Genomic DNA, 144,179 nt, shown 5'->3' on the forward strand with positions numbered 1-144,179 from the left:
AAATCTTCATTTTGGCAAATTATAAAAAAATTCTGTCTCAAAAAATATATACTTGTGATCTACCTGAAAAGACTAAAATACATTTAATTTTATGATTCATGCTTACTATTTGACGCTAACTCTATCGATGGTTCGGTTACTTTGCAATTCATTTGATTCCCTCGAATTGTTATCATGACTTCTTTTTTTTTAATCAATTAACGATACATTTGTCTTTGAAAATATGTTATAAACTATTGTCGTTTGAATTCATGAGCAACTAAATAATTTACCTACCGACAAAAACACTGACAATGATCACCCGATACATCTTTATGTTCTAACAACAACACGTCTGAAATTGAAAAAAAATCCAATTTCATAACCAATTACCTGTATCTGATGACTATTGGACCCTGCACATGATGGCATCAAACCGTCAATGAATCCATCAGTAACCTTTACAAACTATCGCACCCTTATTGTGATATTTCTCACAATATTTTCAATTTACCTGCTGTATTGCCAATAGGTGTCAGAAATGGTTATTTCTATAACAACGTTCCAAATAAGTGTTTGCATAACTGGAAACAAGTTTGTTTGAAGACTGTTCCAAATCTACTGTTCAACAGTAAGATTTAAAATCTAAATCTTCAAAATGCACGAAAAAGACTTTTTGATAGATGCATACTCTGATGGTTGCTGTTTTATCATATTCTTTATTTTTTTTAGTCTAAAAATCACTTTTGACTTGCACACAGGATATTAAATCACAATCAATGTTTTATTGAGAAAACAACAAAATGTATTTGAAGTTGACAGTATGATAACTTTAGACGATGCTATACATTTGTTAATCTTTGATGATTTTAATCTCAACACAATATCAAATATAGAGGTGGTATATTCATCAAGGAACCAATCGCATCGATAATAAACAGTTATCAGACTGCCTTTATTTTCATTGGCTGTATTCAATTACAACAGTTAATAACCAAGATGTTACGATATTTAAGTTTGACTTTGTGGTTATTCCGATTATATTTTAAAGTGAAAACACAACACTAACTTAAATTAAAGCAAAAGTACCTATTTGAAATACGCTTCAAGATAATATTAATATTTTTGAAACAAAATTAAAATGAATAAAATAACCAGACAAACATAAAAGAATACAAAAAAAAAGAATGTAAAATGAAAATTAAAGAATCATGAAAAACAAATCTGCTTGAAAAACTTATTTCGTAAAATAACATAATATTTCGATCAGTTTTATTGATTTTATTATTCTACATTGGCTAGAGGAATAGAACACTGTGTCTAAACCACACCGGCAAAATTTGCTCGGACTCGATGGTATCTAACATCCGGCACAATGACGGAACACCAATAGACAAAAGATAGGTAGGTTTCTCCTTATTTTTTTATTTTTTTTATGATATCGAAAAATATATATACATATACAACTATTTTCTATTGTGAGATGCAATATTTTCTACAACCGTTCTATATTAACAGAGAAATAAGTCAAAATGCATGTCAAAATGACGAATTGAGTGAATCTTGCCTCGAAATTGTTTAATTTCTCGTTAAATTGTTCACAATGTACGAAAAGAAAGGTACGGGAAGATAGATATTGACACGGAGATTGCAAATTTAGTTATTATGAGCATCTCAATAATTGTATTTCTGTGTATGAAACGAAAGAAAAGGGTCATGTCAAATTAAAATAAACCGGTTTCGTCAATGTTGTTACTACACAATCACCCGGTTTCGTCTATATATATCACCCGGTTTTTTTTTGGTTTTTTTTAACAGACAATTTATGAAAAGAAACTTTGGCACGGATCTGAACATTGTCTTTCGAGAATTTAAATATATATTTATTGTAAAGTAAAATCTATTTTAAACGGGCACTTTTGGACATTGTTAATTATGATAATACACATTTTCCTAATGAAAGGCGTATCCCTTACTTCACTTAACTTCAAACTAATTTTAAATGGAATATAAATACTGAATAGCAAACACTGGTATCTAATTATTTTGTAACATTATTATATTTTCTTTGTTTATAATAGTAGTATGTAAAGATGAAAAATAAAAGGATGTGTTTTGATTGTGCCATAATTTTAATTTACTATACTATATTATATACACTTAGTTTACAATATTTACTATCAATTATTAATACATTTATGCATTCAATCATTGACGAACAGTCCCAAACCGACTATAGTCTATACTGTTCTCCACAAATTAATCATGCATGCAGTCTTGCCATATTTTCCGGTACTATATATAATGTGTTACTTGCGCACTAAAGCGAGTTTTCACACTTAAGCATCCATAACATAGCAGTGAGATTTGTAACTTTCTCCCCGTTTCTGGTAGGCACATTTATTTTCATAGGCATGTTTTTCACATTATTTTTACAGTTCAAATTCATTTTTTGTACAGTTCAAATTCAATTGAAACTTCAAGATAACTTTCGAAAACAATATCTGACAGTTTTGTATTTTCAATGCGAATAAAAGTTGGTTTGCAAAACATGACCGTCATTTATATCTAGGTCTTATTAAGAAGAAGTGACGGTAACCACTTATCCCATAAACATTGACAATGAGACAACTTTCTTTTAGACACAACAATTATGTTGAATTAATCAAGTTTAGGTCAGCGTATGCCTTAAACAATGAGAAAAACACACAAACTGCATGAAAGCAAGCTATAACAGGGCCCTAAATTATAAATGTAAAACAATTCAAACAAGAAAACTACCTGCCTATTTTATGTTCAAAACGCATATGGTATAAAGCAACCAGAGACAGCCATGGAATTACAAGCGTCTGATTCGGGAATGGACTGAGTCAAAGTGTTGTCGCTGACACAAACAGTACAACAAAAGTACAAATAATAAAGAATGATGAAAAAACCTTAACTCGTCCGATAACATAGCCTGTATAGTAAATGCGCGATGTGTGTCAAAACTTATATCATAGTTAAAATTATCCCTTAAATATAATAAATATACATGTATTCGCAATTTACTATGAAGTCCACTATCACTGAACTAGTATAAATATTTATTAAGGGGCCAGCTAAAGGACGCCACCGGATGCGGGAGTTTCTCGCTTCATTGAAGACCCATTGTGGCCTTCGGCTGTTTTCTGCTCTACGGTCGGGTTGTTGTCGCTTGGAATTTGTATGAACTTTTCATGTTGATAGACATTTTTAAATAATACGTCCACTTTGAAATAAACTGAATCCGTCTGTCCGTATATATTGTCAAAATATATTGACCAACATCAGTGTCCGATCATCATAACACAACGGCGACAGTACAGACTCGTTTTTTTTTAGTAATGTTAACAAAATAATTATTATTGAATTTTGTCGATGACCTGAGACTATTATACTAATTTGTACATAGCAGTATAGTTACAAAAAGGGATACAACAATTATTTTAATGCATGGTAGTTGTAATCCTACATTCATTTTCTATGTTGATTATGCATGCATATACAGTTGTCTTATTATCAACGTTTATCCTTAAGAAGATTTATTTTTAACGATTGTAGAAAAGATTACATACATATAATGATTAGATTACTTATAAAGGTGTCCATCCTTTTGTGCGAGAAAATCACATATCAATTGTGTGTTTCGATTTTTAAGACCGTAAACTTTAATTTCAAGTTTAAACATGTTCAACATATTTTCCCATAACTCATATAGAAAACGCATATTTAGAGAGCTTTAGTCTGAATATATTGTTAAAAAATTTCGGAATGCAAAGTAAATAAAATATTTGTGTTCTATAAGAGTAGAAATTCAAGTTTTTGCTTATTATTTATTTGAATCTGAGACTCATATAAATAATAAGCCGTTGTCCGATGAACGAATTTGTTTTCCAACGACCCACAAAACTCCTTTTGAACGCTGAAGTTAAATAATCAATTATAACGTAATGCGATTATGATTTTTTTTTATTTGACCAAACCGGGTTATGCATTTTGAAATCTATGACGAAACCGGGTTGTATACATTGACGAAACCGGCCAGTTCCATTTTGACATGACCCATTTCTTTCGTTCCATACACAGAAATACAATTATGGAGATGCTCATAATAACTAAGTTTGCAATCTCTGGTGTCAATATCTATCTTCACGTACCTTTCTTTCCGTACAATGTGAACAATTTAACGAGAAATTAAACAATTTCGAGGCAAGGTTCACTCAATTCGTCATTTTGACATACATTTTGACTTATTTCTCCGTTAATATAGAACGGTTGTAGAAAATATTGCATCTCACAATAGAAAATAGTTGTATATGTATATATATTCTTCGATATCATAAAAAAAAATAAAAAATAAGGAGAAACCTACCTTTCTTTTGTCTATTGGTGTTCCGTCATTGTGCCGGATGTTAGATACCATCGAGCCCGAGCAAATTTTGCCGGTGTGGTTTAGACACAGTGTAGAAGGAGGGTAAAGATCTCACAAAATATTTATGCGTCTAGATTAAGCAATCATTGTTCAGTTCAATATGATTATCACTATAATTACAGGATAGCAAGACACACACGAATGGTTACGGTTTATAAAAAGTATAAGCCACATTGTATGAAATTCATCATCAACTAAGTTTATGAAAGGGGGTGATATGTACTCTATTTGTTTATGTTCTTGTGACATTTTCATCGCAGAAAAGAACTTTGGATCGACAATACATTTGTTTAAACAGATAACTTAGTCAGCATCAAATAGTATATACATGTACACGAAAAATAGATAGTCATAGGTCAATGTATGATTTCAAAACATTGTTAAGAGTTTTGTATTTTCAAATTTATCTCAAATATTGTCCCTCAATTGTAGCAATACATTTTTTTTTACATTATTTGTTTCTAAAGTTATAATGTTCGTTTACGACTATTTTTTTCGTGATTAAATCTAAAAAAAAAAGATGACAAGATTGTTTATTCCCTATCCACAGCAGCGCATGATAACTATCAAACGAATTAAATGTTTTAAGTAATTAGGAGTAGCATGTATATAATTACACAGTCAGGTCGTTATGGTATGCCTTGAAACAAATTTAATTGAAACTTGGTATCGTCCGGGTTAATTCGTCAAAAGAGGGACTGAAAGGAAAATAACTCCACATAGGTACTAGTATATATTAGTTGCCCATACCTATTGCAATCTTCTGCGTAATCTATAGGAAATTTATTATCAAAATATTAAAGCTAAACTCAACAATGAAATAAATCTTAATTTTTTTTTACTCCCAGCAGTCAAAATATCTTTCTTTTTATAATATAATTGTAAAATAGAAAGAAAAACACCGTTTAAGACGACTTTTTTTAGAATAAAAGAATATAATAATTATAAATTAACAAACCTGAATTGAAATGGTCGTCGTTTTATCTACCTCTTCTGTTATGATATAATGATCTGAACAGCCAGGTTTATATACATCTATACATCTACGTAGTGCGTGGTATGTTGTTGAAGCTGTTACATCTTTTTTGAACATACAATTTGTCAGCACGTCGATAACAATTTACCAATTGACATTGGTTCAGGAAACTGAAATAAATAAATCTTTAAGGTAATACTTATGTGATTTAATGAAGCAGCAATACTAATAATGAAGGAACAATCCGTCAGTCAAAGGAAAACAGCCTAATACCAATGCACAAAAAAACAAGGTTTAAGCAAATTTCTGCATTACAATTAGCATACAACAAAAACATGAACTCACAGAAACCAAACATATACCAGGGATCAATTCTGGTACTCCGAAATGGTAGGGTGTTCTCGTTTCACTGGTTGCATCCATCATGACATTTTAAATTAAAATGAGGCCGCATTTGGTGATCTCATCAGTAAAGAAATAAGAAAGATATTATGGCGACGGGAAGTGTAATATTGGGTTTGCTTAATATTCCATATTTGTCAACAGACAGAAAGATTAGAAACTAGTTTACATAACATTCTGTTGTATAATACTCCTAATTCAGAACAATCATTCAGAACAATCATTTGAAAGAATGAAAATATTGATAAGGTCTAATATTGGTTCAAATAATATATCTATTTTTCACAAATATCATAAACTATGTGGATTTCAGTAATATTGTTTAGAAAAACGAGAAGTGACACATGTCGAACAAAAATTTAAGAAGAAGATGTTCCTGTTCTAGAGTTTGAAGTTCAATCTAATATTAATATTCAAAACATACCTGTTAATCAAAACTGAATAGTTAATATTGAAAATAACTATTGGTCCAACAATGCATCGGGACATGAAATCTTAAAAATATATCTTGAGAGAAACAAATGAACTTACTGTAAATAACAGGTACTATTACGTATATATATATATACACGTTAGGGTATGCAGGTATTAATTCAACATATAATGAATAGCTAAAGAACAAAATAAGAACATTTCAATTTCTTTTCATGGCAACACAAAAAAGTCGGCTAACTGGGTTTGTGATAACCTTTTAGACAAATAGTGGCATCGAACCAGAGTTTGTAAAAACTACGTAAAAATACCAGATATATTTCATTTAAAAATCAAGTTGTGCATTAACATGATATTGCATTCTCAAGGCTAACTATTTTCCCAAAATAATTTTATCAAGACTATGGATATACGTACTTTTCAAAACGCGTTGTCGCTTTTTCATTTACCATTTAGAATGAAATTCAAAACAGTGTGGCTGTGGCCATTGATTGACACATTAAATTCATCCATTGACTGGGACAATTTAGGTGAACATTTGTATGTAACGACCACTGATCACTATGTACTTTTTAAAGACACTTAAACTATGGGGTCACCAAAGGTTCTCAACACCTCAATAAAGTAATTCGAAAAAATTAATCAGAAATAACACGATGTTTTGATTTATACCAATTATATAAATCAAAACATAAAGGTTATTCCTGATTATTTTTTCGAATAACTTTTTAATTAAAGGCGTTAAGAAACCTTTGGTGACCCTACAGTTTAAATGTCTATCGTAGGTACGTCGTGAACAGTGGTCGTTACAGACAAACGTTCACGTAAATTGTCCCAGTCAATGGATGAATTTAATGTGTCAATCAATGGCCACAGCCACACTGTTTTGAATTTCATACTATATCTTAATACGACGCAGAGTGTGAATGTAATTTATAAAGAAAGCTTCTGATCAAAATATCTCCTTATCATTATGTCTGTCATATTTCATTCTCTTTCCTAAGTACTTTACGATTTACATTTATTCAGTGACATTGGATAGACACTATTGCAATGTTGAAGGGACATTATTGTTAGGTTGCAGACTTATTGACGAATACTCATATAAATATAGGCTAATATCAAGGGCCCAAAATGTCATCAAGTTGAACCTTGCTATGACTGGCTTAGCATCCCACTTTTTTGGCAGTTGTTTATAATTCTGCTATGTTGAAAACATAAGGTGAGGAGCAAAAACTAATAAATTGTGTAATGTGACATTTACTGGGTTCCATCAGACAAACTGTAAACATTATGGTTATCATACAGTCTCTTCACAGGCACTTTACAACTGTAATGATACGCTATGTCACCTTTCATATGTCTAAGCCATGCTTAACATCTATATAATATGACATTGTCAGTTACGTTTTATCGTCACATGGCAAACTGATATTTAGTACATACATGTATAGTTACCGATAACTATGAATCCATCAACAGATCATTCATGAAATCACAATTTTAAAATCAAGGATGTATTATTTCTAAAAGCATACCTTACTTCAAAACAAATTGTACGTCGAAACATCAAAATCAGTGTAATTGAATACCTAAAATACCAGACATATTTTTACAGCAAAAATAACGTGACGGTTCAAACCATACAGTTTTATTACACTAGTAGCCAGATTAAAGTCTGAAACGGTCATTTTGGTCTGATCAAGTCTTGATCGACTTAATTTACCGCTAGAGAAATACGTTGAGACTTTTCAGATTTTAAGACATTGTTCAGATATGTTATGTCAAGTCTGTTCAGTCATGTCCAGTTAATCAAGATGGAAGGCTCTAGCGTTCAATCAAGTCTGTTAAGACTGTTTTGGACAAATTAAGACCAATCATAAAAAGTAACTTTCAAAACTTTCAGATCGGGTTAAGATCCGTTTAGTGTGTTAGAATGATATTAGGAGTTACGCCCCTTTATGTGGATGATACATTGTATTATAAATGCTAGAATAAAAAATGTATATTATTTTGAATTATTAAACATAAAATCATTCGTTGGCTTTTTATTTCTGTTGGTCTTTGTTTAAGGTATAAGAGAATAAATTATATATTATACAGTTTTGTTAGCTTGTTTTGTTGTAGAAATAAATTATTCGCCAATAACTGTTTCTGATTTTATTTTTATTTTTTTATTTTCTGGTGTTAATTTATGTATTTATTTACTTATTCTTTGAAAAAAGTAATTGCAAATTTTTGACGTAACACTAACAAAAGAGTGACAACAACATCTTATAAATTTCATACGTCCAAATCACGTTTCTGGATTTTACTTCATCTGGAACGATCAACGCAAAATACAAGTATTTTATATGTCAGATAATTTATATCGTTAATTTCGTTATCCTCATCAGGCCGCATCAGGGAACAATGTCTCCGTTTGAACTAAGCTTCTAAAACTGCTCTAAGGCCGTGAAGTGAGAGTGTTAAAACTATAAATAACATACCATCGGAAAGAGAAGGATGTCGATAGGTTTTACAGAAAAGAGAATGATCGGCTATAAATATGAATAATAGAGAAAATGGAAAAAAATATAAAGAATGGAGAATAATAAGGTGCTTGAATATAAAGAATTGATAATAATAGACAAAAAGTATAAAGAAAAAACCCGGCCTACTAAACATTAAAGAATACAGAAATCACGAAAGGACCCCCTCCCCCCCTCCAGATCCTCATAGATTAAAACAATATAACCTAATTTTAAGTTCAGCATCGAGTATATGTCTTAGTACATCTTTTTGTAAATGCGCTTATCCTTTCTTTCATTTGAATAAAAAAACTTATTTGATATAAAATATGTATTTATTTGTTTTTTCAGATTGCACTATTATAAATAATTCTTCTTCGTCTTCTCCTTCTAAACTGTAAAAGTAACGTATGTATGCGTTAATATTCGGTCTATAAAGATTAAGTTCGATGGCACGTTCCAATAATCCAAAGGTAATAAAATCAACGATCCATAAAATAACGTGGCAATTACAATGGCTATTTCACAGTTATATCATACATTCACCTGTCATGGTATCATACATACAAATCATTTTTGATAGCTTCTTTTTAACACTTTTGACGACATTGTTTAAACTACATGCTCATGTCACAAAACCGCAAATTTAGTATAGTTAAAAAGACAAATGATATTGAAAATGCTTTTTTTCTATCAAAAATGTATGGTCGTATATTTGTAACTCTAGGTGTTTACTAAAATGTATTGAATATGTAAAAGTTGAGATTTTTTTTTCAGATATTTGCCAAAAGAAACATTTTCCGAAAAAAAACCCAATCCATATAATAACGTTTTGTCCTTTAAATCTTTTTTTGGGGGTCCGTAGAAATACCGCAAAAGACCCCTTTAGTGAGAACAAAAAATTGCACTAAGGACCTGATGGAATGATAAAATTGACACAAAGGACATTGCATATCTAAGTTAACGTTTTAGAAATAAATAATTTCAAGTTTTATAATCATATCTTAAGTAATTAGAAAGTTATTTAATGTTCTATCGAACGCGCCACACTCAGTTGATTGTAATCTATAGAAATTCATGTTCGTTCAACCATGACCCGTTTTGAATACACTAGTATACTTATTAAAAATGTATATATTATGTTATTTTATGTTGTTCTTGTTTTTTATGGTATAGTTATTACTGCCGTATCTATTTTGCTTTTCTGTCTGCTATAGTTTTTACTTCTATGTAAAAGTGTATTTTCTACTTATTTTTGTTTCTTTTAATTTCGTTTGCTTGTTCCGTAAGATCACTTTTTTAAGTTTTCTAGTAATATTTTATAAAGATATTTTAAAATAGTAAAAAAATGTATAGAGTTTGTTTACCAACACATACTGACATAGAAGATACACATGTTTCGCAAAGTATAACAGTTTATTACATTTTTGTTGAGCCTGCGACTTTTGTTGCAAAAGCGAGACATAGCGATCCACAAACCACAAATATTCACTTTGTGGTTAAAGTGTTTGAAACTCTAATAACTTTCTTAAACTATCCTGGATTTCTACTAAACTAGGACAGAAGCTTGTTTTTGATCATAAGATAGCTGAAAAAAAAAGAATTGTTTATCCGTATTTTTATTTATAACTGACTTTTTTGTTTTTCTGTAAGCTTATATGAATTCACTCTGTTTAATAAAAATCACATTTTTATGTCGGGGCCTTTTAATGATCGGTCGACTATATGGCAATGTTTTTCTCGTTATTGAAGGCCGTATTGTTGCCTATAATTGCTTTTCTACCTCAGGCATAGATTACCTTAGCTGTATTTGGCAAAACCTTTAGGAATTTTGGTCCTCAATGCTCTTCAACTTCGTACTTTATTTGGCCTTTTTAACTTTTTTGGATTTGAGCGTCACTGATGAGTCTTTTGTAGACGAAACGCGCGTCTGGCGTATATACAAAATTTAGTCCTGGTATCTTTGATGAGTTTATTTGCTATAAGACGTCTATGACTATTTTCGACCTTCTCGTCTTATTTTTTAAATTACGTCATTGATGAGCTGATCACTACAACGTTTAAACAAAATATTCGTTCCCGTGAAAACTATAAGATTTGTTTAACTTTCAAATTTCATCGTGATCTCTTCTCAGGATATAACGGCTATCTGTATGTTGGTTTTACAGCTAATTTCCCAATGCATGTAAGCGAGACTTTTGTTAGCTTGATTGCTTAGTTTGTATATTTTACAAATGTAATTGGGATAATGTCCAATCAAATTTAAATATAATATATACAGATTAAAATGTGCCTCTACATTGTTTGAAGATGTCAATGTTATTTACAAAGCTTGTATTCATGTTTATACCAACAGAGCAAGCAAGCCTACCAAAATTTTACTCTACAAGCATTAGGAAATAAGCTGTAAAGTCGACAAGATAACAGGTTAATGTATTCAAGTGATTTTCAGAATTTAAGATTTGTTGCAATTCTAAAGTACAATGGTTAAATCAATCTTATCTTTGATGTGCCACATGGGCATCCCTATAGAAAAGACAGTCCATGTGTGGCCCATGACATTAGATATTATGCATGTCAGTGGATATTTTCTTTGTGAAGCTAGCACTAATAACCTATATTATTTACGTGTCTGAAATATTTTGAAAAGTGTAACTAAACTCTTGAACAGACCATTAATAAACGTCCATTGTGTGAATTCGGGATTTACACGTATTAAAAACTCTTCACTTTTCGGCATTCGAGAAAACATATATTTAGCAAACACTATTGAGGAACACAAATAAAAAATAAATTTAATTTGTTAATATTTGCAACTCTTAAACCCAGCTGATATTTTTTTTTATTTCTCACCTGACAAATGGGATATACACGACTTCCCAAATTTAATCTAATATTCACCATATATATGCTCAAAGTCAACTTATTTTAAAGAAGTTTTAAAAATAAAATGGTTAAATGCATTTTTTTTTACATAAAGCACAAATATATTTACATGTTTCATTATCAGATCAAAATATCTTAAATACCCCAGTCCAGAGATACCGTGTATATTCGGCTGAATATACATGTACCATATCGAGAATTTTACATTCATACTTGTTACGTAACGAGATATGTGCCCAGGTAAAAAGATCCAGCAGGTGGTGTATATTCTAAAGTGTTTATCGTCTTCTATTATACATGCCGATGACGATGACATTTAGCTTGAGGGCCATTTTGTTTTCGCAACGAAAAACAAAAATTAAAAATTTTATAGATATAATATTCTGTTGAAAAATCATTTTTAAAGGTGAACAGATAAGCATAACGTCTTCGCAATTTCTTTTTAACAGCCATGGACACAGATGTCAGAATGAATAAGAAAACACTAAATTCTTCAACAATATATTGTAAAATGGACACCAAACACATGTTGATAGAATAGTGTACTGATAGTATAAAAAAGAAGATGTGGTATGATTGCCAATGAAACAACTATCCACAAAAGACCAAAATGACACAGACATTAACAACTATAGGTCACCGTACGGCCTTCAACAATGAGCAAAGCCCATACCGCATAGTGAGCTATAAAAGGCCCCGATAAGACAATGTAAAACAATTCAAACGAGAAAACTAACGGCCTTATTTATGTAAAAAAATGAACGAAAAACAAATATGTAACACATAAACAAATGACAACCACTGAATTACAGGCTCCTGACTTGGGACGGTCACATACATAAATTAGGCGGCGTGGTTAAACATGTTAGCGGGATCCCCACCCTTCACCTAACCTGGGACAGTGGTATAACAGTACAACATAAGAACGAACTATAAAAATCAGATGAAAAAGGCTTAACTCATCAGATGGACAAAAATACAAGTGGACGCGGCCCGGTACTTATACATCCCGACACAAAAAGACACAATGAACAAATCTGAGAGTATTCGCAGTTATCTGACAGCTAGTTCAAAGTCACTAACAACTAATAAAAAAAATCATGCAACTAAGACTAAACTATCAATCCGTACACATCCAACATCCATCTATCGTTTTCAGATATTTCTTTTCCGCCATTCATAAGTTTAATGTTTACTTTGACTTAATGCTATACATGTATAATGTGTGTTCAGAGATGGATTTATAAACTTTATGCTTAAAATAATAAACCCAAACAGACAATAAACAGGTGATTTGGTGACCATTTAGACTTCGTTTAGATAACACACGGGGATTTAAAATGTATATATATCCAAACCTATTCTATTACTTTCCTCTGAGCAAAGTCTTAAGAAAAATATATATTGAAACTGTAGGAGATCATAGTGGGTTGAACGACAACGAGACACTCGCAACCAAACAACAAAAATCACATAAGGACGGCTAGTGGGCAACATATAAGTGTTCATCAATAGATAGGTGTATACACAACATGCCAATTTCTAAATCATCCCTTATGTCTTTATCATTGTGAATAATTTATTCCGGATAATAGAATACATGTACTAGTCATGTCTTTGATTTAACAGAACAAATGATAAAAGATTCAAAAATTTGTTGTTTGTGATTATTCATAGTTGACTAGTTCTATATTTACCTGTGACACGCGTCCTAATTTTTAAGAAAAGGGTCAGAAAATGTATTAAACAAAAATAACCGGTTTTTCAAAACTATATTTTTGAAAATTCACTGCATGATTTAAACAGCTTTAAAGTGTTTCATTTAATTCTTTCTTTTTGCGTATACGAAAAATTGATAACAAGTTAAACTTCAGTGTTCATGACTTACGACTATTTTATATTTCTTGTGAAATTGATAGATGAGCAGGTTTTCACAAATACCGAACAAAAAATATAGCGTAAACGTCAATTAATTGACAAGCAACACAACGAGAAAAATAAAATTTATATGAAATAAAGTAACAACATAAGTTTACGAATACGTACTTACATGTTGTAGGTGCATTTAATAAAAACAACATTTGAACTTATTATTAACATTTTTTTTCAATTGTAATTTTATGCGTATGTATATTTAATGTTACCCGATATGGAGTTCTTCTAAAAATAAAAATCACTTGAATGGGTATTTCTGGTGTATATACATGTATCACACGTGCTATCTACATGTACAATATACGGAAATGACATGGCTGGGTATTGTAAAGTTACTGAAGGAAGATTAATGTCAGCTGCATATCCCCGGACGAAGAATTTACTGGTTTGTCAAAACGGTCAGTTGTAATTTGTCAAATTGTAAAGGTTTGAATCGCGCCCATCTCTTCTGTCTTTTTTATAATATGAATTGCGCCAATAAATGAAACTTTACACATTCCCCATTTCCATTTTCAATTTTATTAGTTGTGTCATATTTACCTCGAAACGATTTACTTATTTGCACGTACATGTTACATTAGAATACTGACTTCAACTGTTAAATAACTTTATAATTACTAAAGATATGATTATAAAATTTGAAATTAAGTACTTTAAGAAAGTCTCCATTTTTATGTCATGTTTTTGTGTCAATTCTATCATCCCATCAGGTCCTAAGTGCACTATTTTGTTCTAAGTGCACTAAGGAGACCCTTTGCTTGTACCTGTCAATACCGGAAAGGACCTCCTCAATGCACTAAGAACAAACATTTGAAAACAAGTCTATAATATTTGCGCAATTAAATGGTTGTTTTATTGGCGCAAATGAATGTTGCAGTTTTTACAATAAAGCATGTAAAATAAGAATTGGCGTAATTAAGTTGTTGCACAAATTCATTCTTTTTCAGCGAAACTAAATCCAGTGGCAGATTCAGAGGGGGTGTAGAGGATGTACGCCCCTCTTCAATGATATCTCAATGTAAATGTAGTCCTGCTTTTTTTTTTTAAATTTTACACTCTATTCTGTTCTGCATTTATTAGTTATTAATTTATCCTGACTTGTTTTTCATTAAGTCATCATGACTTTTCTATTTCGCAAATGGCCATACTGCCTTTTTTCTCTTAACTCCCGTCATGCTTTATTTCAATTTTTATACGTCAGACAAACTTCTTCATGCATGTAACTTCATATTTCAAAATGGATACGAAATGTCTTAATTGATAAGTTCTACATTGCATTTAAAACATCCATTGAAAGAATATTGTATAATAAGAAATCCTTGTCCGCTGTTGGAAGTTCTGTTTCGCCATTTTTGGTTCTTGTCATGAGACGATATTTCAGGGGTTTTGATTGTTAAACTCGTTAAATCAAATAACGAACATATTCCATCTCAACCTGAGAAAGAGTGGCTCATTTACATTTATCAATGATTATCGTTTATAAGATGTTGTACTTTCAATGCTATTTATAAACGCCGAGTAAAATTTTAAAAGTTTGGTATACAAATTTTAAATTATTGATCTTAAAAATACTCAGTAGACAATTGGACATATTAAACAATCATTATTCATCTATTATATTATAACACAAAATATTCACAAAGGCTTACAATGATAAATGAAATCAATGTTTTGTTTTCAATGTTACAATTTATGTATTGTTCTATGGTGACGAGTCTTTAAGTTCTGACGAAAATTATAGTGTTTTTCTATCTTTCCACAAAGTATATAAAAGTACCAAGCGTTTTTCTCAACTTTGACAACCTTCTTCTGTAACAGATGTTGGCAAAACTTTTCAACGGCAATGTTCAAAGCGCTTAGACAATTCCAGTGCACCGTTACGATTCAAATATGATGTAATGGTATAGAAAAACCTTGCAGCTGAGTAACTTTTGACAAAAACATGCTACATTTGAGAAAAAATGGCTGTAAAAATTTTACATATATCGCCATATTGGGATAGTCGTAATTCCAGTTACGGTTATCAGTTTAATACCAGTGCAGTTGAGAAATATGGTACATTTATTCAAATGCAGATATAAACCTTATCAATATTAAACCCAATCCCGCAAGCAGCTGTGGTCATCCTGTTGAGGATAGTATTCACCATTTCTTAAGTGCCCTTTTATCAACGAAGCAAGAGAAACATTGTTTTCAAAATTAGAAAGATCTACTATATCCATTTTGCTTTCATTAGCTGGTGACGGTGGCCTTTCATTTCAACTATTGTATCTGTAAATATATTGTATGTTTCTCTGAAAACTTGTATTTAGTTTTTAGAGAAAAAAGTATCTATCTATCTATCTATTTCAGAAAAACAAGGATATTTTTGAGTCTGTACAATCATATATCAGAAATACACTAAGATTTAGAACATTCAATTAAAATTCGAAACTCCTACTTCCTATCTCTTCACTCTAGTTCAGTTTTAAATATTACTCTTATACGTTTTGTTTTTGAAACAAGGCTATTTTTTGTCAAAAGACAAGCACAATAACCCCAAAGCGAATTGCGAGAAGTGGTTTCGTATTTCGTTAAAGAAAGAAAATACTAATAGTTTATGTAAAATAACGATTAACGACTCTCGTACGGTGTCGCGTTTATATCTTTTTAATGCATTGGTGCAATTGGATGCAAACAATAATGACCATAAAATATCAGGTTTGCGAGATCAGACAGTAACCTAACAACTAAACAATTGAAAACCTAGAGATCAATGTTTAACATTCGCCAGCAATGAGCAATTTTCATTAATAAAACATGATTTAGTCGAATACTTTGCGAGTAAAGAAGGAGAGACTACCATAGATTTGTTATTAACCCCAAATGCTTGATGGGTACAAATCAGTATTCAGGAATTAACTTTTTTTTGCATTACACCACATTACAACAGAAAATAGAATATACACGTAGGACCTTGAAGTATTTCTAATACATTGTTGTTTTCCTGTTCTATGTAGCTTTCTTTCTGGCAAACACGGTTTTATAAATGCTGACAGGCACCGACCATTGAAAAACAATCGATCTGTTATGTAATGCAAATAATTGGGTTTTTTGTATGGCAAATAAGAAAAAAATACCGTTTGATTTAAAATTGTTTAAAATTATTTAGAATAGATTTATGAAAATAACGTATATTAATGTGAAAAGGCTAGACTTTAATATGTGCCGTAGGGATGTTATTGAGTGGTAAGGTTTTGTTTACAATTATTTCCCACGTATTTCCCTAGTAAAATCTGCAATAATTATTATATCATCATGTTGTTGGATTTTCACATTATAACAAAACTAAGAATATGACGGATGAATTTATAGTAAGCTGTTTAATGTCCAGTGGCAACTATTAGATGTATCATTAGGAGGACATGTACAATGTTATAATAAGGCAGCAACCATTTGATTTTCTGGGAGAGGGGGGGGGGGGGGGGGTTATGTTTTTTTTTGGAAAAAAAAGTTTGTTTCCAGTTTTTGGCGAAAAAAATAATATGTTTTTGATTCTGAGAAAAAAAAAATGTTTGTTTCACCCTCAGCTGCCACTATATGTAATGCTAAAATTGAAAGAAAAAAATTGTTTTCGACTTGTCGCGAAAAAAATAGATTGTTTTTCGCCGCAGGCGAAAAAAATAATTTGTCCAGAAAAAAAAACCATAGCCCCCCCAGAAAATCAAATGGTTGCTGCCTAACATTAGATATATGTTTCATTATAATACGTTATTCTAATTGGCTTCTCTGCAATCTTGCGTTATTCCTTAATCAATTTAAATACACAATAAAATGTATCATTCATGATGACACGAGGTCCCACAATAGAGTGCACAAGTAAATAAACACAACCGTCCTTTTGATGATCAATTTGTTAACTTGCTGGGACTATCATTCTAATAGCATAATAGTCCCCGTTAAATCAGAGCTCTACCGTTAAATAGTACTGTAATTGTTATTAATGTTATTATTTTATTTTTGCGCTGTCTTAATTTGTAATTTAATATAGTTATTTTTAAAAGTATAATATAGTGTCTTGTAAGTCATTTTTGGGCAGGATATTGTTTGTTTTAGAGTGTATGAATAATTTTTATTGCAATCAACTTAAAAAAAACTAAACTATGTGGACCGTATGTCATCGAATACATTTTACCTTATACAAGACAGCTGATTGGATAAATATGATAGGTTGTTACGCCTACATTGATACTGATGTCCAATCGAATACCAGCAGACACCTGTCAGTAAAAAACAAATTGCAAGCGTGGCCGATTTATTTGTTTATTCGATATTTGAAAAATAATATAGATAGCCGCTATTCGTTTACTCTTTTTCAGGTGAATTTCAATAACAGTTTTTTTTCTCACTTTCTTATTAAACAGAAAGGTATTTAAATATGAGCGTACAACCAGTAACGGAATACTACAAGCATTTTATATACCGTGTGTATAAAAAAACATTATCAAATTATATTTGTAGATTGTAAAAGATTAAGAATATTTTTATATCTGTTCTAAATCATCTGAAATAAAATAAAACATATTTCTCTCTGCCTGAATGCAATCGTAAGCAAATTTTTTTTAACTTTTTTTTTTGTCTATTTGCAAATGACGAAGAATTCTCCTTAAACTGAATTATTGAACAGACAGACTAACTTTAAAGGACAAAATACTAGCGTGTACTTCCATCCAAGGAAATGAATTTCTATAAAGTAACTAATTAAAGTGGCCATCGATGTGTAATATTTGACACTGGACATTATTTTTGAAGCAATGCAATACGTATAATGTATACTATCAATCAAAATTAAAGACTTTTGAATGTAACAATATGGTACAAATCCATTTGATATATTGAATTTTTATATTTTTTTTTTATCTAAATGAAAATGTTGTAAACTGCTCCCAGTTAATATAAATAAGAAGATGTGGTATGTGTGTCAATGCAACAACTCTCCATCATTCAAGTCACATGGTATAATTTAATAAGAGGTCAAAAGTACGACCCCAACACGGAGCTTTGACCCTCATCGAACAGCAAGCTATAACGGTCCCTAAAATGACTAGTGTAAAACAATAAAAATGGAAAACAAAAGTCTAATCTATAAATACGGTCATTTCGCTACGTTATTTTATAGCTTTTTGGTCAATTCCGAAATAGCAAGTAAGCGTCTCACTGTTTTTCAAAATGAGTAGTAACACTGGTGCTTCAAAATATCTGATACGAAACAGAAATATAAACCGTACATTTGATTTTATCAATCGTGTCTTAACTAACGTTGTTTGGTATTTTTCTATGATATGATTTACTCTTGTATTTAATTCGTGCTAAAAAAAAAAAATGGCGAAAAAAAAAATTCAAATGAGTTATCGACATCGGTCTTTATATGTATATAATGGTCAATATAAACTGTCAATTAAATTTTTAAAATATGCTAATATAATTGTTGCATTTATTAAAAAAAAAATAAAATAATGTTTTATTTGTAAATGTAATAATTTAACCCGGTTTAACCTTATACATCTTATATTAAAGATAAAACATGGAACTTCATTCATTATACGTCCAGTGACACGAATGCGTAATTATTTAGGTAGTTTATGCTCATCCGTTTCGGTTGACTGCTTAAATAATCCGTTTATTAAAATGTAAATAACTTTCACCAAGCATCTGTCATCTGTGTACAATTTTAAAATAAAAAGTAAATTATATACTTAAAATATACGTTTCTTGACCAAATATAGATAAGAACTATTACTCTACATTAGAAACAAAAAATGTTTAAGAACATCTTTCAGATATATTTAATACTGATCATTGTATCTTTAGAGGCGGAATGCATACATACAGGACTACTTTATGTGAGACTGCAAAGTTTTTATGAGAAATTTTCCGGTTACAACAATTAATCTTTTCTCATATAACCAATGAAATGTTAAAGATTCTATCGGAAATAAATGAATTGTTTTTAAAGTTTGCATACTTTATTTAATTAAATAGATATACAGTCATATTAAAAGATCACAAAAGAATATCATCCAAGATATAGAGATTATATTCATAAAGGGGGAGTAACCCCTGATAAAAAAACAGATAAAGTGTCGCCCGTTTTATTCAAAATATTTAAAATCTTAACACAACTGAACACGATCTTACTGCAACTAAACAAGTTGTTCGCCTTTGGTCTTATTTAATCTGAACGTGATCTAATCAAGTCTTATTTGGATGCTAGACGAATCTGTCTTATTTATCTTGACACGACTGATCTGACTGAACACAATATATCTTAACAGAGTCTGAGTGTCTAAACAGGTCTTAACGTTTTTCTCTAGCGGTAAATTAAGTCGATTAAGACTTGATCAGACCAAAATGACCGTTTCAGACTTAAATCTGGCTACTAGTGTTAATATCTATATGAATGTGTGTATCAAGGTTATTTCCCTAGAGAGATCTTATGGCGTATTTTGTTCTTATTCTGTACAAACAATTGTGTTTTTTCTTTAGATAAGTCTATTATGAAATTAAATAATGATGAAAATTCCTTTGGAAACTTAAATGAATAATACATGTATGGAAGTAGAGACAATTTTACTTTGAAAAAATGAAAAATCTAACATGACAGCCAGAAAATAAGCCTTGACTTGGTATGGTCCTTATTTACGTCCACTTGAAGCTTTGCATAAGTATGCTTAAATGCGTTCTTTTCATTATGTTTTTCTTTGAACCGCATTGATATTTTAATCATCATTATTATACATGAGCCACGATTAGATAGATTGTCTATCTTTTACAATATTAAGGCATCAAAAATGCTCAGTTGTTTGGTCGATTATTATAACAATGTAGTAGTTTTTATTTTATAATAATTTAGATAATAATTTATTCTCTGCTGGATAAATCATGTTTGCAATAACATGTATATTAATACATTTTTTAGAATTTGTACATGTATATTTTTGAAATATTTGTATATGAAATTATGAAATATTATAAACTAAATGCGACATCATGTATGTCAGGAAAAATATAATGGGTAAGCATTTTCGCAGTTAATTATATATTAACATATTGATACATAAATTAACTTATGCATTCAAAATGATATAATCTTACCCTTAAAATTATAATAATTTCATCTTTGAGTTGAAATGTTTAAAATGTTTGAGACATACTGCTATATTGGTAATTCAATATAAAGATGACATACAAATACTTTATATGAGACGGGAATGCATTTGTCAAGACCAGAAACGACCTAAAAATTTTGTAACCTCCGTTATAGCAAAGTTTATCCCCAAAGCCAAATCGACCCACACGTGTGCTTGTAAACAACTATATTGAAAAACTGTTCTAATGCTTAAGACATGTTTTGGGTTCAGTTACAGACTCTTTGATGAATATTAATTTATATGAAAGTAACACGTAGGGACCTTACTTTTTATCAAATTATTATGATGGTCCTATTCCAGTTTCTCTTCAAGCGAGTTGCTATTTACATAAGCGATATAGGATAGACACTACTCTCATTTTAAAGACATTTTTTGTTTACTTGCCGCTTCCTTTTTTAATATTTATCTATATATAAGCAACAATTAAGGGTCACATTTTCATTAAATTATTATATTATGTCATGTTCCAGTCTCTATATGTGTTCAAGCACTTTACAAATGGAACAATAGTATATAGCACCATACACCTTATCGCTATTCTCGGCTGACTCTAGAATTTGTCCCGCTTGAAATATTGGGGTCATACAACAATCACATTTCCATTTTGGCGTCAGATGTTTTGTATTATGACGTCAAAATTTACGGGAACCTGTGTGATGTCCAGTAATGGCGGACAAATAGCGATAAGGTGTATCCATAAGCCAAGCCAAACATTTATACAATATGAAATTCACTTAAAGACTTTAAATCGATGACAATAGGCACATACAATAAAAAACTTTGTTTAAATTCGTCAATGTATCATTTATGAACAGTTTATCTTAAGTTTAAAACCTTGATATTGCATGTCCAATTGCCCACGTGATTGTATACATTGTCAAGATCAGTGTGAAAACAAAGTAATTTGGAACTGAAAATGAGAATTCTGTAAAACAAAAACAACAAACAATTAATATAATAGTAATATTGAAGGTTTTAGAAACTTTTATTTACTTTGGGCAAATCACAATTTACAAAATCTTTTAATGAGAACTCGATGTAAAGGTCAACTTATTTTTGTTGGTCTATCGGGATAAAGCAAATTCGGGATAAATTCTTAGGAACTACTTGTTGAATATATCCAAAGAAATTACAAACTTTGGTTTTTGAACATTTATCTTAAAAAAACTGCATGTACTGTTAAAATGTTCTGGCATTTTAGCAAATTTTCGTAGTTGTACAAGTTTGTTAACCCATGGATTACATGTTTGGACTCTAATATTTCAATTAATGTTAATTTGTATTTATTAACGGTTAAACATAACTATTTATCCTGGTGTAGTTTCCTACACACAAGATGTCACATTGAATATGATTATGAACATGTTATGCAAAATAATGACGTAAAATTAGTGGCAAAATGCATTTACTTGACATGTCTGTGTTTTTGTGTCCAACGATAAAAGACAGAATGTGTAGTCTTTTCCAACAAGAGGCATAGTTCAATTTATTTGCATGAAAAGACTTATGTTATAATGGTTGCTTTCGGTGAGATTCTATAACTTTAGAACCTTGAAATGAAAGACAACTTTTTCCAAATGTATTACTTATACCATATTTTTACTTTCGGCATATTCAAATTATGAATATCTCAAAAATAGACTTGCATATAAATTCAAAATATCAACCTGTCAAGGTTGTTGTTCCTAGTTTTTCACTTTAATGACATGTCCATATTACTGTTAATCAACACGGGCTTCAAACGATGTCTAGACTATAAAAAGAGAACAATCTTCAACGTCATCTATTGGGCTTCATAAATTGCAATTATCTGTTATTATGTTTATTGTGAAATAACTTATTTTGTTTTGTGGTCATATCTCATTTCTTTTTATTCCAAACTTATGTTAGCTTGTTTTTTTGCTGTTTCTTTATACTTTAAATTACTCAGGCTACCAAATAACAGTATCAGTGTCATACACCTACATTTAACATGCAAATTACTTAACTATGACAAATAAATCGAAGTTAGATTACACTTTAAATCTGCTAGTTTTTTTTACCATATTTCAAATAAGAACGCAGACTTGATTTGCGCCTCTAGATTACCTATCTGATTTCACTTTATTAAATACTGAGCTGTCTACTAGTTTTAAAAGTTGTTGCGTACATGGTTTGATTTATTTTTCTCTCGTGACTTCAGTTTATTGATTATTTCAAACCATTCAAAAGGTATGCATTTTCGCATTCAATTATATATTTACATAATGATACATAAATTAACTTTTGAATGCAAAATGATATAATCTCATTCTCGAAATTACAATAATTCATCTTAAAGTTAAAATGTTTGAGACATGCTGCTATATCCATATAGTTTTAGCTTTCACAACTTCCGTTTCTATATTTGTTGGCGTTTGTTTTTGTTGCAGTTTAGTGTGTCTTTATTTCCGATTGATTTCCTCTAAAAGTTGATGTGTTTCCCTCGGTTTAAGATTTGCTACCGCTTAATCGATCTATGACGACAATTGAACAGCGGAATTCTACTGTTGCCTTTACTTACCTTTAATGCAGGTTTGAGAACAGAAACCCCTAATAGTAAATTTCTACTGCTTCTCATAATTTATTTGAAACTTTTTTCATCATATGGTTAAATCAATCATTGCATAGGGCCTTATTGATTATTTTCTAAAGTAAAATTAATTTGTATACGAATTTGGTTATATATCACTTGATGAAATCACAAAGACAAATATCCGTAGCTGATCATGACGAATGGCTGTTCTATAAAAAATTAAGCACAAAAGAAATCCATCAAACATTATTGGTATTTGTGTTTAAATCAAATTCCGTTTATATTGTTTAATTCAAGTAGTGCTTCTGTTGTGATATTTATATAATTCATTAAATTACATAACTTTTCAAAACTGTTTCCTATATACATGTACAAACTTACCCGTATACACTATAATATCCAATGTAATTGCTTAAATAGTTGTAATATTGATGTTGCTAACTATCATTGTATATGACCTAAAGGAAAATTGTTCATTGGTTATAAATGGTGAAATGTTTAATTCTTTAATGAGAAAAAAAAATGGTTTTCAATCTGACAGAAATTGATAGTTCATTGTTGAAATCCACATCTTGTGCAATCAAAATGTTACTGTTAATATTATCACATTGTGTTCTACTCTTCAGTGTACAAATTTTAGAAAGATAAAAAAAACACGTCTTGAAATAATGTATAAGCAATCGTTTTGCAATCCAAATTGATGATTCATAGCCCCAAGTGTTTTTTTTTTATCTTGATATCGGGTCTTGTATATGACGCAATTCGCTGAATTTTATGTTTTCCCAGTATTTTTAATCTTTCTTCAAAATGATATCAATTGGAAAGTCAATATAAAGATGAAATAGAAATACTTAAAATGACGGGAATACATATAGTGATGCATTTATCAAGACCGGTAACGATTTCAAATTTTGTAACCTCCAGTATAACAAAGTTAATCCCCAAAGCCTTATCAACACACACGTGATCTTGTAAACAACACTATTGAAATACTATTAGAATGCTGAGGACACATGTGGGGTTCATTTGCAGACTATTTGGTGAATATTATATATATATGAAAGTAACACTCAGAGGGCTAAAGTTTTATCAAAGTAATATGATGTTCATATTCCAGTTTCTCTTCAAGCGATTTGCGATTGACATAAGCGATAAAGGATATACACTATTATCATGTTTGGAGACATTTTTCTGGTTTACTTGCCGCTTATTTTTCGAATATTGATCTATATATAAGCAACACTTAAGGGTCAAACTCTCTTTAAATTATAATGTTATTTTACAATCCAGTCTCTAGATCTGTTTATACACTTTACACAAGAACGATAGTATATAGCAATATACACCTAATCGCTATTACCGGCTGACCCGATAATCTGTCCTGCTTGAACTATTGGTGTTATACAACAATCACGTTTTCATTTTGGCGTCAGATATTTTGTATTATGATGTCCAAATTTCACGGGAACCTGTATGATGTTCAGTAATGGCGAAAAAATAACGATAAGGTGTATGTATAAGCCACGCCAAATATTTATACAATATGACATTCACTTAATTTAAGTCATGATTGTTTTTCAAATCGTTGACAATAGGCACATACAATAAGAAGCTCTGTTCAAATCCGTCAACATATCATTTATAAATTGTTTATCTTAAAAACCGTGGATATTGCATGTTCAATTGCCCACCTTATTGTAAATAACATTGTCAAGATCAGTTTAAAAACGAAGTTAGATGGTACTGAAAATGTGAATAATATAAAAAAAAAAGTTGAAAAATAGTAATATAAATGAAAGGGTTGGAAACTTTTATTTACGTAGTGCAAATCACAAATCTCAAAATATTTTAATGAGGACTCGTTGCAAGGATCAAGTAGTTTTAGTTGATCTATAGTGATAAAAGTACATTCGGAAACCCCTTTTCGGGGACACTTGTTGTATATTACCAAAGAAATTACAAATTTTGTTGTTTGAACATTTATCTTACAAAACTGCATGTACTGTTAAAATTTTCTGGCATTTTAGCAAATATTCGTCATTGTACACGTACGTTAACCCATGAATTACATGTTTGTACTCTTATGTTTCAATAAATGTTAATTAATATTTTTTAACTGTTAAATAAAACTGTTTTACGTAGTGTAGTTTCATATACACAAGATGTCACACTGAATTTGATTATAGAAATATAATGTAAAATAATGATGAAAAATTGTTGGCAAAATGCATTTAATTAATTTATCTGTGTTTTTGTGTCCCACGAGAAAACATAAAATGTGAAGTCTTTTATCACAAGAGGCATAGCTCTATTTTTTTGCATGAAAAGAATAATGTTATATTGTTGCTTTCGGTGACTTTTAGAAATTAGAACCTTTGAATGAAAGACAACATTTTTCCAAATTTAGTACTTATACAATATTTTTACTTTCGGCGTAATCAAATTATGAATATCTCAAAAATAGATTTGCATTCAACCTGTTAAGGTTATTGTTCCTTTTTTTTTAAACCTTTATGACATGTCCATGTTACTGTTAATCAATACGGGCTTTAAATTGCGTTTAGACTATAAAAAGAGAACAGTCTTCCATGTCATTATTCAATCTGTTGGGCTTCATAAATTGCAATAATCTGTTATTCTGTTTATTGTGAAATAATTATTTTTCTTTTTTTGTCATATCTAATCTCTTTTTATTCCAAACTTTTGTTAACTTGAAATTTTGCTGTCTCGTAATACTTTAAACGACTCAGGCCACCAAATTAAAGTATCAGCTTCATACACCTACATGCAAATTACTTAACTATGACTAATAAATCTAAGTTAGAATACATTTTAAGACTGCTATGTTTGTTTTACAATATTTCATATAAGAACACAGATGTGGTTTTCGTTTTTTGATTACCAACCTGGTTTCACTTGATTAAATACTGAGCTATCTACTCGTTTTAAAACATATTGAGTACATGGTTTGATTTCTTTTTCTCTCGTGACTTCAGTCTACTGATTATTTTAGCCATGAAAATATATTCGATTTTTTGTTTTAGTTATCAGTACAATGTATATGGTACAATGTAACAAAGATGTTTTGGGTATACAGTAAATGAATAAATTGTTCAGAGCTAATTTATAAATTGTAGGTCAAAATTTGTATTGCCTTGCTTGTTTTGTTTGTATAGATTTTCCCTACACAATTGCAATTATTGCCTCTACATTAAGACATGTTTATATATATGAAAAAGACATGATACATATGTTGTAAATAAACATAAGTGGATAGTCACCTCATTGTAGTCATAACACATCTCCAAAGGTATATATGATTAGCATGACATTAAATGTTCATTTTTTTTTCTCTAAAAATTGAGAAATGGGAAATATGCTATGGGGACAACAACCCGACCAAAGAGCATATAACAACCGAAGTATTCAACTCAGCTAGAAAATCTCACAACCGGATGTGGGTCTAAGCTGACCCCGAAATTAAAATGTGTACTTGATCAGTGAAAATGAACGTCACACTAAATTCTAAAACATAAATAAACTAAAATTAGAAAACAAACAAGACTAACAAAAGCCAGAGAAACCTGATTTGGGACAGGCACAAACATGCGACGGGGATAAACATGTTTTGTGACATATCATTCCTCCCCCTATAAATCTAGCCTATGCAGAATAAAGAAACACAAGCAATACACACAGTTTAACTAAGTTTTAAAGAAGTCCGACTCCGATGGCAGAAATTGTAACAAAATAAACTTAGCAAAATGACAATGATACATTAATGAATAAAGGACTACTAGCAGCTACTGACATGTCAGCTCCAGACCTCAATTAAACTGATCGAAAGATTATGTCTTCATCATATGATAATCACACACAACCTTGTCCGGAAGGATTTTAGTATTTACTATCATACCATCTTATATATATGAGGAGAGCAGACTAGTTTTAGTATGAATGTGTTTATTTCCGATGTTTAGTGTACTTTAATTAATGTCGTAAATACATTATTGGAAAGAAAATAACCATCAGAAAATACCCAGGGTGTGTTGACTTTGTCAGTTTATTTTCGAGCTATGGGTTTGACTATACCACTGGTATCTTGCTTCTTCCCAACCTCCAGTACGACGTTCAATAACATTGCAGTATAATATACACATATTTTTTTTTACTTTCAAAAGAATGGAAAGTCGACTTGTAATAATTGCTATTATTACTCAGTGACGATTGAAATCGAGTTGTTGGTTTGCGAATGAAACACCCAACAACACCATAAGATCTATAAACAAGTTCAATAACATGAATCAGCAATAAAATATTACCATAAGTTATTTCTCTTCGGCAACGTACATTTTTTTTATTCGTCGTAAGTTAAGAAATTATTGCTTTAAAGAAGCAGGTACAGGATAATTGTAATACCATGAGAAGATAATAGAACAAAAAAAACCGTAAGTCGACAACCTATAAGAGTTACTGCCTTTTTTTAACGTTTCTCCAAATTTGGCATTTTGGCTTTTCACATTAGTTGTAATACATAGAGAGAAACTGTATGTGCAAACATTATATACAAATATGTAGTATTGTTGAAACTGTCTGACATCTTCATTGACTATAAAGACTATTTTTTTTTCGTGGAAAACAATTAACGATAGAGAGAAACAGCAAAAATCATCCGTAAGATAAGATCGTTATAAAGGCAATACGGTTAAATCGTCAGTTGATTGTAACTGTCGTTGCATTTAGGAATATGATCATAGATAAAGAAAATCGTGAATCGACAAAATTTGTTAAAATCACAGATACAGGAGCTACAAACATGACAAATGAGTCAATATGACAGCAAACGTAATTTTCTTCGATATAAAAGTTCTAGAAACTTATTGAAAAATTCTCAGTTCTATTTCCCTTATCCAAATCGGCTAGATTGAGAATTTAGAATAATCTTATTTATTGTTAAACAAAAGTTGAGGTTAACGTCACAAGCATAACTGCAATTATCCGACAACACTAATAAGAAATATTGAGGTCAATAATCGGACTCAGGCGATATTAACGCGTTAATATGATTATTTCAAATGAGAACGTTTAGTACTCCGAAATTTATTTAGCAGTGAATAATGGTTTAGCCATTTACGTCATCTATCAAATGTTTCGGTTCAAATATAAGGTTGACACACTGAGTCCAAAGCTAGTAGAAATAAATAAGACGAATGAGTAGTGGAAGGCTAAAGTGAACATTTTAGGGGGTACAGAACACCTGAGAAAATTTAGATCTTTCTCGTAGTCTTTTGCATTTAGCTGTCCCACTAGACCACGATTGCACCAAGCTCACCGCGATCTAAAATAAATTTAGATCGTGGTGAGATAGCAGTATGAGCGTCATGAAAATGTAAATCTTTGATTCTTTCTACGTCCTAATTACGTTCCTACCACGAACCCCGCTACGATTAGACCAAGTTCTGACCACGCTTATTCTGTGGTAGAGTTAGAAGTAGAGGCAGAGTCACGATAATGAAGACCTCACCATGACCGTTCTAAGACTATACTGCGATCTGTACGATCACAATACGATCGTCAAAATTGTTTTTTGTGTAGATGAAACACACGTCTGATGTATTAAATTATAAGCCTGGTACCTTTGACAAATATTTACACCACTGGGATGATGACATTGCTTGTGTACATTTCGTTTCCGAGGGTACCATCAGTCCAGTAGCCAGCACTTCGATGTTCACATGAATATCGATTATATGGTCTTTTTATATGAAATTTTCGATATACTAATGATTTTCTTATCCTAGCATTGAGTACCATAGCCGTATTTTGGCAAAACTTTTGAAATTTTTTGTACTTGTTTGGCTTTATTAACAATTTGACCTGAGCGTCACTGATGAGTCAAATGAAGTCGAAACGCGCACCTTGTGTACCGGGTTAGCATTAACATGAACAACAAGACGATTGCCACAAGTGGAGCAGGATTTGATTACCCTTCCGGAGCACCTGAGAACACTCCAAGTTTTTTGTGGGGTTTATGTTGGTCAGTCCTTAGTTTTTTATGTTATTTCTTATGTACGATTACTTGTATGTTTGTCTTTTCATTTTTAGCCATGTCGTTGTCAGTTTATTTTCAATTTATGAGTTTTACTTTTCTTCTGGTATCTTTCGTCCATCTTTTCGGATGATGACTTTAGTATGACGTCCGAACAAGTACAATTTTGTTTAGGGGCCAGGTGATGCACGCCTGCGGTTGTTATATTTTATCGGTGTGTTGAAGACCTATTGGTGGCTGTTTTCTGCTCTTTTGTCGAGTTAATGACTCTTTTACACCTTCCCTGTTTCAATTTTTAAATTATACATCATAATCGTCCTCTAAATGTGAAACAGATATCGATTATTCTGTTGATTTATGACTTTTTTTTATCTTACAAATCATTTAGGCAGTGGTTAACAAATATCAAGAGACTTGCAAAATACCATTTCAACCATATATACAAAGTTGAAAAGTGTTAATAAATACGTTAAAAACTAAGCCGAGACTTCTCCACAGTTTTGTGTGATCGTATTCATAATTTTAGTGATGCGACCTCATTCTTTAATGTACTCTTGAAACAAGTCAACAACAACATAATGCATTACTTATATTCTTTATTTAACTTAATGGTTATTTATTTTAGTTTTTCTTTCCCTTTCCCTTTTCCCCTGACTTTCCCTTTCCCTCTGACTTTCCTTTTCCGTCTGACTTTCCCCTATCATTTTTCGTCTTTTTCTTATCCTTCTTATTCTTGTTATTTTTTGTATTAATTTTGTCTTTAATCCAGTCCAAGTAAGGAGAAATTTTGGTATGCACACTTGGTAAACTTCCATTGCATGTGGGAGCACCAAATGATAGTGCGCCTACCAGCATATTACTGCATACCAGGGGTCCACCACTATCACCCTAAATGAATAAATATAATTAAACATTAAAAATGAAAGAAAGCATGGGCATAATCTTCAATTTTTGTCTATTAGACCAGTCGCAACTCTAACTTAAATCGACGACTTGAAGTAAACTAGTATTTCATCGATATCTTTTTTAATTGAAAAGTTATATGCCTATAAAAAATCGTTTTAATGACTGATCTTATAAGGCTCAATGTTTCGGACTTAAGATAGAGCATGACACGGTATATTCACCTTTTATTTTTCAAAACATTATAATCTAGTAATGAATTTTTTTTTTTTTTATTGCATTGACGTAACATAGACATCAGGCTTTGCTTCTTTTATGTATATTCATCTAGAATACAATTTAAGTCAACCATGTACATGTATTGGTGACTACTGTTTATTTGTTTTTTATTTTTTCGTTTTATGTGGGTTGTTTTTGCAAACACACCTTTCATGTACGGTTATAAGCAAAGATTAGTGTTGGCATTTGATATCTATAATGTTTTTGATAGATAATACATATAAATCTAGAGAAAAAAGTCCAATATTTCCGGATTATGCATATATTATTTAATATTCACAAGTACTTTCTACCGCAACGATCTAAATGTTCGCTAAGAGGGATTTTTTCTATATTGCAGCTGTCGAGTGTGTTGTCGATGAATGCGTGCTCTTTCAAAAAAAAAATCCTACCGATTTGTCCGATATAAATTTCTTTGGAGCCGCAGCATTTAATGCAGTTATTCAAATTTTCACTTTTCAACGTCATGTTAGTATTGGCATATATCGTTGGTCTGCATTTTATCTTAAGTTCGCTTCCGATATATATGTATGGACATGTACCACAACGAGAATCTGTGCATTTCGACACCTTGAATTGTTTTGTTTTCCTTTTCGATTGGTTCGAACTTGGTACGTGTCTATAGACGTTTACTTTCTTAGGTTGCCATTTGCCTTGTACCAACGTTTTTTTTTGGTTTATGAGGGTACTTAATTTTGAATCTTGTCCAATAATTGCTAAATTTCTCCTCGCTACAGAAAATATATTCTGGTTATAAGGATTATGTGTGACAACAAACAGTATCTTATCATTTTCGGTAGATTTTTCAATTGTTGCCCGTAGTTATTCTATTGGGATTTGTTTAGCCATTTTAATATCGCTTTTTTGTGCAATCGTTCATCCCTTAATACTTCATTCTCAACTACTGTGCATATTTTCCTGGGTAGACAGTAGGGTATGTTTCTTTTCGTATGCGCTGGATGGCAGGAATGGAAGTTTAAATATTGGTGTGTGTCAGTGTCCATTAAATATCCGTTTTAAGATCAGTGCCTTCTTTAAATAAAAATCATCATATGCAGGAATAATTGTTTGTGAGAATTACTTCCATAGTGAACTTTACAGATGTATGGAGACTGTTAAGAATATTAGAAAACATTTTAAGCTCTTCGTCGGATTTTGTCCAAATGATAAGGCAGTCGTCAAGATATCTTTTCCAGGAAGTTTCAAATTGCTTGGCCATTTCTATACCAAATGTATTTTCAATCTGCTGATACAATTTCTGTTCTAATATCCCATTACTAGTGAGGCGTAAGTTAGGGCAAAATGTGTACCCATACCAGTACCTCTCGTTTGTGTATAATTTTTCCTATCAAAATAAAATGTATTGTTTTCCAAAATAAATTTTACGGAATCTAAAATGAAATCGATGGTAAAGCGACTGGATATTGCTTCTCTGTATTTTTCTATCCAATATTTAACAGCTGCAATACCCAAATCATTTTGTATATTTGTATACTAAATTGTTACATCAAAACTTACAAGACGGGTATTCGCCACTGTAGTCTTTGGTAGATGTGATAAAAAATCGATGTCATCTCTAATGTAACTTGGTATATAGGAACAGAAAGGTTTTAGTATTATGTCTATAAGATTACTTAGGCGGTGAGTCGGACATATTGATCCAGCAATTATGGGTCTCAATTTAAGATCTGAGGGTTTTGAAGTTTAATATATTCATTATGTTGTTCTTTGACTGGTTTGTGTATTTCTTTGGATTTATGTATTTTTGGCAGACCATAAAAGTTGCTGGATTTTCTCTCAAAATTGGTTAAGTAGTCATACTCTTTGACCGTTGTGGATGATGTATACTTCGATAATAATGTGTTCAATCGGCTCATGATCAAATAATCAATTTTATTCGGAAGTTCTGAATAAAAAGATTGATCTTTTAGTTGTTCTTCGGTGAGAGTTCTGTAATAATCAACATCCATTATGATAAGTGCACCGCCTTTATCTGCCTGTTTGATAATGATGGATTTATCATCTTTTAATTTTTGCAATCCCATTTTTCCACCATGTGTTAAATTCTGGTTAGTTTGATTTGACATAAGAGGATAGCTTAATAATGAATTAATCCAATGGTTTATTTCTCCCACTATTGGGTATCAACGTTCATTTATTTCTAACTACTGATTCTCCATCTTCTCCATCTTTATCGGCGAAATATTCTACTAATCTTAATCTTGGACGGAATTTGTGTATGTCTTTTTTTTAATTCTTGATGGTCTATCGAAGGAGTAGTTGTAAATTTCAGACCCCTTTTCAAAGTTTAGTTTCATTTTTGTTTAGTTCCCTCCTTGATAAATTAATTATTTTTGGATCTACTTTTATATTTGCTTGACATTTGATACCTCTCGTGTTTTTCTCCCGTGGGGTCTTTTGGCACGACGATTAAAAATGAATCATGCGTTGATTGCTTTGGCGATAATTATCCGTGTTTTGTCCATATCTTTGGCTATACTTGTTTCTGTTTTGTCCATATCTTTGGCTATACTTGTTTCTGTTTTGTCCATATCTTTGGCTATACTTGTCTCTGTTTTGTCCATATTTTTGACGATAATTGTTATTTCGGATTCCATTATTTTTAAAGCGGGTTGATCTATATATATATATTTCATTCTTTTGAAGATACATTGATTGTCAAAATCCGGATTTTGTGTAAAACAATTTGCACCTCCTGTTATGGTTTAAAATATTTGCCGCAAGTTTATTTTTCTACTTGGTATTGAATTAATATACAGATCCACCTTGTGATCAAACCTTCTTTTGAAAATCTTCAGTGGCAGTCAGCAGGGTTTCAAACATCAGTTGTTCGACCTGCTATTCAAATGCGTTTTGTTAAAATTATTAATATATTTTTTCACTCTTTTGGTCTTTTTGAAAATGTTGTTTGTGCTGTAATTAGACCCCTCTACAACGAAAGTTGTTACATGCACACGTATAACAATTGCGTTTTTTTTGCCTATGCAATCATAGGTTTGAACGATGTTATCAATTTATACGTGTATATATGCATATAAAAACACATTTATTTTGTTGTTCTTAAATTAACGTCCAATGTTCGGCTTCACTTATAGACGTCCTTTTTATGACCTTGTCGCAGTAAAATCAAAATTTTATTAAAGTGTGTGACTCCAAAAGCTGTTGAAAATTTTAAGACCAAATCATAATACTTTAAAAAAAATATGGCCGAACGTTTTATTTCTTCCACTGTTTGAGACTATATTCTGCCATCTAGATGTGTATTGGTTATCTTAGGTTTGTTTTTTGTTTGTTGTCTCATTGTTGTACAATGTAAACCCACATTTATGTGTGTGTATGAACTAGAAAGGAACTAGAAAGGAAAAGGACAACAAATGTCGAGAACAAAGTCTTTACCAAAATATTTAAATATGCATGTACATGTAACAGTAATATGATGTCGGTGATTGTCTTATTATCTTATTAATACCAATATAAAAAAAACAGTTATAATAGTTTCTGTAAGCTACTTTACAAAAAAAAAACGATACAGATAAGATAAAACTAAAATAAATTTAGAAATAAATAGTTCAGTGACATTGTGATTAGAGGAGACATACATGCGTCAAATGAAATGTACTTACCTGACAAGAATCCTTATCATTGTCTTGAAGACAAATAAAGTTGGAATAGGCCCCATGATACAACGAATACTTAGTAAACAAAAACCAAGTACTATTACAGTGTGCATTAGTAACAACAGGCATATACTGTACTTGTAGACGAGCAGGGTTATTCTTTCCTGCAATCAGATAAAGTTGGATAATCAAACTAGATGTGTCAAAGCGACACGAATGGCCCCGTCACACTAAGTTGAAAAAATCTGCAATTTAAATAACACATGTGGACACAAACATGATGGTAGTCTCACAAAAATCAGCTCAAAATCTGGAGGCGTATAGAAAAAAAGTCCGTATAACTGTGATTTTTAACAATTTATCAAAGTTCAAAGCCCATAATTTCGGCAAAAAAATAGTGGAGCGGAACAAAACTTAAACTTGATCGGTAACTCATCATGGTAAACTCACATACCAAAAATCAGCCCAATATCTGAAGGCATTTAGAAAAAAAAGTCTGTATAACTGTGACTTTCAAAAATTTATCATAGTCCAAAGCCCGTAATTTTGGTAAAAATTAGCGGAGCAGTACAAAACTTAAACTTGATCTGTAACTCATCATGGTAAACTCACATACCAAAAATCAGCCCAATATCTGAAGGTATTTAGGAAAAAAAGTCCGTATAACTGTGATGTTCATCAATTAATCAGAGTCCAAAGCCCGTAATTTCAGCTAAATTAGCGGAGCGGAACAAAACTTAAATTTGATCTGTAACTCATCATGGTTAAATAAAGGCAACAGTAGTATACCGCTGTTCAAAACTCGTAAATCAAAAACAAAATCGGGGTAACATACTAAAACTGAGGGAAACGTATTAAATATAAAAGGAGAACAACGACACAACATTAAAATGTAACACACACAGAAACGGACTAAGCATTAGACAAAATCCGATCAGAATAACAAATATAACATCAAAACCAAATACATGAATTTGGGATAGAAAAGTACCGTGACACGTCTTTTAGTAATGTGAATTCACACTCAAATATAAGAGAAAACAAACGACACAACGGAAACACAACGCTAAAATGTTACACACACATAAACGAACTATGATATAACAATGGCCATTTGACTTGGTACAGGACATTTTTAAAGAAAAAAATGGTGGGTTGAACCTGGTTTTGTGGCATGCCAAACCTCGCACTTTAACTGCAATGTTTAATATAATATTACAGGACAACAATACAAATAGGAGAACGTATTAGACAAAGAAACACAGGAATAACAGATAACAAAAGACATCAGGTTTTAAATTCAATACGCCACAAATGTGCCTCGTCCACACAAGACTTACCAGTGACGCCCAGTTATAAAAGTTCGAAAGTAAAAAAAAGTACAAAGTTGTACAGCACTGAGGATCAAAAGTTGAAAAAGGTTGTGCCAAATACGGCTAGGGTTTTCTACTTGGGACAAGAACACCCTTATTCTTTAGAACAATTTATGCTATTGCAAACAATAAATTTTATCAAATGAATATAAAAGATATACATGCTAAAACTGAAGTATCAACTAATTCCAGAAAAAAAATCCGGGATACATAATACAAAGACCAACACAGAAAATAGACACACCCGACTTAGTGCAGGCCTCAACGCAGAAAGTCATAAAATGACGTCACATACGATATGGTGAAAAGGCACAAAAATTACGTCACATTTGAATTTCTGAAACATCACAAATATGACGTCACATTTGACAAAATGTTTGAAAAACTATATTTCAAAAATAAGATAGTATTAGGATTGAATTAAGATTATAATTGAACTAAATACTGATATTACATTTAAACACAACGCCCATTGCAATACTTATTAATAGCAAGTAACTATAATATGTATATGTCCGGTTTGTTTTGAATCTAACTTCAAACGTAAAACATCGTACAGATTACGTTGAACAAAATCGTATTGAACAAAAATAAATGAAGGCGGTGATTAACTTTTACATGAATATAATAGAAAAGACGTCAACAAATTTGACAAAATCCGATGAGAATTACAATATAACATCAAACTAAATACAAGAATTTGGGATAGATAAGTACCGTAACACGTCTTATAGTAATGCGAATTCACACTCAGCAAAACAGTCACAATCGGGAATGGGTCACGTTCCGTAATTAAAAGATTAGACGACGTAATGAAAAACCACAATCTATCATGTGGTAAAAATGTCCTTAGCTAGTTTGGTCAAAGACACATCGTATGGATCAACTAATTCGTGATGGTGTCCATAAAATTTACGGAGTGTCAATTTTAATCTGTCCTCCTCATAACTTTGTTGAAGCAGTTTCTGTGTAAGGAGCACACTCCTGTATATGAAGTCCGTATAGTATGAACAAGCACGAGACTAACGTGTCAATTGTGATATGTAAACACCATACGAAAGGGCAGAGGGTATGTTACTGCTGAGAAATGGGAAATTGATAATTGGGAAGTTGAAATCGTCCCGTTTATCATAGATTTTCGTGTGAAGTCGTCCATCTGTTTCAATATTGAGGAAATGATCAAGGTATGAAGCAGTCCTTCTAGTATCAGTAGTATCCTTAATTTCAAGTTTGCTGGGTTATATGAGATGTAAGTATTGGCTGAAATATGGGTTATTCAATGATAGAACATCATCTATATATCGGAAAGTAAAATTAAAGAATTTCGCAAGGTGCTTTTTCATTTTGTCTTTTAGAAGGTTCTGAATGAATTCTGCTTCATACGAGTACAAAAACAATCGGCCAGCAGGGGTGCACAATTAGTACCCATTTGAATACCAACTGTCTGTTGAAATATAAATCCTCAAATTTAACAAATATATTGTTGATCAAAAAGTCCAGCATTTTGATAATATCATCTTCAATATATTTTCTGGAAGATTTAGTGTGATTCTTCACAAAATATGAATTATTGTAACCCAAAACAAGAAATTTGTATCTACAATTCCCATTTTTATAGAAAAAGCTCTGTTTTGTGAGATGGTGAAGTCGATGTTTTAATTGAGCATGGGGAATAGTAGTGTAAAGCGTAGAAAAATACAAAGTCTTTATGTTGCTGCAAAATTGCAATGATTGTGATTGAAGATTAAGCAGTAGATCTTTCTAACTCACATACCAAAAATCAGCCGAATACCTGGAGGCGTTTATGCGGGGTTCACACATTGCCGATTATTGCTCCCGTTTGAGATCAGACAGCGATACGACTCGAAAAGTGAAAAAGTCGGATTAGTATCCTCAATTATCTGGAATGTCCTATTATTGTCTGAACGCAGTCGTTTTAGTTCGTAACAGATTCCTACTGGTCGGGAAGGGTCAGAATAGTTCGGCAAAGCACCCCGACAGTTAGGTGCGTCCCGTAACATTTTGGGAAACTCAGCCGATTTTGTCTAGTCGGATTACAATCGTGCCTATGTCGTGACAGATTCTGCTGTATCGGATCGAATTCCTAACAATGTTCTGTGTATTCGGGACGGTGTCCTGTGGAACGGGAATGATCTTGAGAAGTCCCGACAATAACAGAATACAATACGACTGAGACCAGACAAAGCCGTTTGCAATGCGATAGAAAGGACCGTGATAGGATTACGTTCCGACAGTACCTGATCATCCCGATTATGCCGACAGTTTTCGAACGGATAACCTCCGTCAGCGTCGGTTCACTGTCTTGTCACTATCTGATCTCTGTCGGATTACATTCGGTAGAATCGGGACGCAGTCTTGACAAACTCGGTCGCATTTTACCTGGCGAAAGATACAAATCGAATTTCCATCCACGATTCACAGGATCTTGATCAGACTTTTGATAAATTTTAATCGGGAATGGTCCTGTCAAGGACGGCAGTAAAAATCGTGAATGTGTTACCCCAGCTTTAGAAAAAAACTCCGTATAATGGTTTGTTGCGGAATGACGGAATGACGAAATTTCGGGATTTCGGAATTACGGAATTACGGAATTTCGGACAAGGGTAAAACTATATGGCACCGACAACTTCGTTGCAGGGCCATAAATATAATAAATTACAAAATGAATGTTTGTGAAATTTACTCATTGTGTGTACGAATTTTTCACAGTATATTCTATAATACTACAATCCGTGAATTTCATATTATATCAGTTAATTAAATTGTTAAGAATTTAGAGATTACTATTCTTGTATGAACTGTTTCACATTTTTCATGTCGGGGCCTGTTATAGCTGACAGAATTGCTATTTTTCTTTCATTCTTCAAGATCAACAGGTGGCCTATCATTGCTAACTGTCCGCCATTTTAACATTGGTGGAAAGTTTGAGGTTTGGCACAAACACGGGTTTGATGAGCATTGTCCAGTCTAGTGTGAATTACTCGGGAAACCCCGGTTTTAATTGGTTTTATCGGGAAAAACTAGGTTAAATGAAATACTGGCCTAAATTTTAAATAGGATTCAGCAGTCAATAACAAATGCAATACATTACAGATACTTTTTTTAAGAATAAGACATAGTATTTTGATAAATTAAAAATTGACTTTTATGAAAGTCTTATAATACAAGTGAATGAATCTCAGAAAGATATCTTCTAGCAACTTTGAGATAAGTGTACATGAAGACACATTAGACAAATATAAATAGCTTTTCGTAATATTCTTTCTAAAATTTATCATAAAGCCTAAGGATTTATGTGTTTGTCTGTCAAATATATATATATTACATTAATTTGTAGGATCCTTTACTATAGATAATTTAGCTGATCTGTAACAATAACATCTTCATGCCTTATATATCATGTACTGTAGTACGCCGCTAGATTAAAACTGACGTGGAAAGGTAACACATGCCCACCGAAAGCTCTTTTTTTGAGAGCCCAGGTGGTCGTGTGGTCTAGCGGGACGGCTGCAGTGCAGGCGATTTGGTGTCACGATATCACAGTAGCATGGGTTCGAATCCCGGCGAGGGAAGAACCAAAAATTTGCGAAAGCAAATTTACAGATCTAACATTGTTGGGTTGATGTTTAGACGAGTTGTATATACATTATGTACACAGCCATGTATCACCATCATTGATGGCGATCCGATGGATACATCTGTTGTAGGGTTGTCACTGACGCAGACGTACTTATGAATATAATTATTTTCTGTGACTGTATCTTACATTAATTTGTAGGATCCTTTACTATAGATAATTTAGCTGATCTGTAACAATAACATCTTCATGCCTTATATATCATGTACTGTAGTACGCCGCTAGATTAAAACTGACGTGGAAAGGTAACACATGCCCACCGAAAGCTCTTTTTTTGAGAGCCCAGGTGGTCGTGTGGTCTAGCGGGACGGCTGCAGTGCAGGCGATTTGGTGTCACGATATCACAGTAGCATGGGTTCGAATCCCGGCGAGGGAAGAACCAAAAATTTGCGAAAGCAAATTTACAGATCTAACATTGTTGGGTTGATGTTTAGACGAGTTGTATATACATTATGTACACAGCCATGTATCACCATCATTGATGGCGATCCGATGGATACATCTGTTGTAGGGTTGTCACTGACGCAGACGTACTTATGAATATAATTATTTTCTGTGACTGTATCTTACATTAATTTGTAGGATCCTTTACTATAGATAATTTAGCTGATCTGTAACAATAACATCTTCATGCCTTATATATCATGTACTGTAGTACGCCGCTAGATTAAAACTGACGTGGAAAGGTAACACATGCCCACCGAAAGCTCTTTTTTTGAGAGCCCAGGTGGTCGTGTGGTCTAGCGGGACGGCTGCAGTGCAGGCGATTTGGTGTCACGATATCACAGTAGCATGGGTTCGAATCCCGGCGAGGGAAGAACCAAAAATTTGCGAAAGCAAATTTACAGATCTAACATTGTTGGGTTGATGTTTAGACGAGTTGTATATACATTATGTACACAGCCATGTATCACCATCATTGATGGCGATCCGATGGATACATCTGTTGTAGGGTTGTCACTGACGCAGACGTACTTATGAATATAATTATTTTCTGTGACTGTATCTTACATTAATTTGTAGGATCCTTTACTATAGATAATTTAGCTGATCTGTAACAATAACATCTTCATGCCTTATATATCATGTACTGTAGTACGCCGCTAGATTAAAACTGACGTGGAAAGGTAACACATGCCCACCGAAAGCTCTTTTTTTGAGAGCCCAGGTGGTCGTGTGGTCTAGCGGGACGGCTGCAGTGCAGGCGATTTGGTGTCACGATATCACAGTAGCATGGGTTCGAATCCCGGCGAGGGAAGAACCAAAAATTTGCGAAAGCAAATTTACAGATCTAACATTGTTGGGTTGATGTTTAGACGAGTTGTATATACATTATGTACACAGCCATGTATCACCATCATTGATGGCGATCCGATGGATACATCTGTTGTAGGGTTGTCACTGACGCAGACGTACTTATGAATATAATTATTTTCTGTGACTGTATCTTACATTAATTTGTAGGATCCTTTACTATAGATAATTTAGCTGATCTGTAACAATAACATCTTCATGCCTTATATATCATGTACTGTAGTACGCCGCTAGATTAAAACTGACGTGGAAAGGTAACACATGCCCACCGAAAGCTCTTTTTTTGAGAGCCCAGGTGGTCGTGTGGTCTAGCGGGACGGCTGCAGTGCAGGCGATTTGGTGTCACGATATCACAGTAGCATGGGTTCGAATCCCGGCGAGGGAAGAACCAAAAATTTGCGAAAGCAAATTTACAGATCTAACATTGTTGGGTTGATGTTTAGACGAGTTGTATATACATTATGTACACAGCCATGTATCACCATCATTGATGGCGATCCGATGGATACATCTGTTGTAGGGTTGTCACTGACGCAGACGTACTTATGAATATAATTATTTTCTGTGACTGTATCTTACATTAATTTGTAGGATCCTTTACTATAGATAATTTAGCTGATCTGTAACAATAACATCTTCATGCCTTATATATCATGTACTGTAGTACGCCGCTAGATTAAAACTGACGTGGAAAGGTAACACATGCCCACCGAAAGCTCTTTTTTTGAGAGCCCAGGTGGTCGTGTGGTCTAGCGGGACGGCTGCAGTGCAGGCGATTTGGTGTCACGATATCACAGTAGCATGGGTTCGAATCCCGGCGAGGGAAGAACCAAAAATTTGCGAAAGCAAATTTACAGATCTAACATTGTTGGGTTGATGTTTAGACGAGTTATATATATATATATATATATATATATATATATATATATATATATATATATATATATATATATATAACTAATACAATGAATATATTAAATTTACAGTCTATGTACATTTATGAAAAATTAATTCAAACAAAAAAATGTTCATTGCTAAAAATGTTAACAAAGTTTTGGTACATATTTGTCTGTACGTTTTCTGTAATTTGATAAATACACTTTCAGATTAGATTGCAGATTTGTTTATATAACTTATACAAGCAAAGAGTTAAAAGAGTTTGCGTATATCGACCTGTTCTGTATTTTGTCTAATGTTGTTTGTCTTTTAACCGTTTATAGTTTCTTACTATGGCATTGTCGGTTTGTTATCGATTAAATATGAGTTTAACGTCCATTTCTCATCTTTCACCCTTTCTTTTTTTCCAAGGTTCAAGCTTTGAAAAAACATACCTTTTGCATCTGTCTTTCCCCATCCTGTTATTGTGCACACCTCTCCTGTATAATTGTGGCCTACATTAGTGTCCAGGTCGATTTTATTTATAGTAGACCCGAATTTAAGCGGTTTCTGAAGCTGCAGTAGCATAAGGTCATTTTGAAGACCGGTGTCCGAATTATATTTGTCTTGCTTAAAAAATATTGAATAGAAATCAGTCAATCAGTTTATGCAAACAGGGTAATTCACATGTTAAGAAATTAACAATTTTAAAAAACTATTTTGTAGATTTCATCTTCCGGTAAACCTTGTTTAAACTGCACAGTGTTGAGTCGTATTACAAATTTCCTCTTGCATTCATTAAGATGTTTCTCGTTCATCTTGCAAAACATTTTATTATAATACTTGAAAGCTGATTTTCTCATACAAAATATTCTGGAATTTTTTCACGTAAAAAAAAAAGATTTAAATTATACTCAATCTTGTTTAAAATTGAACCATATAGATTTATGAAAATTACATATCACTATATAAAAAAGAAGATGTGGCATGATTGCCAATGAGACAACTGTCCACAAAAAACCAAAATGACACAGACATTAACAACTATAGGTCACTGTACGGCCTTCAACAATGAGTAAAGCCCATACCGCATAGTCAGCTATAAAAGGCCCCGATAAGACAATGTAAAACAATTCAAACGAGAAAACTAACGGCCTTATTTATATAAAAAAAAATGAACAAAAAACAAATATGTAACACATAAACAAACGACAACCACTGAATTACAGGCTCCTGACTTGGGACAGGCACATACATAAATAATGTGGCAGGGTTAAACATGTTAGCGGGATCCCAACCCTCCCCCTAACCTGGGACAGTGGTATAACAGTACAAAATAAGAACGAACTATAAAAATCTGTTGAAAAAGGCTTCACTCATCAGATGGACAAAAATACAAGTGGACGTGGCCGGGTACTTATACATCCCGACACAATAAGACACAATGAACAGATCTGAAAGTACTCGCAGTTATCTGACAGATAGTTCAAAGCCTGTAAGCCTAACAATTAATAAAAAATCATGCATCTAAGATTAAACTATCAATCCGTACACATCCAACATCCAATGGATTTAGTGTAAAAACGTCATAAACTGCCAGAGAAAAACATGACCTTGTGCAATGCCAAGTTACAGGTAACTATTATCAAATCATATCTGTAAATAATAGAACCTGCTGGATATATGGTCACCGCGAAAACATCGTCACATATACACGTAGATGAATCAACGTTCATTCAAGTAAAATATCTGAACACTAATATAAATTATAAATGCTAACCGATAACATCGTTTTAAATAAATGACTTAAAGTTCAAATGTTGAAATCATCCACCTCCAAAGTACAGGAAATGTTTAAATATTGAAACTTGACGAATGTACCAATAACATCAAATAAGTACAGTCTTGAATACGAAAATAAGTTCTGTTCGTTTAAGGTGGTATATAACACTACAAGGAAATCAATCTGTAAAAATATATTGGACGTTTTTCTCACGTTCTATTATTTAGGTAATATTAGGATTTTTAATGATCAATTTTTTTTGTTTTTCAAACTGCTTTAAAACCAATTTATTTGTTCTGATAAAGTGTGTGTTTTGAAGTTGTTTTTTATTTTTTAGAAATTTTGATATTATTGTAAACGTGTCAAAGTTAATATTTTATTAATATTTTATAAAAATTAAAAGAGTCAATTTATTTTCAGTCAGGGAGTTTGGTTCAACCTTAATGGGCAAAAAAAAACTAAATAAGGAATAATAAGCATTCGTAAGTCGAAGTGAAACAGACAATAACATGGCCGAAACCAATTTGATGGTATCAATGTTACTGCGTGGAACTCTTTGTTTGTTAGATTCTTTATAAGCAAAAAGTAAAATCACAAAAATTTCTATATAAAGTGGGATATGATATTAACCACTAGAAAGTAAAACAACAAAACTACCAGTGCAAAATTCTAAACGGAAGTCCCTAACCAAATTGCAAAATCAAAGCTCAAACATAAAAGTGCATACCAGATAGAACTTTTGCACTGGTATATTTTCTGTCATCTGACTCAAAAACGAGCTTCCAGCTGCAATTCGCATATTCTTTGCCCTAAAATGAAAAAATGAGTTATATACCAAAAAAACCGTTGTCAAAACAGCTTCTTAACATTCTTACATGCAGCATTAAAAGGTTATAACTTTTATACCTATTTTGATATATTTCAATCATTTTAAATTTCCATATTGCAAAAATAAACATCAAATCACAAAATTAAAACAATTCCATCATAGCGATAGTACATCTGTTATAATACAAGTACGTTAAAGATAGTTATTCATTTGCAACAATACTGTCATCATCATTTCACCTAGTTAATAAGTTTAATTGCAATTTTACAATTACATCCCCAAGTCAGAAAGCTCAAAATAGATCCTTAAAATTTAAACTACAATTTAAATCGCGAAACTACCAAGTATAGGCTTTTCCTGTATATCTAAACAAATTTCAGTATAAAATCCCTAATGTTATTATTTGTTACAGTATTCATAGAATGGAACAAAGGCAGATGTACAAGGCTTTGTTTGCAGAAATATTGCTTTAAGAGTTTTTTGGGGGGGTTTTAATTTGCAGTTGGGACTCTTTGATAAAATCGTTAAACACTTTGAACAAAGGTGATATAACATTGAAGATAATGTTTACCTATACATAACTATGAGTGAATCAAATGTGGTACCCTTTTTATTTAAATGCAAGATTATATATAAATATTAATAAGAAAGCTCACTCATGTCTGAACAGATTACAATGTGCGGCTGTAAGAACCCAGCTTTTGTCAATTATTGCGCCTCCACATTCATGGGCATAATTTCCTCCACTTTTTCTTATCTGAAAAGAGACCATCCATGGATGATCTTCTATGTCGGCATCGTCACCATTAACAATCTTTACACTTGCAGCCGTAGAAACCTACATAATGATATCAAAATAATTTAAAAAACACTTTCGATATATATTCTTTGCATGACACAGGCTATGTTCTTTTCATATATGTTATGATGGTATGATACTAAACCCCTAACGGGAAGGATTGTGCCTGATATTCATATGATGAAATCACAATCTTTCAATCAGTTTAATTGAAGTCTGGGGCTGGCATGTCTGCTAGTAGTCTGTATTATTGTCATTTTGTTTATTTTCTTTGGTTACATCTTCTCACATCAGACTCGGACTTCTCTTGAACTGAATTTTAATGTGCGTATTGTTATGCGTTTAGTTTTCTACATTGGCTAAAGATAAAGGGGGTGGGTTGAGATCTCATAAACATGTTTAACCCCTTTATTTGCATTTTTGCGCCTGTCCCAAGTCATCAGCCTCTGGCCTTTGTTAGTCTTGTATTATTTTAATTTTAGTTTCTTGTGTACAATTTGGAAATTGTATGGCGTTCATTATCACTGAAGTAAAATTGAGAATGGAAATGGGGAATGTGTCAAAGAGACAACAACCCGCCCAAATAAAAAACAACAGCAGAGGGTCACCAACAGGTCTTCAATGTAGCGAGAAATTCCCGCACCCGGAGGCGTCCTTCAGCTGGCCCCTAAACAAATATATACTAGTCCAGTGATAATGAACGCCATACTAATTTCCAAATTGTACACAAGAAACTAAAATTAAAATAATACAAGACTAACAAAGGCCAGAGGCTCCTGACTTGGGACAGGCGCAAAAATGCGGCGGGGTTAAACATGTTTGTGAGATCTCAACCCTCCCCCTATACCGCTAACCAATGTAGTAAAGTAAACGCATAACAATACGCACATTAAAATTCAGTTCAAGAGAAATCCGAGTCTGATGTCAGAAGATGTAACCAAAGAAAATAAACAAAATGACAATAATACATAAATAACAACAGACTACTAGCAGTTAACTGACATGGCAGCTCCAGACTTCAACTAAACTGACTGAAAGATTATGATTTCATCATATGAACATCAGGCACAATCCTTCCCGTTAGGGGTTTAGTATCATACCATCATAACATATATGAGAAGAACATAACCCGTGTCATATATATTTGTTTAGGGGGCAGCTGAAGGACGCCTCCAGGTGCGGGAATTTCTCGCTACATTGAAGACCTGATTGTGACCTTCTGCTGTTGTTTTTTCTTGGGGTCAGTCAGTTTAATTGAAGCCTAGAGCTGGCATGTCAGTTAACTGCTAGTAGTCTGTTGTTATTTATGCATTATTGTCATTTTGTTTATTTTCTTTGGTTACATCTTCTCACATCAGACTCGGACTTCTCTTGAACTGAATTGTAATGTGCGTAGTGTTATGCGTTTACTTTTCTACATTGTCTAGAGGTATAGGGGGAGGGTTGAGATCTCACAAACATGTTTAACCCCGCCGCATTTTTGCGCCTGTCCCATGTCATGAGCCTCTGGCCTTTGTTAGTCTTGTATTATTTTAATTTTAGTTTCTTGTGTACAATTTGGAAATTGTATGGCGTTCATTATCACTGAACTAATATATATTTGTTTAGGGGGCAGCTGAAGGACGCCTCCGGGTGCGGGAATTTCTCGCTACATTGAAGACCTGATTGTGACCTTCTGCTGTTGTTTTTTTCTTTTGGTCGGGATGTTGTCTCTTTGACACATTCCCCATTTCCATTCTCAATGTTATTTATCAAACCCGAAAAAAAGACATTCGTTTATATAAATGTTACATTATTAATCAATAAACCACCAAGTAAAAACACCTTCTTAATATCGGAAATAAACTTGTCATTAACAAATCACGAAATTTAAACAATTCCATTAAAGCGTTAATACAATTGTCATTATAAAATAAAATTTAAAGCCAGTTATTTGCAACAACATTTAGCCTCATCAGATCACCTGGATCAGTCTGAATAATGACCCGAATTTCATGTTTTGTGTGTTTGATATGTAAAACTAATAATATAAAAGTTATTTTGTGCGTGAAATTACAGTTAAATCTCTTAAATAAAACAGTTAAACACTTTTTACTTTGGAACAAGGGTGGTATAAAATTGAAGATGATTTGTACTTTTACATAACTAAGTTTTGTTTGTTCAATTCGCTTTTGGGGATAAAATTTGTCAAGAAACGCTCAAACCTGAAAATATCATTAGAATACATGCCTATACGTACACTTGAAACAGTTGGAATCCTTACCGAAGCTAAACATAGAAATTCAAAGTCTTGTTTTAGTTATTAGGGTCGACTCCAATTGACTTGAATTGGATTGTCAGTTTTAAGGCTGACGGTTGGAATTACTCTTTGAGCAGTCCGACTTTCTTGATCAATATAAACAGACCGACATCAAATATCTTATAGTGGTGAAACTGGTTTTAACCCAAATCAATATATTAAACAATTGATCATATCGAATACATTGATGTTTATTGATAAGGAACCATGGTAATAACTGTTGAAATTAATTTTTATTATCATCAAATATTTGAATAATATTCATATACTCACTGTAGCCATGTAGGACACTACAAAAGTATCATAATGTTTTGTATACGTTATAATAACGATTATTACAATGTAGTAGTTTATATGTAAGCATTAATATCCAAATGCATTAGTTTAAGTAATATTAGTATTGCTATAATTATTCCTGTACTAGACTGACTGCTAAAGAATGGTCTGAACAGTATTCAATATTACGCATTGGATATGTCTAAACATTAACTAAAATTAAACATACCCAAATAATTGATTGTTCTCATTTTTCAATTATGTTAAGATCAGAATTGTATTATAAGACCAAAATACATTTAATTTTATGATTCATGCTTACTATTTGACGCTAACTCTATCGATGGTTTGGTTACTTTGGAATTCATTTGATTACCTCGGTTTGTTATCTTGACTTTTCTTTTTTAAATCAATTAACGATACATTTGTCTTTGAAAATATGTTGTAAACTATTGTCGTTTGAATTCATGAGCAACTAAATCATTTACCTACCGACAAATACACTGACAATGATCACTCGATACATCTTTATGTTCTAACAACCACACGTCTAAAATTGAAAAAAAATCCACTTTCATAACCAATTACCTGTATCTGATTACTATTGGACCCTGCACATGATGGCATCAGACCGTCAATAAATCCATAATTAACCTTTACAAACTATCGCACCCTTATTGTGATATTACTCACAATATTTTCAATTTACCTGCTGTATTGCCAATAGGTGTCAGAAATGATTATTGCTATAACAACGTTTCAAATAATTGTTTGTATAACAGGAAACAAGTTTGTTTGAAGACTGTTCCAAATCTACTGTTCAACAGCAAGATTTAAAATCTTCAAAATGCACGAAAAATACTTTTTGATAGAAGCATACTCTTATGGTTGCTGTTTTATTATTTTCTTTATTTTTTTTAGTCTAAAAATCACTTTTGACTTTCACACAGAATATTCAATCACAATCAATGTTTTATTGAGAAAACAACAAAACGTATTTGAAGTTGACAGTATGATAACTTTAGACGATGCTATACATTTGTTAATCTTTTATGATTTTAATCTCAACACAATATTAAATATAGAGGTGGTATATTCATCAAGGAACCAATGGCATCGATAATAAACAGTTAACATACTGCCTTTATTTTCATTGGCTGTATTCAACTACAACAGTTAATAACCAAGACATGTTACGATATTTTAGTTTGACTTTGTGGTTATTCCGATTATATTTAAAAGTGAAAACACAACACTAACTTAAATTAAAGCAAGAGTACATATTTGAAATACGCTTCAAGATAATATTGATATTTTTTAAACAAAATTAGAATGAATAAAATAACCAGACAAACATAAAAAGAATACAAAAAAATGAATGTTATAAAATGAAAATTTAACAATCATGAAAAACAAATCTGCTTGAAAAACCTATTTCGTAAAATAACATAATATTTCGATCAGTTTTATTGATTTCATTATTCTACATTGGCTAGAGGAATAGAAGGAGGGTAAAGATCTCACAAAATATTTTTAACCCCACCACATTTGTGCGTCTTAATTAAGCAATCATTGTTCAGTTTAATATGATTATCACTGTAATTACAGGATAGCAAGACATACACGAATTGTTACGGTTTATAAAAAGTATAAGCCACTTTGTAAAAAATTTATCAACAACTTAGTTTATGAAAAGGGGATGATATGTATTCTATTTGTTTATGTTTTTGTGACATTTTCATCGCAGAAAAGCACTTTGGATCGGTAATACATTTGTTTAAACATGTACATATATCACGAAAAATAGATAGTCATAGGTCAATGTATGATTTAAAAACATTGTTAAGAGTTTTGTATTTTCAAATTTATCTCAAATATTGTCCCATAATTGTAGCAATACATTTTTTTTTACATTATTTGTTTCTAAAGTTGAAATGTGCGTTTACGACTATTTTTTCGTGATTAAATCTAAAAAAAAAAAGATGACAAGATTGTGTATTCCCCATCCACAGCAGCGCATGATAACTATCAAACGAATTACATGTTTTAGGTAAATAAGAGTAGCATATAATTTTACAGTCAGGTCATTATTGTATGCCTTGAATCAAATTTAATTGAAACTTGGTGTCGTCCGGGTTAATTCGTCAAAAGAGGGACTGAAAGGAAAATAACTTCACATAGGTACTAGTATATATTAGTTACCTATACCTGTTGCAAACTGCAGTGTGATCTATAGGAAAAATTATTATCAAAATATTAAAGCTAAACTCTACCATTAGATAAATCTTATTTTTCCTCGTTCATCACAGAAGCCAAAATATACTAGTCAACAAAAGAAACGATACAGGACTTTAGAATAAAATTTATCAAAAAGTATTAAAACTAAAACAAAATGAGATACACTATTTTCAAAAGCTTACATTTGCAATGTATGCACATACGATAATGAAAATCAAAACCTTTCGGAAAGAAACTAAATTCCGTGTAAACGATCATAGGGTGCAATTTTTTTTTGCGGAAAGTTGAACACAAAATCGACACACAATTTCCTAAGTACCAAAATGATTTTCAAATTTGTTTAAAAATATTGAATATGCTAATAAAGTTATGTTCATGTTGTAAATAATGGGTTGAATTTTTTTTTTTTTTTTAAATTTTGGGTGAAAAAAGTGTTTTTTGAAATCTCAAAAAATGCAAAAAAAAAGGAAATTTGTTTTGTCTCAAATCAATGTTTTTGATATGAAAACCGCACACTGTAAATTAGGAACCTTTCGGATTAGTTTTAAGATTGTTAACGTTTTTTTTTATTTCACTTATCACATACTGTCAACGGTAAATCAATTGATAGTGTTTACATTTTAACGATTTCTTATGGGGCCGAACTTTGCTATACAAAAAAAAACAAAGAAATTGTACGATTTTTGAAAAAGAATTCATGGCAAACATTGTCTTTATCTTTAAATGAGAGGTTGACATCATTAGTTGGAACTTCTGTTTTTAAAATTGTCGTTTTATGTAAATTTTGTCAAAAAACTTGAATTTCGCCAAATGACGTCATGAAAGAAAAAAAAAATCTTTTTTTTAAACAGATTTATATTTCCATGGTCATTAAATATCGGTACCTTCAATATTATTCCTATAAACGGAAAACTTCATCTTTAATTTGAAAAAAAGTCTTGTATCGTTTCCTTTGTTGACTAGTATATCTTTCCTTATAAAATATAATTGTAAAATAGAAGAAAAAAACACCGTTTAAGACGAATTTGTTTAGAATAAAAAAAAAAATATAATAATTATGAATTAACAAACCTGAATTGAAATGGTCGTCGTGTATCTACCTCTTCTGTCTTGATATAATGATATGAACAGCCAGTTATTTATACATCTATACATCTACATAGTGCGTGGTATGTTGTTAAAGCTGTTACATCTTGTTTTGAACATAAAATTTGTCAGCACGTCGATAACAATTTACCAATTGACATTGGTTCAGGAAACTAAACTAAATAAATCTTTGAGGTAATACTTATGTCATTTAATGAAGCAGCAATACAAAAAGGAACAATTCACCAGTCAAAGGAAAACAAACAGCCCAATACCAATACACAAAAAGAAAAAGACAAGGTTTAAACAACTTTCCGCATTAAATCAGCAGACAAAAATAGCATGAACTAAAAGAAACCAAACATATACCAGGGATAAACTCTGGTACTCCGAAAGGGTAGGGTGTTCTTTTTTCACTGGTTGTATCCAACATGCCATTTTAGATTAAAATGAGGCCGCATACGGTGATATCATCAACAAAGAAACAAGAAAGATATTATGGCATCGGGAATTGTAATATTGTGTTTGCCTAATATTCCATATTTTTCAACAGACAGAAAGACATGAAACTAATCTACATAACATTATGTTATTCAAAACTATCATTTGAAAGAATGAAAATATTGATAAAGTCTAATATGGATTCAAATAAATCTATCTATTCTTCACAAATATCATACACTATGTGGATTTCAGTAATATTGTTAAGGATAGTGAGAAGTGCCACGTGTCGAGCAAACCTTTTTGAAGAAGACGTTCCTGTTCAAGAGATATAAGTTCAATCTAATATTAATTAACATATACGTAAATCAAAACGAAATAATTAACATTAAAAATAACTATTGGTCCAAAAATGCATCGGGACAAGAAATCTGAAAAATATATCGTGAGAGAGACAAATGAACTTACTGTATATAACAGGTACCATTTCGTATTTATATATAAACGTTAGGGTATGCAGGTATTATTTCAACTTTTAATGAATAGCTAAAGTACAGAATAAGAACATTTGAATTTCCTTTCATGGCAACAGTTCATTCCTAGTTTTTGGTGGGGTTCGTGTTGTTTATTCTTTAGTTTTCTATGTTGTGTCATGTGTACTATTGTTTTTCTGTTTGTCTTTTTCATTTTTAGCCATGGCGTTGTCAGTTTGTTTTAGATTTATGAGTTTGACTGTCCCTTTGGTATCTTTCGTTCCTCCTTTGGCTAACTGGGCTGGTGATAACCTTTTCGACAAATACTGGAATCGAACCAAAGGTTGTAAAAACTACGTAAAAATACCACATATATTTCATTATAAAATAAAGTTGTGCATCCATATAATATTGCAGTCTCGGCGCAAACTATTTCTCCAAAGTAACTTTATCAAGACTATGAATATACTTACCTTTCAAAACGCATTACCGCTTTTCCATTTACCATTTATATCTTAGACCTACGCAGAGTTTGAATGTAATTAATAAGGAAAGCTTCTGATCAAAATATCTCCTTATCATTATGTCTGTCATATGGCAGTCTCTTTTCTAAGCACTTTTCGATTTACATTTATTCAGTGACATTGGATAGACACTATTCCAATGTTGAAGGGACATTATTGTTAGGTTGCAGACTCATTGACGAATACTCATATAAATATAGGCTGATATTAAGGGTTGAAAGTTTCATCAAATTGAAACTTGTAATGACTGGCTTAGCATCCCACTTTTTAGCAGTTGTTTATAATTCTGCTTTGTTGAAAACATAAGATCAGCAGCAAAAACTAATAAGATTGTATAATGTGACATTTACTAAGTTCCATCAGCAAAAAAATGTTAAATATATGGTTATCATATGACAGTCTGTGGTCAGGCACTTTACAACTGGAATAATACGCTATGTCACCATTCATATGTCTCAGCCATGCTTAACATCTATTCAATATGATATTTTTAGTAACGATTTATCGTCACATGGTAAACTGCTATTCAATAGGTACATACATGTACAGTTACAGATGACTATGAATCCATTAACAGATCATTTATGAACTAACAATTTAAAATCAAGGATGTATTATTTCTAAAGGCTCACCTTACTTCAAAACAGATTGTATGTCGAAATATCAAGATCAGTGTAATTGAATTAATTTGATGATGAAAAAGTCATTTCTGCAAAAATTATCTAAAATAGCAGACATATTTCTACAGCAAAATTAACATGATTAATGTAAGAATTAAAACCAAACAGTTTTTTAATATCTATATGATATGTGTATCTAGGTTATTTCCTTTGAGAAATCTTATGGAGTATTTTGGTCTTATTCTGTGCAAATATTTTTTTTTTAGATAAGTCTAGTATGAAATTAAATAAAGAGGAAAACTCCATTGGAAACTTAAATCAATAATGCATGTATGGTAGAAGGGACGTTTTCACTTAGTCTTTAAAAAAATATATAACATGACAGCCAGAAAAAAAGCCTTCATCACGGAGTCTTGATTTGATCTGGTCCTTAGTGAATCTCCACTTGAAGCTTTGAATACGTTTTCTAAAATGTATTATTTTTATTATGTTGTATTTTTAACCGCACTTATATTTTAATCGTCGTTATTTTAAATTAGCCAAGACTAGATATATTGTCTATTTTTTCAATATTGTGGCATTAAAAATGTTCGGTTGCTTAGTCGATTAGTGTAAATAACAAATTGAAAACAACACATTTAATAATTTCTTGCGTCCGAAGCGCTTTTATGGATTTACCTTCATTAGGAACGCTCAAAGCCAAAAACATTTGAAATTCCGAAGATGGATAAAGCATCGAAAATCATTGAAGAGCTATTAGTCAAAAATACCTAAAATAAATAGCCAAATTCATCTAAAGCCAACTTTGCTTGAGGGAGTTGAAACCTTAGTTTCATAATAATGTCAAGATTTATAAACGGACAATTTTAGTAAAGTTTGTTTAATCATGTCAGTACCGTAGCGCTGACTACTGAGCTGACGATACCTTCGGGGACTGATAGTCCACCAGCAGAGGTATCGACCCAGTTAAAAATTGAAAACAACACGTTTAATAATTTCTAGCATCAAATGTAGTAGTTTGTTTTTTTATAACAAATATGATGACGATGATGATGATGTATTCTCTGCTTGACAAATCACGTTTGCAATAACATGTATATTAACACATTTTTTTCAGAATTTGTAAAAGTTTATTTTTTAAATATTTGTATATGTAATATAATATTATGCGACATCTTGCATGTCAAGAAAACATAATATGTAAGCATTGTCGCATTTAATTACATATTTTCATAATGATACATAAATTAACTTATGAATGTAAAATGATGTAATCTCATTCTTGAAAGTACAACATCTTTAAGTTAAAATGTTTAAAATGTATGAGAGATGCTGATATATCAATATAGTTTTAGCTTTCACAACTTCCGTTTCTATATTTGTTGGCGTTTGCTTTTGTTGCAGTTCAGTGCAAAAAAAAATAGAAATACTTAAAATGACGGGAATACATATAGTGATGCATTTGTCAAGACCGGTAACGATTTCAAATTTCGTAACCTCCAGTTTTACAAAGTTAATCACCAAAGCCTTATCAACACACACGTGATCTTGTAAACAACACTATTGAAATACTATACTGAAGACACATGTGGTGTTCATTTGCAGACTATTTGGTGAATATTATATAGATGAAAGGAACACTCAGAGGGCTAACGTTTTATCAAAGTAATATGCATGATGGTCATATTCCAGTTTCTCTTCAAGCGATTTGCGATTGACATAAGCGACATGTTAAAAGACATCTTCTGCTTTACTTGCCGCTTCTTTTTCGTATATTGATCTATATATAAGCAACACTTAAGGGTCAAATTCTCTTTAAACTGATATGTTATTTTTACAATCCAGTCTCTATATCTGTTTATACACTTTACACAAAAACGATAGTATATAGCAACATACACCTAATCGCTATTACCGGCTGACCCGATAATCTGTCCTGCTTGAACTATTGGTGTTATACAACAATCACGTTTTCTTTTTGGCATCAGATATTTTGTATAATGATGTCAAATTTTCACGGGAACCTGTATGATGTTTAGTAATGGCGAAAAAATAACGATAAGGTGTATGTATAAGCGAAGCCAAATATTTATACAATATGACTTTCACTTAATTTAAGTGATGACTGTTTTTCAAATCGTTGACAATAGGCACATACAATAAGAAGCTCTGTTCAAATACGTCAACATAGCATTTATAAATTGTTTATCTTAAAAACCGTTGATATTGCATGTTCAATTGCCCACCTTATTGTATATAACATTGTTAAGATCAGTTTAAAAACGAAGTTAGATGGTACTGAAAATGTGAATAATGTAAAAAAAAAAGTTGAAAAATAGTAATATAAATGACAGGGTTGGAAACTTTTATTTACGTAGTACAAATCACAAATCTCAAAAAAATATTTTAATGAGGAAACTCCTTTTCGGGGATACTTGTTGTATATTACCAAAAATTACAAATTTTGTTTTTTGAACATTTATCTTACAAAACTGCATGTACTGTTAAAATTTTCTGCCATTTTAGCAAATATTCGTCATTGTTCACGTACGTTTGTCATACACTTATCCAGGAATTACCCTTAACCCGGAAATTAAGTATTTCTTTTTAATTAGATTTACAATTTATTAATAAGTATTTATTGGTATAGAGTATTTCGATTATTTTGAATAATGCACTAATATTTAAGTAATTGTTCTTTGCAAAGGGAGAATATATTAAAAATTTAATTTCATGGAATGGGAGACAACTGCAACTTATTACTCTTAAACGGAAACGCGTTTACTCTTATCCAGAAAATGTAATGTTATATTATTGACTTATTGTTAACACAGGAGAGCATTTCCAATATTTAATCAACTAAAAATAAATAGATGTAAATGAACAGTCAGAAGTAATTTTATTTTCTCAATAAACTTGTAGCTTTAAAGTCGACGGTAATTATTTTTGTCATTTTCATCTATAATGAGACAATCATTTGATTTCTTTTTTTTTGGAGAAGGGGGGGGGGGTGCAAAAAAATTTAGAAAAATATACCCTTGCCTGGCCAAAACAAACATAGTGCAGGAAACAGTTGTGGTCAAAAGTGGAAATATTGTTTCGGCCAACAAATGTAAGCGTGCATAACTTTATGATAGATTACAATGAATAGACAATCTGCAAATACGACCACTTATAGTACGGTGACCAGACCCAATATTTTTAAAATTTAATCGTCAAACATACTATATGGCTATATCATATATCATTGGATTCAGAAAAATTAGTACTTTTGGAATATCGATGTCGTCAAAAAGAAATGTGGTAACAGTTTTGCATAAATTAAAGTCAAAGATCAACATACTGTTTTTTTTTCTTTTTGTATCTTAACAATTGAAAGATATCAGCAGCATTTTGTGTTAAATTTCAAATCAATTGAAAATGAATTATCTCGAAAATGTAAAAAAAAGAGGAAAATATTACTTAGTAATCGGTTAATTCTGAAAATTGGCGTTTTTCAACACTTGTTCTATTATACAAGATCAATACAAATTCCGTTAAAGTTACAGTAGTTACCTAGCCGGGTGACATTCATCCTCAGCAATAAAAGATAAATATTGTTTTCAAGTAAAGCCTTCTACTTTAAATGTTTATTTTGAAAAAGCTCATGCATGTAATTCATTGCAACCAAAAACCACTAATTAGCTCGACGAACATTAAAAAATCCAATCAAAATTATCAGAAAACAGATTTCATCCAGGAGTATCTTCTGATTCATCTGTCAAGGAATTTCTATGCCCTTTAAAATAAACGGGGTGTAATAAAATAATTAATTTTCGCCAACCGTATTCTAAAGGTGACGAAACAGGGGGTTTAGCAATGTTTTATGCGGTCAAAATTTACGCTTCACAGAGAGGTAACCTGACTAAACATACTTTTTTACTGGTGGCAAGCTTGACGCGAATTTTATTAATATCGTGATGGAATGATTTAAAGAGATCATTCCTCAGATCATACATCTTCGAAACTAAATTCTTACACAAACAAGGGCTTCATCTTCGTCAGTACTCCCAAAACTCTGTAACTACAATAGTCGTGTGTGTCCTTTCAAGTCTTTTGTAAAAACAACTCAAACGAGAAAACTAACGGCCTCATTTATATAAAAAAAATGAACGAAAAACAAATATGTAACACATAAACAAACGACAACCATTGAATTACAGGCGCCTGACTTGGGGCAGGAACATACATAAATAATGTGGCGGGGTTAAACATATTAGCGGGATCCCAACCCTTCCCCCTAACCTGGGACAGTGGTATAACAGGACAATATAAGAACGAACTATAAAAATCAGTTGGAAAAGGCTTAACTCATCAGATGGACAAAAATACAATTGGACGTAGCCGGTTACTTGTACATCCAAGCAACAAAAAGACACTAGGAACAGATCTGAGAGTACTCGCAGTTATCTGACAACTAGTTCAAAGCCACCAACAACTAATAAATCATTCATGTAAGACTAAACTAGCAATCCGTACACATCCAACTGCGCATACAACTCGCATGCATGTGTCATTTGTTTGCAGTAGTGAACACACAGAACAATCAAACCCGTATCAGAGGTCCTTAGGATTATTCTGTCGCTCTTTCCCTTTTCTGTTAACTTCATGTCAAAGTATAAGGCACTAATTATCATGCGAGTATTGGCCCTTGGTGAGTGCTAAGCAAGTTACAACAGTCATTAATATTATTGTCTGAAATAACTTCGACAATTTCGGATTTACAAACGTACCAGCTGAGTAAAGCTCACTATAAGGTGGAATCATGGGAGATTTGTCATAGTTTTAAAAAAGAAAAACTACCAAAGAAATTAGGGAGAGCCTGTTGGTTTTCTTTAACAGAAAGAAAATTCTTCCAGTCAGTATCCTTCTCCCTTCAATAATCTGATTCACTTTGGTTACAGGTGTACTCTTTGTGATGCTAAATCCTTTTCAACAGACAACTTTATTGAGCTTTTCATATCGTAGCGGTAAAACTATGTCTGCTACAGTGTGCGATAGCGAAAAGCATTGGGTCATATTTTTATAATAGTCGCCTGCAAGGTCACTATTTCTTTTGCTTTTTTGTTATCATCAATACATTTAAGCAATGCCATACCACCTCTCAGACTGGTGTAAGTTGTGAGTGATGGGCCAAAGGAAGGTAGGGAAAGTGCACACGAGGCATCATAATTGAATTGGTTCACCAAATCAGGTTCAACAAAAGACCAATACTCTACAACACATTGCTGGCAGATTCCATCTTTTAGTCTTTCAACAGAACTTAAGAAGTAACGTTTACTCTTTACAGTAAAGGAGGTGACTGATTCAGTACTTATTCTCTGTCATACGATACAGTTTTCAAAATTAAAAGCCATGTGTTGCCTTTTTTTTAACTACTAGAACCTAATCGTAAAGGACTTCCTAGTTCAAACATTTTCCAGATAATTATATGTCCAAATTCAGACTTGGTTCTTAATTTTTGAAATGTATAAAAAGAAAAAAAAACCATATCAAATAAACATACGAAAATATGAAATCTTTTAAAAAGACATAAAAAAAACACGATAACCAACACGAAATGGGACCATAAACGATCCAAAAAAAATCGAAATGAACAAATGTTAGCAATGAAAAATCGTTGTGATTCAAAATATAATTTATAGATTAAAATAATAGTATCGGTCCGGTTCAATTTTTTTTACAAGTCGAATTTCAAGTGGAAAACCTGTATCTTCAATTTGTAGTGTATATTTTGTTTCAATGCACAAGTTGAAATAATGCTTCTGAGATAAATGATTTTGAAAGTGTTGTTTAATAAAGGTTTGAAATATCATATAAATGTTGTTTATTTTACATTTTGGGTAAAAATAAATGATGAAAATGAATTGAAACGTACTCTATTAAATGCAAAATATTCGTAGTATTCAATTTTTACAAAAACTCCTCAATAACGGATTAATTTTGCTAAACTTTGTTTGAAATCGTTAAAATAATGTGTTACAACAATGTATATAACAACAAAAAGTATATCCCGAATGTTCTTTTAGAATGTAGGCCAAAAATCTTTTGAAAGTATTTTTTTCTTTAAAGTAAGGGAACGAACTTCAAAGCCCATTTTACAAAAATTGCACCGTACGATTTTTTGACGACAAGTCAAAATGTAAAGTGTAACCTTTGAACTACCAATACTGTGATTTACAGCCGTATAGTCCGAATGACGATTAAACTCCTTAAATAAGCGACTTTTCCTTACTTGGTCACCGTACTATTAATTTGATCTTTAGAAGATGGCTGTCTCAATTGGCATTCATACCAATGCTCAGAATAACAATTTCGACTTATTTACCCTTTACACCTAATAATCAGATGGCTCTTTGAATGACTCCTTTCAAGATTGTCCCCCTAAAATGATGATTTTTGACTTGTTCGCGAAGTGTGCCTTTTATTTAGAAAATTATGATTGGTTGGAACTATAAACAATCAACAATAAATCAAGGCTAGTAATATAAATAAAACAAAATAAAACCTGTTAACACTCCTCATAAATTATTTTACGTATTCAAGTCGCAATTATATGGAAAATATACAATCTGTTGATCCTATAAGCTCCGTTTAAAAATACGCGTTCGAAATAGGAAACAATTTGATGCATATATACATTTACAAGACTACCTTATTAATATTTAGAATATACTTTCAATTGAATTAGTCTGGCTTAAGTGTACAATGTTTTTTATTTTGAATGTCAGTACTCTTAGCCCGTCAATATTTTTTTTTTAAAGAAAAGTACATGTATGATTAAGTAAGAGTTGATAGTTTCTTTGCTGCTGTTGTTTTTCTCTCCTTTCTTTCTGAATGAATCAAAGTCCCTGGTATACTTATGAAACTGCTAGCATCTTATAAATAAAGTAAATGCGCCTTGAACTGCACATTAACACTGCTAATTGGTTTTTTTACTTATCAGTCTAAAAAATCATATTTCGGTACTCTTATCCCGGATATGTTATGAATGGAGAACTTGTGATGCAGCGACAAGCGTGCTGTAACTGCAATGCTGTGAAGTTACGCACGGTATTCGGTCTATGTTTCATTTGACCATTTCTTGATGCATTAGTAGGACAGAAACAAATCAATTATGCGTATTATCAAATAATTACTTGTCTTGGTTCATCAGTTTAATCGATATTAAATAAACTCCCTAATTTTAAAATATTTAATTTTATGTTTTATTACATAATTAAGCAATAAGTCCCGTGTTCATAATGCCATTTTTGCCGTGTAAGACGTAACTACAATAACTTACCATACAAATATAAACGAAAAAAAAAAATCAAAAACTACTGAATGGATTACGATGAAATTCAAACAGGTGGGATATAATATGATCATATGCATGGTGTGAAACGTTTACGATAAATATCATGTCAGTTCGCATTCTAGTGGCCATTTTCGAAATTCCATACAGCTGTGAGATTTGAAATTTCGAGTATACAAAAACGAAAGCAAGCACTTCGATATTACAATATTTTCACATAAGTCATAGAAAAGGTTCGCCACCTCTACATGCAAATGTAATTTTATTGAATTTTACGAACACATATTTATTTCTAACATAGCTTCTCTCATTTTATTTTTTTTCAGGTTTTTCCGTGTCTCCCTCAAATGTTACCATAGAGCCATTGTTTAAGATTTTTCAGTACTATGCTAATTTAGGGTATTTTGAATTTGTGACAGACAAGTGAACTGTGAAAACAAATGTTACTACTGAAATGTAATTTTTTTAAAGATTTGTTTAAGCCTTCAATGGTAAGGAAACACTAAATTTTTCATCAATTTCCATCAAGTTGTCCATGTCTCCCCAAAATGTTACCACGTCCAAATTGAACGTTTTTTGCAAGGAACGTCAATGTAACGTATATATATTTAATTTTCCATAGACTAAAAATTAAAGCATTTTTGAGTCTTAAGCATTTGATACGTTCTGTTGAATGATATATTTTTTGGAGAGAGTTTTCAAATATTTATTCTAAAATGTAATAAATCAACAAGAAATTTGACTTCCATCAGAGTTTTGTAAACCATGTGCTGATCTTAAAGGCGTCGAAGTTCTTGATAAATGATAAGTTTTCTATAATACCGAACCTTTCGACTTTGGGACCTTTAGTAAAAGATATGTTTCTGCTAGTACGAATGTTTGTTGCATACACTAACAGTTATTTCCACGCATCCGACAAACTGACGCATGTGAAAAAATACTATTCCTAATGCAAGGACTGAAGATCACTTTTTGAAATGAGCAATTTCAAACTGCCGTTTTCTTTCCAAAAGCTGAGAATGAAATTGAAATTATAGATCAAGCAAACAGAGTATACATATAGTAGCTGTTGCTGCCATTGACCCGAACGAAAATTATTTTTCAATTTAATCTTCTCGAAAGACTCATATTTGAAATGTAACTGTTGATAGTACGGATAGAAAGACCCTAAAATTATTTCAATAAGTTAAGATTATGAGGAAATAAATAAATGAGAATGGAAAGATTATTCATCAAAAATGTATTATCAGTCATGTTCACAGTCTTTAATTTTTTTAAATAAGGCAACCATCAAAAAGCCATATGTATTAAAAATAGTGCAAAGCTTGAACGTTTTGTACAAAAGTCGGTTGAAATAAATGAAAATTACGTCGACTAACGTTACCATTACTAAACCGAACACTGTGCGTAACGTCTTTCGGATGTCATCACCTCTCTTTAAAATAAAATGCTTGTATGTATATATTCATATAGTTGTACTTTAATAGATATTTATCTGAAAACTTTCGATTACAATTTCATTTAATATGTCGGTACCCTTATCCCGGAAATGTGTAAAAAGATAAAATATGCATATGCTCCCTTTTTTTAAGTATTTTACTCTGTGTTCAAGGCCTCACTGTGACTTTGAGATGATGCAATATAAAATCTTACTCCTTTGCATTTTTGTTTTGGCTTTGCACATGCTTTTTTGTGTCTTTGAAAGATATCCCACATCCTATACTTTCTATCAGGGTAGTATCTCCGATGTCTAAGTTGTTTTCTAATAATCATATTCTATTCCAGGTGCCCACATCATACATTTTTGAACATTTGTACGTTCTAAACGGACATTCGAGCAAACATAATATATTATCATTAACCTCAAACTGTGTTTGCAATACACAATTAAACGAAATAGCGACTCAACAGTGCTATTCTTTTTTTAATTTCACCATTTTCCATATCAGTCTGTAATTGTATATCATATGTTGGTACTCTTATCCCGGAATTATGAACATGAAGGGAAAATATGAAATGCAGGGAAAAGTGGCTAGTAACAGCAATGCTTTAATGTTATTGTAACATGTTTCCGGGATAAGAGTACCGACATAAAATATAAAATTACGGGCGTAATTTCGCGGACAGTATCATTTCAATATAAAAATCATTTCACTTTCAATTCATATACATAAAGCGACGATGTGTATACTTATATCTAAATAAAAATCATACAATTCTATATTTTTTTTAAAAAGATTAAATTTATTTAGAAATGCAAACATTTTGAATTATGTGTCGATACCCTTATCCCGGAAACATGTTAAAAAGATAAAATATGTATTAATATGCTGCTATTTTATTTTTTTTTATTATGCCAGTCCAAATTCAAAACCATTCCTTCCAGTCGACATGCCGTGCATAAGCCTACTCTGTATTGTTTATAGTTTCTCTCCTGAATATTTATCATAGATTGCAATTGGAATTCGGTGTGAGTCAATGCTCCGTGTTGAAGGCCGAACTTTTACCTATAATTGTTCACTTTAAACACATTGTGACTTGGATGGCAATTTGTCTCATTCGCACTTCGTGCCACATCTTCTTTTTTTTTTGTTATTTAAGCAAACAACAACCAATTGGTCATCGAATTAGATTTTTTTTTTTTTTATTGATCTTTTTGGTGTTCAAACTACAGTGCATACATACATTTATAAAATACATAAGTGAATAACATAATATTTTTATGGCATTGTTATACTATTGATATTTTACGAATAAGACATAGTAAAAATGATGTGAATACTCAGTATATGATACCTCTTAAGGATACTTTGGAATACATTAAATATATATGATCATATCAAAAATAAATTTAATTAAATAACCTCCATAAATCCTCCCCATCTGTCGACAAATGACTCGTATTTGTCTTTAGAAAGATATAAATATTCTAATATCTCCAGCCTTCTTTTCAAAAATTTAAGAAACGCTTGCACAGGTATTAACAGTCTGTCTAATTAAGTGTTCTTAGCACAGTTGATGTAATAGTTTGCCTGTAGAATACAATAGTTTAAAACTATGTTATCAGAATTTAATACACCGAAAATTACACTGTCTTTATTTAAAAATATTTTTACTCCAAATACTAAATACCACCAATTAGAAAATTCTCTCCAAAATCGTTTTATTTCTGTACATTCAAAAAATTTATGCTCTATAGTTTCTATTTCTTTACAACTGGCACATTCATTGGTTAATGAAAGTTTATATTTTTCAAGAAGATAATTATGTGAGACTATTCTGTGTAACAATTTATATTGGAAAGCTTGTAGTTTGCTTTCTATAGTACATTTAAAAGCTAGTGAATAAATATTTTTCCACTTTTCGTCACTAATTTCTATATTAAAACTTTCTTCCCACCTTTGTTGTGAAATAGGAAAAACACTTCCCCGATCGATAAAAAGTGAATATACATTTTTAGCGAATAATTTACTGATAGGCATTTTTTTATTCTCATGCTCAAAAACGAAACCAAATGAGTTGCTGTTAGGCGACATGTGTTGTTGTAATAACAAATCTTTCCAGTCACGTGGTATAGCAAGTTTAATAGATAGAATGTCTACAAAAGTAACATTCAGGTTTATTTTTTATTAATAGCATCATGAGACAAAAATTCGCCTTTATCATCTACAATATCATTGATGAACCGTATGCCTTTCATGTACCAAGATCTGTAAAAAAATACTCGTTCTGTCAACTTTGATAAACGGATAGAACCAAATAAATTCTTTTCTAACATGAAATGTATTTAACGGGATGAATATACCCTTGAAACGTTTCCAGGCAGATAACACTTCTATATAAAAAAGAGGTGCTTTTAAATTTAAAAACTCAAATTCACATCTGCTCATAAATAAATCCTCTAAATCAAAAAGGGAGAAAATGCTTTGGAAACATGTTTCCATTTGGAGTCATGTTCTGACAAAAATCTGTTTACCCACATAATACGAAATGATAACAGTTGTACTTCAAAATTTGGGGCTTTCAGTCCCCCTCGCTAGGAGACTTTTGAATGACTTCCGATTTAACTTTCGGAGTACCACCATTCCATAAAAAACTATTAATGTCACGTTGTATTTTAATTACATAAGCTCTTGGTACATACATATGTAGATGAAATGACATAAATAAGCTTCGATATTGCAAGTGATTTAAGTATTATTATTTTACCGATCAAGGAAAGGTTTCTGATCCTCCACATTTTAATTATTAATTCCATTTTGTCTATGCATGTATCTAAATTAGAACAAACCATTTCTTCAAAAGCGTTAAATTTTAAACCTTAAGTTTTAAAACCATCTGTCCATTTAATAGGAAGGGAACCTTCTTTGTTAAATTTATATCTTCCAATCCATGTTGCTTCGGTTTTAGAAAAATTGACTTTTAACCCTGAACACTTCTCAAAATCATTAAACGAATCTAATAAAATTTGCGCAGAAAATACATCTTTCAAAAAACAAGTGGTATCATCAGCCAACTGTGAAATTTTTATTTCAGTATCCCCAATTTTAATACCAGATATCTGATTGTTTTTACGAATACTTATTGCCAGCAGTTCAACGGCCAAAATAAATAAAAAAAGGAGACAAAGGACACCCTTGTCGAACACCTCTCTCAATTTTGAATGGACTAGAACTAAATCCATTATTTACGACAAGACTAGATATATTTGAGTATAAAGTTGAGACCCATTTCCGGAACTTGCTACCAAAATTAAAACAAACCAATGCTTTTTTAATAAATAAATTTCCATTCTAGTGTATCAAACGCCTTTTCGAAATCGACTAGTAATATAAGCCCTGGATAATTTTTTAAAGCAGTAAACAATATAATATCAGCAATGAGTCGTAGATTTTCACCAATGTATCTACCAGCCACATATCCCGTCTGGTCCGGATCTATAAGTTTCGGAAGAAATAATTTCATTCTTTCCGCAATAACTTTGGCTAATAATTTGTAATCAAAATTCAAGAGAGAAAGAGGACGCCAGTTCGACAAGAGTGTTGTATCTTTATCTTTCTTTGGAATAAGAGTCAGTATACCCCGTCTTTGGTCTATTGAGAGGGTTCCGGTCTCGAAGGAATATTCATAGCTTTCTAAAACATATTTTTTTTATATCAATCCAGAAAAATTTGTAAAACTCAGCAGTAAGCCCGTCTGTACCAGGGCTTTTATTATTTTTAAATGTTTTTAAAACTTTAACGCACTCAGATTCTGAAATATCTGCATCGCATATATCCTTTTCCAGATCTGTAAGCTTAGGAATAAAATCTAAATCGAAAAAGTTAGAATCACCTGAATATTTATCAGGGTCTTCTTTTGATGAGTACAGCTTTTCGTAGAAATTTCTCTCTTCGTATAGAAGTTTTTCTTGTGACAAAATTTCAATGTCGTTTACAACTAATTTGTTAATACATTTATTTTTATAATTGCGTTTTTCTAATGATAAGAAATATTTTGAATTTCTTCCATTGCCTTCGCAGTGCTCGGCGTTTGATCGTATAATAGCCCCCCTTGTTTGATTGTTTACTATTTGCTCTAAATCGTCTTTAACAATATCTAATTCAATCAAAAGTGTATTTATATCTTTATCTAAATATGTACGAGAGAGATTTTTATGAATTTCGTCTTGTCGTTTTTTTTAAATTGGACTCTCTTTCCCGCAATTTCATGTTTTTATATTTGGAATATTTGACGGTTACGCCTCTTATTTCACTTTTCATGGTATCCCATTTCAAATTTTTATTTTCTAAGTTGTGATATTTTTTTATCACAATCTGATAAAGTATTTTTGACTATATCTACATAATCCTTGTCTGTCAATAAACCCGAGTTGAATTTCCAGAAACCGGGACCTCTCTCACTAAAGTTTTCGCCTGACAGTGTCAATTTGATAAGACTATGATCAGATTTTATAGACGGGACAATGGATGTTTTGGTAACACTGCTTGACAAAAAATTCGATATCAACCAAAAATCTAAGCGACATTGTATAAGCGGGGTTCTTTGACGCCAAGTATATAATCTAGAATCAACATCTCCAAATATCACATAACTCAAATTCTTCTATAAACTCTTCTAATTTACTCGTATATTTGACAGGTGTGTTATATTTTGAACCACCCATTTTGTCTAAAGATGAATTCAGTATCGTATTAAAATCTCCACCCAAAATAAGATTTTGATCTAACTTTTCATTTAATAAAATCTTTAATTTTCCAATATATTCAATTTGATCATTTTCAAAATTTTTGGTCGGCGCATAATAATTTACAAAAACAAAATCTGTGTTGTCAATTTCAACAGTTAGAATCAGATACCTTCCGTTTTCATCTGCAATTTTTTCCTTTAATATATAATCTTAATTTTTTCAACCAAAGAAACATGGATTTGCGTTTAAAATCGTTTCCAAAGCCATTTAAATTAAGAGAAGTTAAATTGATACAATAATTAGCCATTATCTAGTTTTGGCTTTACAGTCTTATTAATTTCATATGTGATACACTTAACGTAGTTGAACATTATATAACTAAGTAGAAAAAAAATCCAGAAAAACGTATCAAATATACAATACAATACAAAAAGAGAGAATTCTCTCTGTTCGGTCTGCCTGACCTAAACCATATGATTAATGTTAATTGTTTGTAATATTCATTGTTCATTCTCAATAAAACACATGTAACTTTCATTCATTAATAACAACAATACACTATAGGTATACAGTTACGGTTTAAAGTACATGTAACTTTCATTCATACACAACAACATTACAATTTACAAATTTTACTATAAATGACCCAATTACGGATTAAAGTACACGTGCACAGGTACACAGACATTCTTGTCGTAAATTTTGTTTACCTTTTCTTGCCGACGTACGAATAAAGGACACAGTTATGTAATGGCAAATCTGTATTTTTGATAGAACTGTGGATTGCATTTCATATCACTGGATTCATGTTTTTTGCATATATATATCGGATGGAGTTTTAAGATTTGCATTGGGTGCAAAACGTATAAAATTGCACTTATATATTAATTTATGTTTAAAGAATGGATATATACATTGTTGATCACCAAAATTGCTGCGGAAAGGATATTCGCACTTTACAAAAAAGGAAATGAGGATTCATTGTATAGAATACCAGTTTAATATGATTATTCTAATGTGTATGTGCAATTTATGTCAATATAGTGTCAACAACAACAAAAAAAAAGTGGGATTTCCCCCCCCCCCCCCCCGGGATTATAGTAATACACAGGGACGATGGTTACTTTCGTGATGTCTGCGTGCCGATACCGTGAGTAAATTATGTTATATAAAATCACAATATACGCTGCATGTATTTTATTGACTTATTTTAATTCATGGTGAAATTATTTCGGATAAAGTTGTATGTAAATTCAAAATTCATAAAATGTAGTTTTATCTACAAATGACCTAAGTATTTCATTTGAAATTTGCTTATTTATAACTCGCTTGTATAATGAATTATATTTAAATAAAATAGAGAATGGAAACTCTTAAGATACTTTGAAAATAGTTAACATATAGGATTTGGAAAGAGAATACATGAAACTAAATATATATTATCTAACTGATTGTAAACATGAAAGAAAAAAAGTGACAAGATGAGTTCAAACAACAGTAAATTGGTTTAAAGTTTTATTTTCTACATTTTGCGGAGAACCGCCTTTACTCCCTCCAAGATAATATTGTTTGTTCTTGAACCTATCTTTGCTGTACCAGATGGAGGTGTACGTGAGGAAATAATAGTAATGGTATGTGCATCTATTTCTTTTAAGTAGTCAAGTATCCTTGATCCAATTCCGTAGTCTCTGTCGTCATCGTACCCGTCGTGTGTATGTCCGTCTTTGTCTGTAAACCTATATACCAACGTGTTGTATGTGCATGCTGATACTGGGCCCTGCATTATTTGTCGGGCAGCTTCACGAACTTCTGCGTATGTTGTGGTGACAGCAGCTGTGACACAATAAGTATGACAATTGTCACTAACTTCATTGGAACTAGTTTGTTCAAATGTACCAAATTTAGATATGTTATTGGCATCAAAAATTGCTAATGCTTTTGGTGTTGACACTTTTTCCACATATTTAGATCCACTTTTAATAAAGAATAAACTGTTTCCTTTAATTTTAGTGTCTACATCTACTTCTTTGTACTCCTTTTGTTTTTGTACCAGTCTTTTTCTGTTTTCACGCATATCGTCTGGAAACTGTGGAGTTATGTACAGATGGGTGCGGTCCTAACCTTGACAAAAGTTAACTTAGAGTTAACTTGTTGACTGCTTTCTAAGTTAACTTGAGAATTTTTAAGCAGTCAAGCAAGTTAACTTCGTCGTTGGTGGACCAGACCTACGGTCTGCTTTTTTAGGACTGCTGCAGACCTATCGACAAGTCTGCTCCAGACCAGACCTGTGGACAAGTCTGCTTTTGACCAGTCCTGAGGACAGGTCTGCCCCAGACCAGACCTGTGGACAAGTCTGCTTTTGACCAGTCCTAAGGACAGGTCTGCCTCAGACCAGACCTGTGGACAGGTCTGCTCCTGACCAGACCTGAGGACAGGTCTGCTTTTGACCAGACCTGTGGACAAGTCTCCTATTGACCAGACCTGAGGACAGGTCTGCTTATGACAGATTATCGTTATAAGAGTTTTCATATCAGACTTGAGCTTTCATTAAAATATGTAAACAACATTCGCATTGTTTTTCCACAGATATCATTTATTATTTACTCGCTAGACTCTACTAGATATTATACAAATGCTCTCTTTTATTTGATATACATGTATTTTTATATAAATAAAAAATGGCTATACGATCACACAGAGTTTTTTTTTATTAGAAGGCGGATAGAAAGGTTATCCAACGCATCGGAACAATATTCTTATATCACGGGATATCGGCAACATTGTCTACGTTACTTCGTTCCCCGTTGTTTACCTGTCCCTTCCTAAATTTTACTTTATGCATAAATTTATACTTGCATGGATATTTCATTGATATTCAACTTGTTTGCATTGGATTTACTATTCTATTTCCCGCAGAATATTCTAACAGAAATTGTACAGTGTCCGTAAGCATACGATGTGGTAAAACTATCAACAATCTCGTCAAATTCGTCAGATTTATCGAGAGATTTGTCATTGCCGATATTTATATGGGACGTCCTAAAATTATACTCAATGCGCACTTTAATGAAATAGTTGCCACTTGACGTTTAACTATAAACAAAATCAATCAACCGACATAATAGATTCCAAGAAGAGAACCTCGTATACTTTTTTTATTAAATCATTGTAAATAGTACAAATGAATTCAGACATGTCAGTGTTGGTACTTTGATGATGTGGCATAATAGTTTTGTTTTACACGTACACCATCATGAACTCCTATATATGATGTGACTGTTATTATAAATAAAGAGATGAAATTCTGACATTCTCAATTTATTCAGAATATTTTTTGCGTTAATGGTTTTCCAATATTATTGATTACGTGTACATTTACGGTCCTACTAAAATGTGAACAGGAGCGCCAGGAGAAGACATTAAGGCGCTCGGTACAATGGTATGCGGGTATATAGATTTGCAAATAAAAGTGCACATATGATCAGTTTTGGTCAAATAGTTTTGTTTTCCAAGTCAGCATGAGGTATTAAAACTACTGAAATTTTGTTACGTATCAATATTTTTAATAAAAGGAGGACACGCTGGTATCCTAAATTTATGCGAACAAAAATTTGTTGTTATTAAATTGCAATATTGCTGTCCATTGTCATGATTATATTATACAATGATTCCTGACATAAAAAATATGGCTGATTAATACTATGCGGGTACGTCATGGTGTATATAGATTTACAAATTAAAGTGCACATATGGTCAGTTTTGGTAATACGGTCAAATAATTTTGTTGTACAAGTCAGCTGGAGGTATCAAAACTACTGAAATTTTGTTACGTATCAATATTTTGAATAAAATGAGGACATGCTGGTATCCTAAATTTATGTGAACAAAAATTTGTTGTTATTATATTGCAATATTGCTGTCCATTGTCATGATTGTATTATACATTGATTCTGGCATAAAAAATATGGCTGATTAACTATGCGGGTATATAGATTTACAAATTAAAGTGCACAAATGGTCAGTTTTGGTGGATGCGGTCAAATAATTTTGTTGTACAAGTCAACTGGAGGTATCAAAACTACTGAAATTTTGTTATGATCAATATTTTGAATAAAATGAGGACATGCTGGTATCCTAAATTTATGCGAACAAAAATTTGTTGTTATTATATTGCAATATTGCTGTCCATTGTCATGATTGTATTATACATTGAATCCTGACATAAAAAATATGGCTGATTTACTATGCGGGTATATAGATTTACAAATTAAAGTGCATATATGGTAAGTTTTGGTGGATGCGGTCTAATAATTTTGTTGTAAAAGTCAACTGGAGGCATTAAAACTACTGAAATTTTGTTACGTATCAGTATTTTAAGTAAAAAGTGGACATGCTGGCACCCTTAATTTAGGTGAACAAAAATTTGTTGTTATTATATTGCATTATTGCTGTCCATTGTCATGATTGTATTATACATTGAATCCTGACATTAAAAATAAGGCTGATTTACTATGCTGGTATATAGATTTACAATTTAAAGTTCACATATGGTCAGTTTTGGTAATGTGGTCAAATAATTTTGTTGTACAAGTCAGCTGGAGGTATCAAAACTACTGAAATTTTGTTACGTATCAATATTTTGAATAAAATGAGGACATGCTGGTATCCTAAATTTATGCGAACCAAAATTTTTTGTTATTATATTGCAATTTTGCTGTCCATTGTCATGATTGTATTATACATTGAATCCTGACATCAAAAATGTGGCTGATTTACTATGCGGGTATATAGATTTACAAATTAAAGTGCACATATGGTCAGTTTTGGTGGATGCGGTCAAATAATTTTGTTGTACAAGTCAACTGGAGGTATCAAAACTACTGAAATTTTGTTACGTATCAGTATTTTAAGTAAAAAGAGGACATGCTGGTACCCTTAATTTAGGCGAACAAAAATTTGTTGTTATTATATTGCAATATTGCTGTCCATTGTCATGATTGTATTATACATTGAATCCTGACATTAAAAATAAGGCTGATTTTCTATGCTGGTATATAGATTTACAATTTAAAGTTCACATATGGTCAGTTTTGGTAATGTGGTCAAATAATTTTGTTGTACAAGTCAGCTGGAGGTATCAAAACTACTGAAATTTTGTTACGTATCAATATTTTGAATAAAATGAGGACATGCTGGTATCCTAAATTTATGCGAACCAAAATTTTTTGTTATTATATTGCAATTTTGCTGTCCATTGTCATGATTGTATTATACATTGAATCCTCACATAAAAAATATGGCTGATTAACTATGCGGGTATATAGATTTACAAATTAAAGTGCACATATGGTCAGTTTTGGTGGATGCGGTCAAATAATTTTGTTGTACAAGTCAACTGGAGGTATCAAAACTACTGAAATTTTGTTACGTATCAATATTTTGAATAAAATGAGGACATGCTGGTATCCTAAATTTATGCGAACAAAAATTTGTTGTTATTATATTGCAATATTGCTGTCCATTGTCATGATTGTATTATACATTGAATCCTGACATAAAAAATATTGCTGATTTACTATGCGGGTATATAGATTTACAAATTAAAGTGCACATATGGTCAGTTTTGGTGGATGCGGTCAAATAATTTTGTTGTACAAGTCAACTGGAGGTATCAAAACTACTGAAATTTTGTTACGTATCAGTATTTTAAGTAAAAAGAGGACATGCTGGCACCCTTAATTTAGGCGAACAAAAATTTGTTGTTATTACATTGCAATATTGCTGTACATTGTCATGATTGTATTATACATTGAATCCTGACATTAAAAATAAGGCTGATTTACTATGCTGGTATATAGATTTACAATTTAAAGTTCACATATGGTCAGTTTTGGTAATGCGGTCAAATAATTTTGTTGTACAAGTCAGCTGGAGGTATCAAAACTACTGAAATTTTGTTACGTATCAATATTTTGAATAAAATGAGGACATGCTGGTATCCTAAATTTATGCCAACCAAAATTTTTTGTTATTATATTGCAATTTTGCTGTCCATTGTCAGGACTGTATTATACATTGAATCCTGACATAAAAAATATTGCTGATTTACTATGCGGGTATATAGATTTACAAATTAAAGTGCATATATGGTCAGTTTTGGTGGATGCGGTCAAATAATTTTGTTGTACAAGTCAACTGGAGGCATCAAAACTACTGAAATTTTGTTACGTATCAGTATTTTGAGTAAAAAGAAGACATGCTGGCACCCTTAATTTAGGCGAACAAAAATTTGTAGTCATTATTTAAATGAATTAAACTATTGCTGATTGTGGCTGCATAGTTCAAGGATGTATAACTAACAAGGACGTATACACCTAACATCAAATATACTTCTTTTCAAAAATATACATAATATGATTGAATTTGATCTCGGAATATATATATATATTCAGTGCCTGTTATCATTGTAACCGAGATCGTTTTTATAATAGATAGATTGTCAGATCACAGATAAATTTGTGTTACGTTCTGTGCGTACTTATTTTCAATTATTTGTGTTTAATCCTGTTCATAAAACGGAAGTATTAATTTTCAAATTACTTTATTTTCGATGTTTATACTACGAAACAAAGATATTAAAAATATTTTTTTTTAAATCAACGAAGAGCGGTCCTGGTTACAAGTTAACTTAGTGTTGACCAGACCAGTCAAAAGTTAACTTGGGAACAGGTCTGGTTTTGATCGGATTTGTTCAAGCAGAAGTTAACTTTGTGGCAGGACCGGTTTCCAAGTTAACTTATGTTAACTTTATGACAGGACTGGTTCCGAAGTTAACTTATGTTAACTTATGACAGGACTGGTTCGAAGTTAACTTATATCAATAGCGGACCTGTTTCTAGGTTAACTTTTTGGCAGACATAAAAACAGTCCTAGGTCCAAGTCCGCTTTTCAAGTTAACTAGATTTTGGTCCTAGGACTGGTCAGAGCAGTCCTATATTCGGTCACAGGTTAACTTTGACCAGTCCAAATGACTGGTTATCAAGTTAACTTGCTGTACAGGTTAGGAGTGCACCCATCTGTATATGCCATTTGGTAAGTCTTTGTTTTGTTTGCTTATTGTTCGTGCAGTGTTTATGACATGCTCTCGGTCATTGTAGTCATGGAATTTTACAACTATAGGACGGGTACTGTTTTGATTTGTCTTGGTCCCTATTCTGTGGGCTCGGTCAATTTTGTTATTTTCAGTTATTTTCAAAACATTTTTGAAAATCAATTTTAATTCCGCTTTTACGTTTTCTTCTTTTCGTTCATGAACACCTATTACTATAGCATTTTCCCTCATGCTTCGTTCAACCAGGTTTGCTATTTGATTTTGTTGACAATCAAGTCTAGTTTTTTAATGTACCACGTATGATTTCATTAGATTTAATTCAGAAGTAAGTTTTGTATTTTGATTTCTTACCTCGGCTATCATAGTTGTTTGGTCTTCAGTTTCTGTAGCCACAGCTTGAAGTCTGTCTTCAATGCCATCTTTGGCGTATATGTCATTTTTAATACCATGTATTTCTTCATTTTGGTTTTCAAATTTTATTATAAGACTGTTTATTGTATGCCTACTATGCCACTTAGAAGTTTGTTGTTAAATGTTTGATCCTCAGAGTATTCACCGAGGTTTTGTTCGAGGGAGCTCTCTGACTCCGTCATGTCAGTATCCGCCATTTTTATACCTGTATTTTGTTTACAATTAAAAGTTTCTGTCTCTATTTCTCTTTCACGCTTACGAGTATTTTGTTTTTCACTCATTACCTCTATTAATTACTATCAAAGTAAGTTTATCATGTGTTGATTCCGGAAAAATTCACTGTTTCACCATGTTTAAGTTGAAATTATCAGACAGGTCGAGCAGAGAGAAAAAAAACTCAACCATTCATTTCCAAGGGCAGATAATCATCAGATTAGAATTATTGTTACTTTTTTTTATCCCGTGTATTTCATACAAAATGATCAAACCAAAGAATTACCCCACTTGTATCATTAAATAAATCTATTTCATAATCATGGATTCAGTTAAAAAAGCTATATACAACATTTAGAAAACGAAGCTTCGAAACTTCTTCAATTATATTTTTTTCAATGATCAAACTGCACGAAACCAAACAATGTCTGAAACAATCTCTTTAATATAAGTATACCTTGTTTGATGTTATTGCTGTTGTACGAATTAAGATGAAACAATATGATTGTTTAGATAAAATTGTAACAACCTATCATGACATGCTAAAATCTAATAACCTACAAAAACGTACATATTTATTATTATAAAAGATATTTGTTCAATACAATGCAACTCAAAATACCAAACGATAGGAAACTATAACACTTTTTGTCTGTATTTGTAATCTCAAGACGCCGACGAAGCTAAAATGATTGTAAATATTGCGTTACCATGGTTACATTAGGTACAAAACATTTATTTGACATCTCCAAATTACCCCTATTTTACTTCGTTTATTGATAAAAATCTATTCCTCTGGTTCATCGGAATTGTAGTCTTCTTCTTGTTCAGGATTTCTTATCCTAAGTAGATATTGAACAAGATCATAATTACTGTCATCATTCAAAGTAATTATGCAATTGCTATAGATATTAAACATACATGTGTGATTGAACAACGAAGCCCATCGACGAACATCATTGGTGAGGTATACAACATAAAGTCCACTGAAGATTAATGTCATATATGACCGAAAGTCGTCATATAAATCCATGAACGGGTGGTTAACTAGTATGAATTCTCCGTCAATCTCATGTTTAAATGGTAAAACAAATCCATGTAATTTTAAAAAGTGGTAAAACACCATTGACCGTTCATCTTTTGATAGTAGAATTCCTTTGCCGAATGGTTGATCTTCAAACTCAAGTAGCTTATGCTGGAGCCACTTGTTAATCAGTTCGAAGTTTTGGTCATTTGACAAAAGAATATCATTTTCGTGAAGCGTATCTGTTGAATCATTTGGTCCTTTATGTGGCTTACCAATGCTTATTTCGTTGTCATCATCGGGGTCAAAGTTTTCTTCTAGCATACTGTCAAGGGTACTATTTGCGTCCAGATCAACATCAAACTTGTCATGGTCTTTATTGCAGTCGTTTTGCTTAATATATTCAGAAGATTCGAGTAAACATTGATTTTCAATGTGAATTGTTCCACAACGATGGCATAATATTTCATTTGTGTTATTCAAGGAATTACACGTATTACAATCAAGGGTTCCGCATACTTCGCATAAAATATTATGGTATGCGCAATCATCGTGTTCGCCAATGGATTGTGCCTGATCGGGTATCAAACTTAAATAGTGAAATTCAGCTATATGTCCTAAGTATAAAGTCTGCTCCAGCGCAACATCTCGTGGTATTATTCTTATTGGTTGAGAGTTTGGTAAACTTGATAATATTAGAATTGGAATCCGGAACAGACATGCGGCAGCAACAAGCACGGTATTATCACCCCATTCTCCATCCCGTTCCATTCTTTCCAAATAACCATTCCAGTCTACATCGACCGTAAAATCACGAACATCAACAGTTCCATCAGATAAATCAAGGACAGGGTTATTACGTAAAAAGTCAACTATCATATGACGTAGTCTTGTGTACGAAATTTGGACATCTACTCGTGAAAGTTGCAAGGACATCGCATGAAACATACAGTTACCATCTGATGGTATATCTCTGTCGACATGTAGATCTTCTTTCGCTGCATTTTGTTGAAGTCCAATCATTTTATCATGCATGGCTTCCTTGTATGATGTTGACATTACTCTGCTTTCGGTAATTATATCATTTAGTTCCTGAAGGATATTAAGAACTCGTTGATTTTCGCCCTGCAAGTTTATGTTCTTTCTTTTTTTGTTTTCTTTTGCTTTCTGTTGTTTTTCTCTTTCTTTACTTGCTATTTTGGATGTTATCATATCTACCCTAAACCAATCTCTGGAAGTTGTTTTCTCCTGCGTTGTATACTTAACTTTGTACTTATGTAGATCTTTATTTGTCGCAATTACAATTCCTTCTAATACCCTTGGCGCTGCGATTGATGAGCCTCCTTTATACACTCTTTCGTCTTTGCCTATCAATTTTACGTATACTTCATCGCCTATATTATATTCAGATGGTGGATATTTTGACAAACCATTTTTCTGCATATTTGCGCTAGCTTTTTTCGAAATATTAATTGCCTGACTTCTAACTTTTTCAATGTGCCTCATTCTTTCTGCACAGTCTTCACTCGGTAAAAATGTCATATTCGACTCCTCGTTTGCAAATTCAATTGTTATGTCTTCTAAATGTGTATTTGTGAAATTACATTTTTTGTGTTACAGAATTTGGTTTGATTCCCAATAAACATTCATAAGGTGATATTCCCAAAGACGAGTGAATCGCATTATTGTAAATACTTTGTAAACTAGGAAGATTCGTCACCCAATCGCAAATGCCTCCGAATTTTGAATTAATTAGATCAAAACGAATTTTGTCTTTCCAGGTCCCATGAGATCTTTCTATTTTCCCCTGGCTCTGCAGATGGTAACTTGAACTATATATCAATTTAATGTTCATATCCTTACAGAGACGTGTAACAACACCTTTGAACTCTGAACCTTGGTCACTCTGTAATATTTTAGGGTTTCCGAATTCCGAGTATATCTCCCGTAGCTTAGCAGCAACTTTTTCCGAGCTCTTATCAGACAATGGTCGCAACCACACAAATCTCGTGAACACATCCATTGTTGACAGAATATATTCATAAGAAACATCGTCTTTCTCCACTATGAGCTTTCGCATGTCGACAAGGTCAACTTGGTGTCTTTCCATTGGTTTTTTGGCATCAACAGGTATAAGTGGTGCTTTATTTGAAAATAATGGTCGTTTTTGTCTCTGCATATCGTTATTAGATATGTATCTTTGAATCATAGTAATCCAAAGTAATGTTCTTTAATTTGATGGTACAGTTTTCTTGCCCCGTCCGCTTTGCTTAAAGCATAAAACTTTTCTATACATTTTTCCAATTCCTCCCATGGAAGAACAATTTTCCCATCAATAGTAATCCTGTTCATTTGTTTACCTAAATACGGATCAATTATCGATTGCGTTCTAAAGTTGAAATGACTTATCTTTTTATATAGTCTTTTTTCCAGACTATTCCTTTCTTTCACTGGAATAACTTCTCTCCTTGACAACAGATTCATCAAAACTCGATAGTCGGAACAACTTAACTTAGGAGTCCTTCTTCTCTGTCCCTGAAAATAAAGAATTATGATTTCACTGTTGAGTAATAATCTTTAATTTTTAGGAAAATGAGGACAAAGCAAACTTTTAATAAAGGTAGTAACAAATATGCCGACGGTAATGACATCCAAACGATATCGTAATTTTCAGGGGATCTATAAACGCTTCTCTTTCATTTGTTAATATTTATATTTTATTTTAGAATGCGTTCAGAAAAAAAAGAGGTTTCACTAAAATTCTAATACTTAAAAGGGAAACCACTCTTAGTATGTCAATTGAGTATGTTCGGACAAGTACGAATAGTCAATTGCAAATGCGTTTTGTTAAACATTTTTCCCTTTTTTGGTATTTCAGAAAAAATTGTGTGTGCTGTATTTAGACCCCGCTACCTAAATATTTGTTTGGCTTGCATACGTTGTTTTTATCAAACGCAATCAAAATTTGTATTTTATTTGACCGTTGTTTTCAATTCAGATTTGTTTATGCATACACATTTTTGCACCTCATGTTTGCGGAGTACCATCTTTTCCGCAGGTTAATTGTTTTCTGTTTGGTAATACAGTTATAATAAGATCCATTTTGTTACACCTTTTTTTTTTGCAATCGCCAATGGCAGTCAGTGCTGTTTTAGAACAACCGTTGTTCAACCTGCTAGTCAAATTCGTTTTGTTAAAATATATAATATTTTTTTATCTTTTGGAAAATGTTTGTGCTGTATTTAGAACACTCTACTAAGAAATTTGTTTTGCATGCACACGCATAAAGCTTGAGGTTTTTATCAAACGCAATTATAGGTATGAACGTTGTTTTCAATTTAGACTGCTTTATATCGTTTATATTCCGACCGACAGTAAGACGCTTATGTTTCAAAGTCTACTTGAGTCGCCTCAATAGATTCATGTATATAAAGGAAGTTGTGCGTCCGTTTGGCTGTGTGGGATGTACAAGTTTGCAGTCACGTCCGGTCAGAATGGGGACGTTATATTCAATGCCTAGTGTAAAGAGAGTGCCACGCTCAAAGTCTCTTTGCACGATAAGGACAGATGCAACAACTCGTTGAGGATTCCGAAGGTGGCATGTTGTAAGGCAAAATTTCTTTCCCTATCCAATATACCTCCATTTTTTAGTGGCAGTCAAAATTTCCATGTCCATCATCCCGGGTGGTTTTTTTTCATAGATCTACCTACTGCATTTGTTATTAAATTGTTCTTGTCATGAAAACGCATGAAATATTTGCCACTGGACGTTATTTACTAAAGTACTATGTTACGACGCTAGATAAAACAAACTGACGAGGAAAGGTAACACCCGGCCGTATTATTATAGAGTCTAGTTGGTCGAGTGGTCTAGCGCATCGGCCATAGTGCTAGGCGATTTAGGGTCACGATATTCCAGTAGCATGAGTTCGAATCGCAGGCAGGGAAAAACGAAAGAATGCTACCACAAATTTTCAGATCTAGCATTATTGGGCTAATATTATGACAAATTATTCATATAATACAGATATTGGCTGTCGTAAAGTTAATTGGCTCATGTTTAGATGTAAAGGCATTAATATCTATATAAACGAGCTTAGCTTGTCATAGTTAATATACATAACTAGTATACATATGATACGGTTAACAACAGAAGCCTGTTTAGGACCTCTATAGACTATAATTTTGGTTCGAGATCACGAATTTAATTTTTATTTTTTTCACAGTTTAACACCACCGCATTTTTGCGCCTGTCCAAATTCAGGAGCCTCCGGCTTTTTTTGGTCTTTTATGATTTTTGATTTCAGTTTCTTGTGCATAATTTGGAGTTCAGTATGACGTCCATTTTCACTGAACTAGTATACATATTTGTCTTGAGGCCTGCTGAAGAACTACTCCGGGTGTGAGAGTTTTTCGCTTCAATGAAGACCTTGGTGGCCTTTATCTGCTTTATGGTCGGGTTGTTGTCTCCCTCGACACATTCCCCATTTCCATTCTAAATTTAATTTTGCATATTGTATTTAGTTTTAATGGTATGATAACCTATTGAAGAAAGTTAAAATGTTTGAAACACGATGCTAGATTAGAAGGTCGTTAATGACTCTCCGTTCACATTATTTATTTGAAGGCTAATTAGTAATGACTGGTTGTTGACAGATTTATTTATTTTGTAATGGTAGGTTCAGTTGCATATACTGCTGATTTCGATACATTAAAACAAACAAAGGGGGTTTAGAGCGGTGGTACCTTTATAGCTTAGCTCAAAATTGTTTTGTAAACACTGTTAGTGTATAAAATATACTATTAAATTATTTGATTTTTATTTCAGGAAAATACGAAAGTCCATTAGTATCAAAATACACTTTTAAATGAGAAAACACGTTTTTAAGTAAAAAAAAATCCGTCGTTTTTGTAAATTGTAGAGTTATTGGGAAAGGAAAAAAAAAATAATATACTAGTATATGAGTTTACCAGGAGTTCATTTAAATACGAGAACGCTCAAACAAATCGATCTGCTATTTCCTTTTTATGTATAATTATATGTATTCACGGTGTACCCTCTAAAATAATATTATAAAATCACAGAATAAAAATAAAAAATGTGATAATTTTGGTGTTGCTGTACAGTATTTGAGGCTGTACTCTCTGATTGATTACTTGCTACAACTGTTTAATCACCGTCAAAATTGAAATATCGAGTTGAAGGTATTGTTTCCACTCCTATTCTCTTATTCACAAAGAAAAAAGTTTTAAGTTACACATATTTCAATCCCCCCTCCTTTTACACCCTCGCAAAATAAAATGATCGTCCTATTGTCATATAATGTAAGAGTTTGATGTTAAAAATAATAGATTGAATTATTTATTAGGTTTAGAACACTTACCTATCTAAACCTTATAGCTAAGATATTTTACCACTTTTTTTTCCTCGACAAACCATAAAGTTTTTTTCTTGGACCCCCACAATATATTTTCGGTATTTGAGAACATGTCAATATAATCAAATAGTATAAGTTGGGTAATGGTTGGAGCGTTATAAGTTACAAAAATGTACCGTGTTTATCTCTAATCATTTGGATTTAATTATTCTGACACGAGTGAATTTTATTTGTCAAAACGATTTCGGCATATTACTTGCACTAGTATTACGAATAATAGATCTGAATTGTGTGTGCCAGATTTTTATCAATTAAAAAAAGCCACAAATAATTTATACATACTTTTTCTTTTTCATCTTTGTGGGAGTTGACATTTTTCATCAGAAGAAATAATAAAAAGTTGAACAGCATCAATATTGTTGAAAACTTCATCTTGATATTACGGATTTTGGAAGTAGCGCAAACTAGAGCTGGTTCCTATTTCAAGTTTTCTAAGGGGGTAACAGATACACGAGAGACATTATTTTAGATCTCGGCAGCTATGATTCCTATTTCGGTATTATTTAAATGAATTTGTAACAATATTAATAGTAAATGCTTGAAAAATACAATTCATCAATATAACTTACGATCTCAAATAATAGAACCGCTTGTTATCACTTTAAGTATATTTATTTGAAAAAAATGAAATTTCCAGGATAAGAGTATTTCGTAAGAGTATATTATCGGGCTAAAAGTAATTCCTGGATAAGTGTATAACATACGTTAACTTATGAATTACATGTTTATACTCTTATGTTTCAATAAATGTCAATTTATACTTTTTAACTGTTATATAAAACTGTTTTACTTACTGTACTTTCCTACACACAAGATGTCACACTGAATTTGATTATAGAAATATAAGGTAAAATAATGATGAAAAATTGTTGGCAAAATGCATTTAATTAATTTATCTGTGTTTTTTTTGTCTAACGAGAAAAGATAAAATGTGAAGTCTTTTATCACAAGAGGCATAGCTCTATTTTTTTGCATGAAAATAATAATGTTATGGTGGCAGAAACCAGTTATTTTACAATAAATCTTTAGAATTTCATGGATTTATGATTTTATTTTCTTGAAAATTCATTCAAGCTTATATACAAATAAAATGTATGGTTTCAAGGAACTAAGATGTGTGCGTGCTTATGTAAATATGTAGAAAACCTTTAAATTTGGGTGTCTGTCCAGCATGGAGATTTAAAAATTTATAAATGCATTACAAATAACGCAAAAAATGTGATGATCTGATACCAATCTAATCCTCACCAGCTGCAGAATCCTGCCAAAAGCCGACAAGAATTTTAGCCAAAATTCAAGAGAGAAAGGATATTCAGTGAATTAGAGCCTTGTCCGAACCTATCCTTACCATCAAAATCTCAAGATATTTTTGTTTACATAAAACTGAATTTTTTCCCCACTTTGATTGGATGCCGTCAAGTGAGGAGACCACAATTTTGACATCTGAATGGACCTATATGTGAAGGAAATCCCCAACCTGTGTATGCAACTACTTACTTGTGTAGTACAGTAGCCTAGAATTTACATTCATTTTTTTTTTCAGTCCACATGATGCAGTTATATACCTCAATACTTAACTATAACATAATTTCTGCGTGGGACACATGTTCTGGTACACCAAAACTGGTACCTGCCACCTATATTAGTTGCTTTCGGTGACTTTTAGAAATTAGAACCTTGGAATGAAAGACAACATTTTTCCAAATCTAGTACTTATACAATATTTTTACTTTCGTCGTAATTAAATTATGAATATCTCAAAAAAAGACTTGCATTCAACCTGTCAAGGTTGTTGTTCCTTTTTTGTCTTAACCTTTATGACATGTCCATGTTACTGTTAATCAATACGGGCTTTAAATTGCGTTCATACTATAAAAAGAGAACAATCTTCCATGTCATTTTTCAATCTGTTGGGCTTCATAAATTGCAATAATCTGTTATTCTGTTTATTGTGAAATAACTTATTATGCTTTTTTTGTCATATTTAATTTCTCTTTATTCCAAACTTTTGTTAACCTGATATTTTGCTGTCTCGTAATACTTTAAACGACTCAGGCCACCAAATTACAGTATCAGTTTCATACACCTACATGCAAATTACTTAACTATCATGACTAATGAATCTAAGTTAGAATACATTTTAAGACTGCTATTTTTTTTTACCAGATTTCATATAAGAACACAGATGTGGTTTTCGTTTTGTGACTTCAGTCTACTGATTATTTTAGTCATTACAAATGTGCCCTTGAAAATATATTTGATTTTTTTTTTTAGTTATCAGTATATTGTACAATGTGGTAAAGATGTTTTGGATATACAGTAAATGAATAAAATAGTCCTGAGCTAAATTATAAATTGTAGGTCAAAATTTGTATTGCCTTGCTTGTTTTGTTTGTATAGATTTTCCCTACACAATTGCAATTATTGCCTCTACATTAAGACATGTTTATATATATGAAAAAGACATGATACATATGTTGTAAATAAACATATGTGGATAGTCATCTCATTGTAGTCATAACACATCTCCAAATGTATTTATGATTAGCATGACATTAAATGTTCATTTTTTTTCTAAAGATTGAGAAATGGGGAATATGTCATAGGGACAACAACCCGACCAAAAGCATATAACAACCGAAGGCCACCAATTGGTATTCAACGCAGCTAGAAAATCTCACAACCGGATGTGGGTCTAAGCTGACCCCGAAATTAAAGTGTGTACTAGATCAGTGAAAATGAACGTTACACTAAATTCTAAAACATATAAATGAACTAAAATTAGAAAACAAACAAGACTAACAAAAGCCAGAGAAACCTGATTTGGGACAGGCGCAAGCATGCGACGGGGATAAAAATGTTTTGTGACATATCATTCCTCCCCCTATAAAGCTAGCCTATGCAGAATAAAGAAACACAAGCAATTCACACAGTTAAACCATGCTTTAAAGAAGTCCGACTCCGATGGCAGAAATTGTAACAAATAAACTTAGCAAAATGACAATGATACATTAATGTATCATTGTCATTTTGCTAAGTTTATTATAATTTAATGAAAGATTGAGAAATGGGGAATATGTCATTGGGACAACAACCCGACCAAAAAAAAAGCATATAACAACCGAAGTCCACCAATTGGTATTCAACGCAGCTAGAAAATCTCACAACCGGATGTGGGTCTAATCTGACCCCGAAATTAAAGTGTGTACTAGATCAGTGAAAATGAACGTTACACTAAATTCTAAAACATATAAATGAACTAAAATTAGAAAACAAACAAGACTAACAAAAGCCAGAGAAACCTGATTTGGGACAGGCGCAAACATGCGACGGGGATAAACATGTTTTGTGACATATCATTCCTCCCCCTATAAAGCTAGCCTATGCAGAATAAAGAAACACAAGCAATACACACAGTTAATAGTTTTCAAAGGTACCAGGATTATAATTTAGTACGCCAGACGCGCGTTTCGTCTACATAAGACTCATCAGTGACGCTCAAATCAAAAATATTTATAAACCCAAACTAGTACAAAGTTGAAGAGCATTGAGGATTCAAAATTCCAAAAAGTTGTGCCAAATACAGCTAAGGTAATCTATGCCTGGGATAAGAAAATCCTTAGTTTTTCAAAAAGTTCAAAGTTTTTTATACGGAAAATTTATAAAAATGACCACATTATTGATATTCATGTCAACACCGAAGCGTTGACTACTGGGCTGGTGATACCCTCGGGGACGAAACGTCCACCAGCAGTGGCATCGACCCAGTGGTGTAAATAGTTTTCAAAGGTACCAGGATTATAATTTAGTACGCCAGACGCGCGTTTCGTCTACATAAGACTCATCAGTGACGCTCAAATCAAAAATATTTATAAACCCAAACTAGTACAAAGTTGAACAGCATTGAGGATTCAAAATTCCAAAAAGTTGTGTCAAATACAGCTAAGGTAATCTATGCCTGGGATAAGAAAATCCTTAGTTTTTCAAAAAGTTCAAAGTTTTTTATACGGAAAATTTATAAAAATGACCACATTATTGATATTCATGTCAACACCGAAGTGTTAACTACTGAGCTGGTGATACCCTCGGGGACGAAACGTCCACCAGCAGTGGCATCGACCCAGTGGTGTAAATAGTTTTCAAAGGTACCAGGATTATAATTTAGTACGCCAGACGCGCGTTTCGTCTACATAAGACTCGATCATCAGTGACGCTCAAATCAAAAATATTTATAAACCCAAACTAGTACAAAGTTGAAGAGCATTGAGGATTCAAAATTCCAAAAAAATGTGCCAAATACAGATAAGGTAATCTATGCCTGGGATAAGAAAATCCTTAGTTTTTCAAAAAGTTCAAAGTTTTTTATACGGAAAATTTATAAAAATGACCACATTATTGATATTCATGTCAACACCGAAGCGTTGACTACTGGGCTGGTGATACCCTCGGGGACGAAACGTCCACCAGCAGTGTATGACCCAGTGGGGTAAATAGTTTTCAAAGGTACCAGGATTATAATTTAGTACGCCAGACGCGCGTTTCGTCTACATAAGACTCATCAGTGACGCTCAAATCAAAAATATTTATAAACCCAAACTAGTACAAAGTTGAAGAGCATTGAGGATTCAAAATTCCAAAAAGTTGTGCCAAATACAGCTAAGGTAATCTATGCCTGGGATAAGAAAATCCTTTGTTTTTCAAAAAGTTCAAAGTTTTTTATACGGAAAATTTATAAAAATGACCACATTATTGATATTCATGTCAACACCGAAGTGTTGACTACTGGGCTGGTGATACCCTCGGGGACGAAACGTCCACCAGCAGTGGCATCGACCCAGTGGTGTAAATAGTTTTCAAAGGTACCAGGATTATAATTTAGTACGCCAGACGCGCGTTTCGTCTACATAAGACTCGATCATCAGTGACGCTCAAATCAAAAATATTTATAAACCCAAACTAGTACAAAGTTGAAGAGCATTGAGGATTCAAAATTCCAAAAAGTTGTGCCAAATACAGCTAAGGTAATCTATGCCTGGGATAAGAAAATCCTTAGTTTTTCAAAAAGTTCAAAGTTTTTTATACGGAAAATTTATAAAAATGACCACGTTATTGATATTCATGTCAACACCGAAGCGTTGACTACTGGGCTGGTGATACCCTCGGGGACGAAACGTCCACCAGCAGTGGCATCGACCCAGTGGTGTAAATAGTTTTCAAAGGTACCAGGATTATAATTTAGTACGCCAGACGCGCGTTTCGTCTACATAAGACTCATCAGTGACGCTCAAATCAAAAATATTTATAAACCCAAACTAGTACAAAGTTGAAGAGCATTGAGGATTCAAAATTCCAAAAAGTTGTGCCAAATACAGCTAAGGTAATCTATGCCTGGGATAAGAAAATCCTTAGTTTTTCAAAAAGTTCAAAGTTTTTTATACGGAAAATTTATAAAAATGACCACATTATTGATATTCATGTCAACACCGAAGTGTTGACTACTGGGCTGGTGATACCCTCGGGGACGAAACGTCCACCAGCAGTGGCATCGACCCAGTGGTGTAAATAGTTTTCAAAGGTACCAGGATTATAATTTAGTACGCCAGACGCGCGTTTCGTCAACATAAGACTCATCAGTGACGCTCAAATCAAAAACCATGCTTTGAAGAAGTCCGACTCCGATGGCAGAAATTGTAATAAATAAACTTAGCAAAATGACAATGATACATTAATGAATAAAGGACTACTAGCAGTTACTGACATGTCAGCTCCAGATCTCAATTAAATTTATTGAAAGATTATGTCTTCATCATATGATAATCAAACACAACCTTGTCCGTAAGGATTTTACTGTTAACTATCATACATCTTATATATATGAGGAGAGCAGACTAGTTTTAGTATGAATGTGTTTATTTTCGAATTTTAGTGTACTTTAAATAATTTCGTAAATACACTACTGGAAAGAATATAACCATCAGAAAATACCCATGGTGTGTTGAATTTGTCAGTTTATTTTCGAGCTATGGGTTTGACTATACCACTGGTATCTTGCTTCTTCCCAACCTCCAGTACGACGTTCAATAACATTGCAGTATAATATACACATATTTTCTTTAACTTTCAAAAGAATGGAAAGTCGACTTGTAATAATTGCTATTATTACTCAGTGACGATTGAAATCGAGTTGTTGGTTTGCGAATGAAACACCCAACAACACCATAAGATCTATAAACAAGTTCAATAACATGAATCAGCAATAAAATATTACCATAAGTTATTTCTCTTCGGCAACGTACATTTTTTTTATTCATCGTAAGTTAAGAAATTCTTGCTTTAAAGAAGCAGGTACAGGATAATTCTAATACCATCAGAAGATAATAAAACAAAACAAAACGTAAGTCGACAACCTATAAGAGTTACTGCCTTTTTAACGTTTCTCCAAATTTGGCATTTTGGCTTTTCACATTAGTTGTAATACATAGAGAGAAACTGTATGTGTAAACATTATATACAAATAAGTAGCATTGTTGAAATTGTCTGACATCTTCATTGACTATGAATACTATTTTTTTTCTCGGAAAAAAAAATTGAAGATAGAGAGAAACAGCAAAAAACATCCGTAAGATAAGATCGTTATAAAGGTAATACGGTTAAATCGTCAGTTGAGTGTAACTGTCGTTGCATTTACGAATACGATAATAGATAAAGAAAATCGTGAATTGACAAAATTTGTTAAAATCACAGATATAGGAGCTATACACATGACAAATAAGTCAATATGACAGCAAACGTAATTTCCTTCGATATAAAAGTTCTAGAAACTTATTGAAAAATTCTCAGTTCGATTTCCCTTCTCCAAATCGGCTAGATTGAGAATTTAGAATAATCTTATTTATTGTTAAATAAAAGTTGAGGTTAACGACACAAACATAACTGCAATTATCCGACAACACTAATAAGAAATAGTGAGGTCAATAATCGTACTCAGGTAATTTATTTAGCAGTGAATAATGGTTTAGCCTTTTACGTCATCTATCAGATGTTTTGGTTCAAATATAAGGTTGACACACTGAGTACAAAGCTAGTAGAAATAAATAAGACGAATGAGTAGAGGAAGGCTAAAGTGAACATTTTAGGGGGTACAGAACACCTAAGAAAATTTAGATCTTTCTCGTAGTCTTTTGCATTAAGCTGTCCCACTAGACCACGATCGCACCAAGCTCACCGTGATCTAAAATAAATTTATATCGTGGTGAGATCGCAGTATGAGCGGCATGAACATGTAAATCTTTGTTTCTTTCTACGTCCTAATTACGTTCCTATCACAAACCCCGCTACGATTAAACCAAGTTCTGACCACGCTTATTCTGTGGTAGGGTTAGAAGTAGAGGCAGAGTCACGATAATAAAGACCTCACCATGACCGTACTAAGACTATACTGCTATCTGCACGATCACAATACGATCGTCAAAATTTAAATTTTTGTGTAGATGAAACACACGTCTGATGTATTAAATTATAAGCCTGGTACCTTTGACAAATATTTACACCACTGGGATGATGCCATTGCTTGTGTACATTTCGTTCCCGAGGGTACCATCATTCCAGTAGCCAATACTTCGATGTTCACATGAATATCGATTATATGGTCTTTTTATATGAAATTTTCGAAATACTAATGATTTTCTTATCCTAGCATTGAGTACCATAGCCGTATTTTGGCGCAACTTTTGAGAATTTTTGTTTATAAACAATTTGATCTGAGCGTCACTGATGAGTCAAATGAAGTCGAAACGCGCATCTTGTGTACCGGGTTTGCATTAACATGAGCAGCAAGACGAATGCCACAAGTGGAACAGGATATGATTACCCTTCCGGAGCACCTGAGAACATCCCAAGTTTTTATTGGGGTTTATGTTGGTAAGTCCTTAGTTTTTTATGTTATTTCTTATGTACTATTACTTGTATGTTTGTCCTTTCATTGTTAGCCATGTCGTTGTCAGTTTATTTTCAATTTATGAGTTTGACTTTTTCACTGGTATCTTTCGTCCATCCTTTCGGATGATGAGTTTGGTATGACGTCCGAACAAGTACAATTTTTTTAGGGGCCAGGTGATGCACGCCTGGGGTTGTTATATTTTATCGGGGTGTTGAAGAACTATTGGTGGCTGTTTTCTGCTCTTTTGTCGGGTTAATGTCTCTTTGACATCTTCCCTGTTTCCATTTTTAAATCATACATCATAATCGTCCTCTAAATGTGAAACAAATATCGATTATTCTGTTGAGTTTGGTCTTTGAGTTTTACTCTTACAAATCATTTAGGCAGTGGTTAACAAAATATCAAGAGACTTGCAAAATAACATTTCAACCATATATACAAAGTTGAAAAGTGTTAATAAATACGTTCATAACTAAGCCGAGACTTCTCCACAGTTTTGTGTGATCGTATTCATAATTTCAGTGACGCCACCTCCTTCTTTAATGTACTCTTGAAACAAGTCAACAACAACATAATGCATTACTTATATTCTTTATTCAACTTTAGGGTTATTTATTTTAGTTTGTCTTTCCCTTTCCCTTTTCCCCTGACTTTCCCTTTCCCTCTGACTTTCCCTTTCCGTCTGACTTTCCCTTATCATTTTTCTTCTTTTTCTTATCCTTCTGATTCTTGTTATTTTTTGTATTCATTTTGTCTTTAATCCAGTCCAAGAAAGCAGAAATTCTGGTATGCACACTTGGTCTCCTTCCATCGCAAGGGGTACTACCAAATGATAGTGCGCCTACAAGTTTATTACTGCATACCACGGGTCCACCGCTATCAGCCTGAAAAAATAAATATAATTGAAAATTGAACATGAGAGAAGGCATGCACACAATCTTAAATCATTGTGTATAAGACCAGTCGCAACTGTAACTTTAATCGACGACTTAAGTAAACTAAATTACAAGAACATCATCAATAGCTTTTTCAATTGAAAAGTTATATTCCAAAGAATTTTATTTTAATGACTGATCTTATCAGGCGCAAGGTTCTAGACTTGTGGTCGAGCATGACGCGGCATATCAACCTCGTATTTATATTTGTGTGTGGGTGTATTTGAGAGGGGAATGAATACAGCACACACAACCAAAAGACCAAAAAAGTGAAATAGTATATTTTAGCAAAACGCGTTTAACTAGCAGGTTAACAACTGATGTTCTTGAACACTACTGACAGCCATGGCGATATTTCTATTTATATCCATCTGATAAGTAATATAAAAAAGAAGATGTGGTATGATTGCCAATGAGACAACTCTCAACAAGAGACCAAAATGAGACAGAAATTAACAACTATAGGTCACCGTACGGCTTTCAACAACGAGCAAAGCCCCTACCACATAGTCAGCTATAAAAGGCCCCGAAGTGACAATGTAAAACAAATCAAACGAGAAAACTGACGGCATTATTTATGTAAAAAATGAACGGAAAACAAATATGTAACACATAAACATACGACAGCCACTTAATTACAGGCTCCTGCGATGGGACAGGTACATACATACATAATGCGGCGGGATCCCAACCCTGCCCTAACCTGGGACAGTAGTATAACAGTACAACATAAGAATGAACTAGCTTTTTTTAACTGATTTTTATAGCTCGTTCTTCTGTTGAACTGTTTCACCACAAGTTACAGGTTAGAGGAAGGGTTGGGATCTCACTAACCTGTTTCACCCCGCCGCATTATGTATATATGTACATGTCCCCGGAATCTGTACTTTGTTTGTTGATGTATTATTTTTGTTTTTCGTTCATTTTAGGCCGTTAGTTTTCTCGTTTAAAATGTTTTAAATTTGTCATTTTGTGGATTTGTATATTGACTATGTGGTATTTGCTCTGCTCATTGTTGAAGTCGTACGTTGATTTATAATTGTTAATTTCTGTGTCATTTGGTCTTTTATGTAGAGCGGTCGAATCGGCAATCATACCACATCATATTTTCTAAACTTTATTATTTTGATACCAAACAAAAACAATACACTTTCAGAAAAGATAGTAAACCGCAGACATGAGGTGCAAAAAATCTTATCCGGATTTTTTAAATTATTTTGTTTTCCGTGATGTTAGGAATTGAAACGGTATTTCCAAGAAAATACAATTTAACTTAAATGGGGATAGACTCTTGATTTTTTTTAAAGTCGAAATAGGATGAACGGATTCTATTTACCCGAAGGCAAATATGACACAAGCACAAGCGAAAATTTATAAATAAGTCTAAATTGAAAATAACGTACAACCCTATGAGTGCGTATAATAAACCTGCAATTTTGTTCGTTTGAATGCAAAAAATGTCTTTCTAAAAGGAAAAAAAAAGAAAAAAGTATACTTTCACAAAAGGCATTTGACTAGCAGGCTGAACAACAGATGTTCTTAAGCTATGCTGACTGCCATTGACGATTGCCGAAACTACGATACACCATATGCAACAAAATAGATCTGAATTAATAATTTGATCTAAATGCCCCCATAAACACACATACACATGTATGTATATATAGGCCACCGAAATCTTTATTATTATGAGTGGTCTAGCGCTTCAGGCAAAGTGCAATGCGATTTGGTGCCGCGATATCTCAGTAGCATGAGTTCAGTTCCCGTTGAGGGAAGAAAGAAATTGAATGCAAATTTACAGGTCTAACATTGTTTGTCTGTTATTAAGATGAATGATATATAATTAATATAAATTTGTATATTTATAGTCGGGCATCTGCAAAAAACGTTAGCTAGTTTTGACAGCCTTTGTTAAGCGAATAACGCTGTAGAGTACTATTCATACAATAATGAAATGTGCCCGCATGTAAGGTTTGCAAGTTTGCGTTAACCTAAAGGAATGTAAGGTTTCCATCAAAGAAATGTACTTACCTGACAAGAATCCTTATCATTGTCTTGAAGACAAATTAGTTTGTTCCAATAGGCCTCTGGAAATAACGGATACTTCCAAAACAAAGTCCAAGTACTTCTACAGTATTCAGTAGTAACAACAGGCATACTATGTACTTGTAGACGATCAGGGAAATTCCCTCCTACAATCAGATCAAATTGTATAGTCAAAATATATAACAACTTAAAAAATAAAGGTTGTGAAATTTAGTCATTGTGTGTTCGAATTTTTCACATTATGTTCTATAATACCATTACCGAGATTTTTCATATTATTTCAGTAAATTAAATTGATGAAAATTAAGCGTTTACTTTTCTTATGAACTGTTTCTCATTTTTCATGTCGGGATGTTTTATAGCAGACTAGTCAGGGCGATCAGGGAAATTCCCTCCTAAAATCAGATTAAATTGTATAGTCAAAATATATAGCAACTTAAAAAATAAAGGTTGTGAAATTTAGTTATTGTGTGTTCGAATTTGTCACTGTATGTTCTATACTACCACTATCCGAGATTTTTCATATTATTTCAGTAAATTAAATTGATGAAAATTAAGCGTTTACTTTCATTATGAACTGTTTCTCATTTTTCATGTCGGGATGATTTATAGCTGACTAAAACGAATTGTTATTTTTCATTGCTGAAGATCTGAGGGTGGCCTATTATTGCTTCCTGTCCACCATTCGAACAATGGTAAAAAATGGTCAGGGTTGGCCATGACAAGGGTTTGATGAGCATTGCTCAGTCAAGTGGGAATTACTGAGAAAACGGCGGTTTAACTAGGTTCTATCGGGATATACTAGGTTATATGAAATACTGTTCTGGATTTTGAATAGGATTTAGTGATCAATAACAAATGAAATACAGTAATGATACTTTTAAGAATAAGACATAGTATTTGATACATACATATAATGACTTGTTTGAGAGTCTTATCATATAAGTACATAAATCTCAGAACACTCTTCTAGTAACTCTGAGATAGGTGTATATGAAGACACATTAGACAAATATAAATACCTTTTCCCAATATTCTTTCCAAATTATATCATAAAGCCTAAGAATTATTTTTTTTTCTCTCAAATATATTTATACTATTATATTGAATTTACAGTCTACGTACATTTTACGAAAAATGAATTCAAAAATCAAAAACGTTTTGGCATATTTGACTGTTTAATGTTATAATTTGATAAATAATTATTCAGATTAGAACGCAGATTTGTTTGAATAACAATAATTAGCCTTTTCATTTCTATAAGTCATGATGACATATCTGTTTATGGTGTTGATTCAGGAATATGATTGTAAAACAAATAAAGTTTCGATTCACTAAAAGCACTGAAATAAAATGCATCCTAAAATGTACAAATTTTGTTTTCAGCTTACATATATAGAATTAATGGAGAAAAGGATTAACTATTCCATCATCTATACATGACTCTCAATGATTATGTGTATATAATTTCTATATTTCGCTATAATACTATGACACTTCAATAAGTCATTACTGTTTTGTGAAAATATAAGCTTAAGAAATCATTTTCCCCAGTATTACCAGTTTGAGGGAGTATTTCACAAACAGGGTTTGAATGTTCATTTCTCATTTTTCGCCCTTTTCTTTTGAAGGTTCAAGCTTAAAAAAAACATACTTCTTGCGGCATCTTTATCTCCCCATCCTGTTATTGTGCACACCTCTCCTGTATAATTATGGCCTACATTAGTGTCCAGGTCGATTTTGTTTATAGTAGACCCGAATGTAAGTGGTTTCTGAAGCTCCAGTAGCATAAGGTCATTTTGAAGAAAATTTTTACCTGTGTCAAAGCTTTCGTGCTTGAAAAATATTAAATATATTAATCAGTTAATCAGTATATGCAAACAGGGTAATTCCATGTTAACAAATAAACAATTAAAAAAACATTTTACTTCCGGTAAACCTTGTTTAAACTGGACAGTATTGAGCCCTATTACAAATGTTCTCCTACATGCATTAAGATGTTATTGGGCAAAACATTGTATTATAATACTTGAAAGCTGATTTTCTCATAAAAATTATTCTGGAATTCTTTGACGTCACAAAAAAAACTTCTATGTGTATTCAATCTTGAACAAATTTGCACCGATTAGATTGATGAAAATTATTCATAACTATAATATTATAAAATCATATCTGTAATTGAAAGAACCTTGCTGTATGGTCACGTCGCAAACATCGTAACATATACACGTAGATGAACGAAATTACATTCAAGTAAAATATTTGAATACTAATATAAATTCTAAACGCTAACCGATAACATCTTATTTGAATAACTGACTTAAATTTCAAGTGTTGATATCATCTACCTTCAAAGGACAGGAAATGTTTAAATATTGAAACTTGAAGAATGTACCAATAATATCAAATATTTACCGTCTTGAATACGAAAATAATTTCTGTTCGTTTAAGGTGGTACATAACACTACAGGGAAATGAATCTGTAAAAATATATTGGACGTTTTTCTTACATTCTATTAGTTAGGTAATATTAGGCTCGTGGAACTCTTTCTTTGATAGATTCCTTGTAAGTCAAAAGTAAAAACACAAAAATTCCTATATAATGTGGGATATGATATTAACTACTAGAAAGTAAAACAACAGAACTACCAGTAGAAAATTCTAAAAGGATAGTCCGTAATAAAATTTCAAAATCGAAAGCTCAAATATAAAAGTGCATACAATATAATACTTTTTCACTGGTATAATTTCTTTCATCTGACTCTTAAACGAGCTTCCAGCTGCAATTTGCATATTCTTTGCCCTAAAATGACAAAAAAGTAATATTAAAAAAATTGTCAAAAGTAAATGCTATTCTTGTTTATCTAAACAAATGTCAAATCCCAAATGTTATTTTTTGTTACAGTATTTATAGAATGAAAAAAGGTAAATGTACAAGGCTTTGTTTAATAAGTAGAAGTGTTGATTTAAAAGTATTTTTTTGGGGTTCAATTTTGCAGTTAAGAAAAACGTTAAACACTTTGAACAAGGGTGCTATAACATGGAAGATAATGTTTACCTATACACAATTATAACGATTTAGTACCCGTTGTATCTAAATGCAAGATTATATATAAATATTAAATAAGAAAGCTCACTTGTGTGGAGGAAAGATGATATTACAATGTCCGGCTGTAAGAACCCAGTTTTTGTCAATAATTGTTCCTCCACATTCATGGGTAAAATTTACTCCACCATTTCTTATCTGAAGAGACACCATCCATGGATGATCTTCTATGTCCGCATTGTCACCATTAACAATCTTTATACTTGCAGCCGTAGTAACCTAAATAGTAATATCTAACTAATTTAAAAACAAGTTTTCGTTGTATATTCTTTATCAACAGCCCCTCCCCCAAAAAGTCGTTCGTTTATTTAAATGTTAAATTATTAATCAATAAACCACCAAGAAAAAACAGCTTCTTAATACAAAAAAAGAAATTGTCATTAACACATCACCAAATTGAAATAATTCCCTAATAACGTTTATACAATTGTCATAATAAAATAGAATTTAAAGACAGTTATCCATTTGCATCAACACAGCTAGTATCATCACACCACCTAGTTTAGTCTGAATGATAACCCGAATTTCATAATTTGTGTGTTTGATATATAGAAATGATAATTTAAAAGTTATTTTGTGGGGGAAATTACAGTTGGATCTCTAAGATAAAACGGTTAAACTCTTTTTATATAAGATCAAGGGTGATATAAAATTGAAGATGATTTGTACCTATACATAGCTAAAACATTTTATAAGTTGTGTGTGTTCGATTCGTTTTTTGTAATAGATTTCGTAAAGGCACGCTCACACCTGAAAATTTCACTAGAATATATGGCTATACTTTGAGACGCTTACACTTGAAACAGTTGGAATCCTCGATGCAAAACATAGAAACGAAAAAAGTCGACAATTTGAACCAAATGAAGCTATCTTTATAGAACCCCATAGTAAGTCAAATAGTTCAACATTTTATTAACAGTACATTTTCAATATTAAAATACTCTTAATTTATTAAAGATAGTTCATGTCAACGGAAGGCTTAGTGACTGAGTAGTTTACGTATTTCAATAACCATAGCACTTGGACTTCGACACTGAGTTTTGAACTTCGCACGCGGCAGATGTGGTTGATTCAAATTGACTTGAATTAGATTGTCATTTTTTAGGCTGACGGTTTGAATTACTTTTTGGGCAGTCCGACTTTCTTGATCAATATAAACGGACCGGCACGAAATATTTAATAGAGCTGAAAGTGGATTAAACAAAAATCAATATATAAAACAATTGATCATATCGAATACATTGATGTTCATTGATAAGGAACCATGGTAATAACTGTTGAAATTAGTTTTTATTATCATCAAATATTTTAATAATATTCATATACTCACTGTAGCCATGTATAATACTACAAACACATCATAATGTTTTGTATACGTTATTATTATGATTATTACAATCTATTAGTTTACATGTAAGCATTAATATCCGAATGCGTTTAAATAATATTAGTATTGCTAATTATTCCTACATTAGACTGAATGCTTGAGAATGGCCTGAACAGTATTGAATACTGTAAACCAACTTATTTTCGCGAATAACTTATTTCGCGTTTTACCCTTTTTATACCATTTCGCGGCTATTTAATTTCACGATTTTCTGAAGTTCAATAAGCAATGATCCAAGTATAACATATTCGCGACGATTAATATTCGCGTTATTTTTCTACTCGCGAAATTTGCGAAATTTGCAAAAATAAATCGCTCGCGAAAATAAGTTGGTTTACAGTATTACGCATTGGATATGTCTAAACATTGGCTTTGATTAAACATACCTTTTATCGTGTGGTTTTCTTTGTTGTGATGTTATGCTATTGTTTCATAAAAAGGGAAAAGGTTTGATACCATTAAAAAGTTTAATCCCGCTGCAAATGTTTGCACCTGTCCGAAGTCAGGAATCTGATGTACAGTAGTTGACGTTTGTTTATGTAATTTATACGTGTTTCTTGTTTCTCGTTTCTTATGTAGATAAAACCGTTGGTTTTTCCGTTTGAATGGTTTTACACTAGTAATTTTGGGGCCCTTTATAGCTTTTTGTTCGGTTTGAACCAAGGCTCCGTGTTGAAGGCCGTACATTGACCTCTAATGATTTTCTTTTATAAATTGTTATTTGGATGGAAAGTTGTCTCATTGGCACTCACACCACATCTTCCTATATCTACTTAATAATTGATTGTTCACACTTTTCGATTACATTAAGACCAGAATTATTTGATAAGCCTAAAAAACATTTAATTTTACGATTCATGCTTACTATTTGACGCTAACTCTATCGATGGTTCGGTTTCTGTGGAATTCATTGAATCCCTCGGTTTGTTATCTTGACTTATCTTTTCTTAATCAATTAACGATACATTCGTCTTTGAAAATATGTAAACTGTTGTCGTTTCAATTAATGAATAATCACATCATTAACCTACCGACAAATACGCTGACAAGGAACACTTTATACATCTTAATGGGTCTTAACAACCACACGTCTGAAATTGAAAAGCAATCAAAACTTACACAGTTAATTACCTTATCTCATGACTAATGGACTTGATGTCTTCAAGCCGTTAGTCAATCAATCAATCAGTAACTTTTACAAACTATCGCACCCTTATTGTGATATTTCTCACAATAATTTTTAATTAACCTGTTGTATTGCCAAAAGGTGTCAGAAGGTTTTATGTCTATAATAACACCCCAAATAAATGTTTGCATAACAGGGAGGAAAATATTCAAAACAATAATATAATTCCTACTGTACAATAGCAGATTAAAAAGACATTTTGAAAGGTGCATACTCTGATGGTAACTGTTTTTCCATTTTCTTTATTTTTTATTCTAACAATTACTTTTGACTTACAAACTTGCATATTTTCACACAGGAAAAAAATCACAATCCACGTTTAATGGAGATAACCACTAAATGTTAATTGAAGTTGCCATTTTGATAACCTTAGACGATGCTATATATTTGTTCATCATTGATGATTTTCACACAATATTTAATATAATGTACATATACGACGAATAATAGATAGTTATAGGTCAATGTATGATTTAAAAAAAAATATTAAGAGTTTTGTATTTTCAAATTTATCTCAGATATTGTCCTTCCATTGGAGCGATACATTTCCAAAATTTTACATTATTGGTTTCGAAAGTTACAATGTGCTCGACTATTTTTTTGTGATTCATTCTTAAAAAAAAGATGACACGATTATGTATCCACTGCAGCACATTATAACAATCAAACGAATTAAATGTTTTAAGTAAATTAGAGTAGCATTTAATTACACAGCCAGGTCATTATTTTTTGCCTTAAAGCAAATTTAATTGAAACTTGGTATCGTCCGGGTTAATTCTTCAAAAGAGAGACCTGTTGTTCATAAAGGAAAAAAAAACCACTTAGGTACTAGTATATATTAGTTGCCTATATTTGTTGCAATCGTCTGTGTAATCTATAGGAAAATTAGTTTATAAAATATCAAAGCTAACAGCTTGCATTAAATAAATCTTAAATTTTCTCGTTCATCAAAGCAGTCAAAACACCTTTCTTTATATAATATAATTGTAAAATAGAGAGAAAAAAAACACCGTTTAAGGCGAATTTGTTTAGAATACAAATTATAATAATTATAAATTAACAAACCTGAATTGAAATGTTCGTCGTTGTATCTACCTCTTCTGTAATGATATAATGATCTGAACAGCCAGGTTTATATACATCTATACATCTACGTAGTGCGTGGTATGTTGTTGAAGCTGTTACATCTTGTTTTGAACATACAATTTGTCAGCACGTCGATAACAATTTACCAATTGACATTGGTTACGGAAGCTAAAATAAATAAATTTTTAAGGTAATACAAATGTGATTTAATGAAGCAGCAATACAAAAAGGAATAATCCACCAGTCAAAGGAAAACAAACAGTCAAATACCAATACACAAAAAGAAAAGATTTCCGCATTATTTCAGCAGACAACAAAAACATGAATTAAAAGAAACCAAACATATACCAGGGATACACTCTGGTACTCCGAAAGGGTGGGCAGTTCCTGTTACACTGCTTGCATCAACCATGATAGTTTAAACTAAAATGAGTACGCATTCGGTGATATCAACAACAAAGAAACAAGAAAGATATTATTGCAACGGGAAGTGTAATATTGGGTTTGCTTAATATTCCATATTTGTTAACAAACAGAAATACTTGAAACTAGTTTACATAACAGAACGTTTTATAATACTCCAAATTGAAAACAGTCATTGAAATATTGATAAAGTCTAATATGGATTCAAATAATGTAACTTCTCTTCACAAATATCATAATCTATATGGACTTCAGAAATATTGTTTAGGATAACGAGAAGTGCCACATGTCGAAAAAGATTTTTGGAGAAGACGTTCCTGTTCTAGAGATTGACGTTCAATCTATTATTAATAAACATATACGTAAATCAAAACGAAATAGTCAATATTGAAAATAACTACGGGTCTTAACATGCTACGGGACAAGAATTCTGAAAAATATATCGTGAGAGAAAAAATGAACTTACTGTTAATAACAGGTACCATTACGTATACATATATAAACGATAGGGTATGCAGGTATTAATTCAACATCTCATGAATAGATAAAGTACAGAATAAGAGCATTTGATTTTTTTTTATGGCAACACAAAAAAGTCGGCTAACTGGGCTAGTGATAACCTTTTCGACAAATACTTAAATCGAACCAGGGGTTGTAAGAACTATGTACAAATACCAGAAATATATTATTAAAAATCAAGTTGTGCATGCACATGATATTGCAGTCTCGGGGCAAACTATTTCTCCAAAGTAATTTTATCAAGGCTATGGATATACTTACCTTTCAAAACGCATTACCGCTTTTCCATTTACCATTTATATCTTAGACCTACGCAGAGTTTGAATGTAATTAATAAGGAAAGCTTCTGATCAAAATATCTCCTTATCATTATGTCTGTCATATGGCAGTCTCTTTTCTAAGCACTTTTAGATTTACATTTATTTAGTGACATTGGATAGACACTATTGCAATGTTACAGGAACATTATTGTTATGTTTCAGACTTATTGACGAATACTCATATTAATATAGGCTAATATTAAGGGCCGAAAGTTTCATCAAATTGAACCTTGTAATGACTGGCTTAGCATCCCTCTTTTTTAGCAGTTGTTTATAATTCTGCTATGTTGAAACTATAAGGTCAGCAGCAAAAACTAATAAGATTGTATAATGTGACATTTACTGGGTTCCATCAGACAAAACTGTAATCATTATGGTTATCATATTACAGTCTGTGCTCAGGCACTTTACAACTGAATGATACGCTATGTCACCATTCATATGTCTAAACCATGCTTAAAACTATTCAATATGATATTTTCAGTAACGATTTATCGTCACATGGAAAACTGATATTTGATACATGCACAGTTACAGACTATTAATTAATCAACAGATCATTTATGAACTAACAATTTAGATTCAAAAATATATTATTTCTAAAAGCTCACCTTACTTCAAAACAAATTGTATGTCGAAATATCAAGATCAGTGTAATTGAAGTAATTTGATGATGAAAAAGTCATTTCTGCAAAAATTATCTAAAATAGCAGACATATTTCTACAGCAAAATTAATGTAAGGAATAAAACCGAACAGTTTTATTAATGTCTATATGAATGTCTAGGTTATTTTCTTTGAGCAAACTTATGGAGTATTTTATTTTATAGATCAGTCTATTAGGAAATTACATAATGACAAAAATTCCATTGGAAACTTAAATCAATAATGCATATATATGTTTGTAGGAACGTTTTCACTTTGATAAAATAAAAAAACATATCACATTACACCCAGAAAATAAGCCTTGATTTGATTTGGTCCTTAATGAACCTCCACTTGAAGCTTTGAATACGTTTTGCTAAAATGTATTCTTTTTGTTATGTTGTTTTTTAATTTTAAATCGCACTTATATTCTAATCGTCGTTATTCAAAATTAGCCAATATTAGATAGATTGTCTATCTTTTACAATATTGTTGCATTAAAAATGTTCGGTTGTTAAGTCGATTAGTGTAATTAACATTGTAGTAGTTTGGTTTGTTTAAACAATTTACATGATGATGTATTCTCTGCTTGACAAATCACGTTTCCAACAACATGTATATGAATACATTTTTTTCAGAATTTGTACATGTATATTTTTTAAATAATTGTATATAAAATATAACAAAATGCGACAGCTTGCATGTCAAGAGAAACATAATAGGTAAGCATTTTCGCATTTAATTATATATTTATATAATGATAATTAAATTAACTTATGAATGCAAAATGATGTAATTTTTAGCTTTCAAAACTTCCGTTTCTACATTTGTCGGCGTTTGTTTTTGTTGCAGTTCAATGTTTCTATGGTTCCGATGATTACCTCTAATAGTTGATGTGTTTCTCTCGGTTTTAGATTTGCTTCTGCTTAATCGATTTATAACGACAATTTTAACAGCGGTATACTACTGTTGCCTTTTCTTACCTTTTATGCAGGTCTGAGAAAAGAAACCCCTAATATTAAATGTCTACTGCTACTCATAATTTATTTCAAAAGTTTTTCATCTTATGGCTAAAACAATCAATTCATAGGGCCACTTTGGTTATTTTCTAAAGTAAAATTCATTTGTATACGACTTCGGTTATATATCACTTAATGAAATCACAAAAACAAATAGTATTAGCTGAATAATGAATTTGAAGGCTTTGTGATAAAGAATTAAGCATGAAAGAAATCCGTCAAACACTATTGCTATTTGTTTTTGGATCAAATTCCGTTTAAGTTGATTTATTCAAGTAGTGCCTTTGTTGTGATATTTACATATTATTTAAAATTACGTAAATTGTCAAAACTGTTTCCTATATACGAACTTACCCGTATACACATGTAATTGCTTAAATAGTTGTAATATTGAGGTTGCTAACTATCATTGTATATGACCTTAAGTGAAGTTGTTCATTGTTTATAAATGGTGAAATGCTTGAATCTTTAATGAGAAAAAAATGGTTTTCAAATCTGACAGAAATTGATAGTTCATTGATGAAATCCACATCTTGAGCATTCAAATTGTTACTGTTAACATTATCACGTTGTGTTCTACTCTTCAGTGTACAAACTTCAAAAAGATAAAAACACGTCTTGAAATTTGTATAATCAATCGTTTTGCAACCCAACTTTATGATTCATAGCCCGAGGTGTTTTTTTTTTTATCTTGCATCTGACGCAGTTCGCTGGATTTTATGTTTTCCCTTTATTTTTTCTTTCTTCCAAAATGATATTAATTGGTAATTCAATATAAAGATGAAATAAAAATACTTAAAAGAATGCATATTGTGATGCATTTGTCAAAACCGAAAACATTTTGTAACCTCCAGTAGAAAAAAGTTAATCCAAAAAGCCTTATCGACATACGGGTGTTCTTGTAAACAACACTATTGAAATACTATTGTTATGATGAAGACACATGTGGGGTTCCTTTGCAGACTCTTAACTTATATGATAGTGACAATCAGGGGCCAACAGTATTATATAATGGGCTGCGTCGGATAGAAATCGACCTTGTGCAAATCAACATCAATACATCTGTAAACCTATTTCTGTTTTGAAAATGAATTGAACGGAAAGTCTGGGACTGTGTACAAATTAAATTGTTACTCGAATGCTACAAAACGAACCAAATTTCCTTTAATATTTCATTGTATTTCGTTTATGAATATTCCAAAATCAATCAGAGTCTCATTCATATACATATTTACCTACACTTGCATAAGGTCGATTTCTATCTGATGCAGCTAATTTAATTATTATGATGATCAAGTGATTTGTGATTTACATAAGCGATATAGGATAGATACTATTATCATGTTAAAGACATTTTTTGTTTACTTGCAGTTTCTTTTTCGGATATTGATCTATATATAAGCAACATTTAAGGGTCAAATTCTCTTTTAATTATTATGTTATGTTATACACCTTATCGCTATTCCCGGCCGACCCGAAAATTTCTCCTGCTTTTTCATTTTGGCGTCAGAGATTTTGTTTTATGACATCAACATTTTACGGGAACTTGTGTGATGTCTAGTAATGGCGGGAAAATAACGATAAGGTGTATTTATAAGCCAAGCCAAATATTTATACAATATGACATTCACTTAATTTAAGTCATGATTCTTTTTCAAATCGTTGACAATAGGCCATTCAATAAGAAACTTTGTTTAAATCCGTCAACATACAATATATAAATTGTTTATCTTAAACACCACTCTTCGGGAATACTTGTTGTATATTACCAAAGAAATTACAAACTTTGTTTTTTGAATATTTATCTTACAAAACTGCATGTACTGTTAAAATTTTCTGGCATTTTAGCAAATATTCGTCATTGTACACGTTCGTTAACCCATGAATTACATGTTTGTACTCTTATGTTTCAATTAATGTTAATTTATATTTTTTAACTGTTAAATATAACTGTTTTTCCTTGTGTAGTTTCCCACACACAAGATGACACAATGAATAGGATTATAGAAATATTATGTAAAATAATGATGTAAAATTATTGGCAAAATGCATTTAATTAATTTGACTGTGTTTTTGTGTCCAACGAGAAAAGATAAAATGTGAAGTCTTTTATCTCAAGAGGCATAGCTCCATTTTATTGAATGAAAAGAATAATGTTATATAGGTTGCTTTCGGTGAGGTTTTAGAACTTTAGAACCATGAGAACCGTGGAATGAAAGACAACATTGTTACAAATTTAGTACTTATACACTATTTTTAATTTCGGTGCAATCAAATTGTGAATATCTCAAAAGTAGACTTGCAAACAAATTCAAAATATCAACCTGTCAAGGTTGTTGTTTCTACTTTTTAACCTTTATGACATGTCCATGTTACTTTTAATCAATACGGGCTTCAAATGGTGTTTTACACTATAAAAAGAGAACAATCTTCTATGTCATTATTCAATCTGTTGGACTTCATAAATTGCAATTATCTGTTATTCTGTTTGCTGTGAAATAACTTATTTTGTTTTGTTGTCATATCTTTTTTTCTCTTTTTGTTTACTTGATATATTGCTGTGTCGTCATATTTTAAACTACTCGGGCCACCAAATTACAGTATCAATAGAAATTCTTTCATACACCTACATGCAAATTACTTAACTATGACTAATAAATCCAAGTTAGAATACATTTTAACATTCAAATGGGAACCAATTGTGCCCTTTTTCTGACCGACATGTTTCTTTATTATTATGAGGCTGTCTTCATACAGGAACTTCTTAGGAAGAAAGATAAGAAGTCAACAGTATCCTTTAACTCTACTTTCCGCTATATAGATGATGTTTGTTCACTAAATTCTTCAAAATTTGGTTACTATGTTGAACGCATCTATCCCATCGAACTAGAGATACAGGATACAATAGATACAGTTAAGTCGGCCTCATATCCTGACTTACATCTAGAAATTGACAATGAAGGTCGGTTTAGAACAAAACTTTACGACAAAAGAGATGATTTCAGCTTTCCAATTGTGAACTTTCTATTTCTAAGTAGCAACATCTCAGCAGCATCTGCATACGGGGTATATATCTCCAAATTGATACTATATTTTTGTGCTTGAATTTTCTATCATGTTTTTCTTGATATAGGGTTGCTGCTCACCAAGAGTTCCAAATGGTGAAGTTGGAGCCATCCCTTCGTAAATTTTACGGACACCATCACGAGTTGGTTAACCGTTATGGAATAACCGTTTCACAAATGATATCGGATGTTCCTTACGTCGTAACTACAATCCCCTTCCCTTTCATGAATGTGACCTACCGAATTAGACTATTTAGCGGATTTGGTATTACATGAGTAACAGGACGGGTGCCACATATGGAGCAGGATCTGCTAACCCTACCGGAGCATATAAGCTCAGCTCTAGTTTTTTAGGGGTTCGTGTTGCTTATTTTTTATTTTTCTATGTTTTTCTGGTTGTCTTTTTCATTTCTAGCCATGGCGTTGTCAGTTTATTTTCGATTTATGAGTTTGACTGTCCCTCTGGTATCTTTCGTCCCTCTATTAAGGCTGCTAAGTGTTTTTTTTACCATATTTCAAATAAGAACACAGATTTTATTTTCGCTTCTAGTTTACCTATCTGGTTTCACTTTATTAAATACTGAGCTGTCTACTTGTTTTAAAACTTGTTGCGTACATGGTTCGATTTATTTTTCTCCCATGACTTCAGCCTGTTGATTATTTTAGCCATTCAAAATTTGCTCTTGAAGTAATATTCGATTTTTTGTTTTAGTTATCAGTATATGGTACAATGTAGTAAAGATGTTTTGGATATCAGGTAAATGAAAAGAATAGTTAAGAACTAACTTATAAATGCGTGTAGGTAAACATTTTGATTTCCTTGCTCGTTTTTTGTTTTTGTTTAGATTTTCCTAAAAAATTTCAATTACGATTGACATAAATGAATACAAGATTGGAAGACTTTCATATTGTGAAAAGTTTTAAAAAAACTAAGACACTTAATATTTACGTAAGTGAGTAACTTAACCTTAAAAAAAGGTCCCAAAATATTTTACAATTTCTGTTACCTCCTGTGAAGAATAAATGCGGGGAAACAATTGTCACTACATGTAAACATGTTTATAAATATAGAAACAAATGATACATATGATGTAAATAAACATATGTAGTGCGATGACAGAATAGGAAAAGGTCGATTATTAAAACAGTTTAATTTCACCTCATGGTACACGGCTAAAAATTGGCACAGTCCTAGAAAAATGATTTTACTTGAATTTAAGATTGGTCGTCAAATCGTCGATTGGTGCAGGTTTTTTTAATTTAAGCTTTAAGTCATCAAATGTGCCTTCAAATGCAGATCATACTGGCATGCAGTTAGTCTTCATTTTTTGTTTATGTATAAAACTTCCATCGAATATTCTTCTTTTTTGTTTTATTCAAACATCAGACATAATGCTTTATGCATTAGGCGAAAAAGATAATCCTAAAAGACTTTTGATGAAAAATTATTAAGGAAAAACTAAAACTAAAAACTAACCGGAACATTTTTTTTTTTCTGATTCCGACATCATACACGAAGCGCTGATGAATAGATTTTATCGTTTCTTTTAAAAAAAGTAAAAAAATGGAATTTTTCTTTCCATGTACACATTTTTTTATGAGATAAGATGGTTTAAAACTATAATTTTTAAACTTTCCAAAATCTCTGCTTTTCAATCATTAACTTAAAAAAATTCCGGATAGTTGTATCCCGTCCATTATTGGGCTGAATACATAGTTTTCCCGTTATAATTTGGACTTGATAACTACTTATTTGTGTTGTGTTTTATTGTTTCGTTAAATTATTTGGATGTCTGTACTTCTTCTTTAAGTGTTGAAGTGATTTTATTTAAATTGGAGGCAAAATAAGTTTTCAGTTGTTTATTTTATCAAGATTTCTGAAAAACTGCACCACATTTTCTTTTGACGACCAGAATAATCTCAAAGTACACTCATTTCCGATTCCAATAAAATATGATATAGCCGTGTACCTTTTTTGACGATTAAAATTTCATAAATTTGACCATGGTCACCGGCCTAATGTGGATAATCACCTCAGTGTAGTCATAACATATCTCCAAATGTAATTTATGATTAGCATGCTATTAAATGTTCTGTTATCTAAAGATTGAGAATGGAAATTGGGAATATGTCAAAGAGACGATAACCCGACCACAGAACATATAAAAAGGTGTATTAGATCAGTGAAAATGGACTTTGTACTAGACCCTAAGACATATAAATGAACTAACATTAAAAAACATACAAGACTAACAAAAGCCACAGTCGCCTGACGAAACGCGCGTCTGGCGTACTAATTATAATCCTGGTAACTTTGATAACTTTGTACACCACTGGGTCGATGCCACTGCTGCTTGAAGTTTCGTCCTCGAAGGTATTACCAGCCTAGTAGTCAGCACTTCGGTGTTAACATGAATATCAATTATGTGATCATTTTATAAATTTCCAGTTTACAAAACTTTTTCAAAACACTTAGGATTTTCTTAATCAAGGCATAGATAACCTAAGCCGTATTTGGAAAACTGTTCGGAATTTTTGAGTCTCAATGCTCTTTAATTTTGTACTTGTTGGCTTTGTAACTATTTTGAAATGAGCGTCACTGATGAGTCTAATGATAGACGAAACGCGCGTCTGGCGTACAAAAGTATAATCCTGGTACCTTTGATAATTGTTTACACCACTGGGTCGATGCCACTGCTGTTGCTCTCTTTGTCTGGTATCACCAACCCAGTAGTCAGCACTTCGGTGTTGACATGAATATCACTTATGTGGTCATATTTATAAATTTCCTGTTTACAAAACTTTGAATTTTTCGAAAAACTAAGGATTTTCTTATCCCAGGCATAGATTACATTAGCCGTATTTTTGAACCTCAATGCTCTTCAATTTTATACTTGTTTGACCCAGAGGTCAGAACTTCAGTGATAACATTAATATCAATTATATGGTCTTTTTTATATGAAAGTTTGAAATACTTAGCGTATTTTGGCACAACGTTTAAGAATTTTGAGTCCTCAATGCTCTTCATTTTGTACTTGTGTGGCTTTATAACTCTTTTCATCTTGAATTTTGGGCCCTCAATGCTCAAAACTTATTTTGTTACATAACTATTTTGATCTGAGTGTCACTGATAAGTCATATGTAGATGAAACGCACGTCTGGTGTATTGAATTATAAGCCTGGTACTTTTGAAAAATATTTACACCACTGGGTCGATGTCACTGCTGGTTCCGTTCCCGAGAGTATCAACAGTCCAGTAGCCAGCATTTGGATGTTCATATGAATATCAAATATATGGTCTGTTTATAGGAAAGTTTCGAAATACAAATGATTTTCTTATCCTAGGCATAGAGTACTATAGCCGTATTTGGCACAACTTTTTAGAATTTTGGGTCCTCAATGCTCAATAAATTTATTAAGAAGGGATATAATTACGATACTGTTGTCAAGTCATTAAAGATTGCATATTTTGGCGTTAATATTGAGTCACTGATAAGGTCTTTGCATCGGAACTAAACACATTTATTCTAAAAACAGTTGTTGGCATGACACGGGTTATGTTCTTCTCATATATGTTATGATGGTATGATACTAAACCCCTAACGGGAAGGATTGTGCCTGATGTTAACATGATGAAATCATAATCTGTCAGTCAGTTTAATTGAAGTCTGGAGCTGGCATGTCAGTTAACTGCTAGTAGTCTGTTGTTATTTATGTATTATTGTCATTTTGTTTATTTTCTTTAGTTACATCTTCTGACATCAGACTCGGACTTCTCTTGAACTGAATTTTAATGTGCGTATTGCCATGCGTTTACTTTTCTACATTGGTTAGAGGTATAGGGGGAGGGTTGAGATCTCACAAACATGTTTAACCCCGCTGCATTTTTGCGCCTGTCCCAAGTCAGGAGCCTCTGGCCTTTGTTAGTCTTGTATTATTTTAATTTTAGTTTCCTGTGTACAATTTGGAAATTAGTATGGCGTTCATTATCACTGGACTAGTATATATTTGTTTAGGGGCCAGCTGAAGGACGCCTCCGGGTGCGGGAATTTCTCGCTACATTGAAGACCTGTTGGTGACCCTCTGCTGTTGTTTTTTATTTGGTCGGGTTGTTGTCTCTTTGACACATTCCCCATTTCCATTCTCAATTTTATGTTCATTTTTGTACTTGTTTGGCTTTATAACTATTTTGATCTAAAAGTCACTGATGAGTCTAATGAAGTCGAAACGCGTATCTGATGTATTAAATTATAAGCATGGTCCTTTAGTAACCAAGTTGCCATTTTATAACAATCTGATGTTAATCTGGAGATGATCAATCGAATGTTCGTTTAAATAATAGATAATAGTATTTTTGGAGCTTTTTCGGTATTTTTTCACCGCGATTTTAATGTGAGGATATGATTTCAAACAAGCCTCACATTAAATACCTACACCTTGGTAATAGGTAAGAGGTACAATAAGTACAGAAAAAAATCCTCTTTATGAAATTAGATCATTTCATGTATCTTTTCGTTGAATTACAATGAAAACTGCACAAAAAGGTTTTTAATTATAGCACATTCATTAATTATCTATTTGATGAGTTCATCAGAGTGGCTTTAGTTGAAGGAGTAATACAGGTAATGCATATTGGCGGTCTAGCTTGTATTTCAATGCAGAAAAAATTCTGAGTCATATTCGTTTGGTGTTAAAAAGTACCAGTTTGTCAGCTGACATTGTTACAGGAAAAGAGGGGTGGATTTCTTTACTTCCAGTGATGGTTAATATAAAACAAGCAATGCAATAATGTTATGTTTAATTTTCACTGTAGTATAAGACAGGATAATGGTTTACTCAAACGAAGTATTTATCTCTTTGACCAGAAGATGAATCTGGCATATTTGGTTTTCAAAAGTGACAATTTACCAAAGGCTTATAGTGGAAACTCAATAGTGGTATTAATCCTAAATGCGGTGGCTCACAAAAAATGTCAATCAAATTGTTAAAGGACCTTTTTCAATTTTCCTTAAAACACTCTCTCACTTTAGGAACTTAAGTTAATGTTCAACCAACTATGAAATCACAAAAGCGTACCTTCTTAGCATTGATGGTTTTTTTTTACTTTTTTGGTTTGGGACCTTATCCTTTCTTTACCTTTTGAATGAAATTCAAAGAATAAACTAGGTGAGAAACAAAAACATAATAAATTTCTAAAATTCTTTATCTACCTCATTCAAGTGTCAAATTCAATTTTTGTTATTTTTGTTATTTTTCTTTTCTTTCTTATTCTTGTTTCTTTTCTTTTCTCTTTTATTCTTCTTATTTTTCTTATTCATTGTTTCTTTAATCCAAGCTAAGTAAGCAGAAACTCTGGAATAAACGCTAGGTCTATTTCCTTCGCAAAAGAGAACACCACCCGATAGTACTCCTACTAGTTTTTTACTGCAAACCATTGGTCCACCACTATCATTCTGAAAATACAAAATAACATGTAATAAATACATATGACAGTATGTAAAACCACAATCTTCGGTAAATCAAGGAAACCAGCATCAACTCTAATTTTTATCGCTGACAGGTAGAAAACAATTTGCCATATCATTTTTACAACTCATGTTATTATATTCAATTCTAACTTATAGTACTATCTTTATTATATTGAAACGTAATTTGAACCACACGAACCTCGAAATAAAGTTAGATTTGTTTTTTGTTACCTTGGCACAGGTGTTTCCAGGACAACGTGTATTTTTTTATTTCCCCTCTTATTACATTATGTTATTGTTTCTATTTCGATTAGCTAGGCAAAAAAAACATCATCATAAAACTAGAGGCTCCAAAGAGCCTGTGTCGCTCACTTTGGTATATGTGAATATTAAACAAATAAACTCATCATAGATACATGGATTCAAATTTGATATATACGCCAGACGCGCGTTTCGTCTACAAAAGACTCATCAGTGACGCTCAAATCAAAAATGTTAAAACGGTCAAATAAAGTACGAAGTTGAAGAGCATTGAGGACCGAAAATTCCTTACAGTTTTGCCAAATACAGCTAAGGTAATCTAATTCTGAGGTAGAAAAGCCTTAGTATTTAAAAAATTCGAAGTGTTGTTAACAGGCAATTTATAATTATGAACATATCAATGATAACTCAAGTCACCACAGAAGTGCTAACTACTGGGCTGGTGATACCCTCGGGGAAATAAATCTACACTAGCTGTCGCATCGACCCAGAACACACATTGATTCATGCGTTCATGAAACATTGCGTTTTGGTGATGGTGATGTGTTTGTAGATCTTATTTTACTGAATAGTTTTGCTACTAACAATTATCTCTATCTTAAATGAATTTGGCCCAATAGTTTACATTGGTAAAAATTGACTATAAAGGGCAATAACTTCTAAGGGGGTCAATTGACCACTTTGGTCATATTGACTTATTTTAATGTTAGATATTTGTGATTTCATCTTTAATTTTGATATGAGAAATGGCAATAGTTTTTGATGGTCATTCAATTAATTTTAATTGTGCAATGATATTGTTTTGCTTCGATCACGACTTCAGATAAACGTACTATTAGAAGGTATTCCCGTGATTAGGTTTTATATCATGATTGTCTTGGTAGAGGGTAAGTGCTCACAAGAAAATTATGAAACAAAAGAGTTCGAAGTGTTTAAATTGAAATTACCCCCTCGATTATTTTACGGACACTGCAACTAGTTGGTTGTCAATGACGGAAAATCTGTTTCACAAATAACGACTGATATGTTTTAAACGTCTTCAGCGTAATCCCGAACTTCTGCATACCGAATAAGACTAACCTTCATTTTAGTATTTCCATGAACAACATGACAGGTGCAACATTTGGAGCAGGATCTGCTTACCTTTCTAGAGGAACTGAGATCATCCCCGATCTATTTTTGTTGGAGTTCGTGTTGCTCAGTCTTGAGTTATCTATATTGTGTTTTATAATCATTTGTTTGTCATTTTGGTCTTTTTTTCATTTTTGCCATGGTGCTGTCTGTCTCATTTCGACTGATGAATTTGGAAATCTCTGATTTATTTTGTCCCTCTGTTATCTTAATTTAGAAAAATATAAAACGAAAATAGCAGGGTCGACATGCTACAATGTTTATTAATCTTTTGAAAAATTGCGTTATAATTTGAGTAAATGAAATATAGTTACAGTGCAAGAATCCTTTTTTCCCTCTTGAAGACATATCATGTCCTTCAAAGCAAGACCAAACCAAGAAGTTCGGCAGTATTCATGGGTGACAACTGGCATTGACACTACTTGCAGACGATCAGGATAATTCTCCCCTATAATCAAAATTGTTAAATAGTACAAAGGTTGTGAAATTTAATTAAATCCTGTATAATTATGTATCGTAACATCAGTTTCCAAAGTTACGTGAAAGTTAAACGCTAATAGAGAAGTTTAACCACGCCTCATCATTTGAATTTTCTCGTTAGTCGAAATCGGACTATGATCTATATATGTATCTGTTTACATCCACGCTATTGATGTGGTTTTGTTTTTTTGCAGTTGAAAGAGTAAACCTAATTTTATGGCTCTATTTCCTTTATACAATCCATCCTATTTTTCTTTTTTTAATTTTGCTATCATTAGATCTTTTTCAGATTAAGAACACAATTAGACAGATGTGAAATCGGTTAATGAAAAAGTGTAGGTCAGTACACAAATACACCTTAATAGAAATATAATCTGCGTGTTACAAAATAGGCCAGTTCCAGGACACGGACGAATATATCAAGTGACTTCCATCACCACGTGACAAAAATGTATGCATTGTCATTTCCAACATGTGTTGAGAAAACGGGTGAAAAATTTTGATTTTATCATGCAGAAAATATTTTGGAAATTAAAAGCTAATAAGATGGTCACCCTCCCTCAGTCATACGGTAATCAAGATTTCGATCTTACGGAACATTTACTATTTATATACTACCCTACAGAATGACGATTATGAAAGTGCTGGAAACTTTTAATAGAGTTGGGATACAGACGCGCCTTCTATCTGGCAAATAACGTCATACCGGCGTGCGAAATTGACGATCTTTGTCACTGAAAGACATGATTCCAGAAATGAGCTATTGTTTCAACACCACAAACAGTATTGTCACAGGTCATGTTCATTGATAGTATATGGAATTGGGATTCAGTTTTTAATGGTGCTGTTGTATGTATTTTGAAATGTAACCATTACAATAAAATTTATAAAATAGTCATGTGAAATAGTATAGAATTGTGCTAATACAGTTTAGTAATGATGTATTTATTTGTATTTTCGATCCATGTTTTTACTTATAAATCAAAACTGTGTAAGACAAATTAATTCCTGTGCATATAATTTCTAAAAATAAAATAAATGAACTACAATTTGTTTCCAATTTAGAAATATATATATAAAAAGAGAATGTCTTCAACAGCTAATATAACTGAGTGAGTTGAAGTTTACAACAACGAAATATGACGAAATCATTTACGAAATCTATTGAAAATGAAGATTATTCTACATGTTATAAGAAATTACAACATCAACATGAAACAATGCATAAGGAATAATGATTCAAAGCCATGGATAACCGATAAGTGGACAATTTTGCCTTGGCATTGTCAGTTTGTTTTCTAGATTATTTCTTTAGTACCTGTCGACTCTCTTTTGTAAGGTTTCAAATCTTGATAAAACATTAAATAAAATGTTATTTGTTACAACTGATTCTGTTGTTATGCGTTTTCTAGAGAAGAAAAGACAAAACTGAAAGTCTAGGTGTCTGATTTATTTTCAGTGGTAATGCTATTGATAGTTCTGTCTGTTGTTTGATTTGTTTTTTGTTAAAACAAAAATTCATGATATTGTCCTTTTGTGTTCGACATATAAGTTTGAATATCCCTTTGGTATATTTAGCTATTGTTTCTCTAACTAAACGTCAATTTATGATAAAACATACCTCTTGTAACTGTATTTCCCCATCCGGATATTGTACACAACTCTCCGGTATAATTTTTTCCTATATCAGTGTCTAGGTCGATTTTATTAATGGTAGACCCGAATTTAAGCGGCCTTCTAAGTTGTAGTAGCATAAGGTCCCTTTTCATTTCTGTATTAGTAAATATGAAGTTCGTGTGCTGAAAGATATTACTTTTATAATTAGGATACACTAATGGTATAACTAATAGGTGTTCAAATATAAATCTTTTAAAAAAAATCGTGATTATTTTCTTTTTTGTACTTAAGGAATTACTCTGTTAGTGTTTTATAAAAGGATTTTCATGCGCCAATATTCTTGTATATCCAGCTAATATTATTCAAGGACTTATGCCACATTGTTCTAAATATCTAGAAATAATCGAAACCTCAGTTGATAGATTTTTAAGAATGTGAATCTACGGATGGACGCAGTTTACGAACTTATCATTACATAATCTTGGGTAATTTAAGCCCTATTTAAACGCATATGTCTATGATGCAATATTGATACATATAGTGGTTAAGGAGGCACCTACAAAATAAACACAGAATATAAAGAGGTAAAATTACTACAGAACTCCGGGGAAAATTCAAAACGGAAAGTTTGTACTCAAATGGCAAAATCAAAAGCTTAAACAAATCTAACTGTCATAATCCTGACTTAGTATAGACATTTTCTGATGTAGAAAACGTTGGATTACACCTGATTTTAAAGCTAGTTTAACCCCTCACTTGTATACCAGTCGCATCAAATTCCATTATATTGACAACGATGCGTCAAAAAAACCAACATACATGATAGGTAAAAATATCAAAAATAAGTGTACATCAGTCAACATTGTGTTGTAATCATAATCAAGAACGGAGAGACGGGCAATCAGGGTGGGCGCATTATTGCCCAAATATATAGTTGGGTATAAAATATGCCACTTAAAGTCTATACCTTATAGAAATTTTTCAAAGGTATAATTGTTTTCATCTGACTCAAACGAGAACTTCCAGCTGCTACTCTTATATTCTTTACCCTAAAATGAAAATAATCAAACTGCAGCGTGATATAGGAAACTGATTTGGAATTGGTTGTAATTTATTCCAATGAAGAAGGCCGTAATGGCCGAAACGTATGGGAATTTGTTTTATAGTTTTTATTATATATATATATTACCAAATTTGTTATATATATATATATATATATATATATATATATAACAAATTTGGTAATATTGTCAATGAGACAACTCTCTATAATTGACCGACACAGAAATTAACAATTATATGCCACATAAGGTCTTCAAGAGTTTTTTGGACAACGATCTATATCACTTTACATAACCCGTCAAGTAAACCCTAATTGAATTTTTGTTTCAAATACATATTTCATTTATTCTTTGAAAAAAAAATATATCATAATCTATGTCCAGTTGAAGAAAGTGACACATGAAAGATTTTAGATTTATCAAATCTCAACTTGTTAAAAAAGAAATGTGAATAACTTTTACTGAGATCGTTTTTGATGAGTAGTGAAAAGAAGCAAAGGTGATAATTTGATTATGACAACTGAACTTGACTTGAATATCCCTAATAGGTTTCTGCACTTTGCAGAACCGTTGCTGAATTTTGGTCGGTGACGAGACGCATTCATACTACAACTATATGAAGGACTAAACTGCGTATACACGTAAAGGTATGAGCATTCCTGTCCTGCTATCTTAAAACAAAGGAAATATTGGGTGGTTGAACCCTCGTGTCAGCACTATCCTACAACCACATATCAATTTAGTGGCGGGATCTGAGGGTTGGAACTCCCATTTTTAACGATCAATGAATGGGGACATATTGTTGAACCCCACTCCTATATTATGATTTGAAACCCCCATTTTGAAAAAATGACTGTAGATTTTATTAATTGGCAAAGAAGAAATAATTCCAATTATATGCCAATTAACCGGTTTTTTTAGTTATGCAGTATTGATTTTAAAATTTAAACCGCATCTATAAACATCTTAAAACTAAAAAGACCATATTGCTTCAGGGCATATGAAGTTTTGTCTATGTTCTAAAATACAAAAGAAGGGGGCACTAATGCACATCAATAATTCTTAGAAGCTTCGTGTAAAAATAATAGTATGACGACAACGAAGTTTTTCTTTAAAAGGTCTCTATTTGGATGTCTTCTGACTTTTGTATTTAATAGTTTTTTAACTCTTGATTAACACTCATGTCAATTGTAAATTAGCCTCTATATTTGTTCTACAGTATTTTGACATTGAAAACTCAATCTTTAGAATACCTTATTCATGAAAAAATATAGGATTCTTTGATTTGAGAAAGGACAAAAAACAAACAATGCCAAAACATATCAACAATTTGATAATAATGATAGGAAGGAAACAATTAACGAAACACTTCATAGAATGTAACGACTGAGTAGTGAAATGATTCCAATCAAAGAGTTTGAATGATTTCAGACGCCCCGGTAGGGTAATCATGATTAATACAGATGCGCATTGTATTATATTTTCAACTGTAAATAACATAGCTTACGGTAATTCAGGATAAGTATTACAATGTCCAGCTGTAATAACCCAACTTTTGTCAATAATTGATCCACCGCATATATGGGTAAAATTGTCTTTTTCGGTTCTTCTGATCTGAACAGAGACCTGCCATGGATGATCTTCAATGTTGGCATTGTCACCATTAACTATCTTTACACTTGTATCAGCCGAAAATGTCTACATAATGATAGAAAATGAATTAAAGATATATGCATAGCAAGCCCCAAGTAAATACATAAAGAGTAAAGAAATGCTACATTTTTTATCAATAGATCTCCAAGTTAAGACATTTTATTTATAGTAATAATAAGATAACATTTTAGAAGTTTTTCCTTAAAGAAAATACAATTATCATAATGAATTCGAAATCACTAGGAAAAGAGAGTGTGTAGCGATTGTACAATTGCCATCATCAAGTCACGGAGAAAGCTGTGACAATTCTAGAAAGGCGATGACAATTCCTTTGAAAACGGAAATAATACCGTTACTCTAATTTGTTTCGTCAACATTGATTCTAATTTACATTTGATATCCGTCAAATTGTTGCTACATTGTAGTACACAACATGCATTGTCCTTATATAATTATCGAGAACGTTTCCTTTGTATGTGAAAACATATTGATGTTCATTTTAAAATAAGGAGCAGTGTGAAAACTCTTAAAATTGAACTAAGTTCATCTTATATTAACTTAATGTTCATATACGTACTGTAGACATGAAGAACACTACAAAAATATATGAAATTATTTTTACTATTATCAAAATCATTCTCATGTATTTTTTTCATGACTAGAATTACAATACATAAGTTCGAGTGTGACTTATCTTTGGGTTTGTACGTTAATGAGTAACTCGATAGGTACAACAAAAAAAACTGGTTACACATTAGGAGCAACTTAGAAAAGCCCTTTTTTTATTGAACGAGTTGCTCAGTGTCTGTTTTTTTTTTTTTTTTTTTTTGTATACTCATAATAATGTAGTTTGTTTTTTTTCATTTTTTTAGCATTGCGTTGTTCTTAAATGTATGAATTTTTTGAACGGTATTTGTGTCCCTCCTTTAGACAAAAACATAATTATTTGTACAATCATGATTGATATACCATATAATTGACCAATAGCCAATATTCCGAGGAAACCAGAATTTATGGCAGTGGATGTCCTAAAAATTGTTTAAAAGACTCAACATAACTGAAGAAATGATTATTTAGAACTTGAAAAACATTTTTAGATGAAACAAAAGCAAATTGCCGTTTAATACTATTTCGTTTGTTTGTTTGATGCGAGTAAAGCATAAGACGCTTGTTATGCACTTAGTCTCGCTCTTCTGTGTGTACATGTGATAACTTACTTTTTTTTATTATTATCTTGATTTGTCTGTTTCTAATCGATTTGAGATATTTGAACATAGTTAAACTATTGTCGACTTAATATATAGGTAATTACATTTAATTATTAACTTACCGACAAATACACTGACATTGAGCACTCGATACATCTTCATGTTTCCAAACAACACCACGCCTGAAATTGAAAATAAGATTAACAATGCGAGTTACGTGCATCTGATGGCTCGCTGATCCTCTGTATGAGGGTGTTACTTCATTTATCAATTAACCTTTGATTTCTACAAAATATCGTACCCATAAAGTTATATTTTAGAATAATGCCACATGCAATAAAAGAATAAATGACAGATATATCAACATTTACTTTTGAATGTTAGACAGCTTGTACAAGGTACATATTTAGTCATCCTATGTTAGATTTCATCTTAGTACATTCACCTATGTTAAGGTGTTATATTCATCAAGGAACTTATTCAAGCGATAGTCGGTATCGCTTTTATTTTTGTTGCTTGTGTCGAATGATAATATTTAGTGACACAGACATGTTTCAAATAAATTGATTTAGTGAAAACACGCCATTAACTTGCATAGAAAGCATTCTTATCATTCGAGATATTCTATGAAATATCATGATTGAAGAACTATATTATTTCTTTTCCAGTTTTTGTAATAACGACACTATGTAGTGGTATTTACCTTTGCAGTCATTTAATTTTACCATTTAAGAAAGAAAAATGTTTGCATGATTATATGTTTTCTTGTCTGATATTGTTTCAATAAAGATAAAATGTCGTAAGTAGATATATTTAATCACTAACTTAACGAAAATTAGTATTTTTCAAATAAAGGCAACAGTAGTATACCGCTGTTCAAAACTCGTAAAGCGACAAATCGGGGTAACAAACTAAAACAAGTTTGATTAGTATATAACCTTTACTTTTCTTGTGTAGAAATAGAAAAAAAGAAATTCTATACGAAATGCCCATACCTTAATTCATTCTTCTAATTCATCTATATCAAAATTAATCATATAAGCTAAAATAACATTTGAAAAAATCTGTTATATTCCAGTGTAGCCATAAAGAAATCTGTCTTTATGTAATATAACTGTGAGACCACCGAAGACGTCATCAGCCTGAGGAGAAATGAATGCGGGAACATATTCAATTAAAATATATTTATATTAATCACAAATATGATGTAAAATGTAAAATAACAAAAATACCAAACTCCGTGGAGAATTCAAAACAGAAAGTCAATTTTAAAATTGCAAATGAAAGACTCAAACTTATTTAACGGATGCAAAATAACAGTCGTATTTCTTATATGGTACTTGCATTCTTTTTATATGTTGAAATGGTGGATTAAACGTGCTTTGGTCGCTACAAAAACCTCTCACTTATATGACAGTCGCATACTTCCGATTATATTGACAACAATAAGTGAACAAAACAAACAGTTTATACATAAACAAACCTTAATTCAAATTTTCGTCGTTCAACCTACCTCTTCTGAAATGATATGTACATATGAATATCCAGGTATTTATATACATACATCTACGTAGTGCGTGGTATGTTGTTGAAGCTGTTACATGTTGTTTTGAACATAAGATTTGTCAGCATGTCGATTAGAATTTACTAATTGACACTGGTTAAGGAAACTGTAATATATAAATGTGTATGTTAATACTCCTTAAGCTCTAATGTTTATAGAAGAAATAGAAAATGGAAACGGTAATTAAAATCCATCAGTCAAAGGAAAATAAACATTCCATTAGCAATACGAAAAAAGACGAGGTTTAAACAACGTTTAACATAACCCTAACGTGATAACAAATACAATTTACTACAACAAACCAAACAAACACCAACATGAACCCTGGTACTTCATAAAGATGGATTATTCCTGTATCATAAGTTGTACCCACCATGACATGTGATCACATTCGGTTATTTCATAAACAAAACAAGGACGAAGATATAATGCCGAAAGGCTTGTTTAAACAATGTTTTGGTCCAATTTGCAAACTTGAGGAAGACATTGTATTCCTTTTCCAGGGTCATGCCTAAATAATGTTGACGTCATTCAATAAAAATCCTTATAGAAGAGCATGATTGAAAGTACCATAACATTTTTTAAAGTTTTGTTTTATTTCCGACTAAATATTGCGAATGTAAATTAGGTTTTTTTTTACAAAACACATATTTTGAGCAACAAGTCATTAGGATGACAGAATATACAATAAACCACTAGAACATTGTAAAAATAAAATCGTCTTTTTTTTTAAAACATAATCAGGGACAGCTGGCATTTTTGCAAGAATTTGTCTATTTATAAGTGTGCTAGGTTTTATGAATAACTGATAAAATAAAATTATGCCATTAAACAGTATTTTGGTAGACCAGAGAGCTTTCTGGTTTTTATTGCAATCTACTTATGTTCTTATTTCTTCAAAAAGTAAATTCTTGTGTATCATAAGTAATCCATGGTTTTTTAGTATGTACATTTTTAACTTTTAACAAATTACTTACACCAAACACATACAAAAGGATTGTATTTACAATTTAAACGGGACATTCAAAGTTGATCTAGATTTACTTGGTGAGACATTCTAGTAGCAATAATGTCAGATACCAGAAAGACAATCAAAATTCAAAATAAACTGACAACGCCATGGCTTACGCACGTATCTTCTAGAACATATAATTTGAAGCTTGAAATCAATGAAAATACTTTTAAAAAAACTGATCCGCTATTTTTTCATGTGACAACTTTATGACAATTATTCTCCATCGGGTAACACATCGTTATACAGGACTAACACTATATATATATATACTATAATAAACATTATCATCCTTTATTACTGACAAAATAGCTGATCTATGGTCCACCTACCATTTGTCAATATACATATCGTGCTTGTTGCAACTCTAGAGAAAGCTGACAAGGAAAGGCATATACTTGAAAATTTTTGTAACAATTCAGCAAGTTTTTCTTATTGCAAATGTTCTTTACCCCAAGACCTACACGTTTGTACTTTAACACTTTAATTTATGTTTTGATATATTTTTATATTTTAAACATGACTATTTTCTTGTGATCGTTTCCTACATGTACATTCAGGATGTGACATTTAAAACAATTATTAAAATATTATGTAAAATAATCATGTAAAATTATTGACAAAATGCATTAAATCAATCTGTCTGGTTGTTTGTATCTAACAAGAAAAGACTAAATGACTTTTGTATTATCCTTTACCACAAGAGGCATAGCTTCAAGTATTTGTTCAACATATAAAAGCTGGGCGAAAGAAACAAGAGGGGCAGTCAAACTCACAGATCGAAAACAATCTGACAATACCATGGCCAAAGAAAAAAGACAAAGAGACAACCTATAGTTTATCAGACTAAAAATTTAGTTTTTGATTAATTTTAAAACTATGTTTTTTTGTTTTGTTTATTTTTCTGCTGCTTACATGGCTTGGTCATTTCTCTCTTTTAACTTTAGCTTGTTGATTCTCTTAGTCTTTCAATACGACAGCTTGGCGGTGATTTTGTAATTTATTCGTTTTTTATTCTATAGCTACTCACCATTTCAGTTTAATCACGTATATCTATTATATAGTAATTTTATAAAATTTACTCTTTGCAAAACTATGTATTATTCTTGATGATAATGATTTTTTGTCCCAGTCGGATAACCCTGGCCTCACATTTTTTGGTACTTTTGGTCCACGGCGATCTTCAACTTGGTAGTTGTTATGGCTTTCAAACTTTTTACATCTGAGCATAGTTTTGTGTGGACGTAGCGCGCGTCTGGTGTATAAACATATTTTTTAACCTATTACCTTTGGATGGCTATTATTCGTTTGTTTTTCTGTAATATATTTTCTCCCATGTATCTGTTTATTTATTGTAACCCTGTCGTGTAATGTTGAAATTTTAATATTATAATTAACACTGCCATTTAAGCGGTAGGTTTGGCATGCCACAAACCGGGTTTGACACTCCAATTTTTCATAAAATGCCCTGTACCAAGTTAGGAAAATGGCCATTGTTACATTATAGTTCGCTTCTCTGTGTGTTACGTTTCGGTTTTGTGTCTCTGTTGTGTTGTAATTCTCTTATACTTGATACGTTTATCTCACTTTTAGTTTGTAACCCGGATTTGTTTTTTTCTCTATCGATTCATGAATTTTGAACAGCGGTATACTACTGTTGCCTTTATTTATATCTTTTTTATAGTTTTCGTCACCAATACAGTGTAATAAAGATGTTTTGAATATCATATAACCTGATTGTTGGAATTTCTGTTGTCTATATATGATGTATCATTAACTTGTTCTATTTTGAATTTCTAAGAATTGGGGCATAATCTTTTCTGATGAAAATTAAGAATAAAAATTGCTTTTGGTTCATTTAGTCAATTACAATTATAAGAACACATCTCCTGGCCATGTGCATGTCCTCATGGGTACTATCATACACAATGTATCATTTAAAATACTCAATTGTATGGTCATTTCGTTAAACATCTCAAAGTTTTAAATCGGAAAAAAACACAGACCACTAAGGCCAATACGAAAGCTTTCAATACCAAGAGTATTTTTAAAAATAAAAGGCAATTTCATTTCTATACACATTGTCATTGAAAATAGAAAAACGACCCGAAAAACTGATGTAATCAGAAGGACTTTAAACTAGATATGAATTCCAGTGCGTGTGATTGGTCATAATCTGTTTGATTTAAAGTTAAGAATTATTTTCTATATAACTAGGAATCAAAGTTATCAACGCCGAACAAATCTGACACATTTAGCATAAAAAGTAAAATCACAAAAATACTGAACTTAGAGGAAGATCAATTGGTAAAGTCCATAATCACATGTCAAAATCAAATAACAAAACGCATCAAAAACGAATGGACAAAAACTGTCATATTCCTGACTTGGTACAGGCATTTTTAAATGTAGAAAATGGTGGATTACACCTGGTTCTATAGCGCTAACCCTCCCACTTTAATGACAGTCTCATCAATTTCCGATATTTTTACATTGATGCGTTAAATAAACAGACACAATAAATATAATAGTCAAAATATGGGTACATCAGTCATCATCGTTTAACAATTTTAAAAGGAACAATTTAAGGTGGTATGGGTGTCTTCCTCCATCTTGGATTGTAAAAAACAGAGAATCAAAGGTCCAGATTTTCCATCAAGTTAGCAAAATTTGATGCAGGAATGCAGATGTTTAATGTACATTTTCATTTAAAAGTACCAATTTATAAGAATATAACTTCTAAATATTGATATTTTTGCAAATGTTAATCATTTTTGGTTGTTTTTATTTTTTTTTTAAAATTGGCATTTTAAGGGGAGGTAACTCTAAAAAAATGCATTTTCTGAAGGACTCTGTATGGAATTTTCCTATTTTGTATTTTAGCCGGAAAAAACGTACGGTGATCCTATCTTTTCTTTTGATATTCTCAAAGCAGTGTCTGAAAGCTATCTTTTCCTGAAGTATTTAACAATTCTATCATTTTGTTTAGTTTCTAATCACAAAATGGTGTTTTTTCCTGTATAATCCATACAAAATGTGTCATTTTGTCCCGTCCTGTAGCTTGAGAAAATGCGCGGTGACCTATCATTTTTATTATATTTTTCAACATGTATCAATAGATACAACATTTTGGCAAAGTATGAACAAATTCTATCATTTTTATTTTAGACTCCCATACCACCTTAACAGAACACAAAAACATCTACTATTTACGAACACATTTATTGATCTGAGTGTCTGACGTCAGAAAATTTTATACGTCACATAAATTTGTCGTTCAATGTACGTACAAACAATTTAAAATTTTTCATGGGAATGTTAGCATACAGGGTTAAAAAATCAAAAGTATGTAAGAATAAATTTAAGAAATAGACCGAGATTTAAACTAGTCCAAAAGTTATATATAGATAGCATGTTTGTATCAAAGTCGGTATTTCATAAGTTTCGAATTTGGGATTCTCCATCAATCCGACGGTAAAGAGGATATGTTAAGTTTACTTTATTTTTATATTTCAATCATACAAATATAATTATTCAAAGACGTAAGTTGAATGATTTGTGCAAGTTTGTAGTAGTATTTTGAAGTTGCAAAGAACTAATGAAACCTTACGTTAAAATAAAATCTCTTCAAATCATGTAAAGAAACTGTAACCAAACAGTTTCCATCGCTAAACAAAAAATAAAATCACAAAAATACTGAACTCAAAAGAAAATCAATTCGGAAAGTTCACATGGCAAAATCAAATAACAAAACACATAAAAAAACGAATGGAAAAGAACTTTCATATTCCTGACTTGGTACAGGCATTTTCAAATTCAAAAAATGGTGGATTAAACAATGTATTGCCGTTATTAAAAGTGCATCTGAATTTTATTCTACTGTGCATCTGGTGTAATCTTACATATTTATAACTTTGCCGAACATTTCAATTTCATGACTCTAAGTATCATTTTGATCAGGTCGATATTATAAGGATTGGTTGAGTTTGAACTCATTAACTTTGGAGTTTAATCAGCATATATTTGGTTTCTGAAATTAACTTATTGTTGAAAGTAAAATAGACATGAGTTGTACTTTCAGAAACCATATGAATAGAATTTTATAGGAGACACACAAAGTTTCCCTCCTTTTTGAGTACACAAAAAATCCATCAAAGTCTGTGTTTTTCTCTGATTTTGTACTTGTTACTCAAGTATATTTAGTTACATCCTGACGTAGTCATTATAATTGAACATATCAAGGGTACACATGCTGAAATATCTTGATACTTTACTTACCAATGGATTTCTGTTTAGACCTGAGGATAAACAAGGTTTACTACAAGTATCACATAGCATAAACATTGATGATCAATAAAAATGACGACAAGTTCTGATGAACCATCCCAGACTAATCTATTCTCTGGAAAATTATCCCATTCATCAAATATAGAGACGTTCTTCGTATATTTAAGTAATGACTGTAATTTTTTTTCTGAAGAAATAACATAAAACATGTGGTGCACACTGTTAAGCGAGTTATTTTAAAGTGTCCACTACATTTTGTATGTTATTTCGAATACACTGAAACAATTATTACAGCCATTTCTTATAATGCCAAATGCCATTTTAAACCGGAGTAAACCATGAAAAAAAGTTGATGACGTCAGGTTGACATGACAAAATTATGTCTATGAGCTGTTAAACATAACAACGTCAGCCAATCAGAAGAAGCGTTACATCCATTACTAAACTATACATGTATAGTACGTAATAAACTGACAAAACCACGAAAACAGAACATTAACCAAACTATCATGGAAATGATGTCAAGGTTATATGAACCCTGCAAGCATGTACAGCTGACAACAAAAGCACACACTAAATAATATTGAACTATACGTTACTAGTATATTGACTTATAACCTAACAGAAGCATACCAATGATCAATGTACCTTGAAAATTAAAGAAGGTTATAGGAAAACCTGCTAGTCAGACATGTACACCTCACCTGCTGACTTTGTTAATTGCTTCTATCAAATTGAACTACAAATAAAGAATATACGAATACGGGTAAGTCTTGCTAATATCTTCACTAACATCTAGAAATTAACAAAGAATGTTCGGTTTAGAAATATACAGATGGTTCAGCTTCCCAATCGTGTGCTTTTAATTTCTTAACTTAAACTTGAAGTTAATTACAAGTTAACCCTATCTGAGCTGTATGCATAACTAACGAAAAAAAAAACCCACACTAAATATAGTTATCCTATCATTAAAAATAAGTGGGTATTTCACATGACGCCTGGCAGTTTAGTCCAGCGGCTACAAGCAGATTTCAGACGAATTGTACACATTCTGCTTCAAGCATGAAATTTGGCATAGACCTTTCTCAACTATTACTCTTTTATTTCAGAAAGGGAGGCATTTGAAAAAAATGTCTCACTTCCGGTAAAATTCAAAATGGCGGACATCATATTTTAATCGGCCCAAAATCGAAGGTATGATTATCATGCTGCTATAATAATATTTGGTACAAACCTTTTTATGTACTAATTTTGGATATATTATATAGATAAGTTGTCTTTAAAAACCCTAATTCCGTTAAAATCCAACATAGCGGGCATTATACTAAAATAAGCTTTTTATTTAGGGAGGGTGATTGAAATGTGTTTTAACGTATTGCTTCTATCATCAAATTGTCCAGGAACCTTTTTTTATGCTTCTTAGTGATACTTTGTAAAAGACATATGTCTTAAAAACCCTTACTTCCGGTTATATTCAAAATGGCGGACATAGAAATCTATATTTTTTAATTTTGATATTCAACTTCTTTTCAAAATGTGAAGAAAGTGGGGTTTTTTTTGTGGTGGGCATTACATTTTTTGCTTTTAGTTATCCTTTAAACCAATAATCATATTTTGTAGTTAATATTTAAATACAAATTTAACACTTTCGGTAAAAAAAAAACAATATGGCGTAAATGTCAAAGATTAGTCCTCAATCCATAAGTACTAAATCATTTAAAAAATTACCACTATTTGGCCAAAAAAAATGTTAACTCCCAGTCACCAACACATGTTCACGACGCATGGCAATGTAGACTTGATTTTCCACATCAACAAAAACCGCGGCAACCTTTCTTAAATCCACAATGTGCAAGCTTCTGACAAAATGATGAGGCATCAGAAAGAGTTTTTTAAAAGTGATCCTCTTTGTCCCTTCGTCATCAATTAGCGCCTGAACTGGGTAGCATAAGAGCTAGTTGCAAGCTCGTCCCCTAAACTACTGTCTTAGTTTATTGTACGTTTTGCATGCTGGAAAATACTAGACTAAGTTGAGGGAATAGCCTTAATTAGCCTTCCATGTTGCTTAAATAATTATTTCTTGCTTTGTTAACCATGCTTACATATGTACCCCATCTGATAAGTTTGTGCGAACTTACAGTAAACACCGGTGATTTAGGTGCAGTGTATATAAAGTGCGAATCCAGCTAGTTCATTTTTACTGTTATATGCGGGTATGTCTATTGTAGAATAAAGGATCATGGGAAAACTGTATTTGTTTACGTTTTGAAAATATCAAGTTAAAGGATTTTAAGTTAAGTTTTAACATATTTTCATTGTGATATGTCTTTATAATATACAAACATAGCATTAAACTTCAAATAAGTGTTATAAAAGCATCATAATATAGCATATCGATTATTGAAAGCGATCCATTTTAACTATAGATGCGATGAATTATCACTGTTAGTGCAGTCATTATTAATGTAGAATTTTCAAAGATGCGAGGAATTTTTATTGTAGAATTATGTGATAAATGCACTTGCAACAAATGAAAAAAAAACTTAGTTGATGACTTTAGGATTTATGATACATGTATTTTCCAATTGAAATACAAACTCCTCATTCATTCTTCATCAAATATATAGCTTTTCAAATTTGTAACAAAAGCGATTCTCAAAATGTCATATTGTATTCTTCAGATTACGTTTCTCCTTGATTTTAACTTATATAGTGAATCACTGGAGCGTGACAGCAGCGGGCCCTCTTAAGCAGTCAGTGGGCCCCTACTTATGAAAAATTCTAGATCCGCGAATGGATACTACCACAGAGGTAAAACCATGCACATTTGGGTTATTGTACACGAAATGCATGCTACAATTCATTTTTGTTGATTTTAGACCCTTTGGAACTCTATGTGGGCTATTTCAGCAACTAGGCAAAAAATCCCAAAACTTGATACATGGTCAGATTCAGCATGTCAACGAATTCCAAATATCTATATTAAAGGACTTTTGTTTATAAATTTGGACCCCACAAAATTGAAAAAGGGACGAAAAATATGAAAAAATGCATGCATCGGATACTTTTGTTATTGAAGGCATGACTGTAACAATAGGATGAAGATACAAAAATATCTTTTTCTGGGGTCTCATTTGGGGGTTCTGATCCCGGATCCCGCTTACTGTTTTAAGAGATTCCCGTATTCCGCTTATTGTTTTGTCAGATTCCCGTATCCCGCTTATACTATGCAGTTCTAATTTTTTGTAATTATCCGTGTCCCGCTAGACTTCATTTCCCGTTTTTCTCTACACAATCATTTGACTTTCACCTGTCACGCTTGCAAAAAATCGGCAATCCGGCGTGACGCTTATACCCAAATGCGACCCACTATTTTACTCTATTCTGACTCATATAAAGCCCATTATAAATATATTAAAAAAGTAGCGTTGATTTTTTCATCTCTTTTTATCCCGTCTCGTTTCGTTTTTGAGCCATATAGATGTCGTATGTGACAATGAGACAACTCTCTATCCGAGTCACAATTTATAAAAGTAGACCATTATACGTCAAAATACGGTCTTCAACATGGAGTCTTGGCTCACACCGAACAGCAAGTTATAAAGGGCTCCAGTGTAAAACCTTTTAAACGGGAAAACAAAGGTGCAATCTATATCAAGATGTACGTAATTAGTGGTGAAGTGTCATGGAAATGGATAAAAAAAATAAGGATAAAGATCTCTATACGCTTTATAAGATACTGAATGGAATACATTTGAAATAAATGTTATTTCTATTGAATTTAGTAGAGTGTTTTAAAACCAAACTTTTATCCGTAAATTAAATTTTATCAAATCTTTCTCTTACTTTATCTATTATTTGAGCAAGTCGGCTAAATTAAGGCTTTACAGCTAATTTCCTACTGCATGTAAAGCAAAACTTTGGTTGGCTTGCTTGCTTTGTTTGTATAATTGTTTATACAAACTTTGTAAATAAGACTGACATTTTTAAACAATATGAATAGGCATAGTTTAACCTGTATTTTTAATATTGGAATTAAATTGGGTGTTATCATAATGATTATCCAATAAAAAAGCAAGCAAATCAACTTAAGTCTTGCTCTACATGCTTAAAGAAATGAGCTGTAATAGATAAAAAAAAATAATAATTAGACAGTGAAAATGCACCGCATATACAATACTAATGATTCGCTCCACAGTTAAAATGAAAGAATAGTATCATTATTCGACAGTAAACATGACTAGCATTACGAAATCATCATAGTGGAATTTAGTTAAATATGAAGAAACTGAATGACAAAACATATTCTACGTTATACAACTTTAATAATTGTATTAAAATGAACATTTTTTACTGCAACAACATCTCACCTGTTAGTTATAAAGCACCTGCACGATCTGTTCGTGAAATGTCCTAAAAATTCACCTATTTTGGTATATATTTCACAGTTGGATGGCTTTAGGCGCAATAAATCCCGCTCGCATCTCTTACTTTGTTTTATTAGTATTATGTATTTCTGAACATATACATTTTAACTATTTTTCTTCATTTTCTTCAAAAATTAAAAAAAGTTCGTCTGTTTATTTATCATTCTACATTAGACATTTATGGCATGTACAGTAAAAATGATATTTTAGGATCCGCACTTTACATACACTGTAGGTGGATCAATTATCATTTTTCATGCTAAAGTGACATCTTCAATGCCATCAATGTCTCCCTCGCAGTCTTTTTCCCCCTTTTCAAGCAAACAGAGAACCGTATCAAAACCGTTAAATACATGATCCCAATATGTGTGTGTGATCACGCATCGCTAGTGCATTTGAAAGGTTATTGATAGATATTTATTTAAAGGTTTTCCGCCTCTAAACAAAATCCGTTGTTCGTCTACCCCTATGTCACGAGTAAACGAAACAGTAATGACAGCATCATCAGTAACGACTGTTCGAATAATGACTCGTGTAAGTCTGTGTTTCGCTGCATCAGACACTTGCACCATGACTCTAGTATCAGCATTTTAATGGTAATATGGTGTTTAACTTGAAATACATCACGTGGTCTAAGATCGAATATCCTGAACATGTGTTGCTACAGCTACCATATGCATTCAAGACTTCATCCACTCTTGTATCAGTTTCACGTTTTTTTAAGGTCAGGGCATAATACCCTATCAGCATACTCGTTATGAAACACCTTGAACTGTAACAACAGTGGAAGTAGTCTCGGATGCGTACATAGAAGATACCGGTAGATTGGAGGCTGCTGCAAGAAACAAGAGCTACATTTAGGGGAAAGGGAATACATAGACGAATCCAGGGTCAAAACAAATTTCTCAAAATTGGCAAAGTTTACTGAGAGATGATGACATTAAGAAAGAACTTTTTAGTTTTTATTCAAAGGGGCTTGCTCAATATTTTTTTATGGAAAAGGTAGTTGTAGCAACAAATGCTCAGGATGTTGTGTTATCCACCACATGATGGTGTTTCAAGTTTAGCCCCATGTTAACATGAAAGGGCTTATACTATAATCGAGATAGGTGTGTCTGATGCAGTGATACACAGGCTTAACTGAGGCATGACTCGAACAGTCGATACTGATGTTGCTGTCATTGATGTTTCGTCATTCCGTGACATAGGGGCAGACAAACTTTTGCTTGCATTTGGAAGTGGGAAAAACTTTAGATATATATATCTATCCATGACCTTTCAAATTGCCGTTGACTTGAAAGGGAACTTCGTTGTTGACATGGATGGCGTTTGAAGATGTTACTTTATGATTAAGAATGATTATTGATCAGCCAACATCATCATATATGGATTTGATAATGTCATTGACAAAACGATACGTAGTTTTGTAGTAAGATCGAACAAACTTATCAGATAGGTTCTACGAATCAAGAAAACATGTTTTTGGAAGAAAAAAGACTTATCGATGCTATTTGAAACTCGGTCTAGTGTTTTGCAGCATGTTAAACGTGCAATATACCATGACGGGTGTTGATGAGTAACAAGCTCGGAATTTGTCTTATGCTTACTACTCCAGACGCTTATGATGCTATTTGAACGACTAGGTCTAGTTTTTTTCAGCATGTAAAACGTGCAATATACCAGGGGGGTGTGGATGAGTAACAAGCTTGGAATCGGTTCCTATGCTTACTAGTCCATTCGCTTATGAATGGCGAAGGGGAAAATGTGATCCATTGGAACCCTTTTGGACAACTCTTTAAGAGGCTTCGTCACCTTATCAGGAGCTTGTACATTATTGATGTAAGAAGCAATACCACGGTCTTTTCAAATGAGGAAAATCAGCTCTCCAATTGTGAATAAATATATATTTGCGGCCATAAATCAAAATTGTAAAGATATTTTAGTACTTAACTGATTTTATTTTATTTTAATCAATCTATCCAAAACTCTACATCAAAGATATGGACTGAGGACTCATCTTTGAAATTTACGCCATATTGGTTTTATTTACTGGAAGTTTTAACCCTGTATTTAAAAATTAACTATTATAGAATAGAATAAGGGGTTTAGAGGATAACTTACAGCCAAAAGTTTAATGACCAGCACAAAAAAACACACATTTTCTTTACATTTTGAAAAGAAGTTGAATTTCAAAATAAAATAATGATATTTCTATGTCCGCCATTTTGAATATTACTGGACGTAAGGGTTTTAAAGACATACGTCTTATACATTGTATCCATTAGCAGCATAAAAGAAAGGTTCCTGCACAATATAATGATAGTAGCAATGCGTCAAAATACATTTCAATCACCCTCCCTAAAAAATAAGCTTATTTTAGTACAATGTCCACCATGTTGGATTTTACCGGAAGGAGGGTTTTTAAAGACATCTAATCTATATTGTATATCCAAAAGTAGTACATAACAAAGGTTTGTACCAAATATTATTATAGTAGCATGATAAAAACACATTTTAACACACTAGCTTCTGATATTGGGCTGATTTAAGTATGATCTCCGCCATTTTGGAAGGGAGACATTTTTATCAAATGCCTCCATATCTGAAATAAAATAGTAATAGTAGAGGAAGATCTATGTGAAATTTCATGCTTGTATCAGGTTGGGCACAATTTTTCACAAAGCTGCCGGACTAGTTATCCATATGTCCTACATTATGCCACTTTCTTCGCAGGTGACACAACATTTTCATAAATATAGTAGATGTATGGTTGTTAATGAGATAACTATTCACTAGAGCTAAAGCGAAAAAGTTGTCAAATGCTACTGTGCGGCCTTCAGCAATGATTCGGGTATAAAAACCGATCCCGACATGAAAAATATGAGACATCACAAACGCAACGGTCTAACTTATAAAATAACCATTTACGAAAAATAGATATGACCGACATACACCAATGACCAAAACTCTACTACATGAACAGTACATTGACTTTTGACAGGCACATAAAGAATATGGCGGCGATTAACATATTTGGGATCGCGCAACCCGTCCATTATCTATGATACCGGAGTAACAGCAACATATAATTCATTTTTTCATTTAAAAGACAACTTTCGAGTTCGATGCATTTCCGTCAAGAACTCAGATTTAAGTGAACATCGTTCGTGCGTTAAGGGGCCTCGTCACTTCCGTTGCAATGTTGAGCGAGTGGTTGGACAACTATAATACAATATTGCACAAATTATTCGGCAAAATAAATTCTCACAATTGACAATCAGCAGTGAAGTCATAAGGGAATCGTACTTACGAAACAAACATTATTACTAATTTACCCTTCACAATGACGATCACTAAGACGCTTGATGAACGTTGATAGTGCAGGGATACAAGCCATCCCCTCTATCTAGTAAATAAGGTCATAAGGCGCGCATAATTGACAATTTGTTTCCAATGAAGAAAAAACTCGGAAATGATCTTTTTATTTAATAAACATGATAAAGTTTATTTATTTGTCATATCACTGAAACAATCGACCAGTAGTTTTGTAAAGAAATCAAATCTGCAGAACTTGTCCTTACAATTCAATAAATATAGAATAAAGGACTTTTTGTTTTTTGATACTGACTTTATCACAGTAAAATATCAGGTGAGCCCAATACATTCGAACTTCTTTTTAACGTCGAATCACGGCGAATCACACTTGACGTCACAGGCTGCATTACGTCATTTGAAATTTTGTCACAGTGCAGTAAACGAGGCTTTCTCTTGCACAAAGTATTGAAAAGGAATAACTGCATGTGTTACATTAATATTCTGCTTTGGACATGACTCTAACAATGGCAAATATAATGGTAGCATACCGGTCAGTCAGATTTCTTTATTTTTCACAAAGCTTCACGGAATACAGGTTCCTTCATAATATAAGTTCCAAAAGGAAAAAATATTCTGGAATATTATTTCCACAGGAATAAATATTACAGTATATGTTCCTAACGGAATAAATGATATAGAATATTTGTTCCAACAGGTATAGATATTATGACAATGTTTATAACAAAGTTTCCATTGGAACTTCTGTTAGGTGGAACAAATATACGTTAGCAGATAGGAGGGTCCTGATCCCGAAATCCCGGGTTTAAAAACACGAAATCACGAGGTCCCGAATTTAAATCACAGGAGTTTGAAATCCTATCAATAAGGGGTTAAAAATATACCAAAGTCGACTATCACAGTTAAGATTTCATTTTACTTAAAGCTGACTGTAATTTGTAAATTATCTGAACAAGGTCATTCCTTGTCTACTTCATAATTATTTCAAACATTTTAATAGATGGTGCCCCGGTTACCCCTTTTTTTAAATTTATCCCAAATCCGCATATGAATAAGTTCAATTTTGTCCTTTGTTCTATGAATATCTGTCTTTAAATTGACAATGAAACCACATCTTTTAAAATTGTAATTGATGGTTCCACAAAAATGTCGAAAATGCGTAAAAAATGCGGTACTTTTTTGGTCACTATTTATGTGTTGCGTTTAAATTTGAATAGTAACACTTTATAGTGACTAAACTGCTAAAACAAATACTTCTCAAGAAACAGGAAAAGAAAACTACTTGGAACGGCACCAGGTTATGTGATGTATTGGTATTGTATGAATAAAAACTCGGATTGGAACACTATGGACGATGTGTTAGTTGTACTTCATATATAAATTAAAGATAACGTATTTTTGTTAAGTCTGTCGACTTTTTCATGCATTTTCTGTTCACATTTTCACAACAAAAAGGCTAAACTAACTTTGTGAAAGTTATAATCAATGTTAAGTGTTTCATTCGCCAAAAATCTTTCTGCGATAAAAATCACGCGCAATTTTGTGAATGAAAGCTGAAAGTAGATCCTTACACGTTGCATTCGCGCATGTCATTTGCGTACTTACCCAATAATTTTTATATCACGGCCAGTCCACTGATACTGACATTATCAGCGAGTACACATCAAAGGAAAAATGTACAAATTACCGATAAAACAGATTATGTATTGATCTTAACATTTTATATGTCTTCAGGGTGATATTTTATTCAATTACACTGATGAAGATGAAAACGAACAAGATAAAATACACAATAAAAACCTGTGTCTGTATAATTATCTTTGATGATAAATAAACTGTTTTATTTTGAATACATCAGTCTATGGAAGAAGCCATTCGATAAAAGCTTTTCTTACATCAACGAGCGATATTGTCTTATATCAACGAGTTGCATTGTGAGAAATTTCAGACGAATGTTAGCATTTGTATGAAGAAAGGCAGATTTCTCGGCATAAAGTGATGACTCTTTTCTTAAAACAGGGTGACATGTAACACGATCTACGTCTGGTGTATAATTTCCATGAATTATTTTATGTAATAACAAGCAAGGTATATTTAAACGATAAAATTGAATTGTTGAATAAATGAAACATAAATGCCCGATTTATCATTTGTAGATGTACACATTCTATAAATATCATGTAGAAAATTCAGTTGAATGTAATTGAGATGCATTCAATTGTTTGCTAAGCCAAAATCACCTATAAGTCATAGATACTGTTATGTTTTATTATATCAAAGCGATATTTATCTTATATCATAGCGTTGATTTTTTAATATCAAAAATTTATGAATGCGATACTTTTCTAATATAACTGCTATAGTTTTCTAATATAAAATGAATATCATGACACGTCACAATGCATGTCAAGAAAACTGCAAACATAATTCACAAATTTAGATCATGACCGGTTTAATGTTTTAGGATCAATATCACTAAAATTTCGTAACTGTAACAAAATTAACGCTTACATGAACTTATCATTTCGAAAATGTTGCTCGACTCTATTTTTAGTTGAAAGTGTTAACAACCTGTTCAGTCTATTGTTTTCAATCACATGGTTTAACCGACTAATTCTAAAAAAAAGGTGAAATAAAAATAAATCGCAACCGCCAAGTTAAATTCAAAACAAAACACAAATGTTTAAATCTAAAGACCAAATACATCAAACGAATATAAAACAACTGTCGTATTCCTGACCGTGTACATGCATTTCTTTAAGTAGAAAAAGGGAGAATTAAGCCTGTATTAATGTGACTAATCATCGGTTAAATGAAATATCACTGGGTTTGTCTTTCACGATCAACACGACTACTGCGATAGTAAGTAAGTAAGTTAATTATTCATTAAAGTGAAATGTGTAAATTTGTATAGATTATAAACATACAAAAGATGATAAATATTAATACACCCGGACCAATGGACCTATAGGTCACCTCAAATGAAATTAAATAATTATTAAACAAGTATATCACGTTCTAATCTTTTGTTGACGTAAATAAATTTAAAAAAAAAACATTAGTATGTGAAGAAGGATTACCTGATACCACCAAGGGTTGTCGTTTTGCTCAGTCTTAAATTTATATGATGAGTTTTGTTTACTGTTATTTGTCTATTTAATATTTATCTTTATGCCATGGGGTGTCAGATGATTTTCGATTTATGAGTTTGAAAAGTATTCTTCGCTGCTCTTTTTAAAAAAAGTTATATTTGTATATTCATATTTGTAACGGTAAAGAATTGGATGAAAGCGAATGTTGTTATGATTACAGAATTTACAAAAGTTGATTTGTTTGAAAATATTTTACAAATAAATGCAATAGAAGTTTACCGCTGTTTGAAAGTCATAAATTGATTGAAAGAAAACAAATCCGGGTTACAAACTAAAACCGAGGGAAACACATCAACTATAGGAAGAAAACAACGAAACAACAGAAACATTAATTGCAACAAAAAAGAAAAACAAACAATGTACGACACAGAGAAACTGCAATTTTCCTGACTTTGTACAGGACATTTCGAGAACGAATGGTGGGTTAATTCTGGTTTTAAATACAATCAATTATTTAGTTATGTTTAATAACTAAATAATTGATTGTGCAGGCTTTTCAAATGATGTTACAAAAATATCCATTTAAGATTCAACGGATTTATTTGTGAATGCGTACAAGGCATTTAACACATTGACACTTTGAATTTTATTCATTTCAGTATTATATTCGATGCGAATGTGGTATAATCATCAATGATCTTATACCGGGAATAGTTGGTGTCACAATTATGGTTTGGTTATGCTAATAGTTAATAACCAAGACATGTGTCATATATTTTAGTTTGACTTTGTTCTTATCTCGATTATAAATTAAAGTGAAAACACCACTAACCTTATTTGAAACAATATTCACCCTTAAACATACCTCATAAGGTAATATGGTTCAAAAGCAATATGTAATGATAATGACACCAAAGCGAACAATCATTAAATCAAACAAAACACATCTGAAATACCGAAGGAAAAAAATTTGCTTAAGCACTCAATTTACCTAAATTCATATTTGAAAGTGAAAAATGGTTTTATAGAATCTAAATTGTGAGGCATATTGTGTGGACTCTATTGAAAGGATTTGAAAGACCACATATATGTGCAAGGTTATACATTCGTGTTTTCCATATAATAGTTTTTATTACTTAACAGATCAGATTTGGGGGAGTTGATATAATGTGGTATTTTTTCATATGAATTGTACATACATTATTTAAACCTAATACTTAATCCATATCGAAATGTATCATTTAAAATTACATTTATAATTTCATTATCTCGATCATTGTAGCCGTCAAGAAACATATTCTATGCTTTGTAAAATATTATTGCGTAATCAAATGGTGAACCGAATTTGTTTAAATTAAAAAAAATATAATTCATCAATTTTCAAACCTGTATTGAAAGCTCTTAGTTGCAATTAAGATTTTCGTCGTTGTATCTACCTCTTCTGTAATGATATAATGCTATGGACCGCTAGATATTTATACTTTACATCTACGTAGTGCGTGGTATATTGTTGAAGCTGTTACATGATGTTTTGAACATAAAATTTGTCAGCACGTCGATAACAACTTACCAGTTGACACTGATTACAGAAACTGAAATGAATTAATATTTTACATTTTAAAATTAAGTAAAGCTAAATTAAACTTAATCAAGCTGTCTTCAGTAAAGTATTAAACAACAACCGTCTGTTAAAATCATACTGGTTTTACAAACTGCAATTTATCCTTTCCAATAACAAGCAAATGTATTTGCCTTTTATTTCCATGAATATAAGTCAATCTTAGTTTTTTTCTTTCTTAATACTACCTCATTGAAAAGGAAGGGGTCCCTACATCATCAGCGACAGTAAAATGCAGTGTGGTATAACTACCCTTGGTACGAATTGAAATGTCACAAGAATGTATTATTGTCCCTCCACAGACTAAAAAATGTTCCTGTCGTCAAAATCAGACGCTTTTATAAGTCATGCTTTTGACAGTCTGTCACTATCTTAGTACTATCTGTGTGCTAATGTAGATAATCTATAAGAATAATCCTGTACTAAGGATTGATGTTCAGATCATATCTTCTAAAATAGTGCCTTTTATATTTGAATAAACAAAGACATACAGTTAATTACAAACTGTGTCAATGGCCTAATATCTATACCATATAGCTTCATTATATAATTCATTTGTTCAAATCGAATTTTCCAAACCTTCCAACTTTTGTTTTATCTAAATAATGCCACAAGACCCTATCTTCAGTATAGTCGTTTGAGAACTCTTCAGTACATTGGTGTTTTTATTTAAACATTTCATGTATAAATAGGTATGTCCTATCTTTTCATCTCTTGCTAATTGATGCATTAAAATGGAAGTTCTTTAATTTAATGCTTTAAAAGCAAATGAATTTATATATTACAAAAATAAGAATATGCTTTTTTGTTACATTTAAAACATACAAGATGTCATCTTACTTTGATTTATATATACAGTTATTTTTTCTAAAGAAATGTAAATGTATTGAAAAAATATATATTAGAATTAAAAACCAATTCTTCAGAGAACAATTGAAGGTCTTTCCACCTCGATAATAAGAATGAAATTTAAAAAACGATGTTAGAAAATGTCACTCCGTGTTGATGCAATGTTGGAAATCAAACTGATATAAAAAAAATAAGATTATTAAGTTTATGCAGTAGACTTAATTGTTTTATAATTGACTAGAAAGAATTTTAAGCAACGGTCAAAATCTAGCACGTCAAATTAACCTTTGACCTTGACCTCAAATTTGAGGTCATAGGTCAGTGATCTCAAATCAAAAGACCCCAGCTCAAACACTTGTATGGTTGTGGAGAAATACAGATTTCAAATACAAAAGGGGAGAAAACTCCTATAAGGGTTAACCAAAACTCTTCGACTTAAATAGGTTGAAGTTGCGTTCTTTTGTAAACAGTTATTTGGCAAACACATCATATCATTTACTGTCACAGTTTCTTTGGAATAACGATAACAAACAAAATTCAAAATGTATTACTTGACCTTTGACCTTTGACCTTGACCTCAATTTCCTTCAAATGGACCAAGGACTTCATATCAAAAGACTGTAGGCCTCTACGACTTATAACTTATGAATTTATCCAACAAATCGCCTATCTTAAATTTGCAAAGGGAAATAACTTTCATAAGATGTCTTCCGATTACTCAAGTCAAAATTAACCAAATCATTCTTAAAAGTAGATGAACAATTTGGTGAAACTAGTTTGTTAAAATCTTTTACGGTTTTAGAGATATAGCGATAATAAGAAAGGGGACGCGGGGAGATAACTCCTATAAGAATAAGTGTTCGGTCACACAGGGTTAGTTTTGAAACCATCATTACTGTACAACATCATTGGCCAAAAATCCATTCGATATGTTGTAAGACAAAAAAGCTAAAAAAAAAAAAGAAAGAAAACCATTGTAACGTTTCGGTATATTTTCTTAATTAGAAACGTTTATTAATCCAAGGCTTACACGTTTGTACTTTAACACTTTAAATATAACTATTTACTTGTTTTCGTTTCCTACATCATGTCATATTTAAACAATTATTAGAATATTATATTAAATTATTATTGGCAAAATGCATTTAATCGATCTGTCTGTGTTTTTGTGTCTAGCAAGAAAATTTATGTTCTTAAACCACAAGAGGCAAAGCTTCGGGTATTTGGTCAAAAAATAAATCCCATGGGTTTCTTCTGATGATATTTGACAATACAAGAACGTTAAGATCTCTGAAATTAAAGACAAAATTGTTCAAATGAATACTCATATATTTTATTTGACATCCGATGTGACAAGATTTTGTATACCTACACACTTGATATTAATACAATAACAGAATATCAACCCTCTAAACTGTCGAAGTTTCTGTTTCTCGTTTATCAGTACGAAATATTCATGGTATGTTGCTTAACCCGGGTTTTAAAGGGTGTATAGTTATCAAAGGTACCAGGATTATAATTCAGTACGCCAGACGCACGTTTTGTCTACATAAGATTCATCAGTGACGGCTACGGTAATCTATGCCTAGGATAAAAAAAAAATCCTTAGTTTTTCGAAAAATTCAAAGTTTTGTAAACAGGAAATTTATAAAAATGACCACATTATTGATATTCATGTCAACACCGAAGTGTTGACTACTTGGCTTGTGATACCCTCGGGGACGAAACGTCCACCAGTAGTGGCATCGACCCAGTGGTGAAAATAGTTATCCAAGGTACCAGGATTATAATTTAGTACGCCAGACGCGCGTTTCGTCTTCATAAGTCTCATCAGGGACGCTCAAATCAAAATATATATAAAGCCATACAAATACAAAGTTGAAGAGCATTGAGATGTTGAGGATCCAAAATTCCAAAACGTTTTGCCAAATACGGCTAAGGTAATCTATGCCTGGGATAAGTTAATCCGTAGTTTTTCGAAAAATTTATATAAACAGGAAATCTGAAGAATTTCAACATGTCTTTGTAGGAAAAACAATTATAGGATTACATTGTTTTATTGTCTCCATAGTGATAAAAGACATCTCTAAAGAACAAATAATCAAGGAATAAACAACACTCTATCTCTTGGTGTGTATAAAAATTACCACATTATTGATATTCATGTCAACACCGAAGAATATGAATAGAGAATAGACTTCCGTGTCATGATCTTTTGAAAGCAGCCTCATAAAACTCAATGATGTTTGATATTGTATAAATCAAAGAACTTAAAAAAATATATAAACGATATTTTGCTGGCTAATGAAATCTTTCAATACAAAAAGGAAACTAAATTTTAGGGTGCATTTGTAATTCTCTCTTACACCCGGATTCAAACTGTCACCAACAAATACTTTTCGATTATTTTAAAGCCTTTTATGTTTTTCTTTTAATGTTTCTTGCTGCTTACATGGTTTGGTGAGTTTCCTCTTTTGACTTTAGCTTGTTGATTCTTTTAACCTTTCAATACGAAAGCATGTCTGTGTTGTTATAAATGTTTTTTTTAGTTTTCGTCATCATTTTAGTGTAGTAAAGACGTTTTTTTGTTATCATATTACATGAATATTGAAAATCCTGTTGTCTATGTGTATGTAATATTAGTTACATAGTGTGATAGTGACCTAATATGATATAAATGGAGTCAGTAAATTCCATATGGGGTGAGAGCGAAGCCGTATTACGTCACTAGCACACTATGTAACGAAAAAAAAATCTTACCAACTATCTTAACGTTGGATATTTTGTCCAATAACCTATCAAAATGAGCAAGTCTTCAATACCGTAAGCATTTAGAAAATACTTCCATGGATCATTCAAAAACAGATGCCAACAATAACAACTGGTAAGCTTTGAATGTGTTTAGTGGGTTTATTTCAATCTTCATCATCCATTTCGTCGTCTGTTGAAACCTTTAAGATTTTTTCTCAGGACCGTTTTGTTTTTATAAAGGGACACAACACTACTAACCTATTGATACTATCGCCACCACATTACTAACCTACTATGTAATATACACAGTCTCCACGCGGACGCTTTTAACCAATCATATTTGTAAAAATGTATAGGAGGTAAGATAAACTCATCATATATACCAGGACTAAATTTTGTATATACGCCAGACGCGCGTTTCGTCTACAACAGACTCATCAGTGACGCTCGAATCCACAAAAGTTGAAAAGGCCAAATTAAGTACGAAGTTGAAGAGCATTGAGGACCAAAATTCCTAAAAGTTTTGCCAAATACAGCTCAGGTAATATATACCTGAGGTAGAAAAGCCTTAGTATTTCAAAAATTCAAAATTTTGTAAACAGGTAGTTTATAAATATAACCATAACAATAATATCATTTATTTGTACAATTCTAAATTTCAAAGAAATTGAGCAGAATTGTTTCTGATGAAAGTTAACAACAAAACTTGCTCCGGCGGCAAAGAGGAGATGCAGAGTCTGCTTTATTTTCAAATTAAAATTATAATACAATAATTTCTTTAAATCATAAGTTGCATGATAAGTACAAGATTGTAGTTGGAAGTCTTCAAAGCACTAATAGTGGGGCGGCTTAGTACGAAATTTAACAAAATCATACAAGTGGTGATACAAGCATAGGATTTCGTACATACGTTCTCTATGGTGTACTTTACCATACTAGGGGGTATCCAACACATTTTTGATTTTTTTCACGACGGCCATCTTGATTTAAAATTGACGTTAATTTGCTATATATTTGAAATTTAAAAAAAGATCGACATGTTTTTAATGTGACATTGGTCATGGCAACTATTTCAAATACAACAAAATGACATGAATATATGTCAATCAGACAATAATTGTAAAAACTATTCACCACTTCCGGTTATAATTGTAAAAGTTCATACAATCGAGCTAGATAGTAGTGGTAACGACACGCTATAAAATGTACGTTTGGTATAAATTTAATAATTTGAGATATTCAGGAAGGTCGATTAATTTATCATTCTACCATATTTTCCGGTGTTTTTCGTTCTAAAAGTTACAGGAACACAATATTGTACAAATCTGGTTTGACAGACTTGCACATTTTCCTTCTGTAAAGATTCCGCAATGACTGCTAATTGTGTCCAATTTGGAATTCACAACCTATTTGCAGTCTCATTAATCCATTCGAAATTACGTTGTCCATATGTGACTGCCTGTCCCTATACGTGACACGTGATATGTAGCTCGTATGGTGTGCTAAAGCAGTGCAGCTTTGGTAGGCGGAATTGTGTCATACTGTTGGGTTTTTTTTTTTTTTTTGCTTTTAAACAATTATAACCTTGATTCATTGATGTCAAATAGTGCTGTGGGTCTGTCGTTTATAACTACAACAAATGACTCTGTCAAATCCATGTCAGTTTCACTGACTGGTGCAGGTTTCTTACTCAATCGCTCAAATACCTCGGTTTGCAGAGTCTACAATGCCATCTGCTTACCCTTTCTATGAACATTTGAGAGTGTCTCTTCTAGTTAAAGCGGAAAATAAATGGCGAAACCGCTGGTTAAGAACCAAGTGTGTGATTAATTTTGTAAATCGGAAGCTATCTCGCAGGTTAATTCTTTTATCGGATGCAAAAACAATCTACTTTTAGTGTCTTGAAAAAGCTGAGCTGATTATCAGTGTCATCTTGCACTTTTTACCTTTCAAATGCACTTTTGATATGAACAAATATTATTGTGTCTGCTTCATCGTGATTACAACGACCAGTCATATATATTCTGTAAACTCATGAATTAGAATGGTAGTATGAATAACATCTTCGTTCAGACTAACTGGTTCTAATTTTGTTTTTAGATAAGCATATTTAATATTCATGTAAGCATCAGGAAGTTCAGGTAACTTTTAAGTTTTGGTTTACTCGTGGGTAATATTATCTGATCCTTTCTAATGACGAAATATAACCTTGATGTTGTTGAGCTGGGGTTGCAGTCTATGTTGTCGACCGCAGCTGTTGTCAGTTAAGGCAACAGTAGAATACAGCTGTTCCAAAGTCATAAATCGATAAAGAGAAACAAAAATTGGTAACAAACTTAAATCGAGGGAATCACTTTGGAATTTAATAAAGGCAGACAAACCATAATTTCATTTAAATAACGTTCAATTACAGCTTCACATTGTTCAGTTGATATTCACAGTACCTGATCATAAGAGATGCATAACCCATGTTGAATTAATGTATCTATAAGTTATATCCTCCAGGTTTTTGCAGAGAGAAATACTCCAAGATACACACAAAATGGTGTCACACAATCGGCTGAAAATCTTTCTTGTACTGAGCCTTCTGTGTATTTGCATGGTAATTAAACAATAATAATTAGTCAAGACCTTAATCCGAAATTGTATTAAGGTAGTATAGCTGCAATTTATTATCAGGTCCATACTCATATCAACTGTAACAGAGGAGGTATGCTGTCGTCGATATCTTCAGACACAAAGGATCAATAAAATGTTGTCTTCTTGTAAGCTCCCTGACAGCTAATAATTTCGGCCGTCCCTTGCTATATGCATGTGTCATTGTAATAAGAGTCAAACTCGATAGCTGGTCCGATAACTTTTTCAAATATCAGAAGGTTATATCTGCCTTTTATGTATGTTCTTCTTATTCTGACATCTTTTGCAGAAACATGTCCTTCATATTAAACGCGTTTACATGTAGAGAAGTAGAACATAGTTGTGTCAATCATTCTCCAATAGGTTTGTCAGGTCTTCTAATCGAAACACTACTGATTTTTCAGAATTTCGTTGAGTTTCAAAGATGTATGAAACGAACTCAGCAAATGCAGTGTCTTTCTTAATAGTTTTCTCCTGAGTACAAATGCTCTCAGCCTCTGTTACTCGCACACACCATGATATTTATCATTTCTTTTCAATTTTGCTTTCAATTTGCTTTCCGTCGATTCATAAAAAAGTTGGATATTTTGCCCAGAATTGTATATTCTTCAGCTGATGATTTCAGTAGGTCAGGTGTGTCTCCATGACATAAACAATATTTGGTCCAATTAGTTTCCCTAGTATGTGTTTAAGAAGCTGACTAACGAATTCTTTCCGACATTTTAAAAAATCTACTTTTATATAAATAAACTACGGAGATCAACGATGTAACGATAGCACGAAAGAGTGATTAAAGTATTCAACACTTCTGATATTCAGGAAATAAACAATAAGGTTTCTTATACTTTTTTATGGGTTTCTATTCAAATATACAACAAACTGCTCTGAGTCTAAAACGACCATATTTTTTGAATAATCACGACATCCATAACTGTTCTCCAATTTTCGTCTTTACTTAGTAAGTCTGATAAAGTACTTGATAATTTTGGTATAGTCTGAATGCGATCTCAACCAGTCTCGACTTAATCTGAACCAATGTCAACCAGTCTAGACCTGTCACGACTCAGTCTCAGTTCAGTTTTTACTCAGTCTCGACTAAATAATTAATCCCCTAAATTTGGCATCAATACACCAAACAACCTGGCATTCTGTATAACTGATATAGCTGTTACGTCTAATGAAAATCCAAATTTTTAATTAAATCTTTTAATTTGACAGCAATGCACCAAATTACCTGTAAGATCAATATATAATTGAGATAGATGGGCTGATTCAGACCAGTCTAGACAACATTTAAAGGCTGAGACCTGTCGAGACTAAGTCGAAACTATTTCAAAATTGTCCTGTACTTTATCAGACTTATTAGGTAAAGCTGGGACCAAAGTGGAGTACAGTTGAGTACAGTATAATTGTATGTATAGTTATGTATTGCGACCACTGAAGTTTTTAATTCTAAGTAATACAAAAGGGCAATTATGGATATTTTTTCCAATTAATAGTTTGTAAACAAATTTTTCTTCATACTGCTGGCCACTATTGGTAAAGGCTTGATTTTTT

At 32.0% G+C, this 144,179-nt stretch overlaps 6 protein-coding genes across 7 annotated transcripts in view; all 6 read right to left on the bottom strand.

Moving 5' to 3' along the window:
- LOC139481275 (trypsin-like) overlaps positions 1-5,486 on the bottom strand; it is a 16,396-nt gene extending 10,910 nt beyond the window's left edge. The window contains exons 1-2 of the mRNA XM_071264456.1: positions 5,391-5,486; positions 277-334 (exon numbers count right to left, since the gene is read on the bottom strand). Of these exons, the coding sequence (XP_071120557.1) occupies positions 277-310 (34 nt within the window). The 5' untranslated portion in view covers positions 311-334; positions 5,391-5,486. The remainder of the gene's footprint in view (positions 1-276; positions 335-5,390) is intronic.
- A 24,459-nt stretch (positions 5,487-29,945) lies between these two features.
- Positions 29,946-50,800, bottom strand: LOC139481276 (chymotrypsinogen A-like). The gene is made up of 8 exons (XM_071264457.1): positions 50,703-50,800; positions 47,886-47,943; positions 47,391-47,407; positions 44,676-44,857; positions 43,918-43,999; positions 41,863-42,037; positions 34,193-34,350; positions 29,946-30,254 (listed from the first exon to the last, which is right to left on the bottom strand). Exons 2-8 carry the CDS (start codon positions 47,917-47,919, stop codon positions 29,988-29,990), a joined length of 915 nt encoding a protein of 304 aa, XP_071120558.1. The 5' UTR covers positions 47,920-47,943; positions 50,703-50,800; the 3' UTR covers positions 29,946-29,987.
- A 17,023-nt stretch (positions 50,801-67,823) lies between these two features.
- LOC139483089 (uncharacterized) lies at positions 67,824-74,104 on the bottom strand. Its single transcript, XM_071267121.1, has 3 exons — positions 74,029-74,104; positions 73,764-73,867; positions 67,824-68,387 (listed from the first exon to the last, which is right to left on the bottom strand). The coding sequence occupies exons 1-3, from the start codon at positions 74,102-74,104 to the stop codon at positions 67,824-67,826; spliced, it is 744 nt and encodes a 247-aa protein (XP_071123222.1).
- A 2,556-nt stretch (positions 74,105-76,660) lies between these two features.
- LOC139483090 (KRAB-A domain-containing protein 2-like) lies at positions 76,661-77,239 on the bottom strand. The gene has a single exon (XM_071267122.1). The coding sequence runs from the start codon at positions 77,237-77,239 to the stop codon at positions 76,661-76,663; it is 579 nt and encodes a 192-aa protein (XP_071123223.1).
- Positions 77,240-89,012: 11,773 nt separating this feature from the next.
- On the bottom strand, positions 89,013-98,241 carry LOC139481278 (chymotrypsinogen A-like). Its single transcript, XM_071264458.1, has 8 exons — positions 98,163-98,241; positions 96,943-97,002; positions 95,855-95,871; positions 94,556-94,743; positions 94,140-94,221; positions 93,073-93,253; positions 91,404-91,564; positions 89,013-89,321 (listed from the first exon to the last, which is right to left on the bottom strand). The coding sequence occupies exons 2-8, from the start codon at positions 96,974-96,976 to the stop codon at positions 89,055-89,057; spliced, it is 930 nt and encodes a 309-aa protein (XP_071120559.1). The 5' UTR covers positions 96,977-97,002; positions 98,163-98,241; the 3' UTR covers positions 89,013-89,054.
- An 11,117-nt stretch (positions 98,242-109,358) lies between these two features.
- LOC139481272 (trypsin-like) lies at positions 109,359-118,722 on the bottom strand. 2 transcript variants are annotated; one of them, XM_071264452.1, is made up of 8 exons: positions 118,566-118,722; positions 117,175-117,234; positions 116,422-116,438; positions 115,699-115,889; positions 114,098-114,179; positions 113,135-113,312; positions 111,348-111,481; positions 109,359-109,626 (listed from the first exon to the last, which is right to left on the bottom strand). In XM_071264452.1, the coding sequence occupies exons 1-8, from the start codon at positions 118,612-118,614 to the stop codon at positions 109,402-109,404; spliced, it is 936 nt and encodes a 311-aa protein (XP_071120553.1). In that variant the 5' UTR covers positions 118,615-118,722; the 3' UTR covers positions 109,359-109,401. The 2 variants fall into 2 exon arrangements, with proteins under 2 accessions (XP_071120553.1, XP_071120554.1); XM_071264453.1 differs by having other exon boundaries at positions 118,536-118,599.
- Between the last annotated feature and the right edge of the window lie 25,457 nt (positions 118,723-144,179).

The sequence above is a fragment of the Mytilus edulis genome, chromosome 7, assembly GCF_963676685.1.
Source record: "Mytilus edulis chromosome 7, xbMytEdul2.2, whole genome shotgun sequence".
In the NCBI taxonomy this organism is placed as follows: Eukaryota; Metazoa; Mollusca; class Bivalvia; order Mytilida; family Mytilidae; genus Mytilus; species Mytilus edulis.

Bases quoted from the DNA above. Each gene is read 5' to 3' on its own strand.
- LOC139481276 (XM_071264457.1), bottom strand. From the start codon at position 47,919: ATGTATCGAGTGATCATTGTCAGTGTATTTGTCG. The intron at 34,351-41,862 runs GTATGTTTTTTC...ATCTGATTGCAG, and splicing joins GGGAAAGACAGATGCAAAAG to GAAAGAATAACCCTGCTCGT. The intron at 30,255-34,192 runs GTAAGTACATTT...TTATTCATTTAG, and splicing joins ATGATAAGGATTCTTGTCAG to GGTGATAGTGGTGGACCCCT.
- LOC139483089 (XM_071267121.1), bottom strand. From the start codon at position 74,104: ATGAGTGAAAAACAAAATACTCGTAAGCGTGAAAGAGAAATAGAGACA. The intron at 73,868-74,028 runs GTATAAAAATGG...ACCAAAATGAAG, and splicing joins TAATTGTAAACAAAATACAG to AAATACATGGTATTAAAAAT. The intron at 68,388-73,763 runs GTAAGAAATCAA...ATAACTCCACAG, and splicing joins AAACAACTATGATAGCCGAG to TTTCCAGACGATATGCGTGA.
- LOC139483090 (XM_071267122.1), bottom strand. From the start codon at position 77,239: ATGCAGAGACAAAAACGACCATTATTTTCAAATAAAGCACCACTTATA.
- LOC139481278 (XM_071264458.1), bottom strand. From the start codon at position 96,976: ATGTATAAAGTGTTCCTTGTCAGCGTATTTGTCG. The intron at 93,254-94,139 runs GTATGCACTTTT...ATATTTTTCAAG, and splicing joins CAGTGAAAAAGTATTATATT to CACGAAAGCTTTGACACAGG. The intron at 91,565-93,072 runs GTATGTTTTTTT...ATCTGATTGTAG, and splicing joins AGATAAAGATGCCGCAAGAA to GAGGGAATTTCCCTGATCGT.
- LOC139481272 (XM_071264452.1), bottom strand. From the start codon at position 118,614: ATGTATATAAATACCTGGATATTCATATGTACATATCATTTCAGAAGA. The intron at 114,180-115,698 runs GTAAGCTATGTT...TTTTCATTTTAG, and splicing joins AATACTTATCCTGAATTACC to GGTAAAGAATATAAGAGTAG. The intron at 113,313-114,097 runs GTATAGACTTTA...AATATCTTTCAG, and splicing joins CTTTGAAAAATTTCTATAAG to CACACGAACTTCATATTTAC.